The sequence below is a fragment of the Apis mellifera genome, linkage group LG13, assembly GCF_003254395.2.
Source record: "Apis mellifera strain DH4 linkage group LG13, Amel_HAv3.1, whole genome shotgun sequence".
Lineage (NCBI taxonomy): Eukaryota > Metazoa > Arthropoda > Insecta > Hymenoptera > Apidae > Apis > Apis mellifera.
In genome coordinates this window covers 858,270-981,309 of record NC_037650.1, presented here as the reverse complement: position 1 = coordinate 981,309, position 123,040 = coordinate 858,270, and the positions used below count along the sequence as shown (strand labels likewise).

The following is a 123,040-nucleotide window of genomic DNA, read 5'->3' as shown; positions in this document are numbered from 1 at the left end:
TAACAGGAGATTAGAAGAATCAATAATCGCGTTGGAGGGCGGTTTCAAAGGATGGGCAAAGTCGTAGCGCATGAGGGTTAAATCCCTTGCAATAGTTTCCATGGTGATTCGTCGCAGGGCATTTGGTGCGCAAGCGTAACTTGTGAAGATTATCGCTGTTACATCTGCATTTCGATTACTACTAAAAATACAAAGAAAATATTAAATGGAAGCTGTAAATTGCTGCTAAACTCTTAAAAATGTTGGAATTGTTGAAAATAAAATTCAAGCTGTTTGATAAATTTATAAAACGAGAAACACTTATATATATAACATTTATAAATAAATCATATTCTCATGAATTCTATTTTCATTAAATTTAATAATGAAATAAATAAGTAATTTTTCTTGTTGTTCCTATCAATGATGTTGAAAGTATTTAATCAATGAAATAAAAGATATTAGTTTTTAGATATTAGCTATTTATTTAAATCTATATGTTGATTTTATAATAAATATAAAAATGATTCACATAAATTTTGTAAATATTATTTATGATTACTTTAAGTAATAATAATAATGAAACATCAATTAATGTTAACGAAATGTAGTTACATGATATAATAAAAGATGTGATTATTAATTATAAGAGAATACCTTGTATTTGATGATAATTGATATTACATTAGAATTTTAAAATATTTCTTGTAATAAATATATTTTAAATCATTTTAGAATTTGTGAGTATACATTCATCTATGAGGTGAAGTTTTGAAAGCGATAAAGATCGAAGAAAAGGAAATATTGTATATTAGAAGAGTAATATAATATAACTTTAGTATATAATATAATATAACATAGTAAGATATAATTATATTAAATTGATTTTTATCTATTTATTTTTTATTTTATTTTATAATATTTATTTAAATTGTTAGATAATAAGAAATATTGAATAGAAATGAATGAAGAATATGGAAAATTGACATAAAAACATGAAAAAAATTGTTACAAATTTCTAAATATATTTATTACAAGTTTGTGAATTGATTAAGAATTTATGTTATTATATTATTATATTATTATTCATATTATTCATGATTTGAATCTTTGAAGAAGAAGGTTAGCAGGAGAGATGGATTAATAAAGATTTGGAAAATTTTGAAGCATTGGATTTTCAATTTTAAAAGAATACAAGAATAATTTTCAAAAATATAAATTTATTAGATTAATTTTCAAGATTATAAATTCATCATATGATATGAATATTATGATAAATGAAATTATTTCGAATTTTGTTAATAATATATTAAAAATTCATATTAAAAGGAATAAAAAATATATTGAATGCTGATTTGATCTAGAATTATATTCCGGCTGTTCTTTAATTGTACAAAGCAAAAAATGTTACAGAAATTGTATAGTATTACATATAGATATATCGTATTTCTTAGAACAGGATTGTTTTCGCCTTCAGCCATTTAAGTTAAATTAACCACTTCCCTTTCTATTTCTAAAATAGAGCCATTGGCTCCTATTTTTAATTATTTTATCATATTTTTTTTTAAGAAGAATCAGACACTATTATTTATTCATATGTATATATATTTTATTTTTATTATGCACAAATGTGTTGATAATGAGATTTGAATGACACTCAAGAAATTTTTTAGAGGTATGACAGTTCTTTTACAAGTATATATTATTATATATATATATATATATATATTTTCTTCTGAAAAGGAACACGAGTTGCATAATTTTACTTATATCAGTTTATGGAAAATTTTTCTAATTTTTACTATTATTTTAAAATAGAAATTTAAATAAATTTGTATTTTGATCCACATATAAGTAAAACAATTTTTATTATACATTAAAGGTTTATATAATATATACATATACAATCTCTAAATTTGGAAAATTAACTAAAATTACTTAATGAATGATTAACAAATGTATATTTACCAAATCTCAGAATGTTTTAGATTAGAACTAATGTCACTGTCAATCTACATTACAAAATATATTATATATTATATAAAATATTATCATTACAATATATATATATATATATATATATATATATATATATATATATATATATATATATAATATATAATAAATTATAATATAAAATATATATAAGATGTAATATATGAATTATTCAAATAATTTATATTAACAGAATTAGCAATCTCCATTAACAAAAAATAAATCTTGATAATAACTTATAAGAGTTTTTTATTTATTATATATATTTATAAATATATTAGAATCTTATTATTTTCAAGCATCCTCGATTACTAATCAATTTATTTGGAGAAATTGCTCGCATGAAAACTTTCTTCCATTATTATCGTCTAACAATAATTTACGACTACAGTTCTGTAACTCCTTTCAGATCTTCAATAAAAAATAAAGATAGCAGCAATGGTCATTTCATTAATCGCGCTTGCGCATCTAATATCTTCTGATGGATTATGGCTTATAAGTCCTGATCCCCACGATCTATGATGCGACTCTGCGAGGATCCATCCCTCGAAATCGCCCTCCAACGCGATCATTTGTTCTTCTAATTTTTTCTTAGCTTGCATTTTCAAGAAAAGTGATGATTGAAAGAAAAATCAAGATTTGCAACGGTCTTTCAGATCAGATAGAATTCAGAAACGCATCAGAGTATAATTAAAATCATTATAATAATCAATGCAAACTATCATTTGTTCACTCAAAGTGGTTCTTCGAATAATAGCATTAATTCGGGCAACACATTTGGGCAATATTCATTTAGACTTTGACAAATATATTTATTGATATAGATCTCAAAAAGAACAATTCATCATCATATTTGAGGAAAGAAGAAATAAGAATTGTAATGAAATAAGAATTTGTTCGTATAAGAAAAAACATAAGTTTTTAAAGTTTTTAAAAACATAAATTTTTAATTATTAAAGGATTTATTGATCACGTATTTCTCCATTTGCACATGTGTAAAATTAAAAGAAAAATCTAAAATTAATTGACATTTTATTATGCACTAGGAAATATTTTCTTCTAAATCTTAATTATAGTTGTGCGGAATTTGTAAGAAAATTGCAATGCAAATACTCAAATAAATATTTTCCTTTGAAAAATCGTAATTAATCATGTCGATTGATATGTATTCTTGTTGCATATAATTTATAAACTATCAGTGTTTCTTATTTCCTATGAATGCTATGGAAAGAATTATATCAAAAATGAAACTTTCTTTTAAAATTAAGAAATTAACTTACGGAATAATAATTACTCTAGATTATTTATAATGATATTGAAATAATCAATAACAAATGATATAAATTAAGAAAATAATTATAGAATATTTAACTGAGCAAATATTGACAAGGAGAATAAACAAAATAAAAAACAAATATGAAAATAAAATATAGAATAATAATAATTATTTATTTCAATACTAATACGTCTAACATCGATATCATCGATTCTATTGCATCGAGTATATCAAGGTAAAATATGAAAACGATGTACTTAACATCTGAAATACAACAATTTTTATTAACTTGGATTAAAATGATGATCATGTATGTATTTAAACAAATTACCTTCGAAAATCCTGCATGGCATGCAATGAATACATCAAAGATGTGTAACATACATGTCATAGAGCTTCGTATCATGATTAATAATAAAATTTTTTGTACCTTTAATGGCACAAAATACCATACAGAAATATATCTGTCCAAAGAATAGTGACATTCTCTTTTAACATTATTGCTAATTATATTAATGAATAAAAATTTGAACTTACAATTCATTAAATAATTCTTCACTGTTCTCTATAAGTATCTGACCATTATGGTTACATAAAAACATCATTATCAAATGATTGATAAAAATTATAAGAGGAATGAAAATTTCTAATTGATTATGATCCTTCTTAGCTATAATCATATTTAGCTGTTTAATATTTAAAAAAAAATAAATATATTTAATAAGATATATTCATTTAAGTTAATTATATTTATTGATATTATATTACATTTATTTATTAATTATTTATTTTTATAAATTTGTAGCGTCTTTTACAGTATATGTTTTACAAAATTCACAAAAATTTAAGAATGTTTTATGCAAGATTACCTATACATGATTTATTTTAATTTCTATTCACACAATTATCTTCTAAATTATACATTATTTAAAAAAAAATATTGCATATAAAAAAATTTGTATTTCAAGAGATCATTTTATGACTATCAAATATGTTTCAAATATTTCTGAAACTAATTTAACTAGGTATTTAACCACGATTGTCATATATTTTAAATATACGAATTAGAAAAATAAATTATCTAATTATGTTAGTCATTGAAAGTCACTGAAGATCACATATAATTGTTTAAATTTTAATTTGTTTATGGTTAGAAAATTTTTATTGAAATAAATTATTAATATGATGAATAGTACGATTTATCGATGTAAATATTTTGTCAAAGTTATTCCATAGCATTTGGATTTTTTTTAGAGTTACATAAACGAAAAAATTTTTGGAAATCAATGTATATAAAAATTCGAAAGAAATGTCTTTCAAATTAATTGTGATACTTCTGAGAATACAGAACTGTCATTTAAGAACAGAATAAATCATTGTACCGATGTGTAAAGTTGTTCTTTAATAAAATATAGAACATAAGAATAAATTTCTATTAATTAATAATAATAAATGTCGAATAATAATGAATGAGTCAATGATTTTCAAAAATCATAACTAGATCAATAAATTCGTCATGAATAAACGATCTTCAATAAATAGAAATATACAATTTTATGTAAGAAAAGCACTGATCAGAACGGAAAAAATCACCACCATTATCTCCTTTCGAATACAAGTTTATATAAATTATTCTTTCGAATAGTGTATAATTCAATGAAATAATTGTGCTGATAGATTAAAATAAGATATTCGATATATTAACCGAAAATTTTGAATTCATTATCATTATCGTGTAACGAAAAAAAGATACTTACTCGATGCAGACTTATAGCCATTGAAATCACACTTAGAAGAGTAGACATCATAAACTGTTTTTCTGAATTATTTATTATAACATCGATAAGTCTTTTATTGCCATATGAAATTTGCATATAAAATATTAATAATTATCTATTGAAATCAATTTATAATATAATCATATTCTAATTTACTAACTCGATAGCTTGGTTATGCATATCCACCACGCGATAAAGCTCCGCGAGTTTTGTTTCAATTTGCTTCGACGAGAGATTAAACATAGTTAAATACGTAATAATCTTTTGTATTCGATGGCTAAAAATATGAGACATTAGTAAATAAACATTGCTTAAATAAGAATTATTATATATATTGTTATAATTATTATATATATATATATATATATATATATATAATTTGAATATTTTATATATATATATATATATATATATATATATATATATATATATAATTTGAATATTTTATATATATATATAAAATTATTTAAATTTATTTTGTTCGTGTTCTATAGTCAAAAAAATTTGTTGAAAAAATTAGTGTACTCTTTAAAATGTTTATTTTAATTTCAATAATAATTTTTTTAAAATTATAAAAATATATTTATTATATATTATTATAAATATAAAAATATATATATTTTTAAAAAATTATATTTCATGAGTTTTTTTTAAAGTTAAATGAATTAATTTAGTTTTTTATAATATATAACAAAAATTTTTGAAGAAGTTTTTGAATTTCTCGAAATTGTAAAGAAAAAGTAAAGAATGTTTTAAAAAATGTTTAAATATATGTTATTAAATCTTTATAAATAAATAAAAATTTTATCATTTTATGTCAATATTTATGTATATACATGTTAAAAATATCGAAATCTCAAAAATCGATCAATATGATTTTAATAGTGATAAGCCTTAAATGATAATACATAAAGGATTTCAGCAACTTTTTTCTTTATGAAAATTTTCATTTTGGCTTTGTTAATGAATTATTAGCGAAAAATTGTGACTAATCAGAGAGCATTTAATTAATATTTAATTATAATAAAAATAATAAAATTGATATAAAAATTTGCAATAAAGAAATTGCTTAAAATCATTTGAGTTCCCAATCAAGATTTATCGAGTCGATTTCTAGGATATATATATATTATATTATACATTTAATATATTAATATATATTACCTAAAGTATAATACATTTTGTATATTAATATTATATATAAGGAATGAGGAAAATATAACATTTTAAATAATATTAAATTTACGAATGTTATGCGATCTTGTTAATTATAATCTTAATTCATATTGTAAAAACAGTAATTGTTAATATTTATTACAAGTATCACAAGATGAATACAACAATTTTACTCACCCTATAATTTTAAACAATATGCTTGTGTGATAATTATAAAGTCCAAGTATCGATTCGGTACATGTTGCAGATAATATTACTAATATCGCAAGAAGCATATAATTCAAGCATAGAATATCAACATACATGATTCTTTTGCCAGAATACATTGTAATATAATGAACGATGCGTGTACGAGATTCGTTCAAAGACATTATAAAATCTAACGTTATAGGACACAATAAGAATATACTGCAGAATGCAATAGTTGCATAAGTTATCCCTAAAATTTAGAAAAATCATTCAATAATTATTTCACGTTTTCTCTTATTTTGTTATAAAATCACATGTAAATATTATAATTATATATATAAAGATTTTACATATATAATAAAATAAAAATAATAAATATAATATATTATTAATGAATATATACAAATATATATAAATATTTAAATGATAATGTAATGCAGATTAATATCGCCAAAGAAATTACATATTTCTTACAGAGAAAAATGTTGATCATATGACTGGAATTGTTGATGCATTTTGTTCGTATTTGTGTTTCTATTGAATCTTGTACTATATTTTTCTCCATACGTATATGATGAAATAAATATTTTATCTATGTCAAATAAAATAAAAAGTAAATATATTTTTTCATGAAAAAGTTTTAAATAATTTAATTTTTACTTACCATAGGGAAAAATACTATAAAACTTATATATCGTAAGGAAACTATCATAAGTGGACAGATTGTAGACAATATGAAAATACAGTTTCGTAACGTAATTTCGAATCTTAAAAATGACACGATCTAAAAATATGTTCCATTTGTTGACTAGAATAATGCTTAAAAAATTTTTAATTTTTTTAACGATAATCTAATATTTTAATCGTGCTTTTATCATTATCATTTGTATGTATAATGTTACAATAAAACAAAAATAAAATCGCAAATAGAAATGAGAAAAGTAAATATGAAAATAAAAATTTTGTTGATATTGATTTTAGAATGTTCTTTTATATATGCATAAAAAATCTAATCAAATAGCATATATGAGCACACTAAAAAAGAAAAAAATATAATAAAATTTTTTCGTTTGAACCTTTTTTTCGAAAAAAATAGATTTGAAAGATTTTTAAGTAAAAATTTCAAATTTAAATTTTAATTTTCTAAAGCGAAATTGTCCTTTGAGATAGAAATAATTTATAAAAGATGATTATGTTATATATGAAAATTTTCGAAAAATATAAAATTAAATTTTAATTTTTAGATTTTTTTTATTTTTGTTAAAAATCGATATATATATTGATAAGTTTTATTGGAAAATTCTATAATCGATGACTTCTAAAATTAATTTTTAAACAAAATAAAATGTGTATATATAAATATATCTGTATATTAATCATAAAATCGTAAAATATCCATATATTATTACTTTATGTAAATAGAATAAAAACGTATTAATTATTAATTTAAAAAAAAGAACATTAATACATTCTATTTATAAACCATTTAAATAATAATATAATGAAAAATTATAATTTTCGTCACCTGAAATATTATATTGCCAAGAAACAATGTCAATAATAATAATCTCTGAATCCAAACATAAATTGAGTTATTATATGGCCATAATCCTATAATTTTCAACGCAGTACGATAGTTATTATACTGTTCGTCGAATACGTCCATCTTTCTAGTCAGATATCGACTGTCATATAAAATTCGAAGAATTATTCGACTATACCTCGGCTTGATATATTATTTATACAATTATTATTTTTCTTTCCTGTACTTTTATAATGTCATTTGTCTATAGTAATAACAGTATGATATATAATAATTGGTAAATTAGTATTGATCGATTTTATTCACAATTTCATAGCATAAAGTTTCCTATAATATGATATTGATTTCGAGAAAAATTATAGTTTTCAAGTTTCTTGTTTGTTTTATTATATATCTTTATTTTCCTTTAGTCTTTTTTTTTATTTTTCTCTCTTCTGTTCTAAGTGTTGAGAAAAGGAAGTTTGTGACGATGAATAGTATCTTCTAGTTATCCTACAAGAGAACTTCTTTCTTACTTATATCGTTATTTTATTCAGTTATGAATACTTTATATTGTTATTTCGTTTAACTGGACAAAGAGAACATAATAAAGAGAAATTAGAATATAACAATAAAAAAGGATGCGTTTGACTTGAATGATAATATATGAGTGATTTTATGTGAGAGATATTAATGTGTTATATCAGTTATATATTATAGCAGTTATATTAATTATTGTCTAAAATAATTTTTATATATTGAATGCTATATTTATATTATTTAAATAATTATCATTTCAAACACTTGAATTTAGCAATTTTATTATTTTTAATTTAATTTTAAATGAAATTACATTAAATTAAATGAAAATACGTTAATGTAATTTATTATATTAAAATAATGTAACGTGAAATATATAAGATATATAGGATATAAAATCCAATACAATTTTATCAGAAATATATATGATAGAAAAGATATATATATTTTTATAATATTAGAATTGAAGATTGGCCACAAAATGAATATCATAAAATCAAATGAATTGCAAACAAATGATTAATACAATTTTATTATTGATATAAATTTATAGATATAAGAAAAATTATACATAAATAAATTAACAAAAAACAAATAAATTTTAAATAAGATAATTTGAAAAAATGTTTATAAATTTCAAATGTAATCTATCAAACATGTATATTATAGAAATATTAAATAAATAATAAACAAAATTTGAAAATAATTCAATTCTGATCATTAAATATAATCATTAAAATGAAAAAATTTATTTTCTGAATTTTTCGAAATTCTATAAAAATTTTTCAATATTATATGAAAAAAAATTATACAGAGAAAAATTTTGATTTTTAGATTCAAACAATTTGGAATTCATAATCTTAAAAACATTTATTATGAAACAACTTATTGTGAAATAACACCATCATTGTAACCAAAGAATACGCATTTTTACACTCATAAAAGCGATATTATTTCCTGATTTTAATTTTAAATTTCCTTTAATTTAATGTTCTACGTACGTAAAAATAATAATAATAATAATAATAAATAGTAATAAAATTTTTGCTTTTTAAAATAATATCATAGTGATATTATTATATCTCCATTACTATGATACGAAAGTCATAATATTAATACATTTACTTTTTTACTTTTAATATACAATTATTTTTCATAGAAATTGTGCTACGTAAATGATATTATGATACTGTATTGCTACGTATCCAATTCTTTTATTCTCTACTATTATCTAATCAAAGTGCTTATTTGTCTTTAGCTCTCTTATCATACATAAATATATATTAATTATTTTTATTATATTGTTTTGTGTAATCTACTCTTCAAAGATACATCACATTTTATAATTATATATTTTTTATACTTCCTTATATATATATATCCAAACAGAAATTCGTTGTCGCTCTGGTTTTCAAGCCATTCGACCGAATTATCGGCCGATTTGTGAACAATTAGAACAATAACAAAACTGAAGTGTAATTTCATTTCCTAGATTTTTTTTCTCATATCTTTGGATATTATACACATATTATACATATGTGTGCCATTTTATACTGAGAATTGATAAAATATTGTTATTATTTTCGTTTTGTATATTTTTTAACAATAGAAATTAAAATTAAAATTATAATATTTACAAAATATTTTTTTTTATAAAATACTTAATGAGATTTTTACAGAAGAAGAATTTTTCAATTAAAGATTATTTTAAACTTAAAAAAAAAAATATTAGCTTCGATTATTGAATATTAATATTTATATTTATTTATAATCAATATTAATATTATTAAATTTTAATATTTATTTTTATTATAATTAAAGAAATTAAAAATGAAGATAATCTTAACAAGATGATAACAATTTCAATAATTTTTTTGTAATTAAACAAATTAAGAGATATTTGTAAAAATAACAAAATTGATATATTCCTTTTTCACTATTACGTTGTAACAAAACATAATTTATTAAACTAAAAATAATTATAAAAGATGTATAATGAAATAATTATTTCAATAATATTAATTTCAATAAATTAATTTATTAATAGAAACTGAATTTTATTTAAATATAATTATTATAATATTAATAAATATGAAATATAAAGTACATATCACAACATAATTTATATGACGGTATTGATTATATAATAATTTCAATTTCAATACTTAAAAATATTAATTCGCAAAGAATTAAATTTTTTAAAATTAAGATAAAAAATATATTGAATATGACAATTATATATTGTCTCAATTGATGAAAATATTCAAAAAAAAAGTCTTCAAAATTTTAAGATTAATAAAAATTTCAATATATATTAAATATATATATTCTATCTTAACTAAATGCAGATGTTTGTGCAAAATTTAAATATATAGAAATTTACATATAAAGTATAAAAACTATAAATTATTATATTTAATGAAGAAAGCAAATATCTATTTTTTCTATAATTTATTTCTTATTTTTTAATTATATTTATAAAAATTTGATGTTATATAAATGCGAAGAATAGTTTTAAATTTTGATTTTAAAGTTAAGATGTTTTTAAGGACAAATCTAAGACTTGTGAAGCAATCAGATAGCTTGGATATATATTTTTCAATAATTCAAAAATTTTTAATAATTTATGAGCGATTACAGTTTTCCAACTTCTTTCAGATTCTCAATTTAAACAGAGATAGCATAATGGCCACTTCATAAGTCACGCTTGCGTGGATTATCACGCACTGCGACATGACTCTACGAGGATCCATCCCTCGAAACCGCTCTTTAACGCGTCATTTGTCTTTCTAATTCCTTTTTAGTTTGCATTTTCATGAAAAGTGATGCTTTGAGAAAAAAATCAAGGTCCATAACGATCTCTCAGATCAAATCAATTAGAATAGAAATAGAATATAGATCAGATAGAATTCAAAAACGATAGAGTTCGCATCAGAATATTGTTAGAATCATTATAGTAATCAATCAACCGCAAACTATCATTCGTTCACTCAAAGTAGTTCTCCGAATAATATCAATTCGAGCAGCACATTTGGGCAATATTCATTCAGTTTAGACTTTGATAAGTATATTTATTGATATAGATCTCAAAAAGAAAAGTTCGTCACCATATTTGAGGAAAGAAGAAATAATGAAATAAGAATTTCTACGTACAGAAAAAGATAAGTCTTTAATTTTCGAGCGATTGATCACGTATTTTTCCATTTGTACATGTATAAAATTAAAAAAAAAATCTAAAATTAATTGATATTTTATTACGCACCAGAAAAAATATTTTCTCTTAAAATCCTACATAATTGTGCGGAATTTGTAGAAGAAAATTGCAATGCAAATACTCATATAAATAATATTTTCCTTTAAAAAATCGTAATTACTCATGTATCGATCCATACATATCTTTCTTGCACATAATTTATAAGCTATTGGTGTTTGTTATTTTTTTTTTATATTCATCTTTTCTCATATATATTTTTTCTCAATAGTGTGAAAAGGATATCAAAAATGAAATGATTATTATTTTTTAGAATTAAAAAATAAATACATAACGAAATCAATAATTTAAAAAAAATAAATTTGCAGAATAATAAGTACTCCAGATTATTTATACTCGAAATGATTATATAATAATAATTGTATCGAAATGATCGATAACAAATGATATAAATTAATTAGCAATTCAAGAAAATAGTTATAGAATATTTAAGTGAGCAAATATTGACAAAGAGAATAAATAAAAAACAAATATGAAAATAAAATATAGAATAATAATAATTATTTATTTCAATACTAATAATACGTCTAACATCGATATCATCGATTCTATTGTATCGAGTATATTAAGTATATCAAGTAAAATATGAAAACGAATTATTTAACATCTGAAATACAACAATTTTTATTAACTTGGATTAAAATGATGATCTTGTATGTATTTAAACAAATTATCTTCGAAATTCCTGCATGGCATGCAATGAACACATCAAAGATGTGAAACATATATGCCGTTGAGCTTCCAAAGAATAGTGACATTTTTTTTTAACATTGGTGATAATTAATTTAATAAATAAAAATTCAAACTTACAATTCATTAAATAATTCTTCACTGCTGTCTATAAATATTTGACTATTATGGTTACATAAAAACATAAACATCAATTGATTAACAAAAGGGATAAAAGAAATAAAAATTTCTAATTGATCCTTCTTAATTATAATCGCATTTATTTAATGTGAAACAATAAAAAATAAGTATACTCAATAATTTATTTTTAAATCAATAATTTATTTTTAAATTGATACATTTATTTATTATAAATTAGAAGTATCTTTTAGTATATTTCACGAAATTTAGAAAAATTCGAAGTCTTATTGTATTATAAATTTTATTCGCGTAATTATATTCTAAATGATGCATTATTTAAAAAAAAATATTGCATATGAAAGTTATATTTTATAAATGTACTTTATTATACTTATATTATCCTTTATATTATACACTTTTATATATTTTATATTATAAGAGATCATCTTATAATGATTATAGCAAATATATTTAAAATATTTTTGAAATCTGATGATTATCTTTATCTTGTAAATGAAACTATATGTATTTAGCTAGGATTGTAATTTATTCCAATGCGAATTCAATAATTATACTGTTGAACAATATTTGAGCTTTGAATGTCATTTTAGATCGCATATGATTGTTGAAATTTTTGCTTTGTTTATGGCTAGAAGATTTTAATTGAAATAAATTATTAATATGATGAATAATACATAATATAATTCAATAATAATAATTCATCGATGTAAATATTTAAAGTTATTATTCCATAGCATTTGAATTTTTTTTAGAGTTATATAAACAAAGAAATTTTTGAACGAATCAATGTGTACGAATCAATGTATAATATCAATGAAGATATATATGATGATCACATAAGTAATGTCTCGAAAATTAATTATGATATTTTTAAGAGATTGAAACTATTTTATTTAGGAACAGTATAAATTTTTATTTAAATATGCAAAACTATTCTTTTGAATATAGAATATAAGGAACAATTTCTATTAATTAATAATAATAAATATAGAATAGTAATGAATAATTTTAAATGACATTCAAATACCATAATTAGCGCAATGAATTAATTTCAAAGTGGATGATCCTCGTTAAATAGAGACATAATTTTATTTTAAGAAAAAGGCATAGATCACCTAAAGAAAAGCCTCTGTCAACATTTTTTTTAAATCCAAATTTATCGTATAAATCATCGTTTTGAATAATCTATAATTCAAGAAATAATTGTATGGACAGATTGAAATAGGACATCCGATATATTAATTGAGAATTTCGATAATTTCGAATTCGTTTATCATTATTGTGTACCGAAAAAAAGATACTTACTCAATGCAGATTTATAGCCATCGAAATCACGAATAGAAGAGTAGACATTATAAGACTAGACTGTTTTGAATTATTTATCATGATATTGATAAGTCTTCCATTATCATATAAAATTTGCAAATAAAATATTAATATATTGAATATCTATAAAATCAATTTATGATATAATCACATTTTAATTTACCAACTTGATAGTTTAGTTATACATATCCACCACGCCATAGAGCTTAGTGAGCTTTGAGTTAATTTGCTTCGATGACAGATTCTAATCAAATACTTAATAATCTTTTGTATTCGATGATTAAAAATATGACATATACATTTGTAAATAAATATCGCTTAAGTAAGAATTTTATAATATATTATTTAAATTTATTTTATTTATATTCTATGGTTGATAAAAAATTAGTGGATTCTTTAAAAACACAATAACTTCTTAAAAATTGTATTTAATGATTTAAGTTCCTTTTTCTTTAGGAAAAATTAGATGAATTAATTTACTGTATAATATATACAAAATTTTTTATAAAAACTACAATTTGTTATTAGAATCGCAAAATAATAAAAGATACTTAAAAAATTTCTTTTTACTATATATTACTATATATTAGATGTTTAATAAAAATTTTAAAAATATATTCTATAGATTTGTCAGTATATATTTATATATATAAATGTTTAAAATTTTTAAATTTCTAAAATCGATTGTTAAAATTTTAATAGTGACATTAAATGATAATACCTATAATACCTAAGGATTTCAAATAATTTTTTCCTTCTAATTAATAAATTTTCATTTTGGTAATGAATTATTATTGAAAAACTGTGGCCAATCAAACATTATTTAGTTAATATTTAACGAATAATAAAATCGAAATAAAAATTTATGCCAAAACACATGTTGCTCGAAGTCATCTCATAATTATAAATCAAGTCGAGTCGATTTCTCGAACATATTTGTTTGTATATTAATACTTAATACACATTATTTAATGTATATTAGGACAATGTATATATTAATATTCTATATAAGGAATAAGGAAAAATATTTTAAATAATATTAAATTTACGAAGATTATGCAATCTTGAAATCAATTATAATCTTATGAATGTTAATTCATATTGTAAAAAGAAAATTATAAATAATAATTAATATTTATTACATAATAAGTACACGCAGACAAGATGAATATAATAACTTTATTTACCTAATAATTTTAAACAACATGCTTATATGATAATTACAAAGTCCGATTATTGATTCCGTACATATTAGAGATAATAATTCAAATATCACAACAAATAAAAAATCCAAGCACAAAATATAAAAATATATAGATCGATTGACAGAAAATAATGTAACGTAATGAAAGATACTTATAGAAGATTCATTCAAAGACATTATGAACTCCGACGTTATAAGATATAATATCAACATACTGTAGAATGCAATAGTTGCATAAGGTACTTCTAAAATTTAGAAAAACTATTCAATAATATAGTTTATGTTCAAACTAAAATATTTATATAATATTATCATTGAAAAACTGTTCTTGTTGTAAAAATGAAAGTAAATCTGATATTTTTGTGAAAAAATAACGAGAAAGATTTACAAATATAATTATAAACATAAGAAGAATATATAATAGAGATATAATATAAGAATAATAAAAACTTAAATAAAATGATATTATAAAAATATTTTGGAATATATAAGTTCTTACAATGATAATGATAATATTATGTTGATATCATCAATGAAATTTACATATTTCTTATGTAAAAGTATTTCAATCATATGATAGGAATCGTTGATGCATTTTCTTCATATTCGTTTTTCTATTGAATCTTGTACTATATTTTCCTCCGTGCATATAGATGAAATAAATATTTCATCTATGTTAAATAAAATAATAAATAAATATATTTTTTCATGAAAAAATTAAAAAAAATTTAATTTTTACTTACCATAGGGAAAAATATTAAAAAACTTATATATCGTAACAAAACTATCATAAGTGGACAGATTGTGAACAATATGAAAATACAGTTTCGTAACGTAATTTCAGATCTTAAAAGTGATACGATCTAAAAATATATTCCATTTGTTGACTAGAATAATACTTAAAAAATTTTTAATTTCTTTAACGATAATCTAATATTTTAATCGTGCTTTTATCATTATCATCATTTGTATGTATAATGTTATAATAAAATAAAAATGAAATCGCAAGTAGAAGTGAGAAATATAAAATATAAAGAAAAAATATAAAGATAAAAATTAAAAATTATAAATATAAAGATAAAAATTTTGTAGATATTGATTTCAATATATTCTTTTATATGTAAACATACAAAATCTAATTAAATAGCATATAATATAATATAATGTAATATAATATAAATATAATATAATATAAATATAATATAATATAATATAATATAAGCAGATTAAAAAAAGAAAAAAATAAAAAATAAAATAATAAAATTTTTTCGTTTGAAATTTTTTTTTCGAAAAAAATAAATTTGAATGTTTTTTTTAGGTAAAAGTTTCAAATTTAATTTTCTAAAGCGAAATTGCTGTTTAGATAGAAACATAATTTATAAAAGAATATTATATTATGTTATGTATGAAAATTTGTGAAAAATGCTATGAAAATTGATAAAATTGATTTAACATTCTCCTAAAATTAAGAAATAAATATTATTCTAAGATTAATAATTATAACGATATCGAAATGGTTAATAACAATTAATATAAATTATTAACAATAGAAAATAGTTACGTAACTGGAAGAAATATTGATAAAAAGAGTAAAGAAAATAAAGGACAAATATCATGTTGAAATATAGAATAATTGTTTATTTCAATACTAATAGATCTAATGTGATACTATCGATTCTATTGCATCGAATATATCAAGGTAAAATATGAAAACGATGTACTTAACATCTGAAATGCAGCAACTTTATTAGTTTTTAATGATGATCGTATATTTATTTAAATAAATTACCTTCGAAAATCCTGCATAGCATGGAGTGAATATATCCAAGATGTGAAACATACATCTCGTCGAGCTTCGTATCATAATCAGTAATAAAATCTTTTGTACTTTTAACGGTACAAAATACCATATAGAAATGTATCTGTGCAATGAAAAGTGATTTTGTTTTTATCATTAATGCAATTAATTTCAAATGAATAAAAAATTCAAACTTACAATTCATTAAATAATTTTTGACTGTTGTCTATAAGTATCTGGCCGCTGTGGTTACATAAAAACATAATTATCAATTGATTGACAAAAAAGATAAAAGAGATTGAAATTTCTAATTGATCCTTCTTAATTATAATCGCATTTACCAGCTGTAAAATAATAGAAAATAAATATACTCAATAAAATACATTTATTTTTAAATTGATTTATTGATACATTTTTGTATAAATTATAAATGCATCTCTTTTAGTATATTTTTTCAAAATTTTAAAAAATTCACAAAAATCTTATACAAAATTGTCTGTACACGATGTTTTATTTTAATTTCTATTGGCACAATTATTTTATTTAAAAAAAAAATGTTACATACAAAATTTGCACTTCAAAAGGTCGTTTTATAATCAAATACATATTTAAATTTGTTCTTGAAATCTGACGATAATTTTTTTTTTTTATATGAAACTATATATATTTAAGATTACGAAATTAGTCAATTATGTTATTATTGATACCCAAGATTATATATAATTGTTTAAATTTTGTTTTGTATGATTTTAGAACATTTTCTTCATTAGTATAATGAATAATAGATTTATCGATGTAATTAAGTATTTTATTAAAAACAAATATTTAATTAGCATCATAGCATTTGAATTTTTTTTTTTTAAAATTACATAAACGAACAAATTTTTTCATGATACGAAAAGTCGCGTAAGAAATGTCTCTCAAATTAATTATGATATTTTTTGAAGAAAAAGAAAATTTGAAGAAACTTTTTATTTAGAAAAAGAATAAATCATTGCATAAATGTGCAAGGCTGTATCTTCGAATACAGAATGAGCAACAATTTTTATAATTAATGATAATTTTGATTAATAATCTTGAATGACATTCAAAAACTATAATTAGAATAATGAATTCATTTCAGAATAGACAGTCTTCGCTAAACGGAAACATGTAATTTTATTTAAAAAAAAAAGGCACAGATCAGTTTGAGAAAAAGTCTCCTCTTCTTTCAAACGCAAGTTTGTCGTATAAACCATCATTTTGAATAATTCAAAAAATAATTGTGTGAACAGATTAAAATAAGACATTCAAAATATGTTCGAGAATTTCAATAACTTCGAATTTGTTTATTATTATCGTATAACGATGAAAACATACTTACTCGATGCAGATTTATAGCCGTCGAAATCACGAGTAGAAGAGCAGATATCATAAATTGTTTTCCTGAATTATTTATCATGACATCGATAAGTCTTTTATTGCCATATGAAATTTCCAAATAAAATATTAATAAATATTTGTTGGAATTAATTTATAATATAATCATATTTTAATTTACTAACTCGATAGCTTGGTTATGCATATCCACCACGCGATAGAGCTCCGCGAGTTTCGTTTCAATTTGCTTCGACGAGAGATTAACTATAGTCAAGTACGTAATAATCTTTTGTATTCGATGGCTAAAAATATGAGACATTCGTAAATAAACATCGCTTAAGTAAGAATTATATAATATATTTAAATTTATTTTGTTCATGTTTTACGATTTGTTGAAAAAATTAGTGCACTATTTAAAATACAATAATTTTTTTAAAAATTGTGTTTAATGAGTTTCTTTTTGAAAAGTTAAATGAATTAATCTATTATATATAATATATAACAAAAAGTTTTGAAAAAGTTTCTGAATTCCTCAAAATCATGAAAAAAATAGTAAAAGATATTTCTTTTAATTTTTCAAATATATGTTGTTAAATCTTTATAAATGAGTAAAAATTTAAAAAAAAATTTATAGATTAATACCATTTTGTAGATTAATGCCAGATTTATATATATATACATGTTAAAAATTTTGAAATTATTAAAATCGATCGATAAGATTTCAATAGTGACAAAGCTTAAATGGTGATATGTGAAAAGTTTCAAGCAACTTTTTCTTCGTGAAAATTTTGTTGATGAATTGTTAAAAATCGTTGAAAAATCGATTAACATATTTCGTTAATATTTAACGAATAATAAAACTGAAATGAAATTTTATGCAAAAAAAGTTGCTTATATTAGTGGATATAAATATATACATATAATGTATATAAATATTAACATATCCTGAATATTAATATTTTATATAAAGAATAAGAAAGAAATATAATATTTTAATTAGTATTAAATTTACGAAGACTATGCAATCTTGCTAATTATAATTTAATATTAATTTGATATTTATTTTGAAAGAAATTTGAAATACACTTATTGTTAATATTTATTATATAATAAATATCATGCAAGACGGATATGATAACATTACTCACTTAATAATTTTAAACAACACACTTATATGATAACTATAAAGTCCGATTATTGATTCCGTACATATTACGGATAATAATGCAAATATTACAACAAATATAAAATCCAAGCATAAAATATTAAAATACATGGTTCGATTGACAGAAAATAATGTAATATAATGAATGATACGAAATTCATTCAAAGGCATTATGAAATTCAATGTTATGAAATACAATAACGATATACTGCTCAATGTAATATTTGTACAAGCCACCCCTAAAATTAAAAAAAACACAATTATTCAGATTCAATTATTTAATTGAAATTATTATTATTGAAATTAATTTAAATCAAGTAATTAATATAATATTATAATGAAAAACCAACTTTTGTATTGCTGTAAAAAAAGAAAAAATCTTAGTATTTTTAATACGAAATAATGAGTACAAGAATTACAAATATTATATGTGAATATTTGTAAATTATTAAAATGAAAATGTTATAGATTAATTATTAAAAAAATTCTTACAGAAAAAAATATCGATTATATGGCAGGAATCGTTGATATATTTCGTTCGTATTTGTATTTCTATTAAATCTTGTACTATATTTTCCTCCACACGCATATGATGAAATAAAAGTTTTATCTATGGTAAAATACAATATAAGAAATAATTTTTTATGAAAAAGTTTAATATAATTTTAATTTCTACTCACCGTAGGAAAAAATACTATAAAACATACGTATCGTAACGAAACTATTATAAATGGACAAGTGATAGATAATATTAAAATACAATTTCGTAACGTAATTTCGGATTTTAAAAGTGACACGATCTAAAAATGTGTTCTATTTATTGACGAGAATAATGCTTAAAAAATTATTAATTATAGAATAAAATAATTATAGAATATAATATAGAATAATTATAGAATATAATAATAATATATAATATAATAATTAATATAATAATTAATATAATAATTAATAAATGTATAAAATTATAATATAATAATAAAATATAATAGAATTCAATTTTTTAAAATATAATAGAATTCAATGATGATATAATATTTTAATCGCGTTTTTAAATACATTACCATCATTTAATCAGCATTTTAAAATATGTATAATGTTACAGACATTATTTCAAAAATACAAAAATAAAGTCACAAGTAAAAGCAAAAAATATAAATATGAAAATAAAAATTTCATAGATATTAATTTTAATATGTTCTTTTTATTTACCTATATAAAAACTAATCGAATAACATGTATAAACAAATGAAAAAGAAAAAAATTTATTGTGCTTCAAGTTTTTTTTCAAAAAATTAAATTCAAAAAATTAAATTAATTAATTTTTCAAATTAAATTTTTAAATTTAATTCTCTAAAATAAAACTTTTTAAAGTAAAACCGTCCTACAATTGAATACAAAATTATGAAACAAAATTATTTTATATATAAAAATATGTGAAAAATATAAAATTAAATTTTATTGCTTAAGTTTCTTTTTTGTTTTTTTTTTTTAAAATTGTTAAAAACCGAAATATATATATATATTTTTATATACATATAAATATGTATATATATAAATAGAAAAATTTTACAATCGACAATTTCCAATATTCACTATTTTTAAAATTTAATTTTTAAGTGAAATAAAATTATATCTATATATAATATATATTAATTTGGATTCTATAATCCAAAGTATAATAATTTTTAAATAATGTGCAAAATCTGTTTCATTTTATATTCATCTTATCTTTAATCTGTTTCATTCATTTTACATTCGTATCATATTAATGTATATTAATCATAAAATTAAAATTTTAATATATTATTATTTCATATAAATACAATAAATGCATATTATTAATTTACGGAAGAGAACATTAATATGCTGTAATAATCATTTTATAATCCTATAATTATCTAAGTAAAAATACAATGAAATTCCACAAAGAAATTTTTATTACCTGAAATATTACATTACCAAGAAAGAATGTCAATAACAATAATCTTTGAATCCATATATAAATCGAATTATTGTAGGGCCATAATCCTACAATTTTCATTACAGTACGATAGCTATGATACTGTTTGTCAAATATATCCATTTTCCTAATCAAATGTCAACTGTCGTATAGAACTCGAAGAATCAAGCAACTATATCTTTGTTTGATATATTATTTACGCAATTATTTTTCACTTTTGTATTTTGCTACTATCATTTGTCTATAATAGAAACAATATAATGTATTATAATAGCAATAAATTATAATCGATCAATTTCATGCAAAAAGTTTTTCCATAATAGATATTGATTTCGAGAAAATTATAGTTTTCAAGTTTCTTGTTTGTATTATTAATCTTTATTGTCGTTTTTTATATTCCTTTATTCTTTTCTTTATTTTTTCTCCTTCTATTCTAAATATTAAGAGAATGAAAATTTGTTACGATGAATAGTATCTTTCGATTACTTTAAAAGAGAATTTCTTCCTTACTTGTATCGTTTTATTCAGTTACGAATACTTCATATCATTATTTCATCCAATAGGAGTAACAAGGAAAAATTAGAAGAGATCAATAAAAAGGAATGTATTTTACTTGAATGGTAAGATGTAAAATATTTGCGTAATGCATTATAATAATTATATTAATTATTGTCTAAAGTAATTTTTATATATTGATTGCTATCTTGCTAATATATTATTCTTATCAAGTCAAAAGTCAATTTTAGAATTCCGTTATAATATTTCCTTCGATAAAATAATTCTTCCAAAATTAATTTGGAAAAAATTATGATATGACTATTCAAATGATATACAGAATTTTTGCTTTTTTTTTAAAAACGACTAAATTTATAATATAAAAAATTAACAAAAAAAATTGAAGCGCAATAATTAACAATGATAAAAATATCTTTTTTTTTCATTATCTTTACATTCATTATACGAAAAATTTCGATCACTTGCACATAGCATTTATTTATAAATATTTAACAAGAAGAACAATTTTGATTTCTTTCTTCGAATTAAACGATGTATGAAAAAATAAGCTAATAAAAAATAGTTAAAGAATGAAATTAATATTAAAATGATGTTGTTGTGATAATATTAATTTAAAATGAAATGATTCAAAATAAACTCATGTAAAACTTGATATTATTTAAAAATTACTAATTAATATATTATTGAATGCAAATATATTATAGGAATCGAAAAAGAATGAGAGAATATATCAACGGAATTAAAAAAAAAACTGAATCTTTATCATTTATATTCTAATAATTTTTTTCTTACTATTATCATATTTATTTCGTATTTGTTTTTGAATATTAAGATTTCTATTCTATCATTGTTATGTTAGAATTAATTAAGTGCTATGATATGGATTTAGTGTAATGAAATGGATTTAATATAAATATTCAAGGATATAAATATAAAAAAGGAAACGGTTATTTTCTCTTATAACTAACAAATAAATGTGCGATATAGTAATTATTTTAGATTAATCATAATAGTCAATTACAAATAATAAAAATATTAGCAATTCAAGAAATTCTATATAGAATATTTAATTGAGAAAATATTAACAAGAAGAATCGATAAAATAAAGAACAAGAATGAAATATATAATAATATATAATAATAATTATTTATTTCGATACTAATATATTTAACATGATACTATCGATTCTATTGTATTGAGTACATCAAAGTAAAATATGAAAACGAAGTACTTAACATCTGAAATGAAACAATTTTTATTAATTTTGAATTAAAATGATAATTATATTCGTAATTAAACAAATTACCGTTGTAAATCCTGCGTGGCATGAAACGAACACACCAAAGATGTGAAACATACATGCTGTTGAGCTTCGTATCATAATCAATAATAAAATCTTTTGTATCTTTAATGGTACAAAATACCATACAGATATATATCTATTCAATGAATGATATTTTTTTTATTGTTATTGTAATTAATTGCATGAATAAAAATTCAGACTTACAATTCATAAAAAAATTCTTCACTGTTGTTTATAAGTATCTGAGCAGTATGGTTGCATAAAAATATAAACACTAATTGATTGGTAAAAATTATAAGAGAAATTAAAATTTCTAATTGATCCTTCTTAATTGTAATCGCATTTACTAGCTGTGAAATATTTAAAAAAAATAAGTATATTTAATATAATATATTAATTTTTACATTAATTACGTTTATTGGTATATTTATTCATTATTATTCAATATATATTCAATATATATATAAATTTGAAGCATCTTGTTTCATATGTTTTATAAATTCAAAAAAATTAAAAAAAATCTTATGTAAGATTATTGCACGATTTTGAAAATTTAATTTCCATTCACATAATTATCTTTTGAATTATGCATCACTTAAAAAAACATTTATATAAAACATATTTTTCAAGAAATCATCTTATAATAACTGTTAAAATTTTTTTAGAAATCTGACGATAATCTTGGTTTTTTAAAATAAAATTATATGTATTTTGTCAAGATTGAAATGTATTCCAATTCATGAGAGCAATTATGTTGATCTTTGAAAATCATTAAAAATCTCTTATAATTGTTAAAATTTTGTTTTATGGATAGTTGCAAGATATTCTTTATTAAAGTAAGTTATTAACATGATGAATATTTATGATTTATCTGTGTAAATATTTTATCAAAGTTATTCCATAGCATTTAAATTTTTCTTTAGAGTTACATGAATGAAAAAGTTTTTCGAGAAGAATCAATCATTATATGAAGAATCACTTAAAAAAATGTTTCCCAAATTAATTATGATACTTTTAAAAGAATAGAATATCATTTAGGAAGAAAAAACAAATCATTGCATCGATGTACAAGGTTATTCTTTAAAAAATAAAAGATATAAAGAATAATTTCTACTAGTTATGATAATTTATGATAATAAATAAGTATTAAATAATTGAATAATTAATAATTGAAGTATTAAATAATCTTGATATTCAAAAATCATAATTAAGACAATAAAGTTGGAATTATTAATAATAATATATAACATTATTTTAAAAAAATATAGATCAGAGAAATAAAATCTTCACTTTAACAAATAAAAGAGCTACCAAAAGATATTTCTTTTTAAACACAAGTTATAAAATATTATTTTGAAAAAATACATGATTTAAAAGATTTGTGTGAAAAAATTGAAATAAAACATCCGGTATAACTGATAATTCTAATATCTACGAATTCATCTATCATTATCATGTAATAAAGAAAAGATACTTACTCGATGCACACTTATAGCCATTGAAATCACACTTAGAAGAGTAGATATCATAAACTGTTTTCCTGAATTATTTATCACAATATTGATAAGCCTTCCATTGCCATGAAATTTGATATTTATATATTTTATTTAATTTGAAATTAAATAAAATATTAATATGAGTATCTGTGAGATTAACTTATAATATTATCATATTTTAATTTACCAACTGGATAGCTTGATTATGAATATCCACTACACGATAAAGCTCTGCGAGTTTCGAGTCAATTTGCTTCGATGAGAGATCGATTATAGTCAAATATGTAATAATCTTTTGTATTCGATGGCTAAAAACATAAGATTTGAAGATAGATATTGTTTAATGAACGAATTTCATAATTTATTGTTCAAAATTATTTTGTATATATTTATAGAATTGATCAAGAAGTATTGATACAATTTTTAAAACATGATTTCTTAAAAATTGTACTTCATGACTTCAGTTCTTTTTTTTTTCGAAATGCTAGATAAATTAATTTATATATAATGTATAAAAATTTTTTTTATAAAAACTGCAATTTGATCGCAAAGAACATAACGAAATTAAAAATTTAATTTTTTTATTATATATTAAATATTAAAAAATTTAAAAAATAAAAATTTAAAAAATATATTTCGTATATTTAAATATATTTATCAATATAATATATATATATACGTTTAAAATTTCTGAAATTTCAAAAATCGATTCTTAAGATTTTAAGTGACAAATCGTAAATCTGAAGCATTTCCAATAATTTTTTTCTTTCTGAAAATTTTTATTTTGTATTGATGAATTATTAGTGAAAAATCGTGGCCAATTATAGAACGTCATTTCATTAATACCTAACGAAAAATAAAATCGAAATAAAAATTTATGCCAAAACAAAAATTGCTTGAAGAATTTTAAATTAAGACTTATCGAATCGATTTTTAGAACATATTTGTTTGAATATTAATACATAATGTATATTACGTAATGCATATAGATAAATCTATATATTAATATATAAAGAAAAAGGAAAATATAATATTTCAAATAGTACTAAATTTATAAAAATGATGCGATCTTGAAATTAATTATAATCATATGAAAATTAATTCATACTGTAAAAAATATTATAAATATAGTTATTGTTGATATTAGTCATATAATAAGTATTATGAGAGAGATTATTTATATATATAATTTACTTACCTAATAATTTTAAACAACACGCCTGTGTGATAAATATAAATTCCAATTATCGTTTCCGTACATATTATAGATAAAAATCCAAATATGATAACAAATAAAAAATCTAAGCATAAAATATAAAAATATATGGTTCCATTGACAGAAAATAATGTAACGTAATGAAGCATACGTATAGGAGATTCGTTCAAAGGCATTATGAATATTATAAGATACAATCCCAATATACTATACAATGTAATATTTGCATAAGCCATCCCTAAAATTTAAAAAAACTATATTCCATAATATAGATTATGTTTTCAATTGAAATATTCATATAATAATATCATTAAAAAATCATCTTCGTAAAAATAAAAGAATATCTGATATTTTTATTAAAAAGTAAAGATTACACATATTATAATTATATATATAAAAGAAGGATATATATAATAAAAATATAATATAATAATAATAATAATATAATTAAATAAATAAATTAAATATAATATATATAATAAATACACAAATATTTTGCAATATTTAAATTCTTGTAATCAAACAATGATAATATTATAAATTGAATTTATTATCAATGAAATTAATACATTTCTTACATAAAAATATTTCGATCATATGACGAGAATCACCGATGTATTTCATTCGTATCTGTGCTTCTATTGAATCTTGTATTATATTTTCCTCCATACGCATATGATGAAATAAATATTTTATCTATGTCAAAAAAAAATAAGAAATAGAGTAATGTTAAGTAAAATAAAATATTTTTCTATGAAAAAATTTAAAATAATTTAATTTTTACTTACCATAGGGAAAAATAATATAAAACATATATATCGTAACGAAATTATTATAAGTGGACAAGTTGTAGACAGTATTAAAATACAATTTCGTACCGTAATTTTAGATCTTAAAAGTAACACAATCTAAAAATTTGTTAATTAGAATACATTTAAAATATTAAATTATATAATAATTATATAGTATTTCAATCGCGTTTTGAAATTATCATTATTATTATTTAATCGATGTTTTAAAATATGTATAATATTACAGTTTATTGTAAAATAAAAATATAGTCAAAAATAAATAAAATATAGCAAAATATAAAAGTAATATAGCAAAATATAGAAGTAAAAATAAAAATATAAATATTTTAGTACGTTCTTTTCATATATATGTATACAAAATCTAGGTGAATACCATATATAAAAGAATAAAAAATAAAAATTAGAATAAAATTTTTTCATTTTCTTTTTGCTTAACTTTCAATTAGATACAAAAAAATTATAAAAAAAGATTCTTCTATATGTGAAAATATTTAAAAAAATATAAAATTAAATTTTAAAACTGTTTTTTTTTCAATAATATATGTATATTTATATATTGATAAAGTACAATTCTATAATCGATGACTTCTAGAATTCAGTTTTTTTTGGAGATTAATTGTTATTTTAATTTTTAAATAAAATAAAATTATGTCGTATATATATTATTTGTATACTTTAAAATGTAATAATTTTTAAATATTATATAAATACGTTTTTATATATTCCTATTATGCTAATATGTGTATATATGTCTATATACATTATTTACAAATTTAAAACCATAATATATTGTATTAATATATTGTTATTTCATATAAATTCAATAAATGCATATTATTATTTCAAGAAAGTGAATATTTTTATCCTGGAATATATAGGCAATATCTTATAAATCACTTAAGTAAAAATATAATGAATTACGCAAAGTAAAATTATAATTTTCATCACCTGAAATATTATATTGCCAAGAAATAATGCCGATATCCATAATCTCTGAATCCACACATAGATTGAATTGTTATATGGCCATAATCCTATAATTTTCAACACAGTACGATAGCTATAATAGTGTTTGTCGAATATGTCCATCTTTCTAGTCAGATATCGACTGTCATATAAAATTCGAAGAATTATTCGACTATACCTCGGATTAATATATTATTTATTATTTCTTTTATCTATTTATATTTTCATAATGTTATTTTTTTATAATAATAATAGTATAATGTAACAATTGCAGTAAATTACAATCGATTGATTTTATGTATATCTTCTGCAAGAAGATTTTCCATAATAGATATTGATTTCAAGAAAATTATAGTTTTCAGGTTTTTTGTTTGTATTATTAATCTTTGTTGTCATTCTTTATATTTCTTCATTCTTTTCTTTATTTTATCCTGTTTCATTCCAAGTATTGAAAGAATGAAAGTTTGTTACGGTGAATAGTATTTTTTGATTATTCTACAAGAGAACTTCTATTTTATTTGTATCGTTACTTTATTAAGTTATGATTATTTCATATCGTTATTTCATTCAGTGTAATGAGAAGGAATTGAGAGATATGAATAAAAAAATAAAAAAGGATGTATGTTCGAATGGTAAGAGAAGTGTAATATAAGAGAAATATTTGCGTAGTATTTAATTAACTTAAATTAATTATCGTTATAGCAATTGTATATTGTCGTTATGTTTTATAATAATTATTATTTCAAATAATTGTTATAAAACACAATTATTAAACGAGTAATTTTATAATTTATTATTAATTTTTATAATTTATTATTAATATTATAATTTATTATTAATTTTTATAAATTTTATTTAATTTGATTTTGAATTATATGCTATTGTAATTTATATAATATAACATGAAATATTTTAATAAAATCCAATATAATTTTATTAAGAATATATGATAGAAAACACACATATATAATATTTTATTATTAAAACTGATCACAAAATAAGTACCTTACATTTAATTGAGAATATAAATAATAAATTTATAAATAATAAATTTATAATAAGAAACAAATAAATTTGTAGAATAATTTGGAAAAAGTTTATAAAGTTTTTTTAAAAATAGCTTAATAAGCTTGAATATATAATATAAATTAATTGCATAAAGTATTTATCGTTTTTTAGAATTTTTAATTACTTATTCAATATTCAAACGCATAAAAAACCAAAAGAAATTTTTGATATAAACTAACAAACATATATAAAATAGAAATATTAAAAAAAAATTTTTTTAAATTCATTTCTAATCACTAAATAGTTGAAAGAAATTTTTTAATCTTTTAGAAAATTTAGAATTTTTTAGAAAAAAAACTTTTTGAAATTCTATAAAAATTTTTCAATATATTACATGAAAATGAATTATATAGAGAAAAATTTTAATTTTTGAATTCTTTGAATTTGTAATTGATAATCTCGGAAACATCTATTGTGAAACAACATACCATCATTGTTAAGTTATAAAGAATTTTAATATAATACAATATTTTGATATTTTAGTAACATGCAATATGTGTATATTATTTAATGAAAATTATTAATTATATATCGAATTATAGCAAATTCCGGAATATGATATTATATATATAAGAGTTATATGACATTACATATAAATTTTTGTTAAACGTAACAAACGTTTTATTTAAATCCATAGATAAATTATACTATGATATTCTATCTAGCTATTTATCGACATCCAAATCAAAATTTCTATAAGATTTCGAATTAGTAAAAGTGAATATATTTTTCTTTATTATGATTAGATTATTAAAATAATTTTATTCGAAGAATAGAAATGTCATTAGCATGCAATAGCAATATGAAAAAGAAAAATGTAAAGCTTATATGAATTAATGGATATAAAATATGGTATTAATGCGATTAAAATATCAATATTAAATTTTGATTATTACTTCTGTTAAAGTCTAAACTAAATGACTTTGAATATTGTACAAATGGAATGCCTAAACTGATATTTTTATGATCTCGAAGAACCACTTATTATGATAGGACTGTATGATATTTGTATTAATTGAATGAATGGTTTTACTTAACTGGTTTTTTAACTGCTTATGGTTAATTGATTGTTAATTATAATAATTCTAATTATTACTTCTGTTAAAGTACTTCGATGTGTATCGTTTTATTTGATCTAAATTCTATTTTTTTTTTCTAACTGATCTGAGATTTAGAAGATTGTTACGGACCTGGTTTGGGATCTTCAATCATTATTATTTTTAAAAAAAAACGCAAATTAAGAGAGAGTAAGAGTAACCAATAGTTATTTCCAATCGTAATAGGCCGTTTCAAAGGATGGGCTTTCGTGACTGTGGAGTCGCAGTGCATGAAAATCAAGACTATCATTATCACTTCCACGATAATCTAGCGCAAAACATCAAGCGCGCAATCGTGATTTGGCCACTGCTCTTATATCTCTGTTTAAATTGGGAACTTAGAAATTTTATCTGCTCATAAATTAGACTATTATAAATAGTAAGATGAAAAAGTAATCCTTGAATAATAGATTAAAATTTAATTTGCTAATTAAAAGTAATAAAATTTTTCTCCTTTAAAAAAACAAATCTATTCCATAGTTATATTACATGATATTTAGATATTTACAAAAATTAAAAATAAAAATTTACTTATAATTTTTCGACATTAAAAAAATAATTCATTATTTGTTCCAAAATTTATAACCAGTTTATTTATAAATTATAATTTCTCTGATTAAAGTTTCTCGCATGAAAATCTTCTTCTACTATTATTTCCACTATTATATTATTATCAATATTATACTATTATCGACATTCATCAAACTTAAACAAAGGATAATATATTACTTAAGAAATGAATTAAATGAAGAAAATTAAGTGGGTTTTTGAAGAAAATTAAGTCGATACTTAATAATTATATATTTTTCACAACTTCAACTTTGTTGAAACAGAAATAGATCTCAAGAATGATATATTCAAGATACAGCTGATTCAATGATAATCAACATTATTCTAGTTAAGAAATATCTACAATAAATATATACTATTTAATTCCTAATTATCATCATCTTGATATTTTTATGCAACATCAATTGAATTCAGTGATATTATTGGTTATTATCATGCCCTAGGATAAACATCCCAATTAAACTTGAAAGAAATTTCTGAAAGCCCTCACTAAAAGAGAGTCTACATTTATTGAGTCACAACACTTATTGTGACTATATGGTATTCTGAATACCGGATACAATTATTTACTAACACTATAGGAGATTTAGCTCTCGTACCGCACTTATAATATTTCTATTTATAATTATGAAAATACAGCACCGATTATAAGCACCAGCTTATATATATTTTGAAAAAAAAATTGGCTTATCTATATATGTACCTAATGATTTCCCTATCATCATTAGGACATGAACAATAATATTCAATATAAAATCATGTGATAAATGATAATGTAAAAAAGAAAAATGCTTATAGTTTTTTAGCGGATATAAAATTGTGTATTATAATGTTATAATATTCAATATAAAATCATGTGATAATAAATAGTAATGTGAAAAAGAAAAATACATTGCTTATAGTTTTTTTTAATGGATATAAAATTATATAATAATATTTTAATTGTATTATTATAATAATTTTATTATTATTATAATAATACGATTAAAATATAGATAATGAATTTCAAATATTGTTTTCTATTTAATAATCTTATATCGAAATAAAAAACATAAAATTCCAACCAGATAAAAGTGAAGATTTTTCTGTATAATTCAAATTAATTCAAAATTATTTGTGATTTATTTGTACAATTGAGAAAACAAATTTGGATGTAGAAATATATATTCAATCTTCTTAATTTGAAATTATATACAAATGTATTCTATTTTATATTATTTGCATTTCTTATGCATTTCGATGAATAATTAAGCAAGTTAAATGTCATACTCAGGTATGGATTTAAACAAAACATTTATACAATGATTTATTTATGGATTTAAATAAAAGAGTATTTATATATCAATATTTTGGAATTTATTAAAACTTATTCGAGATAGTTCTTATTAAATATTAAGAAGTTACATAACATATAGATTGTATATTATTAAGATTCAGAAATAGTTTTTTGTGTATAAAGAAGTATCACTAAATTCATATTCATTGAGGGATTCCGCTACAAGCGATATTGCAATATTCTTCTGCAACGCAATTAGATAAATCAATATCGCTGTTTCGTCAGCTCATTCTATTTAATACAAACTTAAAATATTTTTACTTCATTACTTAAATGTTGTTAGACATATATAAACTTTTTTGATATCTAGCATTCACTTTTCAAAGATATCGCACATTTTTTTGAAAAATAAGAATCTAAGATATAATTTCTTCAAAAACTAAACTAATTAACTCTATTTATAAGTTTTTTAATTTTAATTCAATTTCAAACGATACGAATAATATTTAATTTAAAGAAAAAAATAATTTAATGTTGTAAGTTAAATACGCAAAAAGATGATATATAATAGTATAAATCATGAAACTATTATAACTTAGAAAAAATTATGGTATATATAATATATTTTTGCTTTTTTTCGAGAAAAAACAATTAAAATTATAAAAAATAAATAAAAAAAAATTGAAGCGTAATGATTAAAATATGATAAAAGTTTATTTTTTATTTACATTGCATTCATTATATGAATAATCGATCACTCGCAGTTCACATTTATCCATAAACATTTGTAAAAACAATTTTGATCAAAATAAAATTTTCTCTCACAATTAAAAAATAATTGTGCGATATAATAATTATTTTAGATTAGTCATAATAGTATCACAATAATCAATAACAAATATATAAATATTAAATTGAGAAAATATTAACAAGAAGAATCGACAAAAATACAAAAGATTTAAAGATTTATAAAGAACAAAAATGAAGAGTAATAATTTGTTTATTTCAATACTAATATACTTTACACAATACTATCGATTCTATTGTATCGAATACATCAAAGTAAAATATGAAAACGAGGTACTTAACATCTGAAATGAAACAATTTTATTAGTTTTGAATTAAAATAATGATGATATTCGTAATTAAACAAATTACCGTTGTAAATCCTGCGTGGCATGGAACGAACACACCACAGATATGAAATATACATGCCATTGAGCTTCGTATCATAATAAGTAATAAAATCTTTTGTACTTTTAATGGTACGGAATACCATACAGATATATATCTATCCAATGAATTTTCTTTTTATTGTTACTATTGTTTCAATAAAATTAATTGCATGAATAAAAATTCATACTTACAATTCATGAAAAAATTCTTCATTGTTATTTATAAGTATCTGAGCAGTATGGTTGCATAAAAACATAATCACCAAATGATTGACAAAAATTATAAGAGAGATTAAAATTTCTAATTGATCCTTCTTAATTGTAATCGCATTTACTAACTGCGAAATATTTAAAAAAATAATATTCAATACGATATATTTTTCTTTAAATTGATTATATTTTTTGATATATTTATTTCTTACGTATTTATCCAAATATATACAAATTTGAAGCGTCCAACGTTTCATAAATTCAAAAATATTAAAAAAAATCTTATGCAAAATTATTTTAAAATCTTTGCACATATGGAATGTCTCAATTTAATTTCTATTCGCATTATTATTTTTTAAATTATGCATTATTAAAAATAAAAAATAACGTATATAAAACTTATATTTCAAGAAATTAAATCTAATGATTAAATATCAAATATATTTAAATTATTATTTTTGAAATCTGATGATAATCTTTGTTTTTTTAAATGAAGCTATGTATATATTTTGCTAAGATTATAATCTTCAATATTCCAATACGAATTCATTGTCCCAATTACACTGATTTATCATTCAAAATCATTTATAATTGTTAAAACTTTACTTTATGGATAATTTTTCATTGAAGTAAGTTATTAACATGAATAGTATAATTTATCGATATAATTATTTTATCAATGTTATTTCATAACATTTAAATTTTTTTTTAGTTACATGAATGAAAAAGTTTTTAAAGTCAATCATTGAATGAAGAATCGTTTAAGAAACGTTTCCCAAATTAATTCTAATATTTTTAAAACAATATTATTTAGGAATAAAAAAAATCATTACATCACATCCATATGTTAAGCTGTTTTTTAAAATATAAGATGTGAAGAATAATTTCTACTAGTTCATGATAATAAATATTGAAATAGTAAATAATCTTGCATGATATTCAAAAATCATAATTAGGGCAATAAATTTGGAATTATTAAATAATAATATAAAACTTTATTTAAAAAAAATATAGATCAGAGAAATAGAAAATCTTCACTTTGACAAATGAAAGAGCTACCAAAAGATATTTCTCTTTAAACACAAGTATAAAATATTTTGAATAATATATGATTTAAGAGATTATTTGTGTGAACAAATTGAAATAAAACATCCGGTATGACAATTTTGATCTACAAATTCGTTTATCATTATCATAATAAAGAAAAAATACTTACTCGATGCAGACTTATTGCCATTGAAATCATACTTAGAAAAGCAGATATCATAAACTGTTTTCCTGAATTTTTTATTATGATATTGAAAAGCCTTTCATTGCCATATGAAATTTGTAAAATAAAATAAAAAATAAAATATTAATATGAGTATCAGCAAGATCAATTTATAATATTATCATATTTTAATTTACCAACTGGATAGCTTGATTATGAATATCCACTACACAATAAAGCTCTGCGAGTTTTGACTCAATTTGATTCGATAAGAGATTAAACATATTTAAATACGCAATAATTTTTTGTATTCGATGGCTAAAAATATAAGATTTGTAGATAGATATTGCTTAATGAACGAATTTTATAATTTATTGTTTAAAATTATTTTATTGTATAAATTTATACGATTAATCAAAAAGTATTGGTACATTCTTTTAAAACACGATTTCTTAAAAATTGTACATCATGATATAGTTCTTTTTTTTTTCGAAAAGTAGATAAATTAATTTATATGTAATGTATAAAAATTTTTTTTCTAAAAAACAAGTTGTTATCGCAAAAAACATAACGAAATTAAAAATATAATTTTTTATTATATATTAGATGTTAAAATTTTTAAATTTAAAAAATATATTTTGAAGATTTATCAATATAATGTATATATACATTTAAAATTTCGAAATTTCAAAAATCGATCCTTAAGATTTTAATAATGACAAGGCTTAAATCGTAAATCTGAAAAATTTCAAACAACTTTTTCATTCTGAAAAATTTCATTTTGGTAATAAATTATTACTGAAAATCTGTGGTCAATTACAGAATATCATTTCATTAATATCTAACGAAAAATTAAATCAAAATGAAAATTTATGCCAAAATAAAAATTGCTTGAGAAATTTTAAATTAAGACTTATCGAATGGATTTTTAAAATATTTGTTTAAAATATTTATTTATTATTTGTTATTTGTATAGAATATTTGTTTGAATATTAATATTTATGTATATGATACGTATATGATATACGTATATAATGTATATGATACGTAATGTATATAAATAAATCCATATATTAATATATAAAGAGAAAGGAAAATATAATATTTCAAATAGTATTATAATTTATAAAAATGATGCGATCTTAAAATCAATTATAATCATATAAAAGTTAATTCATATTGTAAAAAATATTGTAAATATAGTTATTGTTGATATTAGTTACATAATAAGTATTATGGGAAAAGGATATGATTATTTATATATATAATGTATATAATTTACTTACCTAATAATTTTAAACAATATACTTGTATGATAAATATAAATTCCAACTATAGTTTCCGTACATATCATAGATAATAATCCAAATATGATAATAAATAGAAAATCTAAACATAAAATGTAAAAATATATAGTTCCATTGACAGAAAGTAATGTAACGTAATGAAGCATACGTATAGGAGATTCGTTCAAAAGGATTATGAATATTATAGGACACAATCCTAATATACTGTACAATGTAATAGTTGCATAAGCCATCCCTAAAATTTAAAAAAAATATATTCCATAACGTAGTTCATGTTTAAATTAAAATATTTATATGATAATGTCATTAAAAAATCATCTTCGTAAAAATGAAAGAATATCTGATATTTTTGTTAAAAAGTAACGATTACAATTTTATTATAATTATATATATATAAGAAGGATATATATAAGATATGAAATTTAAATATAATATATATAATATTTGTTTAAAAAAAAAATATATATATATATTATTATATATATATATATATATATATATATATATATATATATATATATTATAATATTATATATATAATAATAATAGATACACAAATATTTTGCAATATTTAAATTCTTGTAATCAAACAATGGTAATATTATAAATTGAAATTATCAATGAAATTAATACATTTCTTACATAAAAGTATTTCGATCATATGACGAGAATCACTGATATATTTCGTTCGTATCTGTGCTTCTATTGAATCTTGTATTATATTTTCTTCCATACACATATGATGAAATAAATATTTTATCTATGTCAAATAAAATAAGAAATAGAGTAATGTTAAGTAAAATAAAATATTTTTCCATGAAAAAATTTAAAATAATTTAATTTTTACTTACCTTAGGGAAAAATAATATAAAACATATATATCGTAACGAAATTATTATAAGTGGACAAGTTGTAGACAGTATTAAAACACAGTTTCGTACCGTAATTTTAGATCTTAAAAGTAACACAATCTAAAAATTTGTTAATTAGAATACATTTAAAATATTAAATTATATAATAGTTATATAGTATTTCAATCGCGTTTTGAAATTATCATTATTATCATTTAATCGATGTTTTAAAATATGTATAATATTACAATTTATTGTAAAATAAAAATATAGTCAAAAATAACAGCAAAATGTAGAAGTAAAAATAAAAATATAGATATTTTAGTATGTTCTTTTCATATATATGTATACAAAATCTAGGTGAATACCATATATAAGAGAATAAAAAATAAAAATTAGAATAAAATTTTTTCATTTTCTTTTTGCTTAACTTTCAATTAGATACAAAAAATTATAAAAAAAGATTTTTCTATATGTGAAAATATTTAAAAAAGTATAAAATTAAATTTTAAGATTCTTTTTTTTCAGTAATATATGTATATTTATAAAGTATTCTACAATCGACGACTTCTAGAATTCAGTTTTTTTTTTTGGAGATTAATTTTTAAATGAAATAAAATTATGCTGTATATATATGTGTGTGTGTGTGTGTGTGTGTGTGTGTGTGTGTACATTATTTACAAACTTGAAATGATAATATATTGTATCAATGCAATAAACACAATAAATGCATATTATTATTTCAAGAAAGTGAATATTTTTATGCTGTAATATAGACAATATCTTGTAAATCATTTAAGTGAAAATATCACAAATTATGCAAAGTAAAATTATAATTTTCGTCACCTGAAATATTATATTGCCAACATAGAATGTCAATAATAATAATCTCTGAATCCACACATAGACTGAATTATTGTATGGCCATAATCCTATAATTTTCAATATAAAACGATAGGTATAATAGTGTTTGTCGAATACGTCCATTTTTCTAGTCAGATATCGACTGTTATGTAAAACTCGAAGAATCATTTGACTATACCTCGGCTTAATATATTATTTATTATTTCTTTTATCTATTTATATTTTCATAGTGTTATTTTTTTATAATAATAATAGTATAATATGTAACAATTGCAGTAAATTACAATCGATCGATATTTTATGTATACCTTCTGCAAGGAGATTTTCCATAATAGATATTGATTTTGAGAAAGTTATATTTTTCAAGTTTTTTGTTTGTATTATTAATCTGTCATTATATTGTTGTCATTCTTTATGTTTCTTCATTTTTTTCTTTATTTTATTCTGTTTCATTCCAAGTGTTGAGAGAATAAAAGTTTGTTATGATGAATAGTATTTTTTGATTATTCTATAAGAAAACTTCTATTTTATCTTGCATCATTACTTCATTAAGTTATGATCATTTCATATCGTTATTTCATTCAGTGGAAGTAATGAGAATTGAAAGATATGAATAAAAAAGGATGTGTTCTGTTCGAATGGTAAGAGAAGTATATAATATAAGAGGAACATTTGTGTAATATTTAATTAACTTAAATAAATTATCGGTTATAGTAATTTTTATATATTTTATGTATTGTCGTTTATATATTTTATATATTGTTATGTTTCATAATAATTATTATTCATGTTTTATAATAATTATTATAATAATTATTATTAAATATTATTATTTCAAATAATTGTTGGAAAACACAATTATAATACTACTTGAACGAGTAATTTTGTATTTAGTTTGATTTTGAATTATATGCTATTGTAATTTATATAATGTAATATGAAATATATATGAAGTATTTTAATAAAATGCAATAATTTTATTAGGAATATATGATAAAAACACGTATATATAATATTTTATTATTAAAATTGAGGACTACCCACAAAATAAATATTCTAAATTTAATTGAGAATATAAATGATATACAATAATTATATGATTCTTTAATTATGGACGTAAATTTATAAAAAGAAACAAATAAATTTATAGGATAATTTGAAAAATATTTATAATATTTTTAAAATAGCTTAATAAGCTCGAATATATAATACAAATTAATTGCATCAAATTGAAAGAATATATAAGTATTTATCATTTTTTATAATTTTTAATTATTTATACAATATTCAAACGCGTAAAAAACTAAAAGAAATTTTTGACATTATTTTATTAATAAACTATTAAAAAACTTTAAATATAAACTATCAAATAATATAACTTTAAATATAAACTATCATATATATAAAAAGTTCGAATTAAAAGAACAAGTATTTATTGTTTTTTAATTAATTTTATAGTGTTCAAAGACTCAAAAAATCAAAAAAAATTTTCAATAATTTTTTTTTAATATTATAAACTTCAAATATAATCTATCAAACATAAAATATAAATATTAAGAAAAAATAAAAAAATTTTTTAAGAATTTATTTTTAATCATAAAATAGTTAAAAAAAATTTTTAATTTTCTGAATTTTTTGAAAAAGAACTTTTTGAAATTCTTTAAAAACTGTTCAATATATTACACGAAAAAGAATGATGCAGAGAAAAATATTGGTTTTTAAATTTTTAGAATTTAGAATTGATAATCTCGGAAATGTTTATTATGGAACAATATACAATCATGTAAATAAAGAATTTTTTATAACTTTTAAATCCATAAAACCGATATTATTTTTTAATCAATATCTATTTTCAATAGCTGGATCTTCAATAACTTAACAATAATCTATGAGCAAATATAGTTTCCTAAATTTTCCAGATCCTCAATTTAAACAAAGATATCATAAAACGGCTATTTCACAAGTCACACATGCACGTTTTGCAACGGACTACCAGTGCAAAGATCATGATCTTCATGCGTTGCAACACGAGGGTTTATCCTTCAAAACCGTCCTCTGTACATTTTTACGAAAAGTAATGCTTAAAGGAAAAATCAAAGCCGGAAATAGTCTCCTAAATCTGATCAATTATAATCTGATCGAATAGAAATAGAATACAGATCAGGTAGAATTCAGCGATGATACAATTTACATCAAAATATAATAATTAGAATCATAACCACAAACAGTTAAAATACCACTATATGTTCACTCAAAGTTTGTAATATAAACGATTGGACAATCCTACGACAATAGATGGTTCATTGAGCAGTAACATCAGTTTCACTATATTTGTACGATATCCAAAATCGTTCAGCTTTCGATTTCAACAATTTAAATGAATGAATGGTGGTTTATTTTTGTATCAAATTGTATCGTTGTTGAATTCTATCTGATCTATATTCTATTTAATTCTAATCTATTTAATATGATATCTAGGAGATTGTCGTTTTTCCTCTAATCATTATTTTCCGTGAAAATGCGAGCTAAGAGGGGATTAGACGATCCAATAATCGCGTTGAAGGGCAGTTTTGAAAGATAGGCGTGAAGTGGCGACGCAGTGCGTGAGAATCAAGATCATTGCTGTCGTTTCCATGTCAGACTATCGCAAACCGCTAAGTGCGCAAGTATGACTTATAAAATGGCCATTACTTTTATATCTCTGAGATTGAGAATTTGGAAAACGTTAGAAAACTATAATTGTAAATTACTGATAAATTATTAAGAATAGTAAGTTGAAGAAGTAAATCTTGAATAATAATTTATTTTCAGAATTTAATTTGCATAATTAAAAGTAACTAAAACTTTTCCTTTTTAAACATAAATATATTCCATATATTCCACTTATATTACATATCTACAAAAATTAAATCATAAACATGTAGAAGAATAGTTTTAGTCTTTTTCTTCAAAGAAATTAAATAATGTATGAAAAGATAAGCCAACAAAAAATGCTAGTTAAAAAATGAAATTAATATTAAAATTATCATTGTATCAATTTTAAAGAAGTTTTATATGTACTATAAGTTTGGTTTTAATGCTGATTTATTTCACCTGAAATATTAATTTAACCTGTAAAAATTTATGTAGAATTTGCCACTATTTAAAAATTATTATTATGCAAATGTATTATTATAGGAATCTAATTCAAAAAGTTGGATATTTATTCTCTTATAATAATTTCCTCCTTCTTGTTATTATATTTGTTCGTACTTCTTTTTGGATAAAAGGATTTTTGCTATATTATTAGTATATTAAAATTAAGGAATAAGCACTATATCAAAATTGGAATGATTATTTTCTCTCACAATTAAGGAATAAATAATAATTATTTTAAATTAATTATAGTGGTACTGAAACGATCAATAATAAATAATAAAAATTATTAAGAATTTAGAAAGAATTTATAGAATTTTTGACTGAGCAAATATTAACAAAAAAAAACAAATAAACAAAAAAAAAGAACAAAATGAAATATAGATTAATTTTAATACTAAAATTTAACATGATACTATAAATTCTATTGTATCGAGTACATCAAAGTAAAATATGAAAAAGAGGTACTTAACATCTGAAATGAAACAATTTTTATTAATTTTGAATCAAAATGATAATAATGTTCATAATTAAATTACCGTTGTAAATCCTGTATAACATGGAACAAACACACCTAAGATGTGAAACATACATGTCGTTGAACTTCGTGTCATAATCAATAATAAAATCTTTTGTACCTTTAACGGTACAAAATACCATATAGAAAAATATCTATCCAATGAATGATAATTTTTTTTACTATTAATGCAATATTAATTTCACGAATAAAAAATTCAAACTTACAATTCATCAAATAATTCTTCACTGTTGTCTATAAGTATCTGACCATTGTAGTTACATAAAAACATAATCATCAATTGCTTGACAAATAACATGAGACAGATTAAAATTTCTAAATGATCCTTCGTAACTATAATCGCATTTTCTAACTGTAAAGTAATAAAGAATAAATATATTTAAAAAAATATACTCATTTAAGTTGATTTCATTTATTGATATATTTATTTATTATAAATTCGCAGCATTTCTTATAGTTTCACAAAATTAAAAAAAATTCAAGAAAGTTTTATGCAAGATTGCCTATATACAATGTCTCATTTTAATAAATTTTAATAAAATTTCTATTCGCACTATTCTTTTCTAAATTATGTATTATTTAAAAAAAAATAACGCGTATAAAACTTGTATTTCAAGAAATCGTCTAATGATCAAGCATTAAATATATTTAATTGAAAAAATTTGTTGTTTTTGAAATCTGACGATAATTTATATTTTTTTTTAAATGAAACTATGCGTATATTTTGCTACTATGCGTATAATTTTAATCTCCAATATTCCGATACGAATTCTTTGTCCCAATTATATTGATCTATGAAAATCATTCAAAATCATTTATAATTGTTAAAATTTTGCTTTATGGATAATTCCTCATTGAAGTAAGTTATTAACATAATGAATAGTATGATTTATCGATATAAATATTTTATCAAAATTATTCTATAGCATTTAAATTTTTCTTTAGAATTACATGAATGAAAAAGTTTTTAGAAAAGAATCATCTATTATGTGAAGAATCGCATAAGAGATATCTCCTAAATTAATTGTGATATTTTTTGAAAAAAAAAAAAAAGAATATTATTTAGAAACAAAAAAAAAAATCATTATATCGATCTACAAAGCTATTAAAATATAGGATAATAATTTTTATAAATTAATGATAATAAATGTCGAATAACGTATATAAATCTTGAATGATGTTCAAAAATAATTAATAATTAATAATAGAGCAATAAATTCATTTTGAAATAGATTACGATTCTCCTTAATAAAAATATAATTCTACTTTAAAAAAAACACAAAATGGAGGATAAAACTAGAAAAAGCTTTCACTTAAATAAATCCTCAAAACTATCTGCTTTCAAACAAGTTTGGTATAAAATATTATTTTGTAATTCAAAAGATTAATTGTGTTTAGAAATTAAAAGAAAACACTTAGTATATTGAAAATTCTGATATGTGCGAATTCGTTTATTATTATCATGAAATAAAGAAAAAATACTTACTCGATACAAAGTTATAGCCATTGAAATTACAAATAGAAGAGTAGATATCATATACTGTTTTCCTGAATTATTTATCACGATATTGATAAGTCTTCAATTGCCATATAAAATTTGCAAATAAAATATTAATATGAGTGTGCGAAATCAACTTATAATATTATCATATTTTAATTTACCAACTGGATAGCTTGATTATGAATATCCACCACATGATAAAGCTCTGCGAGTTTCGAATCAATTTGCTTCGACGAGAGATTGACTATAGTCAAATACGTAATAATTTTTTGTATTCGATAGCTAAAAATATAAGACATTCGTAAATAAATATCGTTTAAATAAAAATTTTATAATATATTTAAATTTATTTTGTTCGTGTTCTACGGTTTGTCAAAAAAATTAGTGCACTCTTTAAAATATAATAATTTTTTTAAAAATTGTACTATATGAGTTTTTTTTTAAGTTAAATGAATTAATTTAGTTTTTTATAATATATAACAAAAATTTTTGAAGAAGTTTTTGAATTTCTCGAAATCGTGAAGAAAATAGACAAGAATATTTAAAAAAATTTTTAAATATACGTTATTAAATCTTTATAAATAAATAAAAATTTCGCAATTTTATGTCAATATTTTTGTATATACATGTTAAAAATATCGAAATCCCAAAAATCGACCAATATAATTTTAATAATGCCTTAAATAATAATACGTGAAGCAATTTTTTTCTTTCTGAAAATTTTCATTTTAACTTTGTTAATGAATTATTACCGAAAAATTGTATCTAGTCACAGAGCATATTTAGTTAATATTTACTAAATAATTTAAATGATAAAATTGAAATAAAAATTTATGCAAAAAGAAATTGCTTAAAATCATCTAAGAATTTCTAATCAAGATTTATCGTATTGATTTCTAGGATATATATATTAACACTTAATATATCAATATATATTATCTAATGTATAATCCTGTATCAATGTTATATATAAGAAATAAGAAAAATATAATATTTCAAATAATATTAAATTTATGAATATTATACGATCTTGCTAATTATAATCTTACGAATGTTAATTCATATTGTAAAAAATGTTATAAATACAGTAATTGTTAATATTTATTACATACAATAAGTACCACGAGATGAATATAACTTTACTTACCTAATAATTTTAAATAACATGCTTGTATGATAACTATAAAGTCCAAGTATCGATTCCGTACTCATTATAGATAATACTACAAATATCATAAGGAACATATAATTCAAACATAGAATATCAACATATATGATTCTTTTATCAGAAAATATAGTAATATAATGAGCAATATATATACGAGATTCATTCAAAGGCATTATAAAATCCAATATTATAGGACACAATAATAATATAATACAGAATGCAAAAATTGCATAAATCATCCCTAAAATTTGCAAAGATTATTGAATAATTTAATTAATGTTTAAAGTCAAATATTGATATAATATTTTCACTGAAAAATCATTCTTGTTGTAAAAAAAGAAAAAAATCCTTTTTATTATAAAATAACGTGTAAAAATATTATAAATATTACAATTATATAAAAAAAGTATATAAAAAATTTTTACATATATAATAGATGAAAATAATAGATATACAATGTTATTAATGAATATGTACAAATATTTGTAAATATTTAAATGTTGTTAAAATTATTAAAAATTTAAAAGATAACATAATATAAATTAATATCGGCAAAGGAATTAGATATTTCTTACAGAGAAAAATGTCGATCATATGACAGGAATCGTTGATGCATTTTGTTCGTATTCGTGTTTCTATTGAATCTTGTACTATATTTTCCTCCATACGCATATGATGAAATAAATATTTTATCTATGTCAAATAAAATAAGAGGTAGAATAATGTCAACTAAAGTAAAATATTTTTCCAACTTTTTTGAAAAAGTTTAAAATAATTTAATTTTTACTTACCATAGGGAAAAATAATATAAAACATATATATCGTAATGAAATTATTATCAGTGGACAAGTTGTAGACAATATTAAAATACAGTTTCGTAATGTAATTTCGGATCTTAAAAGTGACATAATCTAAAAATATGTTCTCTATTTGTTGACTAGAATAATGTTTAAAAAACTTTTAATTTTTTTAATGGTAATATTTTAATCGTGTTTTTATTATCATCATTTATATAATGTTAGAGTAAAACAAAAATAAAATCACAAGTAGAAGTAAGAAATGTAAATATAAAGATAAAAATTTGGTAAATATTGCTTCTTTTACATATATTTATATATATATCTTTTATATATGCATACAAAATTTAATCAAATACGTAAACAAATTGAACAAAAAAAATATAAATTTTCGTCGTTTCTTTTGAAAAAATTAGATTTGAAGAAATTTTTTAGATAAATATTTCAAACTTAATTTTTCAAAGTGAAATTGCCCTTTGATTAGATAGAATCAATTTATAAAAGAAGATTATTTTACATATGAAAATATGTGAAAATATAATTATTGAAAAATATAAAATTTTATTCTTTATTTTTTTTTTTTTTTTTTTTTTGTTAATTATAGATATGATGGAGAAATTTTAAAATCTATATCCAATATTCACTTTTTTCAAAATTTAATTTTTAAATGAAATAAAATTATGCCGTATATATATATTAATTTGAATTCTATACTTGAAAATATATTAACTTTTAATCAGTGTACGAAATATATTCTTATACATTCGTATCACATTAATATTATAATATTATAATCCGTATATTAATCATAAAATTAAAATATTAATATATCAATATATTATTACTTCATAATATAATACATGTACATAATACAATAAACATAATATAATAAATATTATTAATTTACAGAAAAGAATATTAATATGCTGTAATAAATAGACAATATCCTATTTAAACTATTTAAATAAAGATAAAATAAATTATACAAATAAAAATTATAATTTTCGTCACCTGAAATATTATATTGCCAAGAAACAATGTCAATAGTAATAATCTCTGAATCCAAACATAAATTGAGTTATTATACGGCCATAATCCTATGATTTTCAACACAGTACGATAGCTATGATAGTATTTGTCGAATACGTCCATCTTTCTAATCAGATATCGACTGTCACGTAGAATTTGAAGTATCATTCGACTATACCTCGGTTTGATATATTATTTACGCTATTATTTTCTCTCTCGTATTCTCATAGTGTTATTTTTTTATAATATTGATAATATAATGTTCAGCAATTGCAGTAAATTACAATCGATTGATTTTATACATATCTTCTGCAAAGAGATTTTTTCATAATAGGTATTGATTTCGAGAAAATTATACTTTTCAAATTTTTTGTTCGTATTATTAATTTTTAATATCGTTTTTTATATTCCTTCATTCTTTTCTTCATTTTTTCCCTTTCTATTCCAAGTGTTGAGAGAATGAAAATTTGTCACGATGAATAGTGTCTTCCAGTTATCTTACAAGAAAACTTTTTTCTTGCTTGTATCGTTATTTTATTACGAATACTTCATGTTGTTATTGCATTTAAAAAGAGTGACAAAGAGAAATTGGAAAAGAAAATAACAATAAAGAAGGATACGTTCGATTTAAGTGGTAATATATAAGTGATTTTATATAAAAGATATTAATGTATTATAATAATTACTAATATTATACTAATAATATTACTAATATTGTCTAAAGTAATTTTTAGATAGCGAATGCTGTATTTATATTACATAAATAATTGTTATTTTAAACTATTTTATTTTATTTATTTTATTTTATAGAACGAAATTATTAATACTTAAATGAGCATGTTAATATTTTTAATTTGATTTTGAACAAAATTATACACAAATGTAATTTATGTAGAACAATGAAATGTGAAGTATGTCCGAACGTATTTCCAAAATATTTTGAATATAGAATTCAATGCAATTTTATCATATAGATAAAATGATAGAAAACATATATAAATTTATACAGTATTAGAAATGGTTATAAAATGAATGTTATAAAATCAATTGAGAATATAAAGTATAAGCAATAGTCCGTTATATACAATAAAATAAAAATATTAAATAGAAATAACAAAAATTTTAAAAGAATATATTTCTGATCACTAAACATTTAAAAATATATTTAATTTTCTGAATTTTTTGAAAAAAATTTTTGGAATTCTGTAAATACTTTTTCAATATATTACATGTAAGAATCATACAGAAAAAAATTTTGATTTTTAGATTTAAATTTGAAATTGATAATTTCAAAAACACTTATTGCGAAACAATAATAGCATCATTCTAACTAAAGAACGAAATTAATATTAAAATTATTGTTGTGAGTATTAATTTTATCAAAGTTTTATACGCACTAAAGGTTTGGTTTTAATGCTGATTTATATCGCGAAATATTAATTTAACTTGTAAAAATTTATGTAAAATTATTTAAAAATTACTATTATGCAAATATATTATTATAAGAATCTAAGAAAATGAATATGAGGGAATACGACAGCGGAATTCAAAAAAGTTTTGGGTACTTATTCCCTCATAATAATTTACTCCTTGTTATCATATTTCTTTGTATCTGTTTTTGGATATAAAGATTTTTATTATACTATTGATTCCAATTAAAAATATTATAAAAGAAAAGTAATGCAATTGATTTAATATAAATTAATTAAATTAAATTTTAATATAAATGCTACATAATTTAATATATATGATATAAATGTTTAAACACCATATAAAAAAATGTAATGATTATTTTCTCCTAAAATTAAGAAATAAATGTACGAAATAATAATTATTCTAAGTTAATTATAATGATAATGAAATGATCAGTAACACATAATATAAATTAATTAGAAATTCCAAATAATTATAGAATTTTTTACTAAAAAAATATTAACAAAAAAAAAAGAAAAGACAAAATGAAACATAGAATAATAATAATTATTTATTTCAATATTAATATATTTAATATGATATTATAAATTTTATTGTATCGAGTATATCAAAGTAAAATATGAGAATGAAGTGCTCAACATCTGAAATGAAATAATTTTTATTAGTTTGAATTAAAATAATGATGTCCTTATTTAAACAAATTACCGTTGTAAATCCTACATAACATGGAATAAATACACCAAAGATGTGAAATATACATGCCATTGAGCTTCGTATCATAATCAATAATAAAATCTTTTGTACCTTCAACGGTACAAAATACCATACAGGAATATATCTGTCAATTAAATAGAGAGATATTTTACTGTTATTGTAATTAATTTAATGAATAAAAATTCAAACTTACAATTCATGAAAAAATTCTTCGTTACTGTTTATAAGTATTTGGCCATTGTAGTTACATAAAAACATAATCATCAAATGATTGGCAAAAATTATAAGAGTGATTAAAATTTCTAATTGATCCTTCTTAATTGTAATCGCATTTACTACCTGTGAAACATTAAAAAAAAAAGTATATTCAATATGATATATTCACTTTAGATTGATTACATTTATTTATTATTATTATTTATTCAATATATACAAATTCAAAGCATCTTATTTATTATGTTTCATAAATTCAACAAAAATTTTTTAAAATCTTATATAAGATTGCCTTTGCATATACAAGATGTCTCATTTTAATCTGTATTTGTGTAATTATCTTCTGAATCTTATTTAAAAAAAAATGTTGCATATAAAATTTGTATTTCAAGAGATTTTATAATGATGACGATAATTTTTGTTTTTTTTAATGAATCTACATATATTTATTGAGAATTTTAATCCCTTTTCCATTATTATACAAATTATATTGATAATTGAAATTTATTTAAAATCATATATAATTGTTTAAATTTTGCTTTCAATAAATAATAATAATAATAATAATAATAATAATCAGAAGACTTTTGATGGAAATAAATTATTTATATACAGAATAGTATAATTATTGACATAAAATATTTTACTAAAGTTATTACTTCATAGAATTTGAATTTTTTTTAGAGTTACATAAATGGAAAAGTTTTTAGAGAAACTATTTAGTTAACCATTATAAAGAAAAAGAGATATCTTTTAAATTAATTTTGATACTTAATTGTGATACTTTCTAGATAAAGTTCTGCAACTATTATGGAAGAGCAGAATAAATTATTGTATCGATGCGCAAGAATGTTTTTTAAAATATACGATAAAAGAATTAATTTCTACTAATTAATCATAATAAATGTCGAATAATAATGAATAATCTTGAATGATTTCCAAAAATCATAATTAGGAAAATAAATTTGGAATAGACTACGATTTTCATTAAATAAAAATATATAATTTTATTTAAAAAAAAAAACAAAATAGAAAGTTTCAAAATTAGAAGAAAAAACTATCATTTAGACAAATCGAAGAGTCATCAAAAATCTATTTTCAAATACAAGTGTCGTATAAAATATTATATAATACATAATTCAAGAGATTAATTGTGTGAACAAATTGAAATAGAATATCCGGTGTAACTAAGAATTCTGACATCTGCGAATTCGTTTATTATTATCATGTAAAACATAAAAAAACATACTTACTCGATGCAGATTTATAGCCATTGACATCACAATTAGAAGAGTAGGCATCATAAATTGTTTTCCTGAATTATTTATTATAATACTGATAAATCTTTCATTGTCACATGAAATTCGTGAACGGAATATTATATATAACATAAGTAAATGTTTATTTTAATTAATTTATTAATATCATATTTTAATTTACCAACCCGATAGCTTGATTATGAATATCCACTACACGATGAAGTTCTGCGAGTTTCGAATCAATTTGCTTCGATGAGACATTAAACATAGTTAAATATGTAATAATCTTTCGTATTCGATAGCTAAAAATATAAGATTTGTAAATATATGTTACTTAAGAAAGAACTTCATAATTTTATTGTTTAAAATTGTTTTTAAACTATATATTTGTAATAAATAACAAAATTTTTGTAGATTCTTTAAAACACCATAACTTTTTTAAAAATTGTATTTAATAAGTTAAGTTATTTCTTCTTTTTTTGGAAAAATTAAATGAATTAACTTAATTTTATATTTAATAATTAATTTAATTTTTTAATAGAATAATATATAAAGAATTTTTTATAGAAACAGCAATTTATTCGCAAAGAACATAATAAAATAAAAGATATTTTAAAATATTTTTTTTTGCTATATATTAGATGTTTAATGAAAATTTATGTATTATATAAATATTTCAGTATTTATATAGTGTATATGTATTTATATATATATATATATTTAAAGTTTTAAAATTCCTAAAATATATCGTTAAGATTTTAATAGTGACAAGACTTAAATGATAATATCTGAAAGATTTCAAGCAATTTTTTCCTTTTTAAAATTTTTCATTTTGTTAAGGAATTATTATTGAAAAACTATAGTCAAACCAACCAGAGCATCATATGTTAATAATATCTATGTTAATAATCTTCATTAATGAATAATAAAATCGAAATGAAAATTTATGCTAAAATAGAAGTTGCTTGAAGTCGTCTCAGAATTTTAAATCAAAACTTCTCAAATTGATTTCTCGAACTTGTTGGTACATTAACACTTAATAATTATATTACTTAATGTATATTAAAACAATCTATATATTAATATTCTCTATAAGGAATAAGAAAAATATAGTATTTTAAACAGTATTAAATTTATGAAGATTATGCGATTTTGAAATCAATTATAATTTTATGAATGTTAATTTATATTGTAAAAAATGTAAATACAATAATTGTTAATATTTATTACATAATAAATAATATTTATTATGTAATAAATATTATGAAAGAGGGAAATGATAATTTACCTAATAATTTTAAACAACATTCCTGTATGATAACTATAAAGTCCGACTATCGATTCCGTACATATTAGAGATAATAATCCAAATGTAATAACAAACAAAAAATTCAAATATAAAATATAAAAATATATGGTTCGATTGACAGAAAATAATGTAACGTAAAGAAGAATATGTCTGTGAAATTCATTCAAAGGCATTATGAAATCCATTGTTACAAAATACAATAAGAATATACTAAATAATGTAATAGTTAAAAAAGTCACACCTAAAAATTAGAAAAACCATTCAATAAATTATTCAACCATTCAATAATTAGTTTAAATTAGAATATTAATATAATATTATTATTGAAAAACTGTTCTTCAAAAATATTTTTGATAAAGAAATATTTTTGTTAAAAAATAACGAGAAAATTAGAAATATTACAATTATATACATAATATATATAATAAAAACTTAAGTACAATGATAAATGTAAAAATATATAAGTTCTTGCAATGACAATAATAATATTATATATTGATATCATCAATGAAATTTACATATTTCTTACGCAAAAGTATTTCGATCATATGACGAGAATTACCGATGTATTTCATTCGTATTTGTATTTCTATTAAATCTTGTACTGCATTTTCCTCCACACATATATGATGAAATAAAAGTTTTACCTATGTCAAAAAAAAAAAAAAAAAGAATAACATGTAAAAATATTTTTCCATGAAAAAATAATTTAATTTTTACTTACCATAGGAAAAAATATTATAAAGCTTATATATCGTAACAAAATTATTATAAGTGGACAAGTCGTAGATAATATTAAAATACAGTTTCGTAACGTAATTTCAGATCTTATAAGTGACAATATCTAAAAATTTTCAAATTATAATATGTTAAAAATAATAAATTTTAAATTAAAAATTATATAATATTTCAATCGTTTTCTTAAATACATTATCATTATTATCATTTAATCGGTATTCTAAAATATAGGAAAATACTCCTATATCTGAAAATATGAAAATATAAAATTTTAAGTCTTTTTCTTTTTAAATAATATTATATACATATGTTGATAAAGAACAACTCTACAACTTTTAAAATTCATTTCTTTCAAAAATTAATTTTTAAACTAAATAAAATTATCCCATATGTGTATTTCTTAACTGGACACTATATATGTATCAAAATTAAATAATTTTCGAATATTATATAAATATATTTTCATACATTCATATCACGCTAATACAGCTATATTATTAACAAACTTAAAATCATAATACATTATTATTTCAAAAATAAATGTATATTTTTAATTTATGAAAGGTAACATTAATAGGTAATGAATAGGCAATATCCAATAAAACATTTCAGTAAAAATACAATGAATTATATAAAGAAAAATTATAATTTTCGTCACCTGAAATATTATATTGCCAAGAAATAATGCCGATATACATAATCTTTGAATCCACACATAGACTGAGTTATTGTAAGGCCATAGACCAATGATTTTCAACACAATACGATAGGTGTGATAATATTTGTCGAATACATCCATATTTCTAGTCAGATATAGACTATCATAGAGAACTCGAAGAATCATTCGACTATACCTCGGCTTCATATATTATTTACGCTATTATTTTTCTTTTTCATATTTTCATAGTATTATTTTTTTACAATAATAATAGTATAATATCTAGCAATTGCAGTAAATTACAATCAATAGATTCTATGTATATCTTCTGCAAGAAGATTTTCCATAATAGATATTGTTTTCGAGAAAATTATAGTTTTCCAATTGTTTGTATTATTAATCTTTATTGTCAATTATTTTATTCTTCAATCTTTTCTTTATTTTCCTCTTCCATTCCAAGTGTTGAGACCATGAATAGTATCTTTTGATTATTCTACAAGAGAACATCTTCCTTACTTGTATTGTTACTTTATTCAATTACAAATATCTTATACTGTTATTTCATTTAATCAGAGAAACAAGAAAAAATTGGAAGAAGTCAATAAAAAAGGAAGTGTTTTGTTTGAATAGTAATAATGTAAGAAGAAAGTTTGCATAATATCTTAAAATACTATATTATACTAATTATTATAGAAAGTAATTTTTTGATATTGAATGCTGTATTAATATTATTTAAATAATTATCATTTTAAGTTATTTTAGAGAATGCAATTAATTATTTAATTACTTGAAAGAAGAATTTTATTATCTTTAATTTAATTTTGAACAAAATTGTGCACTATTTTAATTTATGTGAAATAAGTATATATGAAGCATATATATATCAAAATATTTTGATAATTTAAATTCAATATAATTTTATTATGATAGATATATATATACGATAGAAAATATGTATAAATTTATAATTTTTTATTATTAGAATTGAGAATTGATCATAAAATATATATCCTAAAACCAATCGAGAATATAAATAATAAATAATGGTTATGATTTTCTAATTATTAACGTAACATTTATAAAAAACAAATAAATTTATAAGATAATTCGAAAAAATATTTATAAAACTTTTTAAGCGAAAAAATAATAAACATTCTAAATTAATTAATTCGAGTTAAAAGAACAAATATTTATAATTTTTTAATATTCTTAATTAATTTTATAGTGTTCAAAGATTCAAAAAATCAAAAGAAATTTTCAATAATTTTTTTTTAATATTATAAACTTCAAATATAATCTATCAAATATACATAAAATATAAATATTAAGAAAAAATAAAAAAATTTTTTAAAAATTAATCACAAAACAGTTGAAAAAAATTTTTTAATTTTCTGAATTTTTTAAACAAAACTTTTTGAAATTCTGAAAAACTCTTCAATATATTATATGAAAAAAAATCATGCAGGGAAAAATTTTGGTTTTTGAATTCTTAAAATTTGGAATTGATAATCTCGAAAACATCTATTGTGAAATCACATATCATCATCATAACTAAAGAATAATAATAAATATATATTTTTTTATAACTTTTTAGATCTATAAAACACATATTACTTTCTAATCAATCCAATATTTTATATTTATTGTTCGACAACGAGATATTGGACGAGACAAAAAAATTATATCATTTTACATATCATCGATTTTAAAAAATATGATGATAGTATAAACAATCATTAAATCTTAAAACTAAAAGTAAATAAGTTATAAATTAGCATATTTACATATTTGATAATTCTTTAAGATTTGATAAGTTCATAAGATTTCAAATTACTTAAGATGAATATATTTTTTTTTGTTATAAATATTCGAAAATTTATTACAATAATTCGATTATCAAAATAATTTTATTCGGAGAAATTAATGAAAGAAAATAACGTCGGAATGCAGTGATATTGTGAAAAAAATATATAATATGGATTATTAATGGACGCATAAATATGCGATTAAAATACTGAATTTTGACTATTATTTCTATTAAAGTTTAAATTAAATGATTTTGAACATTCTACAATGTCTGAATTGATAATATTACTCGAAGAACCAGAATGAATGAATAAATAATGATTTATTTTTAATGTTTGCAGCTAATTAACAACTGATTATAATAATTCTAACTGTATTATAATAATTCGATCTATATTGTCGCTAAATTCTATCTGATCTAAATTCTATTTTTTTTTTTTTAATTGATCTGATCTAGAAAACTTTTAAAAATCTTGATTCCAATCATTATTTACCGCGAACTAAAAGAGAGCTAAAGCAATTAATAATGATGTTGGAGGGTGTTTCGAAGGAGATAGCATTGCACCGTGTGGGGATCAAAACTCCTGCGACCGCTTCCATCGTAATCAATTGCAAAGCACTAAACAAATGATTTGCAAAATGACCATTGTTTTTGTATCTCTATTTAGATTAAAGATCTATCTACTTGTGAATTTCTGTTAAACCATCGAGAATAATAAGCTAAAAAAGTAACTCTTGAATAATAGAATAAAATTTAATTTATATAATTAAAAGTAAAATTTTTCCTCTTTAAAAAAACATAAATTTATTCCATAGTTATAATACATAATATCTACATACTTGCAAAAATTAAAAATTAAAATTTACTTATAATTTTTCGATTAAAAAAATAATTCATTATTTATTGCTTCCTTAAGATTTATAATTAAGTTTATTCGAAGAAGTTTCTCACATAGAAATCTTTTACCATTATTGTCGATCCACTATTATCGATCTTCATTAAACCTAAACAAAGAATAATTTTACTTAAGAAGATTATCGTTTTTGAAGAGAATTAAATCGATATTTACAATTACATATTTTTCACATACCTGGCTGAAACAGAAATCGATCGCAAGATATATTCAAGATACAGTCGATTCAATGACAATCAATATTATTCTAGTTAGGAAAAATCTATAATAAATATATTTTGTTTAATTCTTGGTCATCTTGATATTTTTATGCAATATTAATTCAATTCAATTGCGATATTATTGACTATTATCGTGCTTCCTCTCTCAATTGAACTTGAAAGAAATTTCTGAAAGTCCTCACTAATGTTGCAAACCCTAACCGCTGGATCATCTACTGTGACACTGTAAGTGATCTAGTTCTCGTATAAATAGGTGCGTACTGCTCCTGTAATATTTCTACTTATAGTTAAGAAAATACAGCATTGGTTACAAGCACTAACTTATATACATTTCGAAAAAGCACTCGATACATCTATAATATATGCACCTAACGAATTTCCATCTTTTATTATCATTACTGTTTATGATTTTTTTTAATGAATATTAATAAAATAATAATCGTGTTATATGATTAATAATATGATTAAAATATAGATATTGAAAGAATTTTGAATATTATTTTTTCTGTTTAATAATCTCATATTAGAATAAAAAACATTGAATTCCAATCAGATAAAAGTAAAGATTGTTTAATTGATGCACTGAACTATAGAAATTCAAATTGGCAGGAGAATATTTATAATTATTATTTCGAATATATTCATTTTATTATAAAAATCGAAATTCATTGAATGTATCAGTAAGATGAAAAATCGAAACATATTATTTCTTTTTATTAATCTTATCAAATCAAAAGTCAATTTTAGTTTATTATATTTTCTAAGATAAAATCCTTCCAAAACTAATTTGAAAAAAATTACGATATTATCTAAATAATATACAGACTTTTTGCTTTTCTTCAGGAAAAATTGATTATAAATTATATAAAAAATAAACAATAACAATTGAAGCGCAATCATTAACAGTGAAAAAATATTTTTCTTTTTCATCATATTAGAAATTTTGACGATCATTTGCAATGTTCGCATTCATTCCTAAAAATATATGAAAATAATTTTGGTCTTCTTCTTTAATAAAATAAACGATATATGAAAAGATAGGTCAATAAAAAATGCTAGTTAAAGAATGAAATTAATATTAAAGTTATCGTTATGAATATCAATTTTACCGAAGTTTGATACGCACTATAAGTTTGATTTTAATGTTGATTTATTTCGCAAAATATTAATTTAATGTATATAAATTTATGTAAAATTTGCCACTATTTAAAAATTACTATGCAAATATATTATTATAGGAATCTAAGAAAATATGAAAGAATACAACAGTGGAATTAAAAAAATTAAATATTTATCCCGTCATAATAATTTTCTCTTCATACTTCATTATATAAATATAATTGTTCGTATTTTTTTCTAGATATAGATTTTTACTATACTATTGATTCGAATTAATTAAATATTATGAAAGAAAATTGATGCAACTGATTTAATATACTAATTATTTATATAATTATATAATAATAAATGTTATATGATTTAACATATATGATACGTTCAAGCACCATATTAAAAATGAAATGGTGTTATTTTCAATAACATTACATTATTTTCAAACAATAATTAATTGTAATGATAAAGAAATGATCAACAACAAATAATATAGATTAATTAGCAATTCAAGATTTTTCAAAATATTAACAAAAAAAAACAAATAAAACAAAGCACAAATGAAGTACAGAATAATAATAATTGTTTATTTTAATATTCAATACTATATTTCAATATTCAATATTATATTTCAATACATTTAATATGATATTATCAATTTTATTGTATCGAGTATATCAAAGTAAAATATGAAAACGAAGTGCTTAACATCTGAAATGAAACAATTTTTATTAATTTGAATTAAAATGATGATATCTTTATTTAAACAAATTACCGTTGTAAATCCTACATAGCATGGAATAAACACACCAAAGATGTGAAATATACATGCAGTTGAGCTTCGTATCATAATAAGTAATAAAATCTTTTGTATCTTTAACGGTACAAAATACCATACAGGGATATATCTATCAATTAAATAGAGAATATTTTAATGTTATTGTAATTAATTTAATGAATAAAAATTCAAACTTACAATTCATGAAAAAATTCTTCGTTGTTGTTTATAAGTATCTGAGCATTGTGGTTCTTTAAAAATATCATTACTAATTGATTGAAATAAAAGATAAGAGAAATTAAAATTTCCAGTTGATCCGTTTTAGTTATAATCGCACTTACTAGCTGTTTAATAATTAAAAAAATTAAATATATTCAATACGATATAATAATTTGATTAATTTTTAAATTGATTTACATTTATTTATTATTATTATTTATTCAATATATACAAATTCGAAGCGATTTGTTTAGTATCATAAATTTCGTTTAATTTCATAATTTCGAAAAAATAAAAAAATTCTTATACAAAATTATCTTTGAATATACAGAATATTTCATTTTAATTTCTATTCGCACAATTATCTTCTAAATTATTAATATCTTCTAAATTATGTATTTTTAATATTATTTCAAAAAAAATTTTGCATATATTTTTGCATAAAATTTATATATATATAAAAGATCTTCTTATGATGACTATCATATGTTTTTAAATTGTTGAGATTTGACAATAATTTTTTTAAATGGAACTACATGCATTTATTGAGAATTTTAATCTATTTCATTATTATATAAATTATGTTGATCACTAAAACTCGTTCAAGATCACATAAAATTATTTAAATTTTGTTTTGTTTGCGACCAGAAGATTTATGATTGAAATAAATTATTAATATAAACAATAATATATTTATCGATATAAAATATTTTATTAAAGTTTTTATTATTTATTAAAGTTAATAAATAATAAAATATAATAAAATATTTTATTAAAGTTTCTACTTTTCTATTTTATAGAATTTGAATTTTTTTCAGAGTTACATAAATGGAAAAGTTTTTAAAAGAAACCATTATATGAAGAATCGCATAAAAAATGTCTCAAATTAATTGATATTTCTGAGTGAAAAGAACTGTAATTTAAGAACAGAATAAATCATTGTATCGATGTGCAAGAATATTTCTTAAAATATTGGATAAAAGTATTAATTTCTACTAATTAATAATAATAAATGTTGAAATTGAATAATAACGAATAATCTTGAATGATTTCCGAAAATCATAATAGAAATAATTAGGAAAATAAATTTGGAATAAATTACGATTCTTATTACATAAAAATACATAATTTTATTTAAAAAAATATAATATTTGAAAATATAAAGTTATAAAGTTTGAAAATTCGAAAAAGTCTCTATTTAGACAAATCAAAGAGCTAACAAAAGATATTTTTTTTTAAACACAAATGTCCTATAAAATATTAATTTGAATAATATACATATACATATTTTTTATATACATAATTCAAGAGATTAATTGTATGAATAAATTGAAATAAAATATTCGGTATAATTGAAAATTCTGGCATGTGTGAATTCATTTATTATTATTATGTAATAAAGAAAAGATACTTACTCGATGTAGATTTATAGTCATTGAAATCACATTTAGAAGAGTAGACATCATAAATTGTTTTCCTGAATTATTTATCATGATATTGATAAATCTTTCATTGTCACATGAAATTCGCGAAATATTCGGAATATTATATATAACATAAGTATATTTTTATTTTAATTAATTTATTAATATCATATTTTAATTTACCAACCCGATAGTTTGATTATGAATATCCACTACATGATGAAGTTCTGCGAGTTTCGAATCAATTTGCTTCATGATGAGACATTAAACATAGTTAAATATGTAATAATCTTTCGTATTCGATGGCTAAAAGCAAAGATTTGTAAATACACATTATTTAAGAACTTTATAATTTTATTATTTAAAATTGTTTTGTATATGCTTGTACAGTTGATCAAGAAAATACATTGTTTAGACCACGATAATATTTTTAAAAATTGTATCTAATGTTTTAAATTCGTTCTTCTTTTTTTAAAAATATTAGATACATTAATTTTTGTATATTATACATATATATATATATATATATATATATATATATATATATATATATATATATATATATATGTATAATATATACAATAATACAAAATATAATATATACAAAAAATTTAAAAAAAAACAATGTGTTTATTAACACATTAATGCATATTAACACTAATGTATATTAACACATGCTGTATATTAATATTCTATATAACAAGTAAGGAAAATATATTATGTATTTCAAATAGTATTAAGTATACGAAAATTATATGTCTTGCAACTATAATCTTATGAATGTTAATTCATATTGTAAAAAATATTGTAAATATAATAATAATTAGTATTTATTACATAATAAATATCACGGAATTGATGAATATATACAAAATTATTATAACTTTACTTACCTAATAATTTTAAACAACATACTTGTATGATAACTACAAAGTCCAACTATCGATTCCGTACATATTATAGATAATAATCCAAATATAATAACAAATAAAAAATCCAAGTATAAAATATAAAAATATATGGTTCGATTGGCAGAAAATAATGTAATGTAACGAAGAATATATCTGCGAGATTCGTTCAAAGGCATTATGAAATCCATTGTTACAAAATACAATAAGAATATACTAAATAATATAATAGTTGAAAAAACCATATCTAAAAATTGAAAAAACCATTCAATAAATTAATCAACTATTCAATAATTAGTTTAAATTGGAACATTAATATAATATTACCATTGAAAAACTGTTTTTGTTATAAAAATAAGAAAATAATATTTTTGTTAAAAAATAAGAAAAAAATTAGAAATATTATAGTTATATACATACATATAATAAAAACTTAAATACAATGATAGATGTAAAAATATATAAGTTCTTGCAATGACAATATTAATATTATATTCTGACATCATCAATGAAATTTACACATTTCTTACGCAAAAGTATTTCGATCATATAACGACAATCACCGATGTATTTCGTTCGTATGTGTGTTTCTATTAAATCTTGTACTACATTTTCCTCCATACATATATGATGAAATAAAAGTTTTACCTATGTCAAAAAAAAAAAAGAATAATATGTAAAAATATTTTTCCATGAAAAAGTTTAAAATAATTTAATTTTTACTTACCATAGGAAAAAATATTATAAAGCTTATATATCGTAACAAAATTATTGTAAGTGGACAAGTCGTAGACAATATTAAAATACAGTTTCGTAACGTAATTTCAGATCTTATAAGTGATAATATCTAAAATTTTTTAAATTATAATATGTTAAAAATAATAAATTTTAAATTAAAAATTATATAATATTTCAATCGTGTTCTTAAATATATTATCATTATTATCATTTTAAAATATATATAATATTACAGTTGTTGTAAAATAATAAATATAATCAAAAATAAAAGTAAAATATAGATGTGAAAAGATAAAAACATAGATATTAATTTTATATTAATAGTATGTTCTTTTTATATATATATACAAAAGGTGAATAGCATATATAAGGGAATAAGAAATAAAAATTAAAATAAAATTTTTTTGTTTTTTTCAAAAAAATTAAATTTTCTAAAGAGTAATTGCATAATCTTAATTAAATCTTCAATTAAATACAAATAAATTACAAAAGAAGATTCAATTACATGAAAATTAACAAAAATGTAGAATTGAATTTTAATTTTTTTTTTTTTAAAGAGATATATACGTGTTGATGAGGAACAATTCTACTATTATTTTTAAAATTCACTTATTTCGAAAATTAATTTCTAAACCTAATAAAATATTATTATATTTTATATATGTGTATATATTAATTGGACATTGCATATTTTAAAATGTGATAATTTTTGAATATTATACAATCATGATTTCATACATTCATATCACGCTAATATACGTACATAATTTATTCAAAACTTAAAATCATAATACATTATATTACTACACATTATTTATATTTCATAATAATATAATAAATGCATATTATTAATTTATGGAAAAGAATACTAATATACTATAATAAATCGAAATATCCTATAAAATATTTCAGTATAAAGTAGAATGAATTATATAAAAGAAAATTATAATTTTCGTCACCTGAAATATTATATTGCCAAGAAATAATGTCGATATCCATAATCTTTGAATCCATACATAGATTGAATTATTGTACGGCCATAGTCCAATGATTTTCAACACAGTACAATAGGTGTGATAGTGTTTGTCGAATACGTCCATATTTCTAGTCAGATATAGACTGTCATATAGAACTCCAAGAATCATTCGACTATACCTCGGCTTCATATATTATTTACGCTTTATTTTTCTCTCTCGTATTTTCATAGTGTTATTTTTTTATAATAGTAATAGTATAATATATAACAATTGCAGTAAATTACAATCGATCGATTTTATGCATATCTTCTGCAAGGAGATTTTCCATAATAGATATTGTTTTCAAGAAAATTATAGTTTTCAAATTTCTTGTTTGTATTATTAATCTTTATTATCATTTATTTTAGTCTTCAGTCTTTTTTTTTATTTTCCTCTTCCATTCCAAGTGTTGAGAGTATAAATAGTATCTTTCGGTTACTCTACTAGAGAACTTCTTTCTTGCTTATATCACTTATAAATACTTCATATCGTTATTTCATTCAATAGGAGTAACAAGAAGAAATTGGAAGATATGAATAAAAGAGGATGTGTTTTGTTCGAATGATAATATATGTAAATTTTATTCGAAAGAAAAATATTTGTGTAATATGTAATTAATCTAAACTAGTTATAATAATTTTTATATGTTGTATATTGTACTTATGTTTTAAAAATAATTTTTATTTTAAATTATTATTATTAGTATTATAATTATAATTAATATTATTTCAAATAATATTGTTAAATCACAATTATTAATACTTGAACGAGTAATTTTTATATTTAATTTGATTTCAAATGAAATTGTACGCTATTGTAATTTATATAATGTAACTTGAAATATATATGAAATATTTTAATAAAATTCGATATAATTTTATTAAGAGTATATGATAAAAAATATATATATATTTATAATCTTTTATTATTAGAATTGAGGATTTACCATAAAATAAATATCCTAAAATAAATTGAGAATATAAATGATAAACAATGGTTATATAATTTTATAATTATTAATGTAAATTTATAACAAGAAACAAATAAATTTGTTAAATAATTTGAAAAAAGTTTATAAAATTTTTAAAATAATTTAATAAACTCGAAGAAAATAATATACAATACAAATCAATTGCATCCAGTTAGAAGAAACACAAATATTTATCGTTTTTTAGTATTTTTAATTAAGTTTAACATTTAAAAACAGAAAAAACTAAAAGAAACTTTTGACATTATTTTTTTAACATTATAAACTTATAAATATTATAAACTTATAAACTTATAAACTTATAAACTAAATATCAACATATATAAAATTGAAATATTAAGAAAAAAAATTTTTCTGAATTTTTGAAGAAAATTTTTTGATATTCTATAAAAACTCTCCAATATATTATATGAAAATAAATGAGAGAATAATTTTGAGTTTTGAATTCTTAGAACTTGGAATTGATAATCTCGGAAATTGTTAAATTATAAAGAATTTTAATATAATACAATATTTTGATATTTTAATAACATGCAATATATATATATATATATATGTTATATATATATATATATATATATATATATATATATATAATATTTATGAAAATTATTAATTATATATCAAATTATAGCAAATTTCGAGATATGACATTATATATAAGCGTTATATGATATTATATATAAATTTATAGTAAATTGTTGTATAAACGTTTTATTTAAATCCATAGATAAATTATATTATACTATAATATTCTATCTAGCTATTTACCGTAAGTACAAATCAAAATTTCATAGAATTCCATAGAATTTCATATTAGTAAAATGAATGTATTTTTTATTATAATTAGTAATTCGATTATCAAAATAATTTTCGAATTTATTCGAATTATTAATGGACATAAAACATAGTGTTAATTAAAATATCAATATTAAATTTTGATTATTATTTCTGTTAAAGTCTAAATTAAATAATTTTGAATATTGCACAAATGGAATATCTGAACTGATGATATTATCATAATCTCGAAGGATCATTTACTGTCGATCGTTAAAACTGATCGTATGATCATTTATATGAACGATAATGAACGAATGGCGATTTATTTTAACTGTTTATGGCTAATTGATCATTGATTGTAATAATTTTAATTGTACTTCAATCTGTATCATTCTATCTAATCTAAATTCTATTTTTTTTTTTTCTAACTAGTCTCATCTAGAATCGCTTAGTTTGTCCTTCAATCATTATTTTTCATGAAAACATAAACTAAGAGGAAGTTAGAATAACCAATAGTTACATTGGAAGGCGGTTTCGAAAACCTTCACTTTCAAAACAAGATCGCAAAGTAACTAAGCAAGTGTGACTTGTGAAATGACTGTTATTCTCATATGTTTTTTTAGATTAAGAATTTGGAAAACATTAGAGAACTGTGAATGTTATAATCTGCTCAAAAATTATTGCTAAACTATTGAAAATTATAAACTGAAGAAGTAAATTTTGAATAATAAATTAAATTTTAATTTTCATAATTAATTATTAATATATTAATAATTCTTCTAATTATTCTTCAATAAATTTTAATTAAATCAAATTTCTTATACGAGATTATAGAATTGAAGAAAAAATTTAACAATTATTTCATACATTGACAATTCAAATTAATATCGTTGGAATCTTTAAAAAATGCATATATATTACATACTGTCCTTTTTATTTATATTCCAAACGCACGTTACAAATTGATTAACTTTTTTTTCTTGCATTCTCATTTATAATATACTTTATGAAGGAACGAATCAAAATCAAAACAAAACAATACTGGCAACAAAAAAAATTATTAAAACACGATTTCGAATATTATTTTCTCATCTTTTTTTTTTGTTTACTTTTTGTTTCTAATACTTTCGATAATGCAATACTTATTCTATTTCAATAAATATTATTAATATTGTTAATCATTCGAAATTTTATGAAATAATAATACATATTTGTTAGATCAAACGAGTAACCTTGTGGTAAGATCAAACAGAACTCTTAGAATTTGTTTTCAAATACTTAGAAAATTGGAAAGTTCCCTAATTTATAGATCGTCACCATAAGGCCATGATAATTCTCAATAATTTCAGAGAAATTTATTGCCAAACAGGCGTACAGTGATTCTAATGAAATTCAAAATTATTTCTTTCCGATTTTGAGCTTTATAATTATTAGATTAATTTTTAAAAAACAGTACTGCTTTTCATTATAATTTATTATTTCGTTAAAAATGTGCAATATCTAAAAAATATGATTAAATATGTATAAAAAAAAATTAACATTGCATTTAATTAGTATAGAATAAAAAAAATACATAATACATAATAATCAGTAAATATTTATTTGATTTAAAGCTTTAAGTAAAACCGCGTAATAAAAATATCTGAGTGACAAAAAAAGTTATAGAAGACAATAAATTTGGAAAGTGCTTCGAATTTGAAACATAATGAAACATAAATTGGATCTTGAGAATTGAAAATAATATTTTGAAGAAACAAGATAGATATGGACCATAATAACCAGTAATAATTTGATAAAATAACAAAATAATGAAAGCAATAAAAATAATATCGATATATATAAGGGGCAGCCTAATCTAATATTAAAATTAATTTTAATATATTTTTGCAAAGTTTTGCAAATCAAATATAGCAATAAAAAAAAATAGAAAGTTTCTACTTCGATTTTTTTTGCGTGAAACAATGCAGAACATATAAAAAAAAAAATTGCACAAATCATTACATTGTATAAATTAAATTTCTAATATAAAGTAATTACTTAAACTTTAATTTTAATTTACAAAAAAATTTATAATGATTTAAATTAAAATAGATATTCTTAGACATTATAAAATTAAAATTTAAATGCTTTTTAAAAAATTTACAGAATATTTTTCAATTATTGAAATATAACCAATCAATTTTATCGATTAATTATCTGCCTATATATACGTGTATTTTATTTAATTTATAAATGTTTAAAAAAAAGATTAAAAATTTTAATATATAATTGTTATTTACATTACATTGAAACAATTATTTTTTATAAATTTGAAAATTAATTTTGTCTTTTTACGTATAATTTTATGAAATATAGAATAATATAAATAGCTAGATTTTCTTAAATTAGATCGTGATCGCGAATCGAATTACATCTTCGACATTAAGTCCGAGTTTGACAGTCATGGATATATAGGAATATTATTTTCAAAGTTTTTGAGTTTTACAAGAATAGAATATGATAATGAAGATAATTAGAATATAATTAATTCAAACGAAGATGAGTTTGATTTTTCGTTATTGAAATTACTTTTATTTATAAAGAAATTGATAATAGAGAGAGAGAGAAAGAGAGAGAGGGAAAACAGTGATAAAAATAGAATTGAAATAAAAGGTAAAAAATAAGAATAATACATAATGAATGTGAAAATATATTATATTAACAAGAGTTAAGAAGGATTGTAAACGTTTGCTTTCAACGAAATAAGAAGATGAAAGACATCATTTTACTGTGATACTTTCTGACAAATTAAGAATGCAATCTTGGCGATTGCTTTATAAAATATCACACAAAACAACATGAATAGTTTAATATTCAAATATAAATTTTGTTTCTTTATATCCAAAGATATATAAAATATTAAAATATAAAAGTTTTATACGTTAATTTGTGTGTGAAATCATTTTAAATTTTCTGCGAGAAATTCATCGAAAATTCTCGAGTTATTGGTTGGAAGAGTTAATATTTCTTTGCGTTCCAATGACTCTCAGCCATCATTTGGATTAAGGCGGCAATTCGAACGAGTCTGATATACTTATGTTTGGGTATTTTAAAATATCGCTTCACGAATAGATTTATAAACTCTTTATATATAATCTTATAAAGTGTAGAATAATATACTATCAAATATACTTTCGTTATCAAATAGATTTTTTTTATCTCAAATTAGACCGTGATGAATCGAACTACATTTTCGGCATTAGTCCGCGTTTGACAATCGTGGAAATAGAAATATTATTTTCAAAGTTTTTGAGTTTTGTAAGCATGGAATACGGTAATGAAATTAATTCAAGTGAAGATGAGTTTGATTTTTCATTATTAAATAACGAAATTAATTTTATTCATTAAGAAATTGACGATAGACAGAAGAAATAGCGATGAAAATAGAAATGAAATAAAAAAAGATGAAAAATAAAAATAATAGATATGAATGTAAGAGCACGTTATTGAGATTATAAGATTTATTCTGACAAAGAATGCATTAGTAATTACTTTATTATTAAAATATCATACAAAATAATAATATAAACTTTAATATTCAACAAATATTCTTTCTTTTTATATAAAGATATATAAAATATTAAAATGTAAAAGTTTTATACATTAATTTGTGTGTGAAATCGTTTTAAATTAGCTAGAAATTCGAACGTCTAATAAATATGCCCAAGTTGTATACAAAAATATTTAAGATTTTATTTATAAAAAATTGAGACAAAATAAGACACATAAAATGAAATATATGTATATATTCAATAATAAAAAAATTCTATAGTTCAACTCATTATTTTGCTCTATTTAATATAAATTTAAATTGCTTATAATTTAATAAATAAAGTTCAATTGATATTGTTGTAAATCAATTTTTCGTTTGTTTTGATTTCTTTGTGACTTAATCTTCATTTCAAACTTTAAAAGTTTTCCCGATATTTAAATTTCTTAAAATTTTTATATCTAAAACTTTCTATTAATTATTTTTTCTAAAATATATTTTATTATTTTATCACCATGAATTAATATTTTATGAATATATGATATATATATATATATATATATATATATATATATATATATATATATATATATAATACTAGTAAATATTTTATTCTATGTGTATTTCTTTTAATTATTCTATATAGATATGAAATAATCTGTTATATAGTATGAAATTTTATAATTAACATTAATTCCTATTTTTCATAATCTATTTGATAAAATTATAATAGAATTATAATATTTTGCATATATTGTTAAAATTTTATTAACATCGATTCAATCTATAGAAGAAATTATCTGCAAATTATTTTAATTAATATCGTATCACATTCCAGTTATTTCAATAATGTCTAACGTTAAAAGAAAATCAATACTATTATTTTACAAAATATAGTTTCACTTTTTCTTTAAATTTCTTTACACTTATTCTTTTATGATATATTTGCAATTATCTTGAATGATAAATTATATTATCTGTTAAATGTACAATAACTATTAAAAATTCATGCATATGATAAAGACATGTCAAATGAATTTCAAAACTACATTCATCTCGATAGCTTTTGCTTGACAAATATAATAAATATTAACATTATATCGTAAATGAGATATTTGCAATAAAATTGTATATTTTATTATATATCTATCATAATAAGCGTCATAACATATTTTATTTCGATATTATTTTAAAAATTTTCTTTGTTTTTTGTTATTTAGTTTTTATTCATTTAATTAATAATGTTTGTTTCTTCTTTTAAAATTTCCTTATTTTCTTCGATCACCGATCCACGTGGCCTCCGTGGCGCAATCGGCTAGCGCGTTCGGCTGTTAACCGAAAGGTTGGTGGTTCGAGCCCACCCGGAGGCGGATTTACTTTTTATGTACGAGAGTATGTACGTCTGTCGTATGACATATGTTTGTCGTACGAGAGATCCTCGATCAGAGATAAAGATGGAAACTTAGAAACTTTTTTGGCAATATTTGTTTTTGAATTTTGAATCAAGAGATCTTTCTCTTTGATGCAATCTCGGCTTTGCTCTTTTCACTGTCTGTTCAAGATATAAAGATAATATCAAGATATGATTATGAAAATTTAAATTTAAACAAATTTACTGGTCCAAGATTTATTACTTTTGAAGGCTATTGAATTAAAAATTGATATTGCATTGATATTAAAAAATTTATATACGATGCGTTCATGGTTTGGAAACGTGGACAGAAATACTGAGATAATTGAATATCAAAATTGCAGACTAACTTGAAAAAAAAAATAATTAGTTAAAATTTCGAATACAGTTACTTTAAGTTATAAGTTTATTTAAAATTTGAATAATTTAATTAATTTAATACTTTGAATTTTTGATTATTGAAGTAACTTAATAATTTCAACTGTTAAAATTTTTCCACCTATCTTTGAATATAGTAGCAAATATAAAGATAAATTTTTGTCTCAGTTCATTATAGTTTTGTGCTACTTGAAATATAAAACAAGATACTTATCAATAAATACAGTTAGCTGTTTTTGATGAATATACACGTCACGTAAAAAATAGTTAAAATTTGTTGTTTAAATTGCAATTTTAAAATTAAAATATATTCGTAAATTTTAAGATGATATTCCTTCACTTTTCAGATATTATTTGCTCGAATTGCTTTGTATTATGTAAGAAAAACAATGGAAAATGCAAGTACAGTTGTTGCTGCATAATGCATTGAAAACGCAATTGCATCGTATCCAATTCAGATTGTGAAAACTGAATTATATTTTCCAGATTACATACTAAACACATCTTCAAAAAATAATTCTACAAGATGTGTATATTGTTACAGAAATAATATTAAAAAAGAATCAAAGATTCTGCTAGGATTATTATTTCAATTTTTTTTGTGGAGCTATATGAAGGAAAAAATTTTTTAAAAAGAACCATTAATACATATATTAGGATATAGAATAATATCAATGATAAATTAATTATAATAGAATAAATTATTGCATTGATGTGCAAGATTATTGTTTTGAATATAGAATATAGAAAATAATTAATAGTTAATAGAAAAAAAAAAATAATAATAATAATATAATAAATATAAATAATATAAATAATAATAATAAATTTCAAATGAAATAATAAACATAATTAAATTAATAAATTCATCTTAGAGTAGTTTTATTTAAAAAAAAAAGATAAAGAGTTTGAAAGTTCAAAAATATCTTTATCTGGACAAATTTAATCGTCATAAGATATTTTCTTTGAGTAATATGAAAATAGTAAATTTTATTCAAAATATTTTTTTAATAAAGCATAATTTAGGAGATAATTTGCATGGGTTAAAACATATAAAACATATAAAACAAAACATATATACTTTCTTGTTTGAATGTTTGGTCCATTTTTCTAAACTACTGAATTCTCTAACTTTGCAAAAACACGTGAATTATAAATTTTGTTAAATTTTTCTATATATATATATTTTTATAACTTTTGTCTATCAATTGTCTATCAATTGAAGTAAAATTAGTAAAAAAATAAAAAAAGAATTGCACATTTTTAAAATTATATATGTTTGTTTATTTATAAATTGAAAAGATATAAACGAAACACCATATGATAAATAAATAAAGTTAAAACTTTTTCATAATCAATTAAAAAATGATATTTCAATAAAGATATTATATTCACTATCAATTTAATTGAATTTTATTTAATAAATTTTGCAATTGCATTTCTATTATTGTAACAATAATTCCTTTTAATCGTGAATATTGGCTGATGCAAAGTTTTGTATGCCTCTTCTAATAAATTTAAAAATATCATTAAAGATGATGCTTTCTCAGAAAATAATTTGATTGGATTAATTATGAATTACATTTATAATTACATATTACATATTACATTTATGAAAAATATTTAAAAGATAAAAATAGATAGATAAAAATATTCAGTGAATAATTTAAAAATTTTTTAAAAAATTTTTTTATAAAATTTTCACCTTCTAATTCTTTCTTTTTCTTTCATTTTACATTTACATCATTTTTCAAAAATTTTTATTCTTTTTTTAATTTTTTTATCCAAAAAAAATACACAACTTCTTCAGAAATAATTTATATATTATAAATGAAAAAATAAATTTATGTATTATAATTTTTTTAATATAATTTATTTACTATAATTTTTAAAAAGATTTAAGGTACAAATTTCAATGTTTGGAATAAATCCGCTGTCATAAGATTCAATAAATCTTTCTTCTTAGCTATTTTCTAATTAGTTGAACACTTCTGACGAAGATGGCAAAAAACACATTATTTTCAACAAAGATACAAGTAATCATTTCAGAAAATAATAAAGAAGACATTATCAAAAACAATAAACTTCTTTCTTTACAATGAAATCCAAGCAGAATTATGGCTTTACATTTTAGTGTCAATCATAGAGTGTAATATAATAATGATAATAAATTATCAAAATTGTCAAATAATATCACAAAATCACAAAGATTTTGCATATATATGAATCAAAATAATAATCCTTTAATAATTATAAGTTCAGTGAGGTATGTATTATAATATATATTATAAACTTTCATATTAATTATCTTAATTAATAATATATCAAATCATTATTTAATATTGAAGTGTATTCAAAATAAGCAGCATTTAGAGCAAACAATAAGATAATCTGTGTCTCATAAAATATCTCATAAATTGATTGGCTGCAGTAATTCTTTGTCCAACATTTTTTTAAATAATATAACAGATTTTTACTCATTATTAGCTCACAAGTAACATGGTCATGAAAAAATAAATCAGATTTGTTTTGATTATGTTTTATTAAAAATCTAAAAGATATACAAAATGTTCTACATATAAAAGTAAAACATTTTCTGCTTGTTTTCAATTCGTATAATGAATAATTTTAAATTATATATGTAGGAATGTGAAATATCATAAGAAAAGGAAAAAAGTTTATATCTAATTTTCTGGATAAATCATTGTACAATTAATATACATAGTTATATTATATAATTAGATAACTGAATAGATGATCAAATAAAGAAACATCTTTTCTGAATCTATTGATTTTTTTGATTTTCCAGTTATCACTTCATAAGATTGTCAACTTTCACTAATATCATGGTATCAAACTTTACTACATTAATTCGCCATTTGCTGCAATACATGGAAATATTTGCAGTACATCGTTTCCAAAAATATTTTCAAAAATTGAAATTCCATTTACTGGAACTTAGTCTATTTTGTTTCGAATGAAACAAAATTGAGCAAATGTTCATGATAAGATATAATCAGATATCGTGAGTTCAAATATATTTCATTTTCTATTATCGCACTAATGCGTTTCAAATGTGTTTAAATATGTTCAAATGTATTTGTATTTTTACAAATTTAATATTGTAGATTCAAAAATATCATTTTATATAATATCATATATTTTATATGATTCTTGGCTAACTTATTTACAGTGTAATACGTATACGAAAACAAATAATTCAATTCTGGCTTCGAAAAAATTCATATCATTATTTGCATAAATAGATTTGCATTTGCGAAATATAAACTGATGCAAACAGTTAAAAGATGCTAAGATGCTTCATTGAATTCTCGTAATTTTCAGAAGCAAATCTTCCACGATTTAGGCTAGTATTCAATAGTCACAACTACGAAGCTAGTCCATTTATGCGTCAACTACTTTGTATGTGATCGAGTATATATTAGGCGATTATGCGCTTTCAGTAGTCCCAAATTGTACAATCATATATTCGAAATATAGAATTCAAATCATAAAAGTCGAAGCAAAGGCGAAATCTCTCTTCTAGCATTGTAAGCGAACGAGTCCTCAACTTCCATTTGAGTTACCACTCGAGGATCTTCATGACCAAAGTAATCCTGGCGTTTTGAGGCACTTTGAGACACATCAGGCACTGATCTATCGTGGAAGAATGAACGATAGATCACAACGTCATATATATGTATAATCTATCAGCGATACTTCTCAGATATAACGCAAGAACAATAAACTGGAAAAAATTTCGGAAATATCTTTTGGAACTGTGAATTTTCCTGAACACGACAGCTCTACGAAGCATCACGAAGCCATACAACCATGTCCTAAGGACGAAAAGAACATATGTCAAATTGATAATATAGTGAATGAAACTCGTTCAGATTCTAAACAAATAGTGTCCAAACATGCACAAGATGATGCTGCAAGAACAATGCTGTTTTTCAGAGAAAAATTTGTTAACTATTTATTTTACATTTCAGCAGAAACAATTCAGTATTCTTCTATATGAATATGATCTTGTTACCTGAAATGACATTTATCATGTCATAATCTCAACAACAATTCTTCAATTGTTCAAATGTTGTTCTATTGAGAGAAAATACAAACACGTGCAAAATAACTTTTTGAGAAAATAATGGATTTGTCAGTGGCGTTGTTAGTTCTCAGCATTATTACTTGTGTATCTATACCTATTGACGATCTGCAAGCTCACGAGTGGAACTTGGTAGAAGGCTTCAGAAAGTAGCAGTCTGGGAGAGAATTCTTAAAAGCTGAAGAGAATTATAAAACAAGAACTAAATAGAATTACAGAACATTAGAATTACAACATCGGAATTAAAATTCTTTGAACTTCGACAATGAAACGTCGGTATACATCGGTATTGGTATACGGACTTTGCGTTTGATCATCATGTAATGAATCGAACTTGTCAACAGCAAACTCATAATAATTAATTTTATTATTATATTCCTTAGCTTCAGAAACAGTTGGAGCTAAAAGAATCTTTCTCAAATGAAACTCAAAAATGGCAAACTGGAAAAATTTCGAAGACGTCTCCTAGAACTGTGAACTTTTTTGAATGCGACAATCCTGCAGAATTAAATAGATAGCCACCATGCAACATATCCTAAAAACAAAAAGAGTATATCTCAAATTAGTGGATGGAATTCTTCTCAGATCAAAGTCAAAGATGGCAAATTGGAAAAAAATTTCGGAGATGTCTCCTAATTGTGAACTTTCTCTGAGCATAATAACTCTACAAAATTACATACAATCATGTCTTAAAGACGAAAAAAGCACATCAATATAATGGATAGAATTCTTTCCAGATCAAAGATGACAAATTAGAAAAAATTTCGGAGACGACTTCTGGAATTATGAACTCTTTTGAGTACAGCCCTGCAAGATTACATCATTGACGATATACAACCATGCCCTAAAGATGAAAAGAGCACATGTCACAAATTGGTAACGTAGTAAATGAAATCCTTTTCAAATAGAACTCAAAGATGACAAACTAGAAAAAATTTCGGAGACATCTCCTGGAACTATGAACTCTTCTGAATGTGGCAGCTTCTATAGGATTAAGTCAATGGCGACCTTGCAACCATGCTCTAAGGATGAAAAGAATATATGTCAAATTAGTAATATGATGAATAAAATTCTCAAATGAAACAAAGATGGCAAACTAGAAAAAATTTCGGAAACATCTCCTGGAACTATGAATTGTCCTGAATGCGGCAGCTTCTATAGGATTAAGTCAATGGCGACCTTGCAACTATGCTCTAAGGATGAAAAGAATATATGTCAAATTAGTAATATGATGAATAAAATTCTCAAATGAAACAAAGATGGCAAACTAGAAAAAATTTCGGAAACATCTCCTGGAACTATGAATTGTCCTGAATGCGGCAGCTTCTATAGGATTAAGTCAATGGCGACCTTGCAACCATGTTCTAAGGACGAAAAGAATATATGTCAAATTAGTAATGATGGATAAAATTCTCAAATGAAACGAAGATGGCAAACTAAAAAAAATTTCGGAGATCTCCTGGAACTGTGAACTGTCCTGAATGCGGCAGTCATGCGAGATTATATCACAACGTACATAGAACCATGTTCTAAGGACGAATAGATCACACGTTAAATTGGTAATATGGTGGGTGAAATCCTTTTCAAATGAAATTCAAAGATAGCAAACTGGAAAAATTTCGAAGGCATCTCCTGAAACTGTGAACTTTCCTGAATGCGGCAATTCTGCAAAATTACATCACAACGCCATACAACCATGTCCTAAAGACGAAAAGATCACATGTCAAATTGGTAATGTGGTGGATGAAATCCTTTTTAGATGAAACTCAAAAATGGCAAACTGGAAAAATTTCGAAAACGTCTCCTGAAACTATGAACTCTCCTAAATGTGGCAGTCCTGCAAACTTACATCACGACGCCATATCTTATGGACGAAAGGAGTACATGTCAAATTGGTAATGTGGTGGATGAAATCCTTTTCAGATGAAACTCAAAGATAAGCAAACTGGAAAAAATTTCGGAAACATCTCCTGGAACTGTGAACTCTCTTAAATGCGGCAGCCCTGCAATATTATATCATAACATGATACAACCATGCCCTAAGGACGAAAAGAACACATGTCAAATTGATAATATGATGGATGAAATTCCTAATGCCGATTTAAAAAAAAGTTAGCCCTGATCTATTATATTAATGAGCCTCGAAATCGAACATGGCAGTGGAAGATGATATTCGACAAGAGCGTCTCGATATTGAAGTCGATTAAAGAAATCTAAAAGATTCCAGGGTATATGTATACAAAAGTTAAGATAGCAAAGCGCACCATTTCTAAGATTTACAATACAATTAGAGGTTCCAGACATCTCCAATAACAAATTGATGTTCTTATCGGGAAGCGATATCTTTAAGGAAAAATCGCGATAATGCGATATGACGGCACCAATTAAACAATCTCTAATCAAAGAGTTAATAGACGCAAACTCTCTGATCAGAAAAATATAACCCTTTGTAAAAGGCAACAAGATGAACAAATATATAATTTTTATATATATGACACGCTATCAATAAATTTTGCCGTGCAAAGAAAAAACTGAATTGCGTAAAATTCTTGATAAATTTGAAATATGTTTTACAAAATGTTTTACAAAAGATTTTGCCTTTTGCCTCTCGATTGAACCACGAGAATAACAATCTTTATAAAAAAATTCTCAACTTCAAGTTATAGCGCGCGATATATTCTTTCCACGAGTCATAGCAGAATGAATCAGTGAGTGTACGAATCAGAAGCACCATCACTATCTCGTCAATGTAACTAGTTCAAGTATGGCGGCTTTGTCCAGGATCTCGATATTCTCGATGTTCATGACAAACGAACATGGATGCTCTTTTTTAAAAATAATAAAAAAAATAATACAAGAAGAGAGAAAAGATAGGAAAAGGAGATGGTTACAGAACCATCATGAGGCACAATTTGTTGCTAGTCATCCGAAAATGCAAAGGATTAAGAAGAAAAATCAGGCAGTAATCATCCGTTCATCTAGAGATTAGCAAGAAAAAGAAAGATGCATCGATTTTGTCTATTAGATTGTCAGAAATTTTTCAAAATTAAGAGAGCAAAAATTCCCATTAAAAAGGGAAAGAAAGTTAGGGAAGAGAGTTTGATAATAGTGCTATTAAGAGCCAGCAAGTGACTTCTCAAGTGAAGGATATTATGTTGCAGCAAAAGTCTAATTTAGAGAAAATTGATTTATCTGCTGTATTGACAAATTGGTAGATACTAGGAAAAAAGAGAATGAAGCTATGAAATAATAAAAGAAGATTATTATAAATAAAAGAACAAAGAAAATGAAAAAAGAAAACTGAAAGACGAAAGAAAGTAAAGACAAGAAAAAGACAAAAAAAGATGATCGTATTAATTTTTAATTTTTTATATTTTGTATAAAATGTTCATGATATGTATTTGGTTTAAAAATGTATTTTTAAAATATATTTGATTTAAAAATATTTGAGAGTAAATGCAATATTGCTTATTTCAAATAAGAGGGCATAAGAAGTTATGAGAAAAAAGAACACAAGAAAAGGATGGAAAGAGAATAAAAAAATAAAAGAGAATAGAAGAAAAATAAAAAGAATGGGAAAACATCATAAAAATTAAACTAGTTGAAATAATAGATTTTGAAACGTATGAAATAAAAGATGGTACAATATTTTGTAAATTACCAATATTTAAATAGTGAATATTACATAATTATTTATATTGAAATATATATTTTTATACAAAATATATTAAGGTATCCCATAAGTTTCTTTCTTTTTTTTGATATGAAATGAATACATGATATTTGTTTAAAATTAATTTATTGTATTGTATATGAATTGTTCTGCTTTATCACTTTTTTTCATCTCTAAGGAATCCTCATTATTCCTTTTTTCCAAAATTGTTGGAGTTTATTTGCAAAATATTACTCGAAATGCCTTTTTATTTCACTTAGAAATTGAAATCTCCGTTTATCATGGAGAAAATTTTTTTAATAACAGGAACAAGTAATAATCGGACAATCCAGAACAAGATCTGAAAGTACAGAAGATGCAATAAAATGTCCCAATCAATCCATAACAGCTTTTCTCTTACAGTCATTGCAACATGTGGTTTTGCATTGTCGTGGTCTCATCATGATGGCTTCGCTAAGTTTCGTTTTCTGGCATATTTCAATTTATCAAGCTGATTGCAATATTTTCCAAAATTGATGATTTCACTTTGAGAAAGAAGCTCATAGTAGACTACACTTTTCCAACCCTCAAATGAATAAAAAAAACTTTCTATTATCCTTAAAATAAGTGCATTTTCAATGCACATTTTAATATAAAATCCAAATCTCATCTTCAATGATAAATCTCTTTAAAAAAGGATCTCTTTCATGTCGTTAGAAAAGGAAATCACACATAAAGATATATAAAGTCATAAGTTGGTTCATAAAGTTGGTCTTCGTCAATAGCTGTGAAATCCAAACTTTACATCGATTGACATATTCCATCTTGGTTAAGTGATTATCTACCGTTTTCCTGGAAATGTTAATGGCATTCACTATTTCTTGCACACTATATCGCGGATTTTCAGCGAGTATAGCCTTGATAAAATCCATCTTCGTCGTTGCTGGACAACTGCTGCGATTTTCATCTTTCGAGTTAAAATTGCCATCTCTAAATCTCTTAAACCAATTATGGATGATCGTAATAGTAGCATCATTCCCGTAAACAGTATAAATTTCATCTGTAATATCATTTGTACTATCACCTTTTTTAAAGCAATAAAGCATAACATGCTGCATATTTTCTTTTGCTATTATTGAACAGTGTAGAAAAAAGTTTTAAAAAAGACTATATCACCAATAAAACGTATTACCACCAACGTACTTAAAAAAAAAGCTCTAGGATAACTGAAATCGATGCTATAAACAGTAAATAGATAAGTCTATATATTTATATATGAAAAACTTATGGAACACCCTAATACATAAAAATATACATTCAAAATTTAGAGTTGATTTTAAAAGTTATATTTTTCAAATTATTTTCATTAATTTTTATCCTAAGATAAAAAATAAATTTTAATATTCATTTCATGCTAATTAACTTTTGTAGCGAATAAACTGTTATAAACTGTTATATGTTAATTTCTTCATCAAAAAAATAATTGTAATCATCAATTTTATTCCTATATTTCTTCAGATTATTATTTATATCAATATAGTATTTATAGTGAAAATCAAGCGTCTTTTAAAATGAAATAATTTTTAGTTCAATTTCTAAAAATTGAATTAAAATACTTGAATCTTTTTGTTACAAGAATTAGTTTATGATGTATTAGATAACATATAAAAATATTTTCAAAAATTGCTATTTAAAAAAAAGAGAAAGACAAAAATTATAATTTTTAACTTTTTTATTTGAACCTATAAAAAATTTTAAAATAATTTTGCTATATTTAATAAAAAAAAATTTCCAAACATTAATAATCGATTTTGATGAAATTTATATTTTCAAAAAAATATTTGACCTGTATTTTTTTTTTTTTTATTGACCATATATAAGTATGCATATTTAAAGAATGAAAATAGCCTTTGACGTTGGAGATAAAAAAAGAATTTTTTTCAATAGCTTGAAAATTCTTCATAGTACAAAATAAAAACTATTTGTTTAAAAAAGAAAATATAATTATGTTAATTATTTTAAAATATCTATTTGTTTCAAAATTATATTAAAAATTAATATTTTTTGTTAATTTTTCTTATAATGCTACTTTTGTTTAATTTTATTTATTTAAGATATAAACCAATATAAAATAAACGAATTGTAAAATTTTCTATTTCAAATTTATATTTTTCTTTTATTAAATGTCTTGTTAATTTATATAAACACTAATATATATATATATATATATATATATATATATATATAATGAAAGCAATTGCAATGAATTATAATGAAACCGAACATATTATATTTATGTTACGAATTTTTGTATTTTGTAGCTTTTCCAGGTCTTTCTAATGTTTCAATTATTTTCGATGTCTAAGTGAAAACATGACGAAGTTTTATTCTAATCTTTTTTAATTTACCAGAATATTAGTCATCTGCTTTGAAACAAGCTATATTAGCTAATTTAAAAAAATGAAATAAGAAAGCAGAAAAAAGAAGATTTCAATAAAATTTCCATCAAGACAAGTATGATAAGATAAATATTGATATTGATTACTGAAGTTATCATAATTAGAGGATTTCATTCCAGGTCTCAAGATTATATTGCATTTCAGCCAGAATGAAATATTAAAAATATATAACAATAATATATAACAAATATATAACAATAATAACAATTCTAAATATTTTTTAAATACTTCCCGCAAAAATGACAATTTTCTAACAATATCATTCTTTGTTATATACTAAAAAATGAGCAATAATAGATTGATAATAATAATATGTGATAATGAACATAATTAATTATTGATATAAAAATTTGTTATATTATCAATAGATAACATATTTAAAAATCAAGTAAACTTTTGTTTTATGATTATATATTATAATAATTTATGTCCAATGTGCAAATATAATAGTAATAAAGTAGTCAAATGCAAGGAACACTTTTTTTTTATAAAATCGTTATTGTAAAATTTATATAAATTAATATTTATAATTTATATTATTTTTTTATGATATTATATTATTTTATATTAATATAATAATTTATATCCGTTAATATTATATTATATTATACTATATTTTCATACTATTTTATATTGTTGCATTCGACATTTTCTCGTAATATTTTTTTATTTACAGATTTTTTTATAATCAATTCGATTTATTTATTAATTATTTACATTATACTTTTGTATAATGAATAAACAAATAATATTCGTTCGAAGACTAGAAAGAAATGCGATATAATATTCTGCTCTCTGGAAAACGAAATTTCATTTAATCAATATTTCTGATATTGATATTATAATTTTCCATACGGCAACCATGATATACCACACCATGATTATCAATGCTCGTAACAATATTATTTTACGTTATTTTATCTTATATTATACATTACATAATACATTAATGATACAACATATATTAAGTCATACTAGCTTTATAAATTAAATAAATTTAATGGACAAAATTTTTCTATTGCCATTAATTATCAGATGGTGACTAATTTCTCTCTTATTGTAAAATTAAAAACAAAAAAGCTTGAAAGTTAGGATAGAAAATCTGATAGTTTCTAGATATCAAATATGATCAATCTGGAATGACACGTATGATTTGTTAAGATTCAATTAATTAATAAAGTTATAAAAAAAACATGTTAATCCTTTTTAAGAAAAATATGTAGAATTATTACTTAATCTAATAATTCTACATATTTCATCTACATCTTCATCTATTCTACATCTAAAAAGAATAATTCTACAGAAAATTAAATAATCATTGATTATATAAAATAATTCGAAAGATTTATTGGGTTGGCAACTAAGTAATTGCGGATGTTTTTTAAAAAATCAAAGACAAATTTTCATGGAACTAAATAACTTTATTCTGTAATGTGTTGCCTATTTTGATCAATGACCTTTTGCCATCTTTCAAGCAACATCATAATCCCCACGTTCATAAAACTTCTGGTTTTTATTAGCAAAAAACTGAATCAGGTACGATTTGATATCATCATCATTATTGAAATTTTTACCAAGGAGTTTTGTAAAGATCGAAACAAAAAGTAATCAGATGGTGCAAGGTCAGGACTATATGGTGGATGTGGCAAAACAAGCCCAACTAAGCTCCAATAATTTTTGCCAAAGATGTGTGTGGCCTTGCATTGTCATGGAATACAACACCTTTTCGATTTGTCAATTCGGGCCGCTTTTCTTCAACTGCATTGTTTAATTTCGTTAATTGTTTAATGTAGACAACAGAATTGATCGTTCGGTTGGGTGGTAAGAGTTCAAAATAGACAATTCCTTTGTAATCCCACCAAACTGATAACAAAACCTTCTTTTGATGAATACCAGCTTTTGATGTTGTTTGAGCTGGTTCACGTGGCCTGCTCCACGATCTTTTCCGCTTGATATTATTGTAAACAACTCATTTTTCATCGCCAGTTATCAGTCGTTTTAAAAATGGATCATTTTCATTACGTTTCTTTAGCAAATCGCAGCTGTTAATGCGTTGCGTTAAATGCTTTTCTTTCAGTTCGTGAGGAACCCATGTATCGAGTTTTTGAACATAGCCAAGTTGTTTTAAGTGGTTTTCAATGCATGTATGTGATACATGAAGCTTCTCTGCAATCTCACCAGTTGTACTGTGACGATCCGAATCGATTATTGCTTTGATTAGGTCGTCATCAACTTCAACTGAAATCCGCAATTACTTAGTTGCCAATCCAATACTATAGAATTGATTTTATGATCCTATAATCCTCAATAATATAATACATAAATTATACAGAGTGTCAAAAAATATAGAAACAAAAGTTAAATAAAGATTTTTGAAATAGTTTTAAGCAACATTTTTCTTTATAAAAATTTTCATTACAGCTTTACTAACGAATTATTAAAAAATATTGGTCAATTACGAGAGGAAGGAAAGGAATAGGGAAAACTGTAATGATAGTATTGACTATAATATAATAGATGTCGAAAAAACAGATGATGAATAAATATATATAATAAATATTTTTATCGATAAAAAATTATATCGAATTGTAACAGGAACAATGAATAAATTATAACGTTCAAGATTATAGATAATAACATAAATGTAATATTCAATATAGATTAATGAGAAGTTTATTAATAAAAAAATTTATAACAGAAAATTTTACAATATTTATCTATTTTATATTGATTTATAATTTAAATAAATAAATAAATCTAGACAAAAATAATATTAAATAAACAATGAAAAAAAATTAATTTTTAAATAAATATTGATGAAAAATAATTTATGTAATCATATTTTCTATTAAAAAACAAATAATTTTTGTTCACTATATTTTTTTATATTATGAAAATTTTTTAAATTATTGAACTTATTGAAAATTATATAAAAAACTTATTGAAAAAAAAATATTTTTTATAACTTTGAGAATTTTTTTTACTTTCTAAATATTAAAAAATATATTTAAATATATAATTAAATATATAAATATATATTAAATATAATATAAATATATATATTAAAAAAAATATATATCAAATATTTTTTCAAAAAGTATATCTTCTGTAAATTTTATCAAAGATTATTAATACTTAGAAAATCTTCCTCTGTAAATAAATTATATACATGTATAAAGTTTCATTAAAATCGTTTAATATTGTTAAAAAAAAGCAATGAGCTACAAACGATCGAAAGTACTCAAATTTACAATTTTTCACAATTTTCAACCTATAATTAAAATAAATCTTTTGCAATATAACATTTTGATATTTTTTAATGATATATATCAAATATTAGACTTGATGATTTTTAAAAAATATATTATATATATAATAAGATATATATATATTATAAATTAAATTAAATATTTTGTTATTATATCATATTACATATATCTTAATATATAATATTTAAATTAATATAATATTTAAATTAATATAATAAGTTTAAAAATTTTTACAAAAATTGAAATGGTTTCTATATAGTTTTAATTTTATAATTATTATCAAATAATAATTAATTATAAATATAATATTCCATTTATATGATTTTTTACAATTATATTTTGAAAAAGTTAAAAGTTAATAAAATTCAAGTCAAATATTTGAAGTTTTTTCTTGAGTGTATGGCAAACTCAAGGATTTACATCTCTCTCAAACATAGAGAATTTTAAGTTTGAAAACTGAATGTGATATGATGATGTGAAATGAAAATAAAAAAAAAATCGAAAAAATCTCATTGAACAATAGAGTGATAAAAAAGAATAACTTTTTTTTAGAGTACTTCCTGTGAATATCGAGTAATTTTATATTATTTTTAATTTAATTATTTAATTTAATATTTTGTTTCAATTTTTTGTATATTTGTATATAATAATTTATATTTTCATATTTATATCTTCATATATAAAAAAAATTTTTAGAAAAAATTTTCATTTAATCTTCTTTTAAACTCATGATTATTTGTATTTAAATTTTTTTTAATTTCGTGTATTTTAATTCTTTTCAAACTATTTTATTTGATCAATAATTATCATTGAAATATTATTTATCATATCTATAATTAATTTCATATTGTACTTCAACAACGTTATTTTAATAATGAACATTAGAATGCTAAGAATTAATATGAAGTTATTTATTAAATAATAGATTCTTTAAAATTTTATTTGTAATTTTAATAACGAAAAAATTTATCCTATTTGCTATTTCGAATTCTATTTCGATAATTTAAATTCAAAGGAATTTTTGTAATAGATAGAAAAATTTAAATCCTATAAAATGATATCTAACATTTATACATATATTTCGAATGTTAATTATGTCATTCTTATTATTTTGAATTATTATTTTAATCATTTATTTTGAATATTTTAATCATTTTTTTCAAATATATTGTAATTTTAATGCATTCAACTGCTACTACAAATTTTAATGTAAGTATTACAATTTATTGTTTTTAATTTACAAAGTCTCCACTATGATAAATCACATATCCCATATTTGATTCTCTTTGATTCTGAATCAACAAAATCCATAAGTAGCAATTTCTGTATTTTTAAAAAACATTTAATGTTCTAAAAAACATTTTATGTTAATATTAAAAGTATTTATTAAATATTTCTATGTTTTTTCAGAAACGTCTCCAACAATGTTTTTATTGATGCATTTGCTCTTTTAATTAACTGCTAGATCCAGTCAATTTGGTCAGATAGAACTAGCGTTTTCTATTAAATTTTTATTAGAATTCATATTATATGAGACATTTGCTACTTTAATATTTGTAATCTTCTAAAATCTACTTTCCATAATGATTCTGGATCAGTTTTATATTTTTACATTTCCATTTGTTTATAGCTTCATATTTAGAAAGGATTCAGATCCCAGATTTTTATTTTAAATTAAATTCTTTATCCAATTCCTTCATTAAATCCATCATTTGTTTTATTATACTTTCTATTAACAAGCCATTTATGTATATTATCAATATCAGTATCTTCTTCTTATTTATAAAAATATGATTTTGAATTCAGAAGTTTGAGCTTTTTCTTTAAAAAAATTGTAAATTGAAGATTGAGTAATATCTATGAGTAATATCTATTTTAAATCATATATGGCTTTATTTAGTTTGTAGATCATATTAATATTCTCAAATCTTCTAGCTTTTATAAATATTTCTTCGTTTCGAATTCCATATAAAAGAAAACAAAATTTATATTGAAGATGATTATCTATTTCTATTCTTTAGATTATTATTATCAATGAATGTTTCAAAGAAATTTTCCATGAACTTTTCACAACTGTTGAATACTAATCTCTATATTTTTTTCTTTATTTTTGATACTCAATTTTTACTCACTTAGAGCTCAATTTTTTTTTCCTTTCTCTTATTTATTGCTTTCCAAATTTTGTTCTGCTTCAAAGATTTATTTTCCTTATTCATTGTTGTTTATTTCCTCCATTTTGAATTATTCATGGCTTAGCTCTATATAGCAGATATGCAATACCATTATATCTAACTGAAATTCATCTTGCTCTTGATTTTCTCATGCTCTTACTCTTGGCTTTTTTCTTTCCCATTTCCTTTTCTAGAATTTGTTTTCTCAAATTTCGATTATAATTCTACATAATTTTCCACATAATTTTTTCTTCATTCTTTTTTTTTTATTTTTATTCTTTTTGATTCTTTAAATTTGACATTTAAGCTAATTCATTCCTTTTTATTTTCTTCAGTCTCGATATTTCTTGAGTTGAATAGGAAGAACTTTGTATCTCTTTGTGAATACAATTTTCTATTTTCAGGAATTCTGTAGCTGTTTCTAGGATAATACATGCTCTTAGTTCCAATTTCTTTGCATATATTTCAATAGTAAATATTCAAAACATTGACAATCATTTTGTGAATGGTTTATTCAATAAATACAGTTTGCTATATATATTATATATATATATATATATATATATTTTTCATCAATGTTCGATTTTTAATTTTTTTCTATATATAAAGTAAATTTAAAAAAAAAATGATTATTTTATTTTGCAATTAATAATTATGAATAAATAATTTTTCTTTAGATGTTTATATTGCTTTTACTATTTTTTTTTAATTAAAATAAATTATAAGGAAATAATATAGATTGAATATTATCAATATCTTAATTAAAATTTAATTTTTTCGAAATTATAATTAAATTTAATATAATTAAATTTTTCAAGAGATATGAATATATGAATATTATTATTTAATATTGTGGAATGTATTGATCAAATAAAATAAAAGAAAATCTTAAAAAAAGAAAGGAAGAAAATAAATTGTTTCTTTTATGATACAACCGCTAAGAAAGAATTTCAGATTCAATAAGATATATATAAAAAAAAAAAAGAGAGTAATATGTGTGAGTGATAGATATGTCTTTTTTTTAAAATAAAGTTTTTTTAAAATATATTTCTTTGTCATCTTTAAGACTTAATTTTACAATTTTAAAATAAACATAATCAACAAAAATCAAAACAAAATAAAAATTAATAGAATAAAATATATTTTAAATTTAATAATAATTAAATTTCTTAAATATTTATATATTGCTTTGAAAATGAGAAATTTTCATAATTTTAATGATTTTATTTTCATATCAAAACAATTATCTAAATGTCTATAAAAAAGAATATTAATTTATTCGTGGAATATTATTGGAGAATCAATTCTGAAGTTTCAAAAAAAAAATATATCGATCGAATCTTATTTATTAATTTATAACTAATTTAAATTCGCGTTACAATAACAATATAATGGAGATAAAATGATCTCACTCTTTTTTTGTTTTGCTTGTCTAACGCAAACTTTAATTGTAATTTTAATTATAATTCGATAAATAAATCTTAATCGAGGTTTGTAAATTTTTGTATATCAAATTTTGTATTTGACTTCCAGAATCGACCAAAAGAGTAAGATATATTAACATAGAATAGTAATTCTTTTAATTATTTTAATGCCATTTTGATATGATGCATTGAATCATAATATTGATATTATTATTATCATTTGCCATATTCAATTAAATAATTTTATCATAATATATAATATTATATTTTATAATATTTGAAAATATATCTCTTAAAACACTTTCTGATCTAATTAATTCCAGTTTATGCGTATAAGTGAATAATAATAGATTAAGTTTCTCTTTTATATAATCGGATCATACTATGCATGTTTTTCTCTTTCAATTTTTTGATACATGTACGTTTTATCTGCTGAACCTGTCTATAAAGTAAAATGGTTTTTCATAACATCTGACAGGTGATAATTTTCCGTCACGAAAACTGCAATTCATTGATCTACTAATTTTCATACAAACTTCAAATGAAACAAAGAAATTTTTTTTTATAATTTCTTAATTTTCTATGAAATATAAGAATTTATTGCACATATTTTTATTTCCTAGAAAAATAGTTTCTGCCTCTTTTGATTCATATATATATAGCGAAGGAAAAAAATATCCGTACATGATTGATTAATTTTGATTTTATTGATATAATTGATTTTAAATGATAATAACTTTTGAAATATGATTTTAAATTGAAAATATTTATGATAAAATATTGAACAAGAATTTAGTTTTAAAAAATGTATTACTAATTAATAAATAATTATAAAATATATAACAAATAATATAATAAAGTATAGAAATTAGTGAAAAAAGTATTGATATATTTTTATGAATAATATAAAATATAATAAATAATTAATATTTCATTGAGTATCTATTTGTTAATATTTATAATCTTTTGATTTTTTTTTCTTTATGTACATTACTATTCGTTCATCTAATTTTCATATCTTAAATTTGCTTCTATTAAAACTCGAAATTAATAATTATTTTTGATGATATTTTACTTTCATATATTTCATTCAATTCTTTCATAATATTAAAAGCTTTTTAAAAAAAATTGCTTTTTATTTTCTAATCTTTCATGCTTTGGGCTTAATTTCAACACAGTTTACCAGATCAATATTTAAATCATTAATAAACTGCAGATGTTTATGCTTTTAAAATATATTGAAATATGCAAATAACATATGTAAAAATATAAAAATATAATATATGAACATATTCAGAAATATAACAACATGCAAGAAATATATGATATATATATATATATATAGAAATACATGAAATATATCTTGAAAATATAACAATAGCAATAACAATAGCAACTTTATTTATTATTGAAGATTGATAACATTTATCATTTAAAATTAATTTATGCAAATATTGTGTGATTGGAGCATATTTAAATTTATTCCAATAGCGATATTCAAGCCACGTCTTCCATTTCGTTATGAGAATTATAAATCATTAACAATAAATTTTATTTTTTTATCTATTAACAATATTTTAATGAAATTTTTGCATAATTTCATCAATTTCTCTGAAGAATTTACTATTTTTATGTAATTTAATTATTAAATTTCTTTTTTCTAACTTTGAAATTCTTTTTATTTAAATGCATTTTTTTATTTTTCATTATTATATTATAAAATGATATCATAAAAATAAAATATATTATTATAATTAAATAATTTAATATTTAAATCTTTTATTAAGAATATTTCTTTATTAAAATATATTTAAATCATAAATATACAAGAACAAGCATTATGAATACTTTCTCATTATTTTTGAATTTTATTTTATTTATTATTAATTCTATAACGAATAGATAATTGATCATCTTTTTTTAAAGTTGAATTCTTGTATAATATATTGATCACTTTTGATTTAAAATAGTATTTTAAAAGTTATTATCATTTTAAATTAATAATTATTCATAAATTATATAAATATTTTTTTCGTCACTATTCATATCATTATTATTATCATTATTATTAATATTATTTCACGCTTTTCTGAAGATAAAATTTGTTGTATTTATAATGTGTAAAAGTAATTTTCTCATTTCTTTTTCCAGATGAAATTAGATATTTATTTTCAACAACAATCATTAAAATTTTACAACAGATAAAATAAATCTTTTCAATTTTGTAATCAAAATGTCAAAAAGATTTATAAAGATCAAATGCGAATAAGAAACAGATTTCTTTTTTATCGAGAACATTGAAATAAACTTTCATATTTAATCTGCAAATATAAGATTTGCAAATATGAAGAAATAATTTTCACAATATTATATTATATTGTATATATTATATTGCATATATTATATTGCGAAAATGTTTCATATTCTAATTTCGAGAATAATAATTAATATCAAATTTAAAAAAAAGATATATAAATAAAACACAGAATAATTCATATAATTTTTAACATATCAACAATAAAATTACACATTTTCATATTTTGTTATATTAAAAATTACATTATATGCAAAGAATTGCTTTTCAGATAGTGATAAAAAATGTGTCTTCGTAATAACTAAAATCTTTAGAAATGAAATTGCAGTGAAATATTTAATTTCACAGAAAATCATTTGCAAGTAATAAAATAATAATTACTTGGAACAAAAATTGAAATCCTTAAAAAAGAAAATTATTGGTATTTTTCATTTCAATTATGAATATAAATATTACTTTAATGATATAAATGAATTATTAATTTTTGTACGTCTTATAAATAAAAATTTTTCAATTTGTGAAAAACTTGTTTTATTCGATAACAAGAGAAATACATATTTGTAACGGTTTATGAACAAATTAAATACCATAGATTTAAAAAATGTACAGATAAAAAATATGTATTGTTATACATATTTATAATGTTATAGACAATACAAAATCGATGAAAGAAAAAAGATTCAGAAAACATTTAATTGTTCAATATTTTATTGTGTTATAAATCAAGAAACATATGTGAATTTCTTCTTAAGTAATTGTAATTAAAAATTGCAACCAATGTTATCAATTTGACTAAAGAGAGAAATAATTTCATAAAAAATTTCAAAATTTTTTAGTAGAAAATATAATGAATACTGGTAATGTAAAAAATCTAAAATTGCAGTTTTTAGAAATTTTTATAAAAAAATTTTTATAAAATTTATAAAATTTTAGATTTTTTAAAAAATAAAACTTTTTTTAAAAAAATAACATTAAAGAATATTTAAAAATATTACATTTTTAAGACGTATTAATAATAATGTTGAGTTTATATATATATATATAAGTGAAAATCATATCGTATATATTTATGTGTGAATTGGGTATTACTAGATGCGATCGTTGTTTCGATTCTGTTTTGTTTATTCTCTTTCTTGAACTGTGCGATATAGTGAGCTCAATAGAACAAAGGCATGGACGCAACTCATATCTATATAACATAGTTTATTCCTATTTTCTTTATTAAATATATTCTTATATATTCTTATTTATATTCTTATTTATTTTAATCAAATCATTTTATACAACTTATTCGTTAATAAGTATCATGCATTATCCTAACATTCTTAAACATGAATCAAAATATATTTGATTCAGTTGTTCATATTAATCATCACAGAATTAAAATTGCATCATTTTTTTAGCATTCAAAGAGATTGTAAAAAAATATTAGACAATTTATTATACATTTATATATAATAAATATCTACTAATTATTATTACAATAGAATACTATACTACTCGCTGAAAATATGAAATATAATTGTGAAATATAAAGCTAGTAAAAAAGTTGTAATAAAAAAATGAAATTTGATAGTAGAACTCATATAAGATCCAAAGAAAAAATTCTTTGAAGATATGAAAAGGAACCATTTTTCCTTTTTTGAACAAATAAAGAGAGATAGAATTCACAGTTGAATCATCAAAAACCACTAGTTTGGCATACATATTGAATTAAAATTCTGAAATAATTAATGATGTAAAAAGATATGAATCCATTGTCTTTTAGTTAAGAGGCACTTGACTAAAAAGAGAAATAATTTCATAAAAAATTTCAAAATTTTTTAGTATAAAATATAATGAATACTGCAAAATGTAAAAAATCTAAAATTGCAGTGTTTAGAAATTTTATAAATTTGCAAATTTATTACGATATAATATTACTAAATATCTAGGTGAACACATTTGCTCTACTATCATTTCACTCGTTAATTAAATATATATATATATATGTATAAACTTTTAATTATTTTGATATTGTCGATAAGATTTTCAAAAAATATTTCAAATTTTTATAAATACTTTGTATATTATGTGTTCGTTCATGATAAAATGATAAATAAAATCTTTATTTCATGCTTATTTTCGTAATTGACTAAGGCAGTTATATCTTGGAATTTCGAATCACCTGACGAAGAAAATAAATGGATGATATCGAGTGCGACTGGAATAGAATGATATGATAACGATGATTTCAAAACATTAAAATTCATAAACTCGATTCATAAACAGAGTGTTAATTAACAAAATAAAAATGATACTAATTATTTTTTTCAGTTTTTCATTTTATGCCTAAGATATTATCATTTAATAATTAATTTTTTGTTGAGTCTTTTAATGAAAATAATTTATGAAATTATTATGAATAATTTCATGTTATTTTGAAAAAATTAATTTATGTTTTAATTTTTTTCCAATATTTCTTCAAAATATTGGCGAAATTTTTAATTCAATAAATATTAACATTCCGATATTATTTAATTTTATTTTTTTTTTAATTTTCGCTCAAGTTAATTTTAATCTGATAGTCTTAATATTATAATTTAAATATTTGAATTAAAAATTTCATCAATTTTATGCATTTTTCTTGAGGCTTATTTGCCTCTATTAATTATAATTCATAATTCTGATAGCATTTTATTTTTAATTAACAATCATCATTTTTTGGAATATTTATTAGATTTCTTTTAATTTAAACTATATGATATAATTATTTTACTATCTATTAATTATTAGCAATGATATTTAATATTAATTTTTCTTTTCTCCATTTTTCATTTTTCTTTTCATTTTCCTTTTTTTCTTTTTTTGCAAAATATTAATATCTATTTGTATCATTAAATTAAATTTACATTTTCTATAAATCCGTTTTTTTTCATCGACGTGAATAAATAATCATCAATAGAAAAAAACTTATATTTTGCAATATATCAATTTCTTCTTTACCAATATTTTCTAAAAAATTAAATTATTCATCCATATCTTGATATATATTATATTTTATATTTCTTTTTCATTGAATAGCTTTTAAATCTTTTTTTTATCATTATATTTAGTTTTTCAATAATTATTCGCAGATTTTTATCCCTTTTCTATTAGAAATTTATTTAATAAAATATATAATTTAAATCGTTTCCATGGAAACGGCTTTTTTTCTCGAATTATCATTTGATGATCATAATTTTTATGATGGCCATAATTTTTTTCTGTACAAAATTCATGAATAACATCTTCTATTATCTGTTTGCTCAAAACAATGAAATTTTTTTTCAATATATCGAGATCATTTCTTTCCTATAAATTATAATATAATATAATATAATATTTCTGAATTTACTTTGCAGATTTTATTTATGATTCTGGAGAGATTGGTAGTATAATTAGCGATCCCATTATTTGATTATAATAAATTAATGAAAAAGAACACCATATTTGGTTTTTTCGTTCATTTGTGATTTGCATCTTATTTCATGCTTCATAATGCATGTCTGCCCTTTTTTATGCAATGACATAATATATCATTTAATTTAATTCAATAAAATAATACTAAGCTTAAACATTAAAGTTTAATTTTAAACACGAAGTTTAAATACTATACTAATAATAAATCTGAATATTAAATTAACTAGAAATAAAAATAAAATAAAATAAATTATAGATTATAAAGTAATTAAAAATAGATTAAAGTATAAAAATATAAAAAAGAGAGAAAAATATAAATATAAAAATATAAATTAAATAAAATGTTAAATTAAGTAATTAAAAATAATAATAGTATACAATACTATAGAAGAAGATTGTTCTGAAGAAACTATTGCTTTAAACATTGATGATTTTAAAGAACTCATTTTTTTTTCTTATTCTATTATTTAATGCAATTTTTCGGAGATTCTTTATTTTTCAAAATCTATTATTAATTATTAGTTTATATTAGTTTATATTAGTAAATGATATTAGTTTCACTTTATATAATTGATCAATTGTCAAAACTTACAACACTTTATCCACAATATAGATTTCAAGTTTTTAAGATACTCAGGAAAATCTTGAATTTTAATCTTTTACAAGATGACAATATATAGATAATATTCTAATGATACATGTCAAATGTGGCACGTATTTAATAATAGTATTACATTTAGTAATTAATAATTTTAAAAATATAAATAATTAAAGTAAAAAAATAAAAGTAGTAAAAGTTATATCTTGATATATTACAAGTGTACAAATTTTTACAAGATTGCGAATACATATCATTTGAGAATACATTTTTTGCATTTATATGAATTCATTATTTAAATTCAAAAACAATGAATTTTTTTATTAAATAAATTTTTAATAGACTTAAAAACTTTTATGTAATTATTTCACATGAAAAGACTATATAAATTTCAAAAAAATTTGAATTCAATCATTCATTTAATATTATTCAACCTGGTTCTTTTTATTTTTATAAAATCATTCGTATATAAAAAGATATATTTCATTATAGAATATTTTAAAAATTAGAGAGTTAATTTTATTTTTTGTTTTAATTTATTATGCCAATTGTTATGCCAATTTATTATGCCATTTGTTATGCCAATATATATTGTTACAAAATTAATATTCCATAATGATTTTTATAAATAATAATGTTTAATAAAATGATTTTAACTTCTATTAAATATTTGTTAATTCTTGTTTAAAATGAAGTAGGCAATCTAATTATTTAAAAGAATTTATTAAAATCATTCAAACAAAGAGTAATGTTGAATGAAACATGAAAACAGTAACGTTTTTAAGAAAAGGATTTAAAGAAATATTTCAATTAGAATATGAGCATAAAACTTAAAACTTTTTTCAGTCATATTTTTCAATCATATTCCAATATAATCTCTATCAGCATCCTACTTGAAAGCAATTATTATAAATACTTACAGATCAGTTTCCTAAAACTAGCGAACTCTATAAATTGAATAACCTAATTTTAAAGATTTTTCTTGGTTTGGAATATCACACAACTGATCCACGGTATCATTAATCGCTTATATACCTCATGATTCTTCAAGATGAAAATATAAAAGATCTCAGAGTAAATAATAAGTTTTGAAAAATTCGAGAAAAAAGCAGAACATTTTGATTTTTTGAATTATTCGAAAATTGAATAATTCAAAAGAAATTATTGAACTATTGAATATTTATTAAAATAATTCCACAATAAATTATATAAATTGTAATGTAAATTAACTCATAACTTATAACTTATTAATTTTTCTTTTGTGTTATCTACATTAATTTGTATAAGAATATATTCGCCATTATATAATAAATCGATGAAAATTAATTTATGTTGATCAAATCTAATCCATAATTCATTTTAATCTAATCTAACTAAGTTAACCTCTAATTTATTATTATTATTTATATTATATATAAATAATATAAATAATAATTATATTATATATAATATATAAATAATATATTATATATAATTTATTTTTTTTCTTTATTGCTTAGATTAGATCATAATCCTAAACTTAGATCCTAACCGATCACTGTTTAGAAGAAGATATCAAAACGAGCACAATAAGATCGACAACTTGAAGAATGAACATGATATAGATCGAAGTGACGGATGATCTTTCTCGTAAAAGAAAATAAACAAATCTCCAACAATCCAATAACATTTGGACAAGATGGAGGCTATTATTTCAAATGTTGGTTCAATCCAATAATAATGTTACATAATGTGCCAAATCAATCTAACAGAGATGGAACATAGAAGATGGGAACATAGAAGCGAATCATTATTAGAAATGATATTAATACTGGAGATCGTTCAGAGATAGAGAAAACGAACCAGCTTATCGATTGCCTATATGAAATATTAACCCTTTGCGCTTCAATCGTGACTCTCACCTTTGATGCGATAATTCGACAGATGTTTCTTGGGCAGAGTTGGGCAGTAATTAATTCTTGTGTAATCGATTTCTATAATTGATTATTAATATAATTATAGTAATTATAATTATTAATCAATAATTATTAGTCAATCATCGTTGAAATAAATCAGTAATTACAATTATCTTCTGTAATTTGTAATTATTGATCAGTAATTTTTTAATCATTCAATGATTATCCGCTTATCATTAGCGATACTTGGACTACAGAAGAATTACAATTTATAAAATTTTTAGCATCATCGTAATTGCCATTATAAAATTCAGAAAAATTGAATGTTATTATTGATATTTGCTCTAACTGTTTTTATTTTATAATTTTTTTTTTACAATTTAAAAGTTTTTATATATTATATTATTATATAATACACCATTGCCATCATCTTTGGCAGGTGTTCAGAGATTATTTTTATATAAAAACACATAAATTAGATAAAAGGTTTGAGATACGAGTTGTATTAAAAGCAAATTATATTAAAAATAAATAAATAAAAAAATAAAAATTTATTCTAAAGATTTTTTATGTAAAATTATGTGAAATATGTATATATTTCTAAAAAAAATAACAGTGTTGTTATAAAGCGAAAGTTAAATCATAATCACAAATTAAATCATAATCAAAAATATAATCGTTTTATTTCGTTTTATGATAATAATTAGTAAAGCAATCATGAGTACAACAATTTCTGATTCCTTCCTTATTCATTAATCAATGATTACCGATTATTTAATAATCAGTAGTCACAATTAATAATTTTAAATTAATCGTAATTTTCAATCATTAATCGGATTAGAGTTTTGCTCAACTATGCTCACTGGCACCATTTGAATTCGAACGGCGACAATATTTATTTATATTTGATTTTTAGAATATCGTTTCATGAATAGATTCCTAAGCTCTTTATTAATCTTATGAAGTGTAGAATAATACTGTCAAATGGCTAAATTTTTTTATTTCAAATTATTCATGATCGCGAATCAAACTACATCTTTAGCATTAATCCGAGTTTGAAAGTCGTGGCAATAGAAGTATTATTTTCAAAACTATTTTTTGGAGGAGATTAGAATTTTAGAAATATGATCAATTCTATATAAATCAGCAAAAAGAAAAAAGAAAAAAAATAGGGAAACGAACAACCGTTTACTCATCTATAATATATAAAAATTTTAATTGACCAATTGAAAGAAGATTTTCGCCAGAATCAAACTTCCATTTTATTGTATATATTACGCTCAACTCGCAGTATGAGTATTGCCATCTGTCAGGAGGAATAGTACTTAGTGATCACGTGTGCGAACTGTGTATGTATGTATATATGCAAGGTGGACCACATGTAATTAATATCTAATCTTCTTCTAAAATTCTCCTATATAATAATTACTATTAAGTATAAATTTCATTTCATACATAATACATTTCTTTCTTTAATTCCGATGAAATCTATTCGAATGGAAAATTGCACGTTTATTATATTAACAGGAATAAAAACGGATTGTAATGTTTGTTCCCAACGAAATGAGAAAGGTGAAAAACATCAAACGACATTTTTATTGTGATATTTGTCCTAACAAGCCGAGGATATATCTTGATAATTACTTTATAAAACAACAATATAGACTTTAATATTCAATAAATTTTCTTTCTTCATATGTAAAGATACATAAAATATTATATAATTATATGTGTGAAATTATTTTAAATTAACTGTATGTAATTCACTTTCCCGTGCGGGAAATCATTTGGTGTTATTGATTCGGCCAAGCAAAAAAAGTTTGAAGCACAAAGGGTTAAGAGAAACGAAAATGAGACAATTTCCTGTCATCTAAAGCAGCAAAGCTACGAATCCTGGATTTGTGATTCCGTATTGTGATATAATCGATTGCCGAATGGCCTGCGAATACCAGGAGAACGATATTAAAATAGACGAAATTCTCATCACTGATTGATATCATCATCCATATCATTATTGCAATCAAAAATTCTGAATGTAAAAAGATTGCATGTGAACTTGACGTTCAGCAAAGTCAAAACTTTAAGAAAAAGATTCTGTTTCTAAAATGGAATAGCGTTTTCAATTATACAAAGAAATACTATTTCTCTACATTGTGAAATATGGCAAATTACAGAGAAGTAGATCATGTTATCTGTTAGATCGCAAAAATAGAAAGGAAAGTGCTCTTGAAAAGATTGCAAAGAACAAGAGATCACATCAAAAATTTATAGGAGAAAAATCTATCACGAAAAGAATGAACAAAGTCAAATAGAACACGATAAAGACAAATTTTCTGTGTTCCAGTCTTCAATCACATCTATTAGATATGATCTATTTTGCGACAAAACATTCTCAATAATTAATTGGTTTGAAGATTAAGAAATTATTCTTTTCCCGTGATATGTACAGCAAAGTTGTTGGAACACGCACATTGGATTACTTAAAAATTAAGCAGAGTATAACATTGTACAGAGCATATATTTGATGATATTCCAATCTTCATAATTATATGGAAATTAAGCGCCATCAGACTTGTGAAGCAATACTGTATTATTTTTACGTGACAATGCTAACAGCTCTGTTATTCTATATATATAAGTATCTTCTTTTCATAGAAGCAAAAATGATTTGTCAGCAGATATGATTAAAAGTGAAATGTTAGTTAGAGCAGACAAGATGAAGACAAGAACTCCAAAACTTCGCCAATTATGTAAGGGTGATAGTAAGGGTGATTTTCTAGTTTTGAACAAATGGATGAATCACGATTAAAACACGCTCCCTACAACATAAGTTTTGATCTTATTTGTATAGAGAGAGTATCCATATGGCGCAACATAAAAAGAGAATGTGTGACTTCGATGTTGCCAAGACAAATACATACAAATAAAAAATTTTTAAAGAAGAAAAGAGAAAAAAAAGAAGAAAAGAGTGGAGGATGTGTGTTTATTAGAGTTACCAGTATAAAAAGCATCAGAGGCTGTGTGAGAGTTTTAGTCGATAAAAGTCGATAAAAGTCCACCTCCTTCTAAGGTGACTGAGATATCCAGAATTTCCCCCTGGACACCTGGTAAAAAGAAAAAATTAAATTTAAGATTGAGTATTTTATTAAAAAATAATATGATTCTATTTAAAAAAAAAAAACTTGACTAAAGAAATTAATAATACTGTATTATATCTCTTTCTACGCCATATAATTTTTAAAACAAATAATTTATAAGTTGTAAGTATTTCTATACAGCGTCCACTTTCTACACGTAGTGTTTAATTTCCTTTTTTTATAGTTTTCCATTGAAAGAATCTATTAAAACAATTATATCACTGCATGGATGATAATTATCCAACTAGAAAGAGCACAATCATTTTAATTAGAAAAAAACGATTTAAAAAAAAATGTCATGTAGTTTGGAAATCCAAATCTCAAGTTTTGATAGAATAATTGAAATTATAAATAGGTAAAATAAAAAAAAAAATTCATTTGAATCATAAAATAGCCATTTATACCATTTTCTTATCGAAAAAAAATCTGAAAGCAACCCGATAAAAAATCTAAATGCAAATCTAAGATGCAAATGTCTTTTCGAAAATTTATAAATATTAATAATTATTTCAGAATTCATTTGAATTTATTATAATTATTGTTAATTAAATTATTGTTGTTGTAAATTTATTATTAATATATTTCTGGCGAAAATCACATTATTTAATAAAAAGCGTATCATATATTCTTATATCGATGTTAAAAATTAAATTATTTTAAATATATTTTAAACAAAAAAAATATTTTAAACAAAAAAAATGGCTAACAAGGATATACTAAAAGCATTATTTTGTATTCCTTAATTTTATATGACAAATGTGTGATAATTTATGATTTTATATTGTAACGCTTAGACAATATATAGAATATAAAATATAATAAAAGGAAGAGTCAAAAATTTCGAAAAAAATTTTTGATAAATAGTTTTTTTCCATGAGAATATAAGATTCGTCAATTTTTTTCATTAAACAATAAACTTTCGATAATTGAGAAAATTGTAAAAATAATCAATGACAATGCTACTTTATCTAATTACAAAAAAATAATATTTCATAAATTAATGGAAAGTATGAATTTTAAATATGAAAAAAGAGGACATAACAGTTTTCTAAATATTAAAAAAAAATATATATATATACAACCAAGCTATTTAAAAAAATTAAAACAATTTAAGGAAATTAAGCATCAAATATATTACTTAGATAAAATATGGATTAACACCGGATATATAAAAAATTTTGTTTTTGACAAGATATTAATGTAATTTTTTTCCCTAATGCATTTTATAATAGATTATCTATGGAATTAAGAAATTAAGACAAAGATAAATGTCTTGTTATAATAAATATTCGCACATTAAAAGCGATAACGATTTTGTTAAAAATAGTTTATGAAATTTATATTTGGTTTTGAATGAAAAAAAAAATTATTATTACGAAATAAAAAATATTTGAAGATTGATTTTAAAAAATTTCAAATAAATTGAAAAAATTCAGTAATAGATATCATGGATAGTGTTTATCATTCACATTAATTTCAGAAAAAATCCAAACGATAATTTTTTTTTAAAAAAAGTGGACATATAAAATTGATTGCAATCAAAAAATATTTCTTTTTGTAATGATATGCTACAAAAAATAAAATATTAAATTATTTAAAGTTATTAAATATTATAGTAATATTATAAAATTAATAAATAATATATTTATTAAAATTAAATAATATAATTAATAAATAAATAAATATTAGAATATTACAGTAATAATAGAGTTATTAAATATTACAAAGCAGTAGAAAACTTATGGCTACGCAATAAATAAAATAACAAAATTAAAAATAATTCTTCGAATATCATTGTGAATTAAGTTGAAATGATATGGATCCAGATAAAAAATTATGTTGTAACAAAAAATATAATATTTAAATTTGCCGAAATAAAAAATTTATTTTACGAAGCATTAAGTATAAATTTTAAATATATATATTATATATAAAGAAAGAAAATTAGCAAAATTACATATAGTATGTATCATTGAAACTAAATTTTGATAATAAATAATATAATTAGATAATAGAATCAAATAACTATCCAATCTTTATTTTAAATACTATTAAATATATATAATATTAAATAATATTATAAATAATAATAGTTGAAATCAAACACAGAATCAGATTCAAAATAAAAAATATTCATTACTTAAAAGTTATTTTTTGTATTGATTAAATTATTCACAATAAATAATTTCTCAATAACTATATAATGGAAAAAATAGAAATATGGAACTTGCGCAAGATAATCTTATCTGATATAATAAGATAATTTAAGAATCTCAAATGAAAAATGTTATCATATTTGACAATTATGTGAATACACTGTCTTTTCCATATACATATTTATCTTATTTGATTCGCATCTTTGAACGGATAGTAATTGAATACAAAAACATTTTAAAAATTTATAAAAACTGAAATAGCAATATTTTATAAAAATTAAATATTGATATCTTTTTATTTTATAAATAACATATCTTAAGCAGTCTATTGAAAATTATTTTTTGGACTTTTGATTCATCAATATAATTTATTTATATATTTCTTTATACTTCTATAACTTTTTTACTTGTTGTTTTATTAGACAAATTTTATATCAAATTGAAATATTGAACTAGATTTATCGATTTATTTTTATGTATTTATGTTATTTTAAAATATTGTACAAAGTTTTATAAAATTGAGCGAGTATTTGAATAAAATCAAAATTATTATATTTTTTATGTTCGAGTTATTATGATTCATATCATAGAAATTCTGTCGTAAAATGATTCATTAAACATCGTAAATATATAGAGAATAATAATTGATAAATATCTATTGTATTTTATTGTATGAAACAATCAATATAAATTGAATTATGTAAATACTTTATTCTCATTTTTATTATATTACTTGCTAAAATTACCAATAAATTTTTATTTTTATGATAAATTTCAGAAATATAATATTGAAATTTGATAAATTTTCAATTTATTTCTCAATTCATTCATCAACTTTAATGGAATATTAAAGTGATCAATATTATTAATAGAGAATATATAAATATTTATATATCACTTAATGATTGTCTACTGTGATAAAAAGTAACAAAAACGATCTTGAATATTATTCTGATTCTACTGATAATAGAATCAGTTATATAGAGTTATTATGATTCTAGAATCTCTGATAGTAGAATCAGTTTATTGATAATCAAAATTATACAAATGGTGCGATATCATAAATTATCTATAATAATACATAAAGTAGGAATGAAGAATCAAATAATACATATGAATCAAAAAACGGAAAAATAATATAGTCTAATATAATCTAATTCCTCCAAATCGATCGTCCTTCAACAGAAAATATTATTGTTTTTGAGAAAGCTGATGCTACAAGATATGCCTTATCAATAAACATAGATGTAAAGTCTATTTTTCTTTTATATATTTTTGCAGCATAGAACATAATTAGAAAATTATGAATGAAAGTTGGATAAAAACATTCAAGAAATATTGATTTTTGAATTAGAAGTATTTTTGATCAACTTATTTCGGGTAATATTTACAAATCATATGAAAAAACAACAGAATGCTTATAACATAGAAATAGATTTATTTTCATAATATCTTTGCAAAAATTCTACGAAATTTCTAAAATAAATCATACAATAATATATTATAATCTAAAGAAACAGATAAATTAACAATTATAAATTATTAATTATTAATTATTAGTTATAAAAATTATTAATTAATTATAATATATTAATTATAATATATTTTGATAATTATATTATCAAAATTATAATATCTTATAATGTTATTATCGATAAACAACAAATAGTAGCATTCAAAAGATGATATTCTATTCGCCAATTTAAAGTAATCCTAATTAATATGGAATAAAAATTTGAACTTTATTTAGAAAATCCATATGCAATATAATATGCAAATATATACAGGTAAACTATCGATACTCTCTTTCTCCACTCAAAATTAAAATTTTCACATTATAAGTAATTTCGTAAAACAAAAAATAAAATATAATATATAACAATTTTTTTAGTTTTTATGATTTGAATCAAAGTTCGTTAATACAGATTATTTCTAATAAACACGTTTGAAAAAACAAACCAGAATTACAAAAAAAAATTTTCAATAAAAAACAATGTTATTATTGACATTTTTTTTAGCAATGTATTTCAACAGTCAAACAAAAGAAATGTTGCTCAAAACATTAAAAACATATCTCTAAAAGACACACAAATTATATTAATTGTATATATTATATTAATTGTATTTATTGTATATTATTGTATATTATTATTATATTGTATTAATTGTATTGTATATTATAAAAATTAGAATAATATATATTTTATTATTTTCATTATTTCAATATCACTTATATTCATAATTTTCCAAACAACTTATCGTTTTAATAAATTTTATTGCAAAACCGGCCAAAAAGATACAAAAAGATAGCACACTATATAAGCAAAATATTTTTTAATTATTGAAATAATATATTGAATTGTTTTTGATATTTATATTACTTAATTAGAATAATGAATTATTTTAATATATTTATTACGAGAAGAAAAAATTTTATTGCAAAATATGTAAAAAATAAAAAAAAAACGAAAAATTAGTACAAAAAGATAACATAAAAATTTCTTTAATTTTTAAAAAATTTAAAAATAAAAATGTATATAAAAAAATATTATTTCAATATTTTATAATTCCATGTTTTTATTTGTATAAACGTTTATATAAAGAAATATTTTTTTTTTACTGTTTTTTATACTGATTTAATTGTGCTTAGCAATTTTCGATAATGTTCAAATCTGGCCACTCTAAAATTTGGATGTTTTCTTATTTAAGAATATTATATTATAATTATTTTTCTTATATCGTTTTATTTTTAAAATTGCACGTTGCTGATGATCGATTACCTTGGACGACTTGTTTTCTTTTCTTTCCTATATTTACATTTGCATATTTTAACAAATTTTAAATAAACAATTTTGCGTCTACGATTCATTAGTTTTGCATTTTTAATAATAGAATAATTTTCTTTTCTCAAATTTTGTATTATTTCAAAATTATTCAATTTTTTACCTCGAATCCATTGTTTCAAATTTCACAATATTTCGATTCTATAACACGCATGATATTATTTGCTCGTGCGAACAGTTCGACAAATTAGCATCAACTAAAGAAGGAAAAATGAGGTATAGCTCATGGTACGCAATAGCCTATACTAATGTTTATGTTTTTGGCTTAACTTTGTTCGAATAAACAAAAAGGAAAAATTTACATTGGACGTGTACAATCTATTACTGAAAATTGATATATAACGAGAATTTTGTTGTTCAATTATATTTGAGAAAGTTAATTAAATTCCATTAATCTGTTATCTTTTTATCATAGAGTATAATTTTCGATTTTTATTTATTTACAATTATTTATACTTTAATACTTTATTTATACAGCAATACAATCGAGGAAAATTATAATAAGAAAAGCATATTCGTTCTGTTCTGGAAACGATTCTATCAAATCGATAATCATTGATTATCTTGTTGTGGTTTACATTAGTCATGTTGTTCTATACTATAGTTATTAACATTCATAACAATATTTTCAAATTATTTATTCTATCCCCTATATATAAAAATAAAAAACAGAAAAATAAGTTTCTTTGAATTATTTTACATTTGATTTATACTGGACACAATTAATGTAAGTTTTGATAAACAAAGACAAATTATCTTTTATTAATATATATTTTATGCTTATCTTCATGAATTTATTATTTTTCTATATTGTTCTTTTATTTTTATTATTGAATATATATACGTTATTCAGAAAAGGATTCAGAAAATAAGTTCAATAAATATAGGATATAGGTATCTCCAATGATTTATTTTGATACTATATTACCAAATATCTTAAGTAACCTTCAAAAAGTTTTAGTCACAGTTTACATTATTCTTTAAAAAGTTATATGATAGCTTATTTTTTTCCACGAAATGATAAATTTAATGTGATTAATCCAGTAGAATTAATTTTTGAACTCATTATCAATGTTTAAGTAAAAATTAACACTTGATAAATTTTTTTACGGCAGGAGTCTCTAGACATTCTCTATATTAATTGAATAATAAAAATATCATGTTTTCACAATCGTTCATTTATCAATTAAATATGACGTATAATAAATATATTAAAAATATTATGGAATATCGCAAAAGAAGAAAAATTAAATTACACTAAAATAGCTAAAAGAGTTATAAGAAAATGTAATAAAATATATAATCTATAAATTTCTACTATGCGAATTTACAATTATATTAGTCTTTTAAAAAGAATAATATGCAGAATAAAAAAATTCAGATTTATCCTCAAATAATACGATCTCACAAAATTGACAAATTTTATTGCTTAGAAAATGAAATTATTAAAGGAAATATAATTTTTTAATTTTATATTGAAAAAAAAATTATTTCTAATGGTTTAAAAATTATTAATGACTATTAGATTTTACATGAAAAATCTATAAATTACATAGATTATTAAAAAATATGAGTTTCAAATGAAAAGAGTGCAGCATTAAGAAAAAGATTAATCGAAAAACCAAATTGTCATCTAAAAGGAAAAATATTTAAAGATAATTCGATATTAGAAGACAATATAAGAACATTGTATATAAATAGATAGATAATAAACAAAATACAATTAGTAAACAAAGAAATAATTCATATCTTAAAAAATACAAGTTCTTTTTATAGATTTATAAAAGCTAAAAAATAAATAGTAAAATGGACTTATTAAAGAAATTAGTTAATTTTCAAAGCATCACAAAAGATTATTATGGACAAATAAAATTCAAATTTTAAAAAATAGATTGAAGAAAAGTTTATTAGCTTATTATTATCTCATATTCCACAAAATTTAATTGTGATAGATAATGTTCCATATCATACATAATACTTTCTAAATAAAATAAAAAGAAGGATATTTTTATGCAAGGATATTCTTAATGAAAATATGAATAAATATAAATTATTAAAACTTATAAAAAAAATATCAAAAGAAAATAATATATAATATTATATATAAAATATAAAAGAGAAAGACAAAAAAAACATTTAAAATAGATGAATTTATTAAATTACAAGGACAGTATATTGAGATTATCTTTCAGATAATACTAACTTACTAGCAATGCGTATATATATACAGTATAAGTTAAATGTTTTGGCAAATTGACATATTTTATTAATGTTTTTTCGATTATCCTATAATTTGCAGATAATACTTTTTTCAAAGAATTATTCGAAATGTTTATTCATATTTTCCGAGTATAATTACGTTTTCTTTCGTGTTATTTTCTGCTTCTTTTTTTTTTATATTTTTAATGTTTATATTTTTCTCAAAATTTATTTAAAATAATAGGATTTTTAAAAAATATATGCAATTTAAAAAATGTATGAAATAACAGATTCAATTGTCTTCGATGTTCATTTGCCCATGTTATTTAATATTATTTAATATACAACAGATAAAAAATTCCAAATATAAGATTTTAGATATCGTAAATTATTAGTAATAAAATATAGGTTATAATACAACTATAATTTTTATTAAACAATTTATTAGTAAGATAGAATTTAGTAAAATTCAATTTAGAAAACAATTCCTTTCTTTTAATTTATACATATAAATATCTAAAGAAATATCTATTTTTTATAGTTTCATTCTTTTTAAATTCAATTTAACATTTTACATTATTAAAATTGTAAAAGTAATTTGAATGTAATAATAATAAATTCTTTTACCTCCATGATTTTTGTACATTTGTTATGCAATTCATTGACAAATTTATTTATTCAAATTTGTTTCCCTAATAAGATATGTTATGCATAACACAATAACAATTTTTAATTTTAAAAGAAAAGTCAAAAAATTTATCACACAATTCTATTGCACATGAATTTTATTATTTTACATTAAAGAGCGATTCTAGTAATAATCGTTCTCCAATTGTAGCAAGATTATTGTCAAGATGGTGGAAAAATCAATTAGACGGAATTTCAAAATAGTATTCTTCGATTTCTTATATAGATATTTTATATAGCAATTTGATATCTCTGTATATTTCTATTACTTTTGTATTTTTTTTTTTGTAATTATTTTTATATTATTTAAAATTGATGAAATAAAATTTTGAAACAAAATATAACTGTGATAGAATAGTTGAAAAAATATTGATTATTAAATGATATTGTAATGATAATCATGTTATCAATTCAAAATATTTTGATTTTATTGATGTAATATTTTAATTATTATATTTTAATTTTTCCGGATTAAATCTACTGATTTTATCAATACTTTTAAAATATTATACGCATCTCAAAATATATCTTATAATTGTATATATATAAATATACATAATCTTATACATATTATAAAATGTAAAAAAGTAATGTATTTCTTAATAATTTTAATGTTCTGAAATTTTTACATTTTTTACAATTTATGATAAATTTCCTATTTTTAGAAACATATATTTAATATTAAAAGATATATTAATAATTAATATCAAAATTATGAAAAAATTTAAATATCCTAATTTTCATAATTTAATTTAAAAATTATTGACAACAAATTAGGCAATCTGAAAATTCAAAAATGAAATTTTGCATATATAAGAAGAATTAGATTGCATATATAAGAATCATCTAGAACAACTCTATTTTTCATTTGTGCCAAAATTCGACTTTAAAAATAAAATCATTCTTTGAAAAAATTTAGAATTTTCTTTTTTATAAAATATATTTAAAAAAATATTTAAAAAAAAATTGATACAAAAATTATATCATTTTGTATCTATTAAACTAGATAAAAAAAATATTTTGAAAAATATTGGTATTGGTTTTTAATACGGTTAAATTTTCAACGTTAAAGAATTATTCTTTAAACCTTCTAATTTATTTAGAAATATCAATATAGAAAGAGAAAATTGTGACCTTTGAAGAGATCGCAGAAACACAATCGTTTGCTAATAAACCAAGCTTAAAAACAAAGGAAGGCAGCAACGTTCGGAAACTAGAATGAAAAAGTTTCGAGAAACATGATTTGAAGCCAATGACGCAGAAAACAAAAAGATCTTATTTAAAAAAAAAAAAAGATATTTTTCATCCTCATTTCTATCACTTAAAATTTTTTTTTTATTTATACATATTAAAAGTCTTTTCATATGCATGCTATAGTCTTTTCATACATAAAACAAAAATCTATATATAAATTATTATAATTTATTTTAATGAAATAAAACTATTTTTTCAAATTTGTAATCTAATTAACAATTTTCTTTTATAAACTAATTCCATGAGGTGATATTTAATTAATAATTAAATCTATTTAATTTTTTTATTTTTAATTTTTGCACATGTAAATTATTAATATGAAATTTAATTACAACAGTTTTTATTAATAAAATGAATAATGAAAAAAAATGCGAAGAAAGAGATATCAGTCGAATAAATAAGTGCGAGCGGTTTCCGAGATCGCGAGAATCAATCGATAACATGTTGACTGCTATGTTTCTAACGAAATCTAGTTCAGGCTACGCACATCGCTGTACTCCTAGTGTATCGATATTTTAATAATACAAGTTGATGTCCCAAAAATGATGTCTCGCATCATTTATTTTCATCATTACTGTTCGTGTCTGCAATAGAAATATCGATAATTATAGAAATATCGAAATATTGATAACAGTTTTTTATACAATTATTTAGTATAATCAGAAATGGGATTAAATCGTATCGAAAATTTAGTATTCAACTTTTTCTAGAGATTTCAATTGTAAATATTTTAATAATTTATAAAATTGCAACAAAAAAAAATATAAAAATTAGAAGATTTTAGAGAATTTAGAGAATTATTAGATGTAAAATTATTAGGATTATCTGAAAACAAAACCTTATCAAAACTTTCAACAGTCAACTTTCAGAGTCAACATAATATCGTTCGGAAAAATAATTCTAGTATAAGTATTAGATGCAAATTAGCTGCATTAGGTGCATGCAAATTATGCATTCAAATAAAAGAGGACAAAAACGGACCCATCAAACTCGCGAAGGAATTTAAAAAAGGCAACAACTTTTTGTCCAAATTATCCGAATCAATCTCAGCTTTGTATAAAATGTTTTAAAATTTTATATTCAAAATAATTTTTTTAATAAATTATTTTTTTATTATTTTTATAAATAACAATTTAATAATTTTATTATATCCTGTGGAATATCTTTCCAAATACCTACGAAGATTCTTCACAAGTAGTCAAATATGCGTTACTCAAATATGAGTGATGCGGCTCGATGAGAACTTTTGCTGTCACCCGAATATGGGTGACGCGGCAGTCAACGTGATAAGTTAAGAACATTGGTAAAATCAGAATGAAAACAATAGGAGCTATGATTCAATCTCTATTTTTTCAAAACACACAGTTATTATATTATAATATTTAGAATTTCAGCAAGCAAACATCTTTCATTATTATACATATTTTGAAGAAAAATCTATAGAAATATAAAGATTAAAAATCTTTAAGAATATAAAAATTATTATCTATGGAAATATAGTTTATAATATTAAAATTGTTAGCTAGTAAAAATATTTTTTCAAAATAAACAACAAAAAATATTTGGCTTGAAAAAAATACATCGCTAATTTTTCTTTATTTGAAATTGCCCACAAAGTGAAAAATTCGAAAAATTCGAGTGAAAAATTTATAAAAACAAAAAAACTATAAATTTTTATAATTTTTATTTGAAATCATTCAATAGATATCATTTAATTAATAACAAAATGAAATAACAAATCATTTTATTCTTTTCTAAAGAATAATATTATGATTTGCCGCTATCTTAAATTCCTTTTTGATTGTTATAAATCAAATAATATACCTGATCTATAATAAAAATTAATAAACATTTAGTTAGCGATATATTTATTTCAAAATAATATATTTATTTCAAAAATATTATGTAATAATTATAATAGAAGTTAATATTGATAGTTTCAAAAATCTCAAACAAGATAGTGAAACGAATAGAAATGTATAAAAATTTTCTCGGAATAATTCTCGGAATTTAAAAATTTAGAATGTTCGATGCTATTTTGGAATCGATTGAAACAATTATGCTTTGCAGATCAGAAAAAGAATAGGATAATCTGTAATTCATGATATAAATGGAAAAAGATTCTATGGCTTGAAATAAGATAAAAATCAAGAATAAAGAAATTATGTGGAAAACTTCGTTTTCAAATAAATCCAATTTGATAATTTTTTAAATATTATATAAGTGAAATTAGCTAATTTTTTATATGAACAAGTTCAGGATTATTTTAAATATGAAAATAAGTAAAAAATATAGAATACATTTTTTTAAATAAAAAATTAGTTTTCAAAGAATTTTAAAAATTTACTGATTATATAACTCTTTGAATATGTATATTTAATTTCGATTTTTCTAAAAATAGATTATAAAATTTTATTTTACATTTTCTTTTTTTTTTTTTTCCTTATTTTCGCATGTAAAATAATTATTAATATTATTGATTTTATTTGAAAATTTTGAAAACTTGATTTATTTGAAAATAAAATTACACATAAAAAAAAAATATATTCTATTTTCATCTTATTTTGATTCATAGAATCCTCTATCTTTATTTATAAAATTTATGCAGTATTCTATATAAATATACAATTCTAAAATAAACATAAATTTGGGATTATAAGAAGATTTAATTTCATTTTCATTTTATAATAATTAATAATATATCTTATGAAATTAAACATTAACAAATGTTTAGTGTTTGCTTTGAGAAAATGTTCTTTTGAAAAAACTCTAGCAGCATTTTCTCGTATAAATCATCAAATTGATTAGAAATCATCAATGTTTTTTTTTTCTATTACAATATATTAGATTATCAAAAACATCACAAAAGAAATTATATGAAAATAGCTGACAAAATACATAATGTTAATTTAATTCATAATGTTTATTATAAAATACCTCCTTTGTAGTAAATTCTTGAATCATAAAATTTTGTCCAGAATTGTCGAATGAAACACTCAAAGTACATTTGAGTCATTAATATTATAAATCAAAGTCATTTATTCTTCTGGATTCTATTATATATTTTTGAAAGAAAAATATCTCAATATAAAATAAAAAATTAAATAATGAAAAATAAAGAAATAAAAAATTAAAAAACCAAAAATATTCTTTGTTACATAATCTAAATATAATAAACAAAATTTTCTTATATATTTATATTTTCTTATCTCTTCAATATAAAAATTTTCTTCTTTAATTTTTCTTTTATTTCTATAAAACGATTTTCATATTTGTCCCCATTCTGTGAAATCCTTTCTTATTCCTTCTTTTTTTTTTCTCTCTCTATTATTTTACTGCCATCTTGTGTTTACCTTTTTAAATTATTTAATTAATTAAAAATAACTTCTTCACCGATTCTTCTTACATTATCTTTTTTTCATCTAATTCTTTTAATTCATTTTTCTTTATATTCGGCTTTCTTTTTTTTTAATTTCATTATCTTTTTTTTTCTTTCTCAAAATTTTTTTCATATTTTCTTAATATTTTTTAATATTTTGACATTCTTAAATCTTTTATATATGTGTGAATACTACATATAATTTAAGATAATATAATATAACTATAATAAATATTGCTTATCTTATATTATATAATACAAACAAAAATTAATTATAATAAAATATTCAAAAAACGAAAAAAAAACAATAAATAAAATATAATGAAATTAATTATAATTTATATCAGAAAATTAAAAAAAAATAAAAATTTTGTAAACATAATAATAGATACAAAAGCAACTGTTTATAAAATCAATATTATAAATCAAATAATCATTTCAATAACCATTCAGAAAGAAAATTCTTTACTGATTTCAATGATTTTTAAATATATTAAAAATCAAAATTTTCCTATATACGTTTTGCTTTTCAAAGATATTTCCAAAAAAGAGATTACTATTATCATGTAAAATTTTTTTATATATCCGCAATTATATATGCATAAGGAACTATCTCTTATTCTATAATATAAACATAATATGATGATAAAAAAAATTTATAATGGATGAGTTATATTCGGTCTAACGAGACAAATCAATAGATATAAACATATGGTTGATATATAGCCAAGGACATCAAGCAGGTTTCATATATATATCAATATTAAATATATTTCAATATTATATATCTAATATTATATAATATTAAATATGAAATTATTCTCAACAAATATATCGAAATATATTTAATAACAGAATAATAAATATAATAATAAATAAATATAAAATATAAATATAAATACAAAAATATAATTATATACAATTAATATTTTTTTATTCTGAATTGAAATTATTTGATTTTGAAGTTTTGTTAATTATCTGATTTCATCAAATGATTTAAATTTAATGCTTTTATTATTGATTCAATTATTCCATTTAACTGCGAAAATGTATAATATATAATTTATAATTATAATATATTTATAATTTATATTATCTTTATAATAATAATAAAATTTATAACATATAAATATTTTATGCAATTTAATTATATTCATTATTTTGTAAAATATATATTTTACATTTTATATATCAGAAAATTTAAAATATATTTGATTGCAACGTAATTTTTGAGCTCATATACATAAAATTTTATTATGGAAATATTTAATTATAGAAATACAATTATATTTTTTGTTTTTGCTATTTCATTTATATAATATTACTTAGAAAATATAATTATTATATAATTTCAATTATATAAATATAAATATCATTTATTTTTTACTGTTTAACAATATGTAGCAATCTATCTCTTTTGTATATAGCCAATATTGAATATCTTTTTTTTTCCAATTACTGTTGAAAATTTTTTCAATTTTATAGAACGTGATACAAAGCATCATTCATTATAATCATTATAATCATTTGAATGTTCTTCAATTTTTTTAATCATTTTTGAAAATCATTCCTTAAATTTTATTACTTATTTTTATTATTTCTTCATTTTTAATTTACAATTTCTTTTCTCGATTCAAAAGACAATACATTTTCCATAAAGCTACTGATTAATATATGTAATTATCAAACGTTTTCTTTTTATGGAAGAATTTTTTAAACCAGTTGATAAGCTGCTGGAATATAATCAAATTCTTCCATATTGAATTCATCATATATCTTGTACTGATTTAGGTTTCATCTAAATACGACGATTAGTTTTTCTTAATTGAAAATAATTTCTTCCAAACAATTATTTCATTTATCAATTATCATTTATATTTATTATTTATTTATCATTTACTATTTAAGAAATTATTCCACCTTTATCAAATAAATTTAAAAATTAATATTTTTTAATAATTTATGATATGAATTTATATTATAATATGAATTCTTTTTAAAATTAAGTAAGAATCAGTGTTTATAATTTCTAAAATTTTTTTATGAAAAATATAATTCAATAGTTCATCTCAGTGAAAAAATTGGTGAATTATTCCAATGATTATATAATATACAAATCGTCTATTTTTTAAAAAATTTTCTAATGCCTTTTCATTCTCTTTGGAAGCTATGGATTGATGGATTGAAAATTAAATTATATTTTTCTTAAATATTCGTAAAATATTACATTTTGTTAAAATGTATATATATGTATTTCTTATATCTCAAAAATTTTTCTTGCAACTTTTATTATATTATCAATTGATTTTTCCATATTCTTTATTTCATTTTTTCTTTTATAAATATTTAAGATAAATATTCTTCTTATTCGTAATAAAAAAAAAATGTTTTTTTAGTATTTTTTAATAGATGACATGCTAATGTTTTATAATTCATTATAAAATATAATTTATATAATATAATTTATAATCAGAATTACGATATAACAAAAAGGTAAAAAATATAACATATACGTCAAATATTTGTACAAATCTGATCATTTCTCAAGTTTTTTCCAGTAATCACTTCAAGGAATAATCTTTTCTCTATTGAAGAAAGAAAAAAATATATCCTTGAAATTTCTTTGTGATCGTTTGAAAATTATTTAGATTTATGCTTAACTTTACATGCAAAAGTCTTTGATAAGAAATCAATTTAGTATGAGCTTAATAAGAATAAAAATAAGTTTCATATCATATCGTCAACGAGATATTTGTAATAAAATTATCATAATATTCTATTTCGATATTATTTGTATTAAAAGTTTTTAAATTGTTTCTGTGCGTCAGTATTAATATTTTTTTATTTTTAATTTTATTTCCTTTAACTATATATAATAATATATTAATATACGACAGATCACGCGGCCTCCGTGGCGCAATCGGCTAGCGCGTTCGGCTGTTAACCGAAAGGTTGGTGGTTCGATCCCACCTGGGGGCGAATCGATTTTTTGTACAATATAAAAGAAGATCTCTTAAATTAAATGAAGATGGAAATAAATATAAATGATATCATTTTCATGATATTTATATCAAGAAGTGTTTTTTTTTTTCCCCTTTAAAACAATTATGGAATTGTTTCTTTGCTTATTCAATGTAAAGATAATATTACGATAGTAAAAGAGACAATTATGAAAGATACTATAAAAAATATATATATATAATTGAATAAATACTATTTGACGCAAGAATTCGTTACAAAAGATCTTTAAGTTGAAGATTCATGTAATATCCAAACCTTATTAAATATATCCTTCCTGATTTGAAGATATGGATGAAGATATAGCAATATAAGTTATCAAATATAATAACAAATATATGAAGATATTCTTTCTGTTAGTTCATTATAGTTTTCGTGCTGTTTAAAATACATAAGAATATATTTAAATGGATATTGTTTATCAAATTACGATACAGAAAATATAATGTTTAAGATAGAGATTTAGTTTCTATCAAAACCAAACATATTTTGAAGAATCAATAAGTGCATCTTTCTCGATATTCTATCATTATTATATATTAAAATTTTAGGAAAACATTAATGAAGAATAAGGTATTGAAAAAAAATATATGGTTTCGTATAAGAATGAATAGTTTTCATATAAATCTAAAAGAAAAGAAAGCTAATCTAACCTAATCTAATCTAATTTAACCTAACCTGATCTAATGTAATCTATATCATCAAATTATGAAAAATTATAAGGTGATGATCAAATTTTGAATATATTAATAGATAGATCTTATATAAAGTTTATCAAACTATTATAAAAAAAAAAAAGTAACAAAACACTGGTGAATGAAATTATAGTCAAATATTATAAAAAAAGAAATCAATGTAAATTTTTAAAAAAATTAAAAAAAAGCAGCAAAGGCAGAAAAGAGATATGTAAAGAATGTATCCATTTTAAAAGTTCCATATAAATTTAAAAACAAAATTTAAAATTAGCATGGAAAGAATTTATATGTAATTAGCTAAATAAAGATTCTTGGAAGAGATCTTAAGAAATGCTTGAGAAAGAAGTGAAACAAATATTCTGATAAAAGATGAAATATGATTATTATATTGTTAAATAAATTATTAAATCTTCATAAATTAGAATATGCTGAAAAACAGATGAAATAGTTTTCATTGATAAGAAGACTATTGCAAAGATTTGCAGATTCTATCTAAAAATGATGATAAACTGTTAAATGATGATATGACTATGAAAAGAATTAGAAATAAGATAACGATAGAATTGAATCTCATCCTCACATATATTACGTTGATATCCTTTGGCAAGAGAGTGCAGTAAGCTGCTTACTCCAGCAAATGTGACATAAATATTGGTGGCATTTAATAGACGAATTCAATTATATGAGTCAATTATATGAATACGATTCGATTACATATTTATGTAGATTGGCTTACCTCGATAGAATCTATATTTTTTCCGAATGTCAAGCAAATTGAGAATCAAGCAAATATTAGCAAATGAATTTATACAATACAACTGGACTAAGAGATTGTCAAGGATAAAATGAAATGGAAGTTTATCTGAGGTTGGACTTCTTCGTGACACAAATATTAATAAAACACATTTTTAATAATTTTTGTTTTAGGATCGAGAAATTCACGACAAAAGTGTATTGGAATTGTGGAACACGAGAGATGATGCCGAACATGTCCTTTTCATATAAGTTAGATTTGCGGAGACTGAAAAATAATTTTGAAATTAAGATGTCACACAATCTCATGAGAATCTTTCTACGTAAAGATAAATAAAATTAGAGAATTCTGTAATAGGATAATAAAAAAGCATATTGAAGAAGAAAAAAATATTGAAAGGCACAGATCCATCAGAAAGGAAGATAATATTTATATGTAAATGTATCGTGTATAATCTACAAATTTTCTGAAATATATATTCTGAATTTTTCTGAAATATATCATTGTTTATTATATACAATTATTTATTTAGTTATATATTTATTTATTTATCTATTTATTTATCTATTTATATCATTATAATCACATATATCATTTATTTATTTATTTATTTATATATCTGCACGATGAATATTATTTAATGTTATCATTATTTATTTAATAATATTATTTTATTTTGATTTTATTTAATGATCTGTTTTAAAATAACGCTTGCAGATAATTCTATCACCTCCTAAAATAATGCTCTTACATTCTCGACAAGAAATGAATTCACCATATTTGCTTTTGCGACTAAAGAAAAGTTTTTAGTATATAAGAAATATCTAAGAAATATCTAAGAAATATCTAATGAGTTTTGATTTGTTTGATATTTCTATAATTTTTTATAATCTACAAAATATAATAAAGAAATAATAAATTAAATATAAATTTCTTTTTGTATCATTATGTATTATGTATTAAATTTATTATTTTTGATTTTTGTTATTTAAAAGAAGATCTAATTCATTCAATTGGTTTCTCGCTTTATCAATAAAATTCCTTTCATTATCAAAGTGAATAAAGTGATATCGACTAAATGATGTAAAATAAACGATGTAAATAATTCAATAATGCGTCGGTCGATAAATCAATAGCAAATTCAAAGTAAATGGCTTTGATTGTGAAACAAAGAAAAATATAGATGTAAGCTTTTCAAGCTATGCATGTTAAAAAAAAAACTTATACAATCCACGAAAATAACAAAAACCTTGGTCAGAATTATATGATTAATGCATAAATTGCTTATTCGATAATCAGTATTAATTGAATTTTCTCTAAAAGCACTTCATGCACTGGTACACAATTTTTCTAATGATTTATTCATCACATTAAATCCAAAATTTGTTCCTTAATGACGCAAAATTTCGTTAACATGTAATAATTTAACAGATTCATATTTTATTATGAACAAATGAGATGCCGATAAGAACTTTCTGGATGCTTCTGATCGGAATAATTAGTCTGAATTCGTCGATGAATGGCTAATCAAAAAAAAATATTTCGTTACATTATTCTAATTAAAGATTTCTTTGCTATTTTTAATTATCAAGCAATCAAGAACTTACATTTTGATTACTAATTTCACTGTTCTTATCAATTTTTACTCGAATCTTCTCAATGAATTTAATGAAATACAAGTTGATAATTATACAGTATAATTTGATACGTAAAAGGAATATTGAAAGAAAAGTATATATATTCACAATAAAAATAAATAAATAAACAAAAAATTGATGTAGCCATATTACTTTCGGATACATTGTAACAGAATTATATATAAAAGAAGATATTTATAGCATTTCCTATAATCACATCACTACAAATCATTATTTCTAAGAGAAGATGGACCAATATCTCGCGATAAATCAGCTATCACTAGATCAGCACTATTGCCATTAGATATATTTTAATAATGAAAAATCTTGGATTTCAGATATATGATTTGTCAAGTGTCAAGGACTATTATAGAATCCATCCAATAATATTTACTTGAATATTGACATATTTTAATAATGAAAAATCTTGGATTTCAGATATGTGATTTGCCAAGTGTCAAGAACTATTTAGAATCCATCCAATAATATTTACTTGAATAATGAAGGCACTCCTATCTTGTCTACAAATTATGTTAATAATAGATGCGGCTTTCAAGAAACGTGCACTTTATACACAATATTGATTGCCAATATCTATTGTTTAGGTATATACGTATACGTATACGGTATTACGATATTGTATATAGACGGTAATTCGTATATCTTTTTTAAAAAATGATAGTTTTTCATAAAATTTAATGTTACTTATTGATATGGTTAATAAAGCGATGTTTTCTCATTCGTGAAAATTAAGCTTTTTGAGTATCCATCTTGAAGCAATGTCTGGTCCCAATCAATTCGAATTTGCCAAAATCGCTACATAAATATTTTAATCTGATTATTGTGAAATTGTTAAAATCAAGGAAATTGAAAATTTTTAATTACTTTAATTTAAGATTAGATTATTCATTATTGTATTATTAGAATATTTAATTTATTATAATTCCTTTATTGAATCTATGAAATATAATTATATAAATATATATATATATTTATATAATTATATATATATATATATATATAAAACTAACATTATAATCTAACAAGGCATTTATGTTCTTTTGTTTTTTATCTGATATATAAACTATTACATGGATAATATTGTATTCTCATTAGACAACTTTCTCAATTTAACATACAAGCTTGCAATGTGCAAAATTATAAAGTTTTTATATTAATATTTATTTTATATTTGTTGAATTGGCTATCTTTTGCGTACTATTTTTATATATCTTTGATTTTTATAAGTATGATCTTATTGTATTTTTTACATGAATAATTTTCATATATAACTCTTTATATTATATTAATCATAGATAATTGAACTATCAATCTAAAGACTAAAGACTTTTTATGTTTTGGAGAATGCCATGACCGCTAATTTTGCGCAATATTTATTTTTTTCATAGACACGCTTAGAGTTTGCAATATAAATCTAAATTATATATATTTATTTTTCACAAAAATTTATCAATTATTCTATTGTTATCTTGACTTTTTTTTCTTTTTTTTTATAAATAATTCAAATCAGATTTATTTAACTATATGTAATCTAATATTCATGAACGGATTATCTATATAGTAAAGATTGATCTCAATATAAGTAGTGATTTTTATTTAGTGACATTGCACAATATTATATATAATGTGGTTTGAATAATCCAAACAATCAGAATTTAAAGATTTTTTTTTTACGAATTTTTCAAATTAAACTATACCTCGAGATAATAGTGGTCTTGTAGCCATACGATAAAATTATATCCGATTCGAAGTGACCAGTGCAATGGCACATTAAAAATCTTATATATTTAATATTGTATTTTGAGTATATTCATCTTTATAGTAAGCTTTAAAATCCATAATTTATTTCTCGAGGAAATTAAATCCAAAGTGATAGTGATTCGTCGAGACTCGAGAGAATTCGTCTTCCTCGATTTTAATTTGAGGTAGTCCAAAAAAAATTTACCGCATATATGATGAATCGACTGAAAAGAGATGAAAATTTTTTTAAATGGGACAATTTTTATATATCTTTTATGCCTTAATAAATTCCTTCGAATGAAGAATTAAATTTAATACGAATTCTCATAAGTCGCTCAGCGAATCTTTTTAAATAATAATTTAATCTTTATGCATTAGAAATCTTTACACATTTAGAACAAGCTTATGTAAAAAGAACTAATAACACTTTCTTCTTTAATTAACTTTTAACATACATATTTTTCCGCCGATGATTTGCAATTAAAATATGTATTTTCGAAAAATTTCTCTTTTTCGAATTGTGCGTTTAGTTCGTGCGTAAAATTAGGCTCCAAGCCTAAATTTAATCCATATATTTTCAATTGCATTTTTTTGAATCTTCTAATCAAATCCTTGATACGTTTCTCAAATAAAAAAAATATTCGTCGAATAAAAACCTACGAATAGTTTGAAATTTGAGAAGAATGAGTTTAATTTTCAAATCCATATATTCAGTTATTCAAAATCAATTATACACAATACATAAAATTGAAAAAAAAAACAGACTTACTTTAGAAAAGACGCAATTGAATTAGCAATGTTAACATGCTCTTTCCAAATATAAGTGAAAATTGCTGTGCTTTAATGCTGTATTTTGCAATTTCCAGAAGAATATCCTTCTTTTTTCTCTGCTTCCAAAATCCTTGATAGATCATGTTGAATACACACTAAACTGTTGCTTAGAAGATAGTCTATTTACCTTATAATGATCCACTTTATTATAATGATGATATGTACTATCTTTTTTCTCGATGTATAATCTAAGTTTAAGTCTCCAATAAAATTCCAATTCTTCTGCTAAGATGACATCTCATACGAAAATATAATGGAATGATAAAAAGTTTAAATTGATTTTGCATATTTTAATTATTTTATTTCAAAAGATCAATTAACATTAGTTTATAAAGATTAATGATTCGTTATATTTTATGAAAACAATGTATATTTTATTTTTTTATTTTTATTTAAGAGTTGTTGAAATTCTATATTTTTGATTTTTTTATGAGGCAATTGTTTCGAATGTTTTATGTAAAAGGGATAAGACACATGGATTCGTTGATTGAATCCACATATTACGAATTGACAAGAGAGAATCTATCTTAATAACAAAAAAAAGTAGTAAAAAAAAAAAATTATTAATGAAAGATGAATAGTAAATTTTTCAAATGACCACGCGAGTAATCAACAAACAAAAGTAATCGTAGCAAACAATTAGGTTAGGAAACACTACGAATCTAACAAATAAATTGAATCTTGAAAACAGATGTTAAGAATATTAATTAAATATTGAAAAGTAAATGTTAAAAATAAAATTATCATGATTTTAAAAAATTCATGTTATGAAACATGCTTAACAATTTTAAAATATCTTAAAATCCTATTCTAAAATAAATTACGGATAAAATTGGCTATAAATCTAAACAATCATGAATTACATTTTTATGATCATCAAATGATTAATATTTTGCCAATTACTGTAATGTTTTTTCCAAACTTTGTTATAACTTTTTGCTCTAATAATGTTTGTTTAATTTTAACTCTTGATGTATTACAATTGATCATCATTAATACAAAATTTTTTCTCTTTTTGCAAATTTTTATATATATATTTCAAACTTATAATTTTTTTATCGTGAAATAATATTTATTCGAAAGTGAAAAACTTGATATAAATACATTTTAGCAAATGGAATTTAAAATATCAAGCAAATAATAGTTTAATTATCATAGTTAAATGTTTTTTTTTTTTCATTCAAGTGTTTCCGTATGAATTCCATAGTGGACTATGATAATACTATATACACCAAATATGTATTTTATGTATTCTTTTATATAATTATTATTCATTTCAAATATTGGATATTTGAGATGAAACCGAATCGAGTATAAGTATACCAATTATTTTTTAATTTTCAATCTAAATTTTTGAAAAGTTTAAATCAATTTTTTGATTGCTTTTAATACAATAAAATCAAGAATTTCAGAAAAATAAATATTTCATACTATATCTTTTATTTGTAAAAATAGCAGTATCAGTTAACAATCATCACAGTTGCGATTCTAACTGAATCATTGTATAGATGTCACTGCAATCGTTCACAATTCTTGTCAACCATCATAAAATAGTTCCAAGCGCCTCCGCATTTATGATGAAATCAAGTTATAAATATGTATGAAACCAAATATATGAAAAAAATTCACTATATAGAATATTTATAATTGCTACTTATAAAAGATAATATACAAAAAATTATATATAAGCGTAAAAAACATTATAAAAAATAAATATATGATTCTATATTTTTGAATCAGTAAAGATATATTCTGATCAGTAAAAAAAAGTTCATATAAAAAATAATTTATGGATTGAATCGATGTCTGACATCCTTTCAATGTGCAAAATAAGACAATAATGAAAAATATCACATTGAAACATTTGTTTTTTATGTTCGTCAATGGTTTTAAAATTCAAGACACATTTAATTTTTTAATGAAACATATATCACATGATAATGATGTTTTTGATTATATCTTTCGAAATTACATTAAGATCTATCAATTGTGAATAAATAAAAGACTACAATATTTGTATATAAAAAATATTCGTTATGTGCAATAAATGAAATAGAAATCATAGATTATAGATATATTCAATATATTCAAAATATAATGAGAAATAAGAATAGCAATAAAAAATAATAGAAAGAATATATCGAAAGATTATTTTATACACGAACGAAAAAGATTCTAAGCAACGTTATTTTCAATAAATTAAAAATTGATATTGCAACATTTATATTTATATCTAACAGCATTTATTATATTAGTTGAACATTTATTAGAAATTATTGCTAAAGAACAGAAAATTTTTACTTGAGTTTATTTTTCATTAAATTACTCGTTAAATAGAAATTAATCACATGACAGTGCAAAGAATAATTTAAAAAGGTTTACAATTTTTCATCAAGACTTTGACAAAATAAATATGATATATTTATGCTGCTGAATGTTTTAATTATAATATCATGATACAAAAACCTTGGTTTTTGAACAATGTATTATTTATAGAAAAAGGCAATATTCAGCATTCTCAAATAACAGGATGTTAAGAAGTATCATAAAAATTTATATGCGATGATTGAACAATTTAATCAAAAACGATTTAGCATCAATTTTGTGAACAGAAATTTTTGGCAATAAAATTATCATTAAACACATTTATTTGTTCAACGATAAAAGACAACTTATTTACGATGTTACCGCTCTTCTAATTGTAAGTGAATTATATAAATATAATTTATATTTATATATAATCATATTGCGTTACAAACGTTATTTTATTTTATACAATAGTGCATTATTTCATTTATATTTGCATTACGGTCAATATTACAATTTTTAACCGAAATTTTTTCGAATAAGATGAATAATATCTGTATAATTCTTGTTTATTAGATTTCTTCTCCGAAATATAATTGAAGAAAATACTATATCTTGTACTGTTAATACTGTAATAATTCGTACCAATATAAATATACAATTTATATTTGACATTTAAAAAAATAAATTAAATACGCTTTTAATTGTATTCGATTAATGCAAAATATAAAAAAATGAAAAAATTCAATGTAATATAATCAAGTTACAAAAATTCCTCAATAACAATGATTAAATAATAATAAAAATAAAAACAATAAGTACCATCATGAATGATGAACGATTTATCATAATGTTTTTTTGAATTTGCAAAAGAAATAGAAGACAATAAAATTAAGTAGTAAGTATATTAAAAATACAATGTTGTAAAATATTTTTAAAAAAATCTAATAATAAAATTCCTATTTCTAATTCAAAAAATTTTGAAAATTCAATTTTTACTATTAGATATAGAAAAGAAATCCATTATATCTAAAGAATGAAAAGATAAATTTGAAAAAATTTACGTTTTATACAAATAAAATATCGAATTAAATCTTAAAAATATGAAAATATCCATAGAAATTTCTGAGCTAATTTCAAACGACATTTTGCTTTTATAAAAAATTTTCATTTTCATCGGTTTGTAATTATTAAGAAAAAAGTTATTAAGAAGTTATTAAGAAAAAATTGGCATGTAATCTAATTGATGATAGTTATGTGATTACATGCCATCGATCATATTCATTTAAGAAAATATATTGAATATAACATTATTTTTTTATCGATAAAAAATTATATCACAAATAATAAATAAATTGATTAATTATTTTTTGTATAAAATGAATAAATCAAATTTATGATTACGACGTTATTTAAAATGAATACATAAAATTACAATAAATTCAATTCAAATTTTAAAAAATATCGTTACATTTTATATTAAATTAAAAAGAAATTTACTAATAAATAAAATTAATTGGTTTATAATTATTACTTATTCAAAAATTCAGAAATCTAATTCAAATTTTAAAAAATATTTTGAATTATTTTCTTATATATTTATATTTATATTCATGATATAATATTTGTTATTGAAACATGCAAATGTTGAAAACTAAAAAACTGTTTATAATTTATTAGTTGATTTTATCTATAAATATTGTAATAGTAGTATCCATTCATGATGAAAATCATTTTTACTCATCAGAAATTCAACTCAAATTTTAAAAAATATCATTATATTTTATATTAAATTAAAAAGAAATTTACTAATAAATAAAATTAATCATTTATTCAAAAATTCAGAAATTTAACTCAAGTTTTAAAAAATTGCCAAACTGTTATTTTCTTACAAATATATAAGTTCATAATATAATATTTGTTATTAAAACATATTGAAAGCTAAAAATTTCATAATCGATTAGTTGAATTATGTCAAATCTATCCATAAGTGTTGAAAATGATAAAAATAGTTTTTAAACATTTTCAAAAATGGCAATCAATCTTATTGTTATAAATTTTTTTATTAAATACATAATTTAATATGACGAATAAAAATATAATAAATATATAATATATAAAGTAATATAATCTCTATTATATTTCTATAATTATAAATTAAATATAATTATAAATTTTACATTTTCTGTTGAATAAATTTATTTTATTTCTACAAGTTATTGGATTATATTTATTTTATAATTAAAAATTGATTGCATTACATTATATTTATAATTCATATGTGAATTGAAATGAATGAATTAAAATGAAAGAAAAACTCAATATTATATTTTCATATTCAATTTGTATTCAAATTCAATTAATATTCAATTACTTTTTTTATACTGAATTTATTTAATAACTCATTAGAAATATAAAAATAATTTATTATAGTTTAAATTACATACTAGGTAAAATCAAAATGAATTATAAATTAAATTAGAATTTTTTCTTATAAAGATAATTTATTATTTTTTTTAATTACATAATAAAATTCTATTCATCGAATTTTTTCTCAAATACTCCCCTTAATCAATACATTTACGTGATGAATTTTTCTTCGAAATATACCAATTCTTAATTCATATGTTAATAAAATATACTAATTTTTAACTTGTATTAAAACAATTAATTTAAAACTTATAAAATGATATTGCGTGAGATCAGTCTCATTATTTTTTATTATTTTTCATTATTTTTCACTATTTTTAAAAAAACTATTTAAAAGATCCATATATTTCTTAAAATATATAACTATATAAACGACTTCAGCTAGAATATGAACATTATTTCGAAATAATATTTTTTTAGATAATTATTTTTTAAACAAATATCATTCTACACTCAAAAAAGTTTATTAAAAACACTCAATCAATTTTCTTGAGAATAACAAATCTATATGCGGCATTCCTCTTCAATTTAATTCTTTATTGGAAATTCTTATTAGAATTTTCTTTAAATTGGAGATCATATAATCACAAAACCAAAA

The 123,040-nt window shown here is 20.8% G+C and overlaps 8 protein-coding genes, 2 non-coding genes and 1 pseudogene across 11 annotated transcripts; 2 read left to right on the top strand and 9 right to left on the bottom strand.

Annotated features, from left to right (window-relative positions):
* Positions 1 to 3,463: 3,463 nt before the first annotated feature.
* Positions 3,464 to 8,059, bottom strand: LOC102653778. The gene is made up of 8 exons (XM_026444633.1): positions 7,919 to 8,059; positions 7,058 to 7,177; positions 6,868 to 6,985; positions 6,382 to 6,643; positions 5,185 to 5,305; positions 3,788 to 3,936; positions 3,582 to 3,714; positions 3,464 to 3,514 (listed from the first exon to the last, which is right to left on the bottom strand). Exons 1-8 carry the CDS (start codon positions 8,057 to 8,059, stop codon positions 3,464 to 3,466), a joined length of 1,095 nt encoding a protein of 364 aa, XP_026300418.1.
* Positions 8,060 to 12,396: 4,337 nt separating this feature from the next.
* Positions 12,397 to 16,703, bottom strand: LOC102653927 (annotated as a pseudogene).
* On the bottom strand, positions 16,683 to 21,648 carry LOC102653738. Its single transcript, XM_026444706.1, has 8 exons — positions 21,355 to 21,648; positions 20,090 to 20,209; positions 19,902 to 20,019; positions 19,393 to 19,648; positions 18,426 to 18,546; positions 17,084 to 17,229; positions 16,877 to 17,009; positions 16,683 to 16,815 (listed from the first exon to the last, which is right to left on the bottom strand). Exons 1-8 carry the CDS (start codon positions 21,493 to 21,495, stop codon positions 16,765 to 16,767), a joined length of 1,086 nt encoding a protein of 361 aa, XP_026300491.1. The 5' UTR covers positions 21,496 to 21,648; the 3' UTR covers positions 16,683 to 16,764.
* Positions 21,649 to 23,076: 1,428 nt separating this feature from the next.
* Positions 23,077 to 27,874, bottom strand: LOC102653652. The gene is made up of 8 exons (XM_026444680.1): positions 27,665 to 27,874; positions 26,693 to 26,812; positions 26,483 to 26,600; positions 25,887 to 26,142; positions 24,876 to 24,996; positions 23,397 to 23,542; positions 23,196 to 23,328; positions 23,077 to 23,127 (listed from the first exon to the last, which is right to left on the bottom strand). The coding sequence occupies exons 1-8, from the start codon at positions 27,803 to 27,805 to the stop codon at positions 23,077 to 23,079; spliced, it is 1,086 nt and encodes a 361-aa protein (XP_026300465.1). The 5' UTR covers positions 27,806 to 27,874.
* A 4,859-nt stretch (positions 27,875 to 32,733) lies between these two features.
* Positions 32,734 to 37,980, bottom strand: LOC102653695. Its single transcript, XM_026444679.1, has 8 exons — positions 37,293 to 37,980; positions 36,447 to 36,566; positions 36,238 to 36,355; positions 35,575 to 35,830; positions 34,486 to 34,606; positions 33,061 to 33,206; positions 32,852 to 32,984; positions 32,734 to 32,784 (listed from the first exon to the last, which is right to left on the bottom strand). The coding sequence occupies exons 1-8, from the start codon at positions 37,476 to 37,478 to the stop codon at positions 32,734 to 32,736; spliced, it is 1,131 nt and encodes a 376-aa protein (XP_026300464.1). The 5' UTR covers positions 37,479 to 37,980.
* Positions 37,981 to 40,869: 2,889 nt separating this feature from the next.
* On the bottom strand, positions 40,870 to 45,846 carry LOC102653615. Its single transcript, XM_026444646.1, has 8 exons — positions 45,461 to 45,846; positions 44,444 to 44,563; positions 44,228 to 44,345; positions 43,632 to 43,893; positions 42,646 to 42,766; positions 41,190 to 41,335; positions 40,985 to 41,117; positions 40,870 to 40,920 (listed from the first exon to the last, which is right to left on the bottom strand). The coding sequence occupies exons 1-8, from the start codon at positions 45,644 to 45,646 to the stop codon at positions 40,870 to 40,872; spliced, it is 1,137 nt and encodes a 378-aa protein (XP_026300431.1). The 5' UTR covers positions 45,647 to 45,846.
* Positions 45,847 to 47,061: 1,215 nt separating this feature from the next.
* On the bottom strand, positions 47,062 to 52,361 carry Or131 (odorant receptor 131). Of its 2 annotated transcripts, XM_026444519.1 has the most exons (9): positions 51,804 to 52,361; positions 51,132 to 51,251; positions 50,937 to 51,054; positions 50,387 to 50,648; positions 49,284 to 49,400; positions 49,093 to 49,174; positions 47,820 to 47,965; positions 47,509 to 47,750; positions 47,062 to 47,090 (listed from the first exon to the last, which is right to left on the bottom strand). In XM_026444519.1, the coding sequence occupies exons 1-9, from the start codon at positions 52,008 to 52,010 to the stop codon at positions 47,062 to 47,064; spliced, it is 1,323 nt and encodes a 440-aa protein (XP_026300304.1). In that variant the 5' UTR covers positions 52,011 to 52,361.
* A 4,153-nt stretch (positions 52,362 to 56,514) lies between these two features.
* Positions 56,515 to 61,551, bottom strand: LOC102653897. Its single transcript, XM_026444719.1, is given in 10 exon segments — positions 56,515 to 56,565; positions 56,630 to 56,762; positions 56,831 to 56,976; positions 58,267 to 58,357; positions 58,463 to 58,527; positions 58,530 to 58,581; positions 59,169 to 59,430; positions 59,714 to 59,831; positions 59,911 to 60,030; positions 60,881 to 61,551. Coding segments are annotated over 10 exon segments (1,245 nt in total). The 5' UTR covers positions 61,088 to 61,551.
* A 5,979-nt stretch (positions 61,552 to 67,530) lies between these two features.
* Positions 67,531 to 67,604, top strand: TRNAN-GUU. Its single transcript has one exon. It is a non-coding gene; the product is annotated as a tRNA-Asn (tRNA).
* An 8,574-nt stretch (positions 67,605 to 76,178) lies between these two features.
* On the bottom strand, positions 76,179 to 76,901 carry LOC113219204. Its single transcript, XM_026444785.1, has 2 exons — positions 76,629 to 76,901; positions 76,179 to 76,271 (listed from the first exon to the last, which is right to left on the bottom strand). Exons 1-2 carry the CDS (start codon positions 76,899 to 76,901, stop codon positions 76,179 to 76,181), a joined length of 366 nt encoding a protein of 121 aa, XP_026300570.1.
* A 35,013-nt stretch (positions 76,902 to 111,914) lies between these two features.
* Positions 111,915 to 111,988, top strand: TRNAN-GUU. The gene has a single exon. It is a non-coding gene; the product is annotated as a tRNA-Asn (tRNA).
* The last annotated feature ends 11,052 nt before the right edge of the window (positions 111,989 to 123,040 follow it).

Excerpts from the sequence above, each read along its gene's own strand:
- Or131 (XM_026444519.1), bottom strand. The coding sequence starts at position 52,010 with ATGAAGCCGAGGTATAGTCGAATGATTCTTCGAGTTCTCTATGATAGT. Across the intron at positions 50,649-50,936 it reads TATGATCGAAATACTTTTGC|GTGTGACTTTTTTAACTATT; the intron begins GTAAGAAATATG and ends TCTAATTTTTAG. Across the intron at positions 47,751-47,819 it reads GAAGAATTTTTTCATGAATT|ATATATTCCTGTATGGTATT; the intron begins GTAAGTTTGAAT and ends TTTAATTGACAG.
- LOC102653778 (XM_026444633.1), bottom strand. The coding sequence starts at position 8,059 with ATGGACGTATTCGACGAACAGTATAATAACTATCGTACTGCGTTGAAA. Across the intron at positions 7,178-7,918 it reads TTGGCAATATAATATTTCAG|ATCGTGTCATTTTTAAGATT; the intron begins GTGACGAAAATT and ends ACATATTTTTAG. Across the intron at positions 6,986-7,057 it reads TTATAGTATTTTTCCCTATG|ATAAAATATTTATTTCATCA; the intron begins GTAAGTAAAAAT and ends TATTTGACATAG.
- LOC113219204 (XM_026444785.1), bottom strand. The coding sequence starts at position 76,901 with ATGCAGCATGTTATGCTTTATTGCTTTAAAAAAGGTGATAGTACAAAT. Across the intron at positions 76,272-76,628 it reads TTAACATTTCCAGGAAAACG|AAAACGAAACTTAGCGAAGC; the intron begins GTAGATAATCAC and ends GAAATATGCCAG.
- LOC102653652 (XM_026444680.1), bottom strand. The coding sequence starts at position 27,805 with ATGGACATATTCGACAAACACTATTATAGCTATCGTACTGTGTTGAAA. Across the intron at positions 24,997-25,886 it reads GTGTTGTTTAAAATTATTAG|CCATCGAATACAAAAGATTA; the intron begins GTAAGTAAATTA and ends TTATGTTTTTAG. Across the intron at positions 23,128-23,195 it reads GCCACGCAGGATTTACAACG|ATGTTAAGTACTTCGTTTTC; the intron begins GTAATTTGTTTA and ends GTTTCATTTCAG.
- LOC102653615 (XM_026444646.1), bottom strand. The coding sequence starts at position 45,646 with ATGATACTTCAAATTCTACGTGACAGTCGATATCTGATTAGAAAGATG. Across the intron at positions 44,346-44,443 it reads TTATATTATTTTTCCCTATG|ATAAAATATTTATTTCATCA; the intron begins GTAAGTAAAAAT and ends TATTTGACATAG. Across the intron at positions 41,336-42,645 it reads ATAATCAAGCTATCCAGTTG|TTAGAAAATGCGATTATAGT; the intron begins GTAAATTAAAAT and ends ATTACTTTACAG.
- LOC102653695 (XM_026444679.1), bottom strand. The coding sequence starts at position 37,478 with ATGATTCTTCGAGTTTTACATAACAGTCGATATCTGACTAGAAAAATG. Across the intron at positions 33,207-34,485 it reads ATAATCAAGCTATCCAGTTG|TTAGTAAATGCGATTACAAT; the intron begins GTAAATTAAAAT and ends AATATTTCGCAG. Across the intron at positions 32,985-33,060 it reads GAAGAATTTTTTCATGAATT|ATATATATCTGTATGGTATT; the intron begins GTAAGTATGAAT and ends TTCATTGGATAG.
- LOC102653738 (XM_026444706.1), bottom strand. The coding sequence starts at position 21,495 with ATGGATATATTTGACAAACAGTATCATAGCTATCGTACTGTAATGAAA. Across the intron at positions 17,230-18,425 it reads ATAACCAAGCTATCGAGTTA|CTGGTAAATGCGATTATAAT; the intron begins GTAAATTAAAAT and ends ATTATTTTACAG. Across the intron at positions 17,010-17,083 it reads CAAAAATTATTTAATGAATT|ATACATTTCTATATGGTATT; the intron begins GTAAGTTTGAAT and ends TTCATTGCACAG.